The sequence below is a fragment of the Balaenoptera musculus genome, chromosome 19 (genome assembly GCF_009873245.2).
Source record: "Balaenoptera musculus isolate JJ_BM4_2016_0621 chromosome 19, mBalMus1.pri.v3, whole genome shotgun sequence".
In the NCBI taxonomy this organism is placed as follows: domain Eukaryota; kingdom Metazoa; phylum Chordata; class Mammalia; order Artiodactyla; family Balaenopteridae; genus Balaenoptera; species Balaenoptera musculus.
In genome coordinates, this window is record NC_045803.1 from 15485649 (window position 1) to 15629827 (window position 144179).

Here is a 144179-nt window from a genome sequence, read left to right on the forward strand (position 1 = left end):
CCTCTTGGTGTGTGTGTGGCGTCATCAGTCTCAACATCCCAACCATATTTTGGGTGGGTGGGTGGGTCCATACTATATCTGCCGATTGCAATAGGAATAGATATCACTGTCTTTTTTCACAGATGACACGATCATCTATGTAGAAAATCCAGTGGAACCTCCAAACTCTAGTAGAAATACTAAGTGACTTAAGCAAGGTATCAGGCTACAAGATACAAAAATCAATTGTATTTCTTATATACCAGCAATGAACAACTGGAAATCGAATTTTTAAAAATACCATTTACAATGCATCAAAAACGCTGTAATACCTAGGGGTAAATCTGACAAAATATTTCATTATCTGTACATTAAAAAATATAAAATATTGCTTAGAGGAATTAAAGAAGATATATATTGTGCTCATATTGTCTTATGGTTATGAGAGTCACCATTTTAAAGATGTCAATTCTCCCCAATTGATCTATATATTCAATACAATCTCAGTGAAAATTCCAGATAGATTAAAAAAATAAATAAATGGACAAATTCCTTCTAAAACTCTCCTTGGTGTTTGAAATGAAAATTTGTTTTCATACACACGAAAAAATTGTATATGAATGTATATAGCAGCTTTAGTTATAACAGCCAAAAGTTGGAAACAACCCATATGTCCTTCAATGAATGAATGGCTAAACAAACTGTGGCATATCCACATGGACTTCTACTCAGCATTAAAAAGGAATGAATTACTTACATATGTAAAAACACGTATGAATCTCCAGGAAATTATGCTGAGTGAAAAAGTCAATAGTCCAATTACATACTTTATAATTCCATTTACATAACATTCTTGAAGGGGTAAAATTATAGAAATGGAGAACAGATTAGGGTTGCCAGGTCTTAAGGAGGGGGTTAAGAGAAGGAGGGAAGTGGGTATGGCTGTAAAAGGACAACATGAAGTATTCTTGTGATGATGGAAATATCTTGAAAGTATCAATGTCAAGGTTGTGATACAGTGTATAGTATTGCAAGATGTTACCACTGGGGGAAACTGGATAATGGGTATATGGGATTTCCCTGAATTGTTTCTTACAACTGCATGAGAATCAAGAATTACTTCAAAATAAAAAGTTAAAATTTTTTAAAAAGCTAGGCCGAAAAGAAAACAAATTCTAAGGTAGTAGACCAAAACCCAACTACATTAAATGTAAATTCACTAAATATGTCAAAGAGTAAGATTGTCATTATTTATTTTTAAAATAATATTGTTTAATGAGACATACTTTAAAAATAAAACAGAACGGTTAAAAGCAAAAGGGTAGAAAAAGATAATGCACTAGCCAAAAGAAGGATGGTGAAGCTACAGTAATATCAAAACTGACTAAGACAAAAAGCGATATTATAAAGGGTAGATTCCATAATTTCCTATGGATCAATCCAACAGGAAGCTATTACAGCTCTAAATATGTATCATCCAACAAGAGAGCTTTAAAATATATAAAGCAAAGCTTAACAGAAATAAAAGGAGAAATAGACAAATCTACAAGTATAAAAAATGAAATCAGGAAGCTGAATGGACATAGAACCAACTCTGTTCTCTTCTCATCTTTTAACAAAATAATTAGCAAAAAATAATTCTTACAGTTGACAGAAAAAATACACTGTTGGTAAAGACACATGAGACAAATAAGCAAAACTTATTTAGAGGACATGTTCTCTCTATGCAGTGTTTGGGAGCCTCTTTTCCCTTCCCAGAAAGAAATTCACACTTTTCGGAAACAGTGCCTATTATCATCTAGTGAAAGAAAGGCTGTGAAAGGAAGACTATCTTATTCTGCTTCCTAGAGATAACATAGTTCTTTAGGCTTTGTGTAGCTTCACTGTAAGCTTATGAGCCAGAAGCCTCTTTGATACCTTCAACGACTACAAGTTCCTGATATTTAGCATGCTGTAGTCTACTGTATTCTGTTCTCTTTGTCAACATACTATTGCACAAAAGCATACAGTAGTGTTTTCTTGGATATTTTCTCCATTTTGGTCTCTACTGCAAAATTATTGCAGTGGGTCTTCAACTTTCATTGTCAATTATTTTTAAATTCTTAAATCAGAGCGGAACTCATATGAAATGTTGAAAAAAGAAATCAGGTCTTTAGGGCAAGAGTGACATATAGTCCGGGTTGCTGGATTCTTAGGTTTTTGCACTTGGTTACTTGTCTACTTTTCAACTTACACTTTTCACTCCTGATGTCGAGGCTACTTTGAATTATTGACATGACCTTTCATTTGATGGCTCAGTGTCTTTGCCTTCTTCAACAACATCTTTCTAGATTACCTGTATCACTTCTGTCCATATAACACACACGGAATGTGGAGTAACACAGTGTAAAAAAAAAAAAAAAAAAAAAAAAGCGTGGGTGTTTCCAGTAATACACAATCACGAATCTCTGTAGTTTTTTTCCATTTAATATTTTGGTGACTCGTGTATTGACTTAACCACGTAAATTTCAATATTGTAACAGGTGCCCGTCAGAAAAGCAGAAACACAAAGAACGGACACAGCACATTGTCTCTGAAAAACTGCAGAGTCAGAATCAAGAGGTCACTAGAACAGACGACGCGACCATGGTCACACGAATGGTCGCAAACTCGCACGACCCTAAAGTCACTGGACCTCAGAGTCTCTCGAGCCCATAGACTCCCTACCACAAATTCCACCGCTGAAATCTCCCACACCCGATCACGCAACGGTACTCCTCCCTTTTCTGACTGCCTCCAGGAGCTTGAGGCTCAGGCTGGCCCATCTCGTCTCTTCACGGTGCCCAGACCTTGCCCCACTTTCACCCCACTGAAGTCCAGTCCCAGGTGGAGCCGGGACCAGACGGAACGAAACCGACTCAGCGGTGCTTCCTTCACGGGCCAGGTACCGTAACGCCTAGAACCCGAAGATCCAGACAACTGTAAGGAGGAGGCGACTTTTCGCAGAAAATAGATTTGGGCCGAGAAGGCCTCTGGGAAATGTAGTCCGGGGCAGGAAAACTGCGGACCTTTTCAGATTCTTCTCAGCACCAAGTGGCACTCCCAGGCTCCGAGGGCCGGACTCACTGGAGGCAGCTGCCGCAAAACTCTCAGCTGAGGCCCCTCGGCAGATCTGAGAGCCCCTCAACGCAGCGGTTGGTTATTCCCGCTACTCGTCAACTGGAGGGCCAGTCCCGCCCCGGCGAGCCGCGAGGGGCTCTGGGAAGGGTTATCCTGCGTCTAACGGACCGAGGCTTGTGCTGCCTTCGGCCACAGCCGGCACTGACCTTAATGGATTACCTAACTCGGGCTGCACCGGCTGTGCCACTTGGGCGGCGCTGAGGTGCGGAATTGGGGCCTGTGTCTGCGGGCTCGGTGGTGAGTGCTCGGGAAGCCGCGAGCTCAGAGTCCGGGACTCTGTGCTGGGTGGAGTAGGGGCCTGCGGACCACCCGGTGCCTGTGTTGTTGGAGGAGGACGCCGGGCAGGGCTTTGCCCGTGCGGGTGGTTCCCTGAGGCCGTGGGAGTGACGTGTGAAGGACTGTGAACGTGTGGCTTGATAGGACTTTATTTGCCAGACATTTGTCTGTGACTGATGTGGCCGTGGAGTCGTGTGTGCAGGCGGAGTTTGTGGATGTGCTTTTTTCCTTTTCTGTTTCACTATGGACGTGCCTGCAAACCACGATAAAAGGCAGAGTTCGGTTGTGTGTGTAGATTTGTGAGACTGTTTGTACCAGTGCTTCATTTCTTTGGAGATGGTAATCGTAAATATGTTTTTCTATGAGATATCAATAGCCCCAACACGTTGTTTCAGTATTTATTTAAAATTTTATTTCTGTGTATTGGCCACGTTGTTTTGTGTGCTTAGTAACAATGCGCCTTGCCCCTCACTCCCTCCCCCAAATCACAAAATAAAGAAAAGCTCCAAGAAAGCAAAAAGCATTCATACTTCTACCAGCCACTATCAAAATTTATTTCCCATCTTTTCACCCCTCCATCTGTGAATACATACATAAGCATTCGTATATTATAAAATTGGAATCACGCTATACATACAGTTCTGTAATCTACGTATGCCATTTAACAATGTGCAGTTAATATTTTTCCATTTAAACAATTACACATCTATGTCATCATTTAAAAGTTTCTTTATGGTATACATTTTAATGCATTTACTCCTGTTGATGGGTAATTTGGTTCTTTTCAACTTCTTGCCATTATAAAGAATGGGTTTATCAACAACTATTTGGCATGTTATGATGCACTTTCCTAATTTGTTTTTGGTGGGGGGCAGGCTCTTAGAAGTGGAACTGATAGGTTGAGATATATGTGCTTATTAAAGACTCCCTAATTCTATCCAGTTATTCTCTTGTAAGGTTCCAATAATCTACAGTATTATTGGCGTAGTATAAGATTGCCTATATTCATACACCCTTGATAACAATGGTTATCGTTAGTATTAGTAATCTTTGTTAACCTCATAGATGTAAAATAATTTCTTTAATTTGCAGTTATTTGATTACTACTGAAGTCAACCATTTAAAAATCTTTTTTGTGTGTGAATTATGTGTTTTCCAAGGTGTTTTTCTAAAGCAGTGTTCTATTTTCAAATTTCTTTTCCAGGTTCTTCAGGTACTGAGGATTCATTCATTCATCCACTCGCCATTTATTGAATGCTGCGTGTGACAGGAATAATTATAGATACTTGGGATATAGCATTGAACAAAGGAGACAAACTCTCTGCTATCATGGTACTTACATTGTTGTGGGCCAGATAATAAATGAGGTAAGTTAAATATAACATACATTAAATAGTGAAACATTCTAAGAGAAGAAGTAAAGCAGGAGGATATATAGAATCAGGGATGAGACTTGGAGTTTTAGATGGGGTAGTTAAGAATGCATCCTGAAAATGTAATAATAAAGATATGAAGGAAATAAAGGTGCTAGTTATGCACATAATTAAGGGAAGAGGGAACAACAGTTAGAAAAGCCCTGAGGTGGGAATATGCCTGTTACAAAGAGGCTGGTGTGGCTGAAATAGAGCAAATGAGAGGGAGAGTAGTGAGAGATGAGAGAAGAAAGGTAATTGGAGGGAAGGAGGGCAGATCAGATTGGGCCTTATGGGCCATGTTAAGGATCTTGGCTTTTTACTGTGAATGAGATGGGAAGCTATTGGAGAGTTTTGAACATGCAAGTGATATTATCTCCTTACGATTTAAGAGGATTGCCTTGGTTACTCTGATGAGAGAATTATGAGAAGAAGAATAGGGGAAGAGGGCAGGGACAAGGGCAGAAGCAGAGAGACCAATTAGGAAACTATTGCATTAATCTAGGGAAAAGATGTTGGTGACCTGGACCAGAGTAGTAAAACTGGTGAGAAGTAGTCGTGTACTGGATATAATTTAAAGGTAAAGCTGACATAATTTGCTGATAGAACTGATGTGGAGTGTAAGTGTGACAAGATGACACAATATTTTTTAATCTGAGCAACTTGAAGAATGGAGTTATCATTAACTGAGAAGGGAAAGAAGGTAGGAAGAACCTGGGGCATAGAGAGATAGTGAGATTTCAGTTTGGAATATTGTATCTGAAGTATGAGATGCCCATTGGACATTCAGGTGGAAATATTACGTTGGCAGTGGGATATACAAGTCTGAAGTTCAAAAGAAAGATCTGAGACCTAGGTTGGAGACATACATTTGGGGATTATCAGCATATAGGTGATATTTAAAGAGATCACTTAGAGGGTAGGGTAGATGGAAAATGATAGAGGTAAAGGACTTATCTCTGGGTCACTTCAACATGAGAAAGTCTGGAAAATGAGGAGGAACCAGCAAAAAAGACTGAAAGGGACTAGCTAGAATGGTTGGGAGAAAACCCCAGTTATGGTGCTTATTGCTACTGACATGGTCATTGTTTCTAGGCTTTTTGTTTTGGTGGGCAGAGCTAGGAAATATATTCTTGTAGTTTTTTTTAGTAGCTTGATTCACATACCATACATTTTACCCTTTAAAGTGTACAACGGAATGTTTTTGAAAAAAATCCACGGGGTTGTGCACCCATCACCATCGTGTAATTTTACATCATTTTTGTCCTCCCTGAAAGAATTATCTTACCCATTAGCAGTCAATCTCATATTCTCCTCCTTCCTCCCAGTCTAATGAACCACTAATCTGATTTATGCCTCGATGAATTTGTCTATTCAGACATTTCATATAAATGAAATTGTACAATATGTGGTCTTTTGTGACTGGCTTCTTTCACGTGATATGTTTTCAATGTTTATTAATGTTGTAGCTGGAAATATACTCTTAACAGAGTAGACCCCATGAGTTCGTACTGCTATTTGCAATCAAAAAAATTTAGAATTATAGAGTTTCTACTTTGGTTTCATTTTTGTGTCTTTTATTTATTAATCCATCCATCTGTAGATGTGTATATGTATATATAAATAAGATAGTTCAGAGCAATATTATTAGTACTTAAAATATTCCTACTGCAAATAATTTAATGTTTCTTTATAGATCTATTTGCTTTGGGGTTGTCTCTCTAGGGACGTATAACCCAATTATTGTGCTTTAAAGTAACTAGAACTAATTTCTCTGTGTGTGGTTAAGCCACAAATGTAACATATGAGTAGGTTCATTTGTTTCATTCTGCTTTTGATATTTAGGTATAGCTTATGGGTTATTTTGGTTGTTGTTGTTTTAATTTAATTTAATTTAATTAATTATTTTAGCTTTTGTTTTAACATTTGTTTTAATTTTGTTTTATAATCATGTAAGACATTTACATGGTTGGAAAGTCAAATATACAAAACAAAGTATTTTAAAGTATATACAAAACAAACACACAAAACAAAGAGAAGTCTTGTATTGTTTGCAAACAGGGAGCATGATGCCTCCAGCTTTGTTATTCCTTCTCAAGATTGCTGTGGCAATTTGGGGTCATTTGTGGGTCCATACAAATTTTAGGATTGTTTGTTCTATTTCTGTGAAAAATTCCATTGGAATTTTGATAGAAATTGCATTGAATCTATACATTGCTTTGGGTAGTATGAACATTTTAGCAATATCAATTCTTCCAATCCATGAACACGGAATTTCTTTCCATTTATTTGTGTCTTTTTCAATTTCTTTCATCAGTGTCCTATAGTTTTCATTGTGTAGTCTTTCACCTGCTTGGTTGAGCTTATTCCTAGGTATTTTATTCTTTTTGATGCAATTGTGAATGGAATTGTTTTCTTAATTTTTCTTTATGATAGTTCATTATCAGTGCACAGAAATGCAGCAATTTCTGTATATTAATTTTGTATCCTGCAACATTACTGAATTCATTTATAAGTTCTAACAGTTATTTGGCAGTCTTTAGGGTTTTCTATGTATAATATCATGTCATCTGCAAATAATGAAAGTTTCACTTCTTCCTTTCCATTTGGATGCATTTTATTTCTTTTTCTTGCCTAATTGCTCTGGCTAGGACTTCCAGTACTATGTTGAAGAAAAATAGTGAGAATGGGCATCCTGTCTTGTTCCTGGTCTTAGAGGAAAAGCTCTTAGCTTCACACCATTAACTATGGTGTTAGCTCTGAGCTTGTCATATATATCATTTATTATGTGAGGTACGTTTCCTCTATACCCACTTTGTTGAGAGTTTTTGTCAAAAATGGATGTTGAATCTTGTCAAATACTTTTCCTCCATCTATTGAGATGATCATATGGATTTTTATCATTCATTTTGCTAATGTGGTGTATCACATTTGTTGATTTGTGGTTATTGAACCATCCTTGCATCCCTAGAATATATCCCACTTTATTGAGGTGTTTGATTCTTTTTTTTTTTAAATTTTAAAAATAAATTCGTTTTATTTTTGGCTGCGTTGGGTCTTCATGGTTGCACATGGGCTTTCTCTAGTTGTGGCGAGTGGAAGCTACTCTTCATTGTGGTGTGCAGGCTTCTCATTGCAGTGGCTTCTCCTGTTGCGGAGTGCAGGCTCTAGGCGCGCGGGCTTCAGTAGTTGTGGCTTGTGGGCTCTAGAGCGCAGGCTCAGTAGTTGTGGTGCATGGGTTTAGTTGCTCCGCGGCATGTGGGATCTTCCTGGACCAGGGATTGAACCCGTGTCCCCTGCACTGGCAGGCGGATTCTTAACCACTGCGCCACCAGGGAAGCCCTGAGGTGTTTGATTCTTAATGTATGTTGAGTTCATGTTTGCTAATATTTTGTTGAGGATTTTTCATCTGTGTTCATCAGGAATATTGGCCTGTGATTGTCTTTTCTTGTGGTATACTTGTCTGGTTTTGGTATCAGGGTAATGCTGGACTTGTGAAATGAGTTTGGAAGTGTTTTCTCCTCTTCTAATTTTTGGGAGAGTTTTAGAAGGATTGGTATTCATTTTTCTTTGCGTGTTTGGTAGAATTCACCAGTACAGCCATCTGGTTCTGGATTTTTGTTTGCTGGGAGGTTTTAAATTACTGATTCAACCTCCTTATTAGTAATTGGTCTGTTCAGATTTTTTGTTTCTTCATAATTCAGTCTTGGATGGTTGTATGTTTCTAGGAATTTATCCATTTCTTCTAGGTTGTCCAATTTTTTGGCATATAATTGTTTGTAATAGTCACTTATCTTTTGTATTGTATTTCTGTGGTATCAGTTGTAACATCTCCTCTTTTGTTTCTGATTTTGTTTGAGTCCCCTCTCTTTTTTACTTGGTGAGTCTAGCTAAAGGTTTGTCCGTTTTGTTTATCTTGTCACAGAATCAGTTCTTGGTTTCATTGATCTTTTCTCTTGTCTTTTTAGTCTCTATTTCATTTTTTTCTGCCCTAATTCTTGTTATTTCCTTCCTTCAACTAAGTTTGGGCTTCTTTTATTCTTCTTTTCTAGTTCCTCGAGGTTTAAAGTTAGATTGTTTATTTGACATTTTTCTTGGTTTTTGAAATAGGCATTTGTTGCTATGACTTCCTTCTTAGAACTGTTTTTGTTGCATTCCTTAAGTTCTGGTGTATTGTACTTCCATTTTTATTTGTCTCAAGACATTTTTGATTTTGCTTTTGATTTCTTTGTTCCCATTGGTTATTCAGTAGCATGTTGTTTAGTCTCTACATATTTCTGAATTTTCCAGTTTTCTTCTGGTAATTGACTTCGTTTCATACCATGTGGTTGGGAAAGATGCTGGATATTATTTCAGTCTTCTTAAATTTGTTAAGACTTGTTTTGTGGCCTGTCATATCCTAGAGGATGTCCCATGTGCACCTGAGAAGAAGGTGTATTCAGGTGCTTTTGGATGGAATTTCTGTATATATGTGTTAAGTCTATCTGGTCTAATGTGTTGTTTAAGGCCAATGTTTCCTTATTGATTTTCTGTCAGAACGATTTATCCATTGTCTTATTGTATTGCTGCCTATTTCTCCCTTTAGATCTGTTAATATTTGCTTCATATATCTAGGTGCTCTTATGTTGTGTGCATATATATTTACAAATGTTTATCCTCTTGTTGGATTGACCCCTTTATCATTATGTAATGCCCTTCTTTGTCTCTTATGGCAGTCTTGGTTTTAAAGTCTGTTTTGTCTGATATAAGTATAGCTATCCCAACTTTCTTTTGGTTTCCATTTGCATGGAATATCATCATGGAAAAAGATGGACCCTTCAGTCTGTGTGTTCTTACAACTGACGTGAATCTCTTATAGGTAGCGTATTGATGGGTCTTGTTTTTTTTATCCATTCATCCATTCTGTGTCTTTTGATCAGAGAATTTAATCCATTTACATTTAAAGTAATTATTGATAGGTATGTATTTATTGCCATTTTGTTAATTGGTTTTTGGCTGTTTTGTAGTTCCTCTGTTCCTTTCTTCTCCTTTTGCTCTCTTTCTTTGTGGTTTGATGGCTTTCTTTATTGGTATGCTTAGATTCATTTCTCACTATCTTTTGTTATCTACTGCAAATTTTTGGTTAATGGTTACCATGAGACTGACATAAACCCACTTACATTTATAATGGTCTAATTTAAGTTGATAATAATCAAAGTTTGAATGTATTCTAAAGCTCTACATTTCTATCCCTGCCCCCCCATCATTTTAAAAAATATCAAATGCTTCACAAATTTGCATGTCATCCTTGTGCAGAGGCCATGCTATTCATCTTTATATCATTCCAATTTTTGTATATATGCTGCTGAAGTGAGCACTGGGAAGTTTCTGTTGACCTGTCTTCAAGTTCACTGATTTTTTCCTCAGTCATGTTGAGTCTACTGAAGGCATTCTTTTTTTTTTTCTTTTTAGAGTTCCATCAGCACTAAGCAATTTTAATTTAAAAAAAAAAAGATCTCAGACTAATTTCAAACTCACAGAAAATTTGCAAGTACAGTACAGAAAAACTCTCTTATTGCCTTCACCCAGATTCACCAACTTGTGATATCTCTCTCTGTCTTTCTTTCACACACACACACACACACACACACACACACACAAAATGAGTCTTTTTCTCAACCATTTGACCACAAGCTTCAGACCTGATCCTTCATCCCCTAAATACTCCAGTGTGTATTTCCCTAAACAAGGACCTCCCAATAAGTCAGGAAATCAACATTGATACAACATTGCCATTTAGAGAACCTGTTCAAATTTTAATTTTGCCAGTTGTCCCCAAAATGTCTTTTTCTTCATACTTTAAAAAATATATATATTTATTATTTTTATTTGGTTGTGCCGGGTCTTGTTGTGGCTGGTGGGCTCTTTAGTTGCAGCTGGCAGGCTCCTTAGTTGTGGCTCGCCGTCTCCTTAGTTGCGGCACGTGGGCTCCTTAGTTGTGGCATGCGAACTCTTAGTTGCGGCATGCATGTGGGATCTAGTTCCCTGACCAGGGATTGAACCTGGGCCCCCTGCATTGGGAGCATGGGGTCTTAACCACTGCACCACCAGGGAAGTCCCCCCAAAATGTCTTTTTTAGTTTTCAGGTACAGGATTCCTTCATACATTGCATTTGGTTGTCATGTCTCTTTGGCCTCCTCCAACCTGGAACAGTTCCTCAGTCATTCTGTGTATCATGTCCTTGAGAGTTTAAAAGAATACAGGCCTTATATTCTGTAGGCTGGCGCTCAACTTGATTCCATTGGATGTTTCTTCATGCCTAGACCCAGGCATGTATTCCTGACAAACTTAGATTTTCTCATTATGTCATTCTGTCCCATCACTGGTGATGTTAACCTTGATCATCTAGTCATGTTGATGTCTTCACTGTAAAGTTCTATTTTTCTTTTTAACTGTTGGAAAATGTTCCAGTATGGTGCTAAAATCCTGTTCCTCATTGAAACTTTACCCATTCTTAGCCTCCATTGACAGCTTCAGTCTGAACCACTATCCAGTTGGTAAGTGGTTTTATGTTTATATTATTCCTTTTACATTTATTGGTTGGCATTATAGTGCAAAGGAAGAGCTTTTCTTTCTCCCTACTGGTTTATATCCTGTTGAGCTCATGGATTCTTATTTTATTCAGTAGGTTATAATTTATTACTGTAAATATTTATTTTCATGCTCAAATTGCCCCTAATTTGGCCAGTGGGAGCCTCTTTGAGCCTGTTGCTTTATCTTTTTAACATGGCCCTATCAGTTTTTGAGCACTTCCTTAATTTCTGGCACAAGATGTTCTAGGTTCATCTTATAGTTTTCCCACTCCAGCCCTAAAATCAGATATTTCTTCAGACAGTCTTGGTTCCTCTTCTTTTTTCCCGTATAAATATTTTTTGGAAAATTCTGGACTTTTATTTATTTATTGTTGTTGAAGTATAGTTGATTTACCGTATTATGTTAGTTTCAAGTGTACAGCAGAGTGATTTGGTTATCAGCAGAGTGATTTGGTTATACATATATATATTCTTTTTTTGATACTTTACATTATAGCTTATTACAAGATATTGAATATAGTCCCCTGTGCTATGCAGTAAATCCTTGTTTTTTATTTTATATGCATCTGTTAATCCCATACTCTCAATTTATTCCTCCCTTGCTTCCTCTCCCCTTTAGTAACCATAAGTTTGTTTTCTATGTCTGTGAGTCTGTTTTCTGTTTTGTATATAGATTCATTTGTACTATTTTTTAGATTCCACATGTAAGTGATACATAATATTTGTCTTTGTCTGACTTCACTTAGTATGATAATCTCCAGGTCCATCCATGTTTTTGCAAATGGCAAATTTGCAAATTATTTCATTCTTTTTTTATGACTGAATAATATTCCATTGTATATATATATATATATTATATATATATTATATATATGTCCACCACATCTTCTTTATCCATTCATCTGCTGATGGACATTTAGGTTGCTTCCATGTCTTGGGTATTGTAAATAGTGTGCCACTGTGAACAGTGGGGTGCATATATCTTTTTGAATTAGAGTTTTTGTCTTTTCAGGATATATGCCCAAAAGTGGGATTGCTGGATAATATGGTAACTCTACTTTTAGTTTTTTTTTTTTTAACATGGTTGAGTTCTTTTTTTTGACATCTTTATTGGAGTATAATTGCTTTACAATGATGTGTTAGTTTCTGCTTTGTAACAAAGTGAATCAGCTATACATATACATATATCCCCATATCTCCTCCCTCTTGTGTCTCCCTCCCACCCTCCCTATCCCACCCCTCTAGGTGGTCACAAAGCACCGAGCTGATCTCCCTGTGCTATGTGGCTGCTTCCCACTAGCTAGCTATTTTACATTTGGTAGTGTATATATGTCCATGCCACTCTCTCACTTCATCCCAGCTTACCCTTCCCCCTCCCCACATCCTCAAGTCCATTCTCTACGTCTGCGTCTTTATTCCTGTACTGCCCCTAGGTTATCCAGAACCATTTTTTTTTTAGATTCCATATATATATGTGTTAGCATACAGTATTTGTTTTTCTCTTTCTGACTTACTTCACTCTGTATGACAGACTCTAGGCCCATCCACCTCACTACAAATAACTCAATTTCCTTTCTTTTTATGGCTGAGTAATTTTCCATTGTGTATATGTGCCACATCTTCTCTATCCATTCATCTGTCGATGGACACTTAGGTTGCTTCCATGTCCTGGCGATTGTAAATAGTGCTGCAGTGAACATTGTGGTATATGTCTCTTTTTGAATTATGGTTTTTCAGGGTATATGCCCAGTAGCGGGATTGCTGGGTCGTATGGTAGTTCTATTTTTAGTTTTTTAAGGAACCTCCATACTGTTCTCCATAGTGGCTGTATCAATTTACATTCCCACCAACAGTGCAAGAGGGTTCTCTTTTCTCCACACCCTCTCCAGCATTTATTGTTTGTAGATTTTTTGATGATGGCCATTCTGACTGATGTGAGGTGATACCTCATTGTAGTTTTGATTTGCATTTCTCTAGTAATTAGTGATGTTGAGCATCTTTTCATGTGATTTTTGGCCATCTGTATGTCTTCTCTGGAGAAATGTCTATTTAGATCTTCTGCCCATTTTTTGATTAGGTTGTTTGTTTTTTTGACAAAGAGCTGCATGAGATGTTTGTATATTTTGGAGATTAACCCCTTGTCAGTTGCTTCGTTTGCAAATATGTTCTCCCAGTCTGTGGGCTTTTTATTTTGTTGATAGTTTCCTTTGCTATGCAAAAGCTTATAAGTTTGATTAGGTCCCACTTGTTTATTTTTGCTTTTATTTCTATTGCCTTGGGAGACTGACGTAAGAAAACATTGCTGTGATTTATGTCAGAGAATGTTTTGCCTATGTTCTCTTCTAGGAGCTTTATGGTGTCATGTCACATTTAAGTCTTTAAGCCATTTTGAGTTTATTTTTGTACATGGTGTGAGGGAGTGTTCTAGCTTCATTGATTTACATGTGGCTGTCCGCCTTTCCCAGCACCACTTGCTGAAGAGACTGTCTTGTCTTCATTGTATATTCTTGCCTCCTTTGTCAAAGATTAATTGACTGTAGGTGTGTGGGTTTATTTCTGGGCTCTTTATTCTGTTCCATTGATTTATATGTCTGTTTTTGTGCCAGTACCATGCTGTTTTGATTACTGTAGCTTTGTAATATTGTCTGAAGTCTGGGAGGGTTATGCCTCCTGCTTTGTTCTTTTTCCTCAGGATTGCTTTGGCAATTCTGGGTCTTTTGTGGTTCCATGTAAATTTTAGGATTATTTGTTCTAGTTCTGTGAAAAATGTCATGGGTAATTTGATAGGGATCACATTAACTCTGTAGATTGCTGTGGGTACTATGGCCATTTAAACCATGTTAATTCTTCCAATCCAAGAACATGGGATATCTTTCCATTTCCTTGAATCGTCTTCAGTTTCCTTTATCAATGTTTTATAGTTCTCAGCATATAAATCTTTTACCTCCTTGGTTAGGTTTATTCCTAGGTGGGTTTTTTTTGGGTGTGATTTTAAATGGGATTTTTTTTTAACTTTCTCTTTCTGATATTTCTTTGTTAGTGTAAAGAAATGCAACACATTTCTGTATATTAATCTTGTATCCTGCTACCTTGCTGAATTCATTTATAAGTTCTAATAGTTTTTTGTGTGGAGTCTTTAGGGTTTTCTATATAGAGTATCATGTCATCTACATATAATGACAATTCTACCTCTTCCTGAATGCCTTCATTTCTGTTAGTGTATTTTTTTTTTTTTTTTAATAGTAATCTTTTATTTATTTATTTATTATATTTATTTTTGGTTGTGTTGGGTCTTCGTTTCTGTGCGAGGGCTTCCTCTAGTTGCGGCGAGCGGGGGCCACTCTTCATCGCGGTGCGCGGGCCTCTTCACTATCACGGCCTCTCTTGTTGTGGAGCACAGGCTCCAGACGCGCAGGCTCAGTAGTTGTGGCTCACGGGCCTAGTTGCTCCGCGGCATGTGGGATCTTCCCAGACCAGGGCTCGAACCCGTGTCCCCTGCATTAGCAGGCAGATTCTCAACCACTGCGCCATCAGGGAAGCCCAGTGTATTTTTTTAAATTAATTTTTATTGGAGTATAGTTGCTTTACAATGTTGTGTTAGTTTCTGCTGTACAGCAGAGTGAATCAGCTATATGTATACATATAATCCCTCTTTTTTGGATTTCCTTCCCATTTAGGTCACCTCTGTTATATATTTCTGATTGCTAGCATTCCTTTTGATTCTTTCTTATAGTGTCTATTTCTATAGTGTCTATAGAAATAGTGTCTATTTCTCTCCTTACATTATCTATTTTCCTAATTTGTTCATTAGAGCCCTGAACATATTAGGCATAGTTATTTTAAATGCACTGCACAAACTTTTACTGTACCCTTTGAAATGTAAATTATTGTGCTAGGCCATAAAGAAGCCATATAAGTAGTCCCTGCCATAAGTGATTCACAGTCCTAGGGAGAGAGGCGAATCAGCAAATGCTATGGCAGAATGGTAAATGCCACATGTTGGGCAAGCTCATGGGATGTAGGAGTAAGATAGATCCAATAGAGGGGTATCCTGATCAAGGGATAAAGTAGTTTTTTTGTTTGTTTGTTTGTTTTTTGTTTTTTGCCATGCCGCGTGGCTTGCAGGATCTTAGTTCCTCAACCAGGGATCGAACCTGGGCCCACAGCAGTGAGGGTGCCAAGTCCTAACCACTGGACCGCCAGGGAATTCCCTGGATAAAGTAGCTCTTAATTTGACTTAAGGACAAGAAGGCATTGGTCAAGTGAAAGATGCAGCTGATCAGCAATCAGGGAATGGTTTCTATGTAGGGGGAAATGATATGCAGTGGCTTTTAAGGGAGTGAGTGCACTGTGTTTTTTTTTAAAAAGCACATAACCATAACTTGTGCCCCCCTCCCATGTGATTTTTGGTGGTGGAAAGAAAATACTCATCCACGATGGAGCCATTTCCCCAGTATGTAAGTTAGCTCAAACTATCTAGAGAATTGCTTTGGGAAATGCAGCCAGGGTGGGGCTCTCAATGATTTTGGAGTTTTTGGCAAAATTTGGATTCAAGCAGGCAGAGATGATGATAATGACGATGATGATGATACAGATGCCCACGCTGTTACTGTTTTTTAACTGTAACTGAGCTCATTTCAGGAGGGAAGTATGCATAGTAGTTCAGAAACTGAACAAATGGATATACCTCAAGTAAGTTCTTTACAAAGGGACAAGAAAAATAACATTTGGTATGAATAGAACATCTAATATGAGAATTTGTTTTTAAAGTATTTCTCCAGTCAGTCCACTTTGAATTCCTCCAAATTTATTCTTTTTTCCCTGACGCCTTGCCAATCGCTACTGCTTTGCCTGTAACACTTCCCCGCAGCAACTCCAACATAGCTAATTTACTTAACATTAAGATACCATCTTAATCCTAACTTCATGTGGGAGGTATTTTGGGGCCCCATGCCAAAATAAGCTGAGGGACTTTTGCTGTGTGCCTTCCAAGTGAAGCAGTTCTTAAAAGTTTATTGTAATGGAGGGACTTTGGGTTTCTGCTCAGGGACATAGTTGGAAAGAGCTCTGCCTCCACCCTTAAAACAAGGAAAAAACTGGATGAACTGCAGATTAACAACTTTTTTTGAACTCATCAGAGAACTGAGGTCACAGGGCAACCAAGTAACCTGAAATCTGAGGAAAAACAGATGCCTTCTGGGAGAAACAGGACTTGAGCCTTCACTCACATGGGGTGGATACTGCCAGACACCATATAAGCCAGTAAGAAGATACAGTTAAATTTTTTAAACAACTTGTCAGAGGTTGAATGTGGGCCAGCAAGAGTATAAAGCCACTGAGGGAGTTGCAAATTTGGGAGTTTTCAATCTCTGTTAGGCTTTTCCTCCAGGAATCCCATCAGACGCTCATTGTGAAGATGGAGGAGAACCCTGTGATATCTTTCCTTGTGGTGCTGCTTTGGGAAAGGGAACAACAGCACAGACCCATCTTTGCTGCAGAATAAAAAACTTTAGTTTGTATAATAAAAAGCAACAAAAACTGTTACCTTAGGACACAGGTGGAAACTTATAGCAGTTTAAGAAAGTGAACTGAAAAAAAAGCACCACCTCTGGGGGTGGGGAAGGAATATGTGCTAGACCTAGCACACAGCTGGAGGAGAGGCAAGAGCGTTCATGAAAGCCACATACATAACCAAGACCCAGGGACATGGGGCCTGCCTGAGACTTAGGCTTAGTGAGAATATAAGAGACTGCTTTCCTCTACCAACCCCTACTGCCCAATCCACCCATGAGGATAACAAGCATCAAATAAAAATAATAATGGAACATAGCTGGGAGACCTGCAAGAGAGATTCTCTGTGGGGAACAGCACAGATGGAATACTCATCGCCAAGGGAGAAACATATATTGAGTAAACATGCCTGGTAAACCAACTCATACCTTAAACACAGGTATCTTTAGAAGAATTTGAAGCCTGTGATACAATGAAGGTAACCACAGCAATGAAAAACCTAAACCCCACCCATCTGCTGACTCAAACCCCCGTGTTAAAAACCTAGCAGAAGGAAAGGCATGCTAATCTGTAAGCATAAGAAATATTTAACTTTATATTTGCTGTACTACCCAAGATGTCCAGCTTTCCAAAAAATTATAAGGTATGTGAAAAGGCAAGAAATAACACACTTCAAAGAGCTAAAGCAATCATCAGAACCAGACTCAGATATGACATAGATATTGGAACAACCCAATAGGAATTTAGAGTAACTATGACTAATATGTAATGGATCACATGGGTAATTTCAGCAGAGAGATGGAAACTATAAGAAAAAGTTGAATAGAAATGCTAGAAATCAGAATCACAGCAGAGGTGAATAATGTTTATGATAGACTCAGTAGATTGGACACAGCTGGAGAAAGAATCTGTGAACTTCAATTTAGAGTAATAGAAATTACCTATACTGAAACACAGTGAGAAAAAGAGTGGGTGAAAAAAGCCAGAATAGAGCATCCAAGAGGTATGGGACAGTATAAAAAGTCTAATATATGCTTAATTGGTATCCCAGTTAAGAGAGAGAATGAAGAAAAAATATTTGAAGAAATAATGGCCGAAACTTTTTCAAAGTTAATGACACCAAACTGGTAAACTCAGAGACCACCAAGCAGGATAAATACAAATAAAACAAAAACGAAAAACACTTTTGGGCATATCATATTTTTTAAAAATATACTTATTTATTTATTTATTTGGCTGCTCCAGGTCTTAGTTGTGGTATGTGGGATCTTCATTGCCACATGCGGGATCTTCATTGCAGCATGCAGGATCTTTAGTTGCAGCATGCAGGATCTTTTAGTTGTGGCATGCGGGCTGTTAGTTGTGGCAGGTGGGATCTAGTTCCCTGACCAGGGATTGAACCTGGGCCCCCTGCATTGGGAGCACAGAGTCTTAACCACTGGACCACCAAGAATGTCCCTGGGCATTATCATATTTAAACTGCTGAAAAAGAAAGATAAGGAAGAAAATCTTGAAGGCAACTTCAAGAAAATAGAAACTTTACGTACTGAGGGACAAGGATAAGAATCACATACAGCAGACTTCTCATCAGATATCATGCAAGTAAGAAGATAATGGAGACAAATTTTTAAAGTACTAAAAGAAAAAAGCTATCAATACAGGATTCTATACCACACAAAAATATGCTTCAAAAATGAAAAATAAATACTTTTTCAGGGACTTCCCTGGTGGCGCAGTGGTTAAGAATCCACCTGCCAATGCAAGGGACATGGGTTCAATCCCTGGTCCGGGAAGATCCCACATGCTGCGGAGCAACGAAGCCTGTGCAGGGTAACTAAGCCCATGCGCCACAACTACTGAGCCTGTGCTCTAGAGCCTGCGAGCCACAACTGCTGAAGCCCGCACGCCTAGAGGCTCTGCTCCTCAACAAGAGAAGCCACCGCAATGAGAAGCCTGCGCACCGCAACGAGAGAAAGCCCACATGCAGCAATGAAGACCCAATGCAGCCAAAAATAAAAAAATAAATAAATGAAATACTTTTTCAGACAATCAAAAACTCATTGCAGGCTTCCCTGGTGATGCAGTGGTTAAGATCCACCTGTCAATGCAGCGGACACGGGTTCGAGCCCTGGTCCGGGAAGATCCCACATGCTGCGGAGCAACTAAACCTGTGCGCCACAACTACTGAGCCTGCACTCTAGAGCCCGCGAACCACAACTACTGAGCCCATGTGCCACAACTACTGAAGCCCGTGTGCCTAGAGCCTGTGCTCCGCAACAAGGGAAGACACTGCAATGAGAAGTCCGAACACCGCAATGAAGAGTAGCCCCTGCTCACTGCAACTAGAGAAAGCCCGCACACAGCAACGAGACCCAACACAGCCAAAAATAAATAAATAAATAAATAAATATATGTATTTTAAAAAAACTGATTGCCAGTAGACCTTCTCTACAGGAGATGCAGAAGGAATATGATATCAATCAAACTTGGATTTGCACAAAGAAATGAAGAGCATTGGAACTGGAATCAATGAAATTCAAATAAAATTCATTTCCTTTCTTATACGTAATTGCTCTAAAAGATACATGGTCATCTAAAGTAAATATTGTATGTTTATGGCATAGGTAAAAGTTAAATATATGACGAATATAACACAAAGGATGGGAGGAATTTGGAATATGTTGTTGTGGTTTTTATACTACAAGTGAAGCAGTGTCATATTATTTGAAGGTAGATGCAGACTTTTTGGGGGTGTGTTCCAAAGAGCAAATTTAATCAGAGAAGTGAGAAAATGCAGAAACAAAGGAAAACAGTCAAGCAATTTGAAACAATAATAGTTTAGCCATTAAACAAAGTCAAAGATCTAGAGAGATCTAGAGAGAACTAGAGAGAAGCCCGTGCCACAATGAAGAGCCCGTGCACCGCAACGAAAGAGCCTGTGTGCCACAACTAAGACCCGATGCAGTCAAAAATAATAAATAAATTTTAAAAAAAGAGTGGGGGAACCAATTTTAAAATAATGGTAAGAAATAAGTGTTGGTTTGGATGTGTTGTGTTGTGCACTGTTGGTGGGAATGGAAACTGGTATAGCCACTATGGAAAACAGTATGGAGGTTTCTCAGAAAATAAAAATTAGAACTACCATATGACCCAGCAATTCCACTTCTGGGTTATTTATCCAAAGGAAGCGAAAACACCAAGGTGAAAAGATTTATGCATTCCCACAGTCATTGCAACATTATTTACAATAGCGGGTACACGGAAGCAACCTATGTGTCCATCGATGGATGAATGGATAAAGAAATTGTGGTACGTAAATACAATGGAATATTATCCAGCCATAAAAAAGAGGAAATCTTACTATTTGTGACAACATGGATGTACCTTGAGGGCATTATGCTGAGTGGAATAAGTCAGAGAAAGACAAATACCATGTGATCTCACTTATGTGGTATCTAAAAACACAAACAAACCCACCCCCCCACACACAAAAATCCAAGCTTATAGCTATAGGGAACAGATTGGTTGTTGCCAGAGGGGAGGGGAGGGGGGAGGTGGAGAGGGAAGGGGGGTGAAATGAGTGAAGAGGGTCAAAATGTACAAACTTCCAGTAATAAAATAAATCATGGGCATATAATGTACAGCATGACAACTATAGTTAAAAATAATCTGTATTGTGTATTTGAAAGTTGCTGAGAGTAGATCTTAAAAGTTCTCATCACAAGAAAAAAAATTTGTAACTATGTAAGGTGATGAGTATTAGCTAGACTTATTGTGGTAATCATTTTGCAATGTATACAAATATCAAATCATTGTGCTGTATACCTGAAACTAATATAATATTATATGTCAATTATACCTCAATTTAAAAAAAAAACACTTTCTAAAAAGGAAACTCTATCCCCAAGTAATTTCACAGGTGAAATAGCAAACATCTAAGGAAGAAATTATAACAATTCTATATAAACTCTTCCAGAAAATAGAGGAGGAGGAACACTTTCCAACTTATTTTATGAAACGGGTTTACCCTGATACCAAAACCAGACAGACATTACAAGAAAAGAAAACTACAGACCAATATTTTTCACAGACTTAGAAACAAAAATCCTCAAAATTGAATTGAAAAATTGAATTTAGCAGTATATAAAAAGATAATATATCGTGACCAAATGGATTTATCTTGGGAAGGCAAGATGAACTTCAAGTTCATTATTTGAAAATCAGTTATTGTAGTGCACCATAATATGAGACTGAAGAAGAATCATATGATTATCTCAATAGATGCAGAAAAAGTACTTGAGAAAATTCAGCATTTACTCATGAAAAAAATCTCAGCAAACTAGGAATAGAAGGGAACATTCTTTACATTCTGAAAGAAACCAACTAGAGCTAACATTATAGTTAATGATGAGATACTGAATGCTTTACCCCTAAGATTGGGAACAAGGCCAGGATATCCTCTGTCACCACCATTATTCACCATCCTACTGGAAATCCTAGCCAGTGAACAAAGCAAGATAAAGACATAAAGGCATACAAATTGGAAAACAGAAATACAACTTTCTATTTGTAGACAACATGATTCTCTAAATAGAAGACACCAAAGAACTATAAAAAACTCCTGGAATAGGGCTTCCCTGGTGGCACAGTGGTTAAGAATCCGCCTGCCAATGCAGGGGACACGGGTTCGAGGCCTGGTCCGGGAAGATCCCACATGCCACGGAGCAACTAAGCCCATGCGCCACAACTACTGACTGAGCCTGCACTCTAGAGCCTGCAAGCCACAACTACTGAGCTCGTGTGCCACAACTACTGAAGCCTGCGCACCTAGAGCCCATGCTCCACAACAAGAGAAGACACCGCAATGAGAAACCCACGCACTGCAATGAAGAGTAGCCCTCACTCACCACAACTAGAGAAAGCCCGTGCACAGCAACAAAGACCCAACGCAGCCAAAAATAAATAAAAAATAAATAAATTTATATTTAAAAAAACTCCTAGAACTACCAAGTGACTTTAGCATGGTTGTAGGATACGTAATGAGTATACAAAGTCTGTTATTTTTATATACCAGCAATGAACAATTGGAATTTGAAATAGAATTTTTTTATTTCTTATTTTTTATGGAAGTATAGTTGACTTACAATGTTGTGTTAATTTTTGCTGTACAGTAAAGTGATTCATTTATACATATATGTACATTTTTAAATATTCTTTTCCACTATGGTTTATCATAGGATATTGAATATAGTTCCCTGTGTTATATATATAGTAGGACGTTGTTGTTTATCCATTCTGTATATAATAGATTACATCTGCTAACCCCAACCTCCCACTCCATCTCTCCCCCTTCCCCTCCTGCTTGGCTACCACAAGTCTGTTATCTATGTCTGTGAGGCTGTTTCTGTTTCATAGATAGGTTCACTTGTATCATATTTTAGATTCCACATATAAGTGATATCATATGGTATTTGTCTTTCTCTTTCTGACTTCACTTAATATGATAATCTCTAGTTGTATCCATGTTGCTGCTGAAGTAAAATTTTAAATGCCATTTTATTAGCACCCCCAAAATACAATACTTAATAAATCTCACAAAGTATGTACAGGCACTGTATGCTGAAAATGAAAAAAAAACACGATGAAAGAAAATAAATTAAAAATAAATGGAAATTCAGCAACATGGGTGGACTTAGAGATTAGCATGTGAAGTGAACTAAGTCAGAAACAGAAAGACAAATACCATAATGAAGGGGTGTTCTGCGGGTTGTCCTCCACTTCATGTTAGTGTTAATAGGTCTGCTACTAGTACTCAAAATAGGCACTGGCTGAGAGGTGGAAATGTTATGCTTCGTTGTTTGGATGTGTGAAGAATTGGGATAAATGCTAGAATTAAGATTGAAAAGATTAGGGCTAATACTCCTTCTAGTTTATTAGGAATTTATCATAGAATTAACATGTGCAAATAGAAAATATCACCCTGGCTTGATATGAGGTGGTGTGTTGAGAGGGTTTGCTGGGGTGTAGTTGTCTGGGTCTCCTAGTAGTTTGGGTGAAAATAGCACTAATATTATTAGTATTAAAATTAGTAACAAGGCACATAGGATGTCTTTGATTGTACAGTAGGGGTGAAATGTAATTTTGACTATATCAGATGAGATTCCTGTGGGATTATTGGAGCCTGTCTTATGGAGGAATAGTAAGTAGACAGCTGCTAGTGCTGCAATTATAAATGGGAGAATAAAATGGAAGGCGAAGAATCATGTAAGAGTTGCTTTATCTACTGAAAAGCCACCTCAGATTCATTCGGCGAGGCTTGTGCGGATACATAGGATTGCTGAGAGGAGAACAGTATTAACTGTTGCTCCTCAGAATATTTGTCCTCAAGGTAAGACATAGCCCATGAATGCTGTAGCTATGACTGTAAATAATAAGATGATTCCAGTGTTGCATGTTTCTGAAAAGGTGTAGGGTCTGGGACTCCCCTGGTGGTCCAGTGGTAAAGAATCCACCTTCCAATGCAGGGGACATGGGTTCGATCCCTTGTCGGGGAACTAAGATCCCACATGCCATGGGGCAACTAAGCCCATTTGCCACAACTACTGAGCTCACGTGCCTCAATGAGAGAGCCCACGTGCCACAAACTACAGAGCCCACGTGCTCACCCGAGGGCCACAACTACAGAGCCCATGCGCCCTGGAGCCCACACGCCCCAACCAGAGAGAGAAAACCCACACACCACCACTAGAGAGAAGCCTAAGCACTACAACGAAGAGCCCACGTGCCGTAACAAAAGATCCTGCATGCCTCAACGAAGATCCCACGTGCCGCAACTAAGACCCAATGCAGCCAAAAAAATTTAAAAAGAAGAAAATAAAATAAGTAAATATTTTAAAAAGGTGTAGGATCCATAGTATAATCCTTGTCCTACATGAATAAATAGGCAAATAAAAAAGATGGAGCCTCCATTTGCATGTAGATATCAGATAATTCATCCATAGTTTACGTCTCGGATATGTGTTACTGATTAAAAAGTGGTTATTGTATCTGATGTATAATGTATTGCTAGAATAAGCCTGTCAAGATTTGTAGAACTAGGGAATTCCCTGGTGGTCCAGTGGTTAGGACTCTGTGCTCTCATTGCTGAGGGCCCAGGTTCAATCCCTGGTTAGGGAACTAAGATCCCTGCAAGCCAGGGCGGGGATCTTTTTGTGGCGGGGCCAAAAAAACCCCAGAAAAAACCAAAAACAAATGCCCAGTAGGGAACCAAAATTTCGTCATGATGAAATGTTTGATGGAGCTGGGAGATCGACAAATGCATTGTTAATTTTTGTTAATGGATGATTTTCAGATGTTGGTCATTAAATGTTCTTAGGGTTGAAATACAATGATTTTTCATGTCATTGGCCATGGTTAGATTCCATGTAAGAATAATGATAACATACATTGTATTTATTTTAAGTACTATTTTTGTAATTAGTCTTGTGGGTTTTTCTTCAAAACCTTCACTTAGGGCTTCCCTGGTGGCACAGTGGTTAAGAATCCTCCTGCCAATTCAGGGGATGTGGGTTTGAGCCCTGGTCTGGGAAGATCCCACATGCCGTGGATCAACTAAGCCTGTGCACCACAACTACTGAGCCTGCACTCTAGAGCCTGTGAGCCACAACTACTGAAGCCTGCGTGCCTAGAGCCCGTGCTCCGCAATGAGAGAAGGCACCACAATGGGAAGCCTGCACACCACAACGGAGAGTAGCCCCTGCTCGCCACAACTAGAGAAAGCCCGCGCACAGCAACAAAGACCCGAAACAGCCAAAAATAAATAAAATAAATTAATTTTTAAAAAAAACTATTTATGGTGGACTTGGGTTGATTGTAGGTGGTGGTTTTGGTTGTGGGATTGTGTTGAATTTTGGTGGTTCGTTTTTGGGTCTAATAGCATTTTTGATTTATTTAGGGGGAATGTTGGTAGTATTTGGTTATATGACAGCTGTGGCTACTGAGCAGTATCCTGAAGTTTGAGTTTCTAATAAGACCATTCTAGGTATATTTCTTTCAGGGTTGATAGAATTTTCAATAGTATTCTATGTTTTAAAGCAGTGGTCCCCAACCTTTTTGGCACCAGGTACCAGTTTCGTAGAAGACAATTTTTCTACGGTCGGCGGGTAGCGGGGTGGGGGATGGTTCAGGTGGTAATGCGAGCAATGGGGGGCATAGTTCAGGTGGTAATGCGAGCGATGGGGAGGAGCAGATGAAGTTTCCCTCGCTTGCCTACCACTCACCTCCTGCCGTGCTGCCCGGTCCCTAACAGGCCGTGGACCGGTACCAGTCTGTGGCCCGGGGGTTGGGGACCCCTGTTTTAAAGGATGAAGAAGTGGAGATTGTATTTAAGTTTAATGGACTAGGGGATTGGGTAATTTATGATATGGGAGATTCTGGGTTCTTTTAGTGAAGCGGCTATAGGAATTGCGACATTGTATAGCTCTGGTACTTGACTAGTAATTGTTACCCGTTGATCATTGCTTATTGGTGTTGCGGTTATTATAGAGGTTACTCGTGGTAATTAAACAGAATTATGCTTAGGGTGAGGGTAATGAGGAATGAAAGAAAATATAGTTTGATTAGGCCTTTTTGGTCTGATACTAGCATAGAAATTTTTATTTGAATAAGGGAAGTAGTTTTTGGTAGATACTTTCTAGTCAGATTAAATCTAGGAAGGCTGATGTGATTTTTGGCTTGCTGATAAATTTAAGTATGGTGGGAAGTTGTGTATAATAATGGAGAAATACCCTAGGAGGTTGGAAAATTTGAAGAAATTTGAAGGGTACTTAAATTTTAAGTTTTGTGTGGTGAGGTTGATTTCAGTGCCAGATGGTTACAGCAAGGGCAGTTAGTTTCAAATAATAAGGTATAGTTATTTGTGGAATTGTTGTTGGGGGAATATTGTTAGAGATAAGAAATCCAGCGAAAATACTTCCAGTTAGTAAACATTTAATAGAATTGATTAGGAGTGGGTTGTTTTCATTAATTAGAATTAAAGTGGAAAAGTTTGTCCTAATAGTGCAAAGAAAATAATGTGAGTGATATAGACAATTGTAAGGGATGTGGCGACGAGAGTTATTAGTAGGGCTCAGGTGTTGGTATATGACATGTTAGCGATTTTGATGATTAGGTCTTTAGAGTAGAATCCTGTGAGGAAGTGTATTCCTGTCAGTGTGAGACTTCGATAATGAGGGCTGTTGTGGTAAAAGGTACTGCTTTAAATAAACCTGTCTTCTGAATGTCTTGCTCATCATTTAGGCTATGAATAATGGATCTAGCGCATGTAAATAGTATGGCCTTGAACAAGGCATGTGTGCAAATATGGAGAAATGCTAGGTAAGGCTGGTTAATACCGATTGTTACTATTATAAGGCCTAATTGGCTTGAAGTAGAGATGGCAAGAATTTTTAAATGTCATTTTGGGTAAGAGCGCATACTGCTGTAAATAATGTGGTAATTGCTCCGATACATAATATTGTTGTTTGGATAAATTTATTATTCTCTGTTAAAGGGTAAAAGCGGATAAGTAGAAAAGTACCTGCTACAACTATTCTTGAGTGGAGTAGGGCTGAGATGGAGGTAGGGCCTTCTATTGCTGGGGGAAGTCATTTGTGATGCCAAATTGGGCGGATTTTTCAGTTGTGGCCAATACAAGTCCTGTTAGAGGCAGGTTTGGGTGATTTAGGTTAAGTATAAATATTTATTGTAGGTCTCATGCGTTTAAATAGGAATCATGCTACTGATAATAATAAATCCAATATCTCCAATGTGATTATATAAAACTGGTTGGAGAGCAGCTGTATTTGCATCTGCTCATCCATGTTGTCACCCGATAAGTAGAAAAGATATAATTCCAACTCCTTCTGATCCAATGAAAAGCTGGAAAAGATTGTTAGCAGTGACAAGAATTAGTATTGTGATAAGAAAAAGGAGTTTTTAAACAATCGATTGATGTTAGGATCTGAGTGCATATATCAGATTGAAAATTCTATAATAGATCATGTGACAGATAATGCCACTGGCACAGATATTATTGAGAAAGAGTCTGTTTGAAGCTAAGTGATAATATAAGGGTTTGGATAGTAATTCAGTGTCAGCTTGAGATAATTCTTTCTTGTCCTGTGTGAATGAATATTATTGTTGGAATTAAGCTGGTGATAAAAGCATATGAGATAGTGGTTTTTACATAGGATCGATATATGTTACTTTTGTAGATGTTGGTGTTTGTTATTATGATTGGTATTGTTAGTATAAATAGTGTAACTGGTGTGAAAGAGGTAAATAAGTTTATTACTTCTGTTTTGAGTTGCACCAATTTTTTGGTTCCTAAGACCAATGGATCAATACTATCCTTTAAAAGCTTGAAAAAGTCATACTGTTAGATATGGAGGCATGAATTAACAGTTCTTGCATACTTTTTTGGTAAACAAGAAGGTTTAGTCTTCCGTTACTAGATTCACAGTCTAGTGTTTTTAAAACTATATTTACAGTACAAGGGCCATAAAATGATTTTGGGACTTAACGATAGGAATAAGAGAAGTAAAATGTGAAGAGTTATGAGAGCATTTTCTCGTATGGATGATGGCTTAATATTATTGATAGGGTTTGTATATTTGCCTTGTTGTGCTATGATTAACTTATATAGAGAGTATAAGGCAGTAATTACTATAGTAATTCCTGTTAGGATAATGGTGACATTTGATCATGAGAAGGATGATACTACTACAAATAGTTCTCCAGTTAGCTTAATAGTTGGGGGTAGAGCTAGGTTTGTTAGGCTTGCTAGTAGTCATCATGTTGCTATTAATGGGAGGAATATTTGTAGACCTCTGGCTAAAATTATCATTCGGCTGTGAATTTGTTAGTAATTTGAATTTGTGAGGCAGAATGATATGAATGATGTGAGGCCGTGGGCAATTATTAGAGCGGTGGCTCCTATATAACTTCAAGGTGTTTGGATAAGAATGGCTACGAAAACAAGTGCTATGTGACCGACAGAATAATATGTGATAAGTGACTTTAAGTCTGTTTGGCGTAAACAAATTGAACTCGTTATGATTATTCCTCATAAGGAGAGTATGAGAAAAGGGTATGCTATGAAATCTGTTAATGGGTTTAGTATTGTTGTAATTCATAATATACCATAGCCTCCGAGTTTTAGTAGTACGGCTGCAAGGACTATGGATCCTGCAATGGGGGCTTCTACATATGCTTTAGGTAATCAAAGGTGAAGGCTATAAGGGGTATTTTACTATAAAGCCTATTATACAGGCTAGTCATATGAAAATGTTGGATAAGGAGATGGATATTGCTTGTGTTCAATATTGAAGTATTAGAAAATTTAGTGAGCCTGTGATATTTTGAATATGTACTAGTGCTACTAAGAGTGGAAGAGATCCTACTAGTGTATAAAATAAGAAATAAACTCCTGCATTAAGTCGTTCAGTTTGATTACCCCATAGGGTAATGATAATAAGTGTCGAGACTAGTGTTGCTTCAAATAAAATATAAAATAAGATTAATTCTATGGCAGTGAGTGTTATAATTAGGAATATTTGTAATATAATTAGCATGGTAATGTATAATTTTTTGAGTTAATGATTGTTTGAATAGGTGAACTTGGCTGGCTATTAGTATTAATGGGAAGAATCATGTTAAAATTAATAATGGTGTTGATAAGGAGTCGGAAAAAAAATTAGTGAAAAGTTGAGGCTATTGTCATTAAATTGATTAAAAAGAAAAGGCTCATAAGACTGATTAATAAGCTGTGGACTGTGGTATTAATTCAGATTATGCTGTTCTTTGATAGTCATGTTAGTGGTGTTAGTATAATTGTAGGAATAATAATTTTTAACATTGGAGGAGATTAAGATTTTGTACATAATCAGTGCCGTATATGTTTGATACTATTACTAGTAAGGACAGTCCGAGTGCGGCTTTGAAAGCTGTGAATACTAGCAGAACAATTGGCATTATGCTGGCTAGGGTAGAATGTGTATTTAGAATGATCAGGGTTGCTATAATGAATAGTGATAGTATTATGCCTTCTAGGCATAATAGTGAAGATATTAGGTGAGATCGATATATTAATAATCCTATAAGAGATACTGTGAATGCTATAATAATATTTATATATACTAAAGGCACTTGGTAATGAACTTAATCATAATCTAACAAGTCAAAATAATTTATTTTAGTTTAAACTAACTACCATATTCAGTTCATTCCAGTCCTTTTTGGTTAGGCTAAGCTGTTGCTTGTAATAAAATTAGGAATAAAACTATAATGAATGTTGTTTTTAGATTATTTGTCTGAGATGCTCAGGGTAAGGGTAAAAGGAGAGCAATTTCTAAGTCGAAAAGGAGGAATGTAATGGCTACTAGGAAAAATTTTATGGAAAATGGTACATGTGTTGATCCTATAGGGTCATACCCACATTCATAAGAACTTATTTTTTTCTGTGTAAATATTTAATTGGGGAAGTCAGAATGCAATTAATACAATTAGTGAGGCTAGTGCTATGTTTGTAATTAATGTCAGTATTAGATTTATTATTCTTTTTTGGATTATACTGAAACTAATTGATTGGAAGTCAACTGTACTGTTTAATACTGAAAGAATAAGATCCTCATCAATAAATGGATATGTAAAGGAATAGTCATACTACATCTACAAAATGTCAATATCAGGCAGCAGCTTCGAAGCCAAAATGATGGTTAGATGAGAAGTGATATTTTAATTGACGTAAGAAGCAAATGATAAGGAAAGTAGAGCCATAATTACATGTAGTCTGTGGAATCCTGTAGCTATGAAGAAAGTTGACCCATCTGAAATTGTAAAGGATGTTTCGTAGTATTCTAAGGCCTGTAGACTTGTAAAATGAAAGCCTAGGGCAATTGTAATAAGAGCTTAGAGTATGTGTTTGCAGTTTCCTTCTATGAGGCTGTGGTGGGCTCAGGTAATTGATACCCTTAATACAGAGGTATTAAGAAGTGTTACTTCTAATGGATTTAGGGGACGGCTGCCTGTTGGTGGTCAGCATCCACCTAGTTCAGGTGTAGGGGTAAGGCTTGAGTGATAGAAGGCTCAAAAAAAGCCAGTAAAAAAGAGGACTTCTGAAATAATAAGATTATTCCATATCGAAGTCCTTTTTGAACAACTGATGTATAATGGCCTTGGGAAATGCTTTCTCGGATGATGTCTCATCATCATTAATACGTTGTTAAGGCCTAGTGATAATAATGTTGAAGTGAAGTGAAATCATGTAATTAGGCCTGATGTTATTATTAGAAGGGCTGAGAGAGCTCCTATAAGGGGTCAGGGACTGGGATTTACTATGTGATATGCATAGGTTTGGTGGGTCATTGTGTATTGTCATGTAGATAAAGACTTACTCTTAAGGTAAATGCATAAGCTTGAATTACGGCAATGGCGATTTCTAGGGTAGTAAGTAATACAAGGATAATTAATGTAATGAGGGCTGTGGTGGTGCTAATATTCAGCAATGCTAGAGTCACTCCTCCAATTAAAGGAATAATAGATGTGCTGCTGTGATGTTAATTGTACAGCTAAAGCTATTGGTTGAGAATGAATAAGCTAATAGTTTCGATGATTACTAGTATAGGAATAAGAGGAACTGGTGCTCCTTGTGGTAGAAAATGAGCTAAGGATGCTTTTGTTTTATGTCAAAAGCCTGTAATTACAGTTCCTGCCCGTAGGGGAATTGCTATTCCTAGATTTATTGAGTTGTGTAGTAGGTGTAAATGAATGTGGTAATAGTCCTAATAGATTTGTTGATCCAATAAATAAGATGAGTGATATTAGTATTAGTGCTCAGGTTTGTCCTTTGTGATTGTGAATAACTATTATTTGTTTCAGTGTTAGCTGAACTAGTCATTGTTGAATAGAAATTATATGGTTATTGATTAGTTGATTAGGTGTTGGGAGTAAAATGCTTGGGAATATGATAATTAAGATAATGATAGGAAGTCCTATTATTGTTGGGATAATGAAAGAGGCAAATAGATTTTCGTTCATTTTGTTTCTCAAGGGGTAGGTTGTTTTTGTATTTTGGTAGACATCAACTCTGGGTTTGAATAATATATTTTGAAATTTTTAGTTGGAATATAATAAATAGGAGTAGAATTTTTGATAGACTAGCAATAAATCATGTTGATATATCCAGTTGTAGCATATCATTAAGGGGAGTTTTAACTCCCAGTCTTTTTTTTTTTTTTTTTCTTAAGGTATTTTTTTTTTATTTATTTATTTATTGGCTGCATTGGGTCTTTGTTGTTGCTCGAGGCTTTCTCTAGTTGAGGCAAGCGGGGGCTACTTTTTGTTGTGGTGCACGGGCTTCTCATTGCGGTGGCTTCTCTTGTTGAGGAGCACGGGCTCTAGGTGTGCAGGCTTCCGTAGTTGTGGCGCAGGGGCTTAGTTGCTCCGCAGCATGTGGGATCTTCCCGGACCAGGGATCGAACCCATGTCCCCTTCATTGGCAGGCGGATTCTTAACCACTGTGCCAACAGGGAAGTCCCCCTAACTCCCAGTCTTTAACTTAACAGGTTAATGCTGTTTAGCTTCTTAATGAATTTATAATATTGATGCGGATCATTTTTCAAAGTATTTTAGTGGTACTAAAATGGGTATAAAACTATGATTTGATCCACAAATTTCTGAGCATTGTCCATAATATAGACCTCGTTGTGTTGATATGAGAGTTGATTGATTTAGGTGTCCTGGAATTGCATATGTATTATATCATACATCAGGGGTCCCCAACCTCCGGGCTGCGGACCGGTACTGGTCTGTGGCCTGTTAGGAACCGGGCCACACAGCAGGAGGTGAGCGGCGGGCAAGCAAGCAAAGCTTCATCTGCCACTCCCCATTGCTCGCATTACCGCCTGAACCATCCCCCCCCCGCCACCATCCGTGGAAAAATTTTCTTCCACAGAACCGGTCCCTGGTGCCAGAAAGGTTGGGGACCGCTGCCACACATAATACATTATATGTATAACCGTGCATTAATTACCCCATGCTTATAAGCGTGTATGTTAACCCAGAGGTCCCCAACCTTTTTGGCACCAGGGACCAGTTTCCTGGAAGACAGGTTTTCCACTGGGGTGGGGGGCATGATTCAGGCCGTAATGCCAGCGAGAGATGGTTCAGGTGGTAATGCCAGCGATGGGGAGTGCCATGCTCTCGCGCTACTCACCTCCTGCTGTGCGGCCCGGTTCCTGACAGGCCGCGGACCGCCGGGGGATTGGGGACCCCTGCATTAACCTGTTGATAGTACATACTACATTATACGTATAATCATGCATTATTTACCCCATGCGTATAAGCATGTACATTATATTATGAATATTACATAATACATAATATTATTAATTGTACATAGTACATTGTTTTATGATTCAGTTTGTATTTGGGCGAAATAATATGTTAATTGTTTTTTAAAAAAATCAAATAGTGCTACTAGACTTGTAATAAGAATACCCTGTTCCTTTTTTCTCCCCATCTCTAATTCCTGTCCCCAGAAAGAATCACTTTGAACTCTTAACTGTGCCTTCTTTTGTTTACTCCGTTTTTCCAAATCATATGTTTATCCTGCTATTATTTGACACTTTTCAGATTTAGATTTTTTATACTATGGAAAATAAGAATTAAACGTTCTTACCACCACCAGTACCTCTGATACACATCACTCACACACATAAACTTCTCCTGACTCTTTTCTCAAAATATAAAATCATCACCATTTTAGTTAAATTCCCATTTAGTTTATACTTAAAATATTTCTTTTTAAAAGTCTCAGTACATTAAAATACCTTAGGTATGTTGTCAGTTTCATAATTTTCTTGGTGATGTGCTTTCATGAAGCTATATATCTTTCTGCTCCACGTGAACTGTTTATTCTCTGATACAGAGCTATTGATAAATTCATGGGGCATCTCCTACATATGTACTCCTATTCCTGTTCACCATATGCATAAGCTCCACATGATGTAGTAGTCATCTTTATACCTGGGGAATGTATATTCTTGGCCTTTCTGATGGCTCCAAGTATCATTTTGCTATAGAGTGACCTTTAATCTACCTTGTGGGTGCAGATTTCTTAAACTGCAAAACAAACCTTGTTTAATGGCTTTTATTCTCTTCTCCAGCTCTGCCTTCTCAGGCCCAGTCCACTCCCAGAAAGAAAAGGAAATGACTGAGTTGCAGGTAAATTTTAAGTAGTATATTTGTTCCCTGCCTTATTTTACAGTGCAGTTTAAGGGAATTGCAGTAATCCATACACTAAATTGGAAAATCCTGTACAGATAAAACATATTTTCAGAGGAAACAGAGTTGGAAGGTTAAGACCAGGAAAGAGTTAAAATATGATTATGCAGAAATGCTTTCATTCAGAGAGATTAAACTTGGGCTTCAATTTTGAATTTCATTATAATAGGTAAACAAGGGCAGAAATTCATTACATAATTTGCATTGTCCATAAGGATAAAAGTGAACATTTATTAGCAGAAGTAAGTTTTTCATTGGCACCTAGGTCAATGAATACATTGTCGTGAGACTTCCCGTAGTTGGTAAACCCAGCTTTTCTAGTGGTCTTTTTTTTTTTTTTTAAATAATTTTTAAAGTCTTGGCCATGCCACACAGCTTGCAGAATCTCAGTTCCCCAACCAGGGGTTAAATCCGTGCCACGGCAGTGAAAGTGCCGAATCCTAACCACTAGACTACCAGGGAACTCCCCACTGATGGTCTGTTTTGATCGAGGATAAGGCAAAGAATATATGTCAAAATAGCCCAGCATTGGAAAGAACGCAAATCAACATCAACAGAAAATGGAATAAATTATAGTATTTCATGCAGTTGGACACTATACACATAAACACACACACACACACACACACACACACACACACACACACACACACACACACACACACACTCCCCAAAGCAGATTACTGCTACTTATAACAACATAGATAATCTCACAAACATGTGTCATAAGAGAAGTCAGAAATAAGAGTACATTCTATGTGATTCCATATATATGAAGTTAGAAAACTAAACTCAGTGATAGAAAATAGTGGTTACCCCTGAAGGGGTATTTACTGTGAAGGGACATGAGGGAATCTTCTAGTATGCTGAAAATGCTCTGTATTTTGACCTGAGTGGTAGGTACACAAATACATAAATGTATAAAAATGTCTCAGTTTGTACACTTAAGATTAATGCATTTTACCACATTATTCTATGCTTTCATACCTTATTTTAAAAAAAAGCTAGACTATCTGAAGAAATAGATGGGATGTGTCTTTCAAATGACCCTGTATAATTATCTTTTTCCATGTGTGTTTGCTGAGATTCAGCCACAGTCTGAAGTAATCATTTATGGTAAATTCTTATAATTTTAGTCCACTAGAATGTGAACAAAGAGTATGCTTTATTTGGTTTACTGCTGTATCTCCAGCCCCTAGAACAATGCCTGGTATATGTGGTTTTTGTGAATGTTTGTGGTTTTAATGAATTGAATCCGTGGTTCCTTATTTCTTCTTCATTTTACTCTTAGAATAAGTAATGTCTGTCTCCTCTTCAAGGACATTTCCTTTTCCTCAGAACTTCATCCTTTTTCTTCAGACTTCCTTTGGAATCTTTCTCTTTCAGATTTATCCTGCACTCTTAGCTATTGAACAAATCTCACTTTACTACCTTTTCACCCTTAGCGCAGAGCTTTGCAATACTGAGATATACCTTTCTTTGACCAGGTGCCCCTATCTAGCAGCTTCTCTGTATCTCTAGTTTTTTCCTCAGTTAATTTTCAAAGTGAATACATGTGTTTAACCAGCATAAGCACTGGATCAAGAAATGGAATATTACACTAACACCCATTAGACTCCTGCACCTTTCCCAGTTATTACCCTCACCCCAGGGGTAACCACTGTTCAGATTATATCACTATAGATTATTTATGCCTATTTTTAAACTTTATATAACCTATATACTTTGTGTCTGACTTCTTTTGCTTAATATTTTGTTTGCCAGATTCATGTTGAATCATTGCATGTAAGTAGTTTACTTAACCTTACTACTGTATATTATTTAATTAATGTGAATAAACCATAATTTTATGTATCCATTCGATTACTGATAGGCATTTAGGTAGTTTTTATTTGGGAACAATTAAAATATTGTTCCTATGAATTTTCTTGTAGGTTTTTGTTGCACATATGTACATATTTCTTTCTACCAAAGTAGAATTTCTGAGTCATAAGTTATGTTTAGGATTACCTTTAATTGATACTGCCAAACAGTTTTCCAAAGTGATTGTCCAAAATTGTACTCTTAACAGTGTATGAGAGTTCTGACTACTGCAAGACAACCATCTTGAGTATATTTTCTACAGTCACTAGCTGGTTTTTTGGCATAATATCAAACTCATAGGCAGTAAAAAAGAAGGTCAACTGAATTTGAGTACATAAAAATTATATTCTCCTATTGATACAATCACCATAAAGTAAATTGACAAAACTTGACAACAATCTTAATAATACATATGGCAGACCCAATCTGGTATTTAAATACTATTTACAAACCAAATTAAAATCCAATAGAAAACTGCATATAGGACATGAAAAAGAAATCCAAAATTGAAAAAGTAAGAACAAATGCCCGATAAAAATTGTAAATAATAATAAAAACTAATCTCTATTGTTAATTAAAGTTTTACATCAGTTACCTCACATAGACTTCATAAAGAATCTTCATTTTTTTTTCAGGAGTTAAGAAACAAGCATAGAAAGATTAAGAAATTTGCTCAAGGTCATAGGTAAAGGATGTAGTAGTATCAGGATTTAGTCCCAGGTGGTGTAACTGTGAAGCCTGTAAACTTAACCACAGTCCTGTATGACCTCAGCCTCACTCATGATTAATGAAATGCAAATAAAATGATTTTCTAAAATAATCATCAGATTAGTCCAGTTTTTCATCATATCTCAAATCTGATCACTTGTCAACATTTCCATGGCTCTTGTAACCCAGGCCGTATCATCTCTTACCTGGAAGTACTTCAGTAACTGCCTGTTAATCTCCCTGCATACATTCTTAACCATCTGTAGTCCATTCTCCAGAGAACAAGCGAAGTGATAATTTAAAAACCTGAGGTGTTAACTTCTCTGCTTAAAATCAGCTAATGGCTTCCCTTTACACTTGGAATAAAATCCAGATTTCTTATTGTCCTTTACAAAACCCTTCATGATATGCCTTCTTCCTATTTCTTTACCATTATCTTTTGCTATACCCTCCCTCATTCACTGTCTTTCAGTGATACTATCTTTTTCCACACTTGGAACAGACAAACTTTATCCCTGGGTAACTTTGAACATGCTAGTAAAGCTACCAGAAAAGACTAAAGTCCCAACTCAAACAGCTCCCTCTTACTCAGTTCTATTCAGGTCTTTGATTGATTGGCTGAGGCCTACCCATATTAGGGAGGACGATTTGCTTTACTCACTTTACTGACTCAAATGTTAATCTCATGTAGAAATACCCTCACAGACACACCCAGAGTAATGTTCAGCCAAATGTCTGGGCAACCTGCAACCCAGTCAGGTTGACACATAAGATCAACCATTACACTATCTTATTCTATCTTACATATTTACATGTTTATGTTTTAATTTGTTTCCCTCAACTAGTATGCACATTCCAGGAGGACCAGAACTTATGTCTGTCTTACAGCTATATCCTTAGGCTCTAAACCAGTGCTGGGCACATCTAGTAAGTTGGTAACTTATTGAATAAAAAACCATAACTCCAGGGCTCAAATAAGAATTATTTTCTCATTCTCTTCAGTGGCAGTTAGTATTCATAATGAAAACCTCAACTACTATGAGACCCTCAAATAGTCTCTGAGCTATCAGAAAAAAAAGTTTCAATTGTTTAATTCTCCTGTTCCACTACTTTAGCATATAGGGGGAATAGAAGAGTTGAGATTTAGGAGGTATTGGTGAGACTGAGTCAAATGAACTTGTTGACACATTGTACCTAGGTGTTGAAGAAGAGGTAGGAATCAAAACTTATGCTACAGTTCCATTTTTCAAAAAAGGTGTTAGTGTTGCCATTAATCAAGATAAGAAAGTTAATAGCAAAAATTGCTGAAAATTATATCTCCTCACAAACCTAATATGGAATAGGTAATGTTACCTGAAATAGTGAACTACCAATGTCAAACTACTAACTGGATTCTAGGTAGTAAATAAACTTATGATAATTAGAAAAGCAAAATTTCCTGTTAGAAAAGACTATATTTTTACACTCTGTCAAAAAATCCAGGATTCATGAAAGAATCTCATCATATTCCTAGCTGTCCCCTTTTCTATTGAGAATGATTAACTCTTCAAAGAGAATTTAAGAGAATATTTATTCTAACATTTTCATTTTATAGATGGGAAGCTTTTGACCCAGAGAAAATTTAAACATTGTTTAAGTAAAGCCATATCAATGCAGTTTAAAAGAAAGAAAAATGGCTATTTGTTAATATTAGGTACTATAAAATTCAAGACAGTAAGCTTTATTTTTTTATCGAAGTTTAGTTGATTTACAATGTTGTGCTGATCTCTGCTGTATAGCAAAGTGATTCAGTTATACACATATATACATTCTTTTTTTAATATTCTTTTTCATTATGGTTTATCCCAGGAGATTGGATATAGTTCCCTGTGCTATATAGTAGACCTTGTTGTTTATCCATTCTAAGCGTACTAGTTTGCATCTACTAACCCCAAACTCCCAGCCCATCCCTCTCCCTCCCCACCTCCCCCTTGGCAACCACAAGTCTGTTCTCTGTGTCTGTGAGTCTGTTTCTGTTTTGTAGATAAGTTCATTTGTGCCATATTTTAGATTCCACATATAAGTGAAATCATATGGTATTTGTCTTTCTCTTTCTGACTTCACTTAGTATGATAATCTCTAGTTGCATCCATGTTGCTGCAAATGGCATTATTTCATTCTTTTTTATGGCTGAGTAGTATTCCATTGTATATATGTACCACATCTTCTTTATCCATTCATCCAAGACTGTAAGCTTTAAAAAAACAAAAAGAACGGTGCTTTAAAATGCTGATAAGTGCATTAGGTAATAAAGATAAATGGTTAGGACTACTTCTGTACCAAATAAACTGCAGAAAATTTACTATAAGGAATACTGTGAAAATAAGAAGAAACATATCAATAGGAAACTTTTATTGATCCGTCTTAGCTCATGATAGACACATAAAGCAGACAACAAAATGAACATAACTACCAATAATAATTTGATAGAGCTAATTGATTATCATAGCTTATAGCCTGGAATCAATTAATATCCTTTTTTTAGATATGGAAAAACTAAAAAACTGACCGTATATTAGGCCTAAATAAAACTCAATAAATTTCAAAAGTACAAACTGTACATGTTCCAGAATGCAGTTACATAGGAAGTTAATAATAAAAATTCAAAAAGAAAACATTTCCACATGGAAATTTTAAAACTACCATAAGCAACTTAGATCAAGAAAGACATAAAAATTTATGTTACAGAACATCTAGAAAATAATGTACAGAAGAAAACCTGCAGGCTGAATAATAATGATATGTTAATAAATATAAACAAAATGAACAAAATATAGTTCCAGAAATTAGAAACAATGTGAGACAATAGAAGAAGGAATTGATGAGAATAAACTTGAAGTCAGTGAGAACACAGAAAATTGAACTAATACAGAGCTGCTTTTGCTTCCATCTCTCTCTGTCTTCTCTCATCTTTTTAAAAAATTATTATTTTAAAATCTAGGAAGAGAGAGGGAGAAATAGAATAAACAGCCATATACCCAATACCTGGAATTAGCATATTGAATATTTTGTCATTTTTGCTTTGAGATTTTTTTCAGTAAAATAATTAGAATATTACAGATACTCTGTCCCCAGAGTCAGTCACTTTCATGAATTTTATGTATATCAAGAGTCCATGGTTTTATGTTTTTACCACACTGATTTGTATATATGAATATTATATAATGTTGCTCTCTGTTTTAGATTTTTAAATAATAAGGAACATAATGGACTGACAGTTCTTCAACTCACTTTTTTCACCCCATATTGTTTTCAAGACATATTCATGTTAATATATGTATTTCTGACTTTACATCCTCTTCCATTGTTTTATTTTTCCTTATGTCAATAGCATTCTATCTTAATTACCATGTCTTTTTTATTATAAATCTTGGTATCTGATAATGAAAACAAATCCTCCATCTTTGTTTTTCTTTAACATTGCTGTAGCTATTTGTAGTGATTTATATTTCCTTAGAAATTTTAGAATTAGTCCATTTCCACAATTAAAGCTGCTTAGGTTTTTATTTCAAATTGAACTGAATTATGTTTACAAATATATCATCTGCAAATAGACACTTTTCATCATTTTGAATTCTCATGCCCTCCCTTTTTTCTTGCCTTATTTCAATTGCTAAATGTTCAGTATAATGCTGAATAGATGTGGTGGCAGTCATCTTTGTTTCCTTCTCAGTCTTAAGGGTATACTTTCAATGATTCACCAGTAAGTATGATATTCCATGAAAGTTTTTTTGTAAATACTCTTACAGATGAAGGAAATTTCCTTTTATTCCTAGCCTGCTAAGGGGGTCTATCATGAATCGGTATTGACCTTTGTCATACAATTTTCTTGTATATGTGATTTAAAAAAAAATAAATTTATTATATCTATTTATTTTGGCTGCTTTTGCTCTTTGTTGTGGTGCACTGGCTTCTCATTGCGGTGGCTTCTCATTACGGAGCACGGGCTGTAGGCGCGCGGGCTTCAGTAGTTGTGGCTCGCGAGCTCTAGAGCGCAGGCACAGCAGCTGTGGCCCATGGGGTTGGTTGCCCCGCGGCATGTGGGATCTTCCTGGACCAGGGCTCAAACCCGTGTCCCCTGCATTGTCAGGCAGATTCCTAACCACTGCGCCACCAGGGAAGCCCATATATGTGATCTTGATCAAATAATGTTTCTCCTTTTTTTCTGTTAATTTGGTCAATTAAAGTGATCAATTTTTAAAATCGAAGTATAGTTGATTTACAGTATTGTGTTAGTTTCAGGTGTACAGCCAAAGAGATTCAGTTATAAATATATATATTCAGATTATTTTCAATTATAGGTGTTGAAATATAAATACAAGATATTGAATATAATATCCTGTGCCATAGAGTAAGTCTTCATTGCCTGTCTGTTTTTTGTATAGTACTTTGTATCAGTTAATCTCATACTCCTAATTTGTCCCTCCCCCTCCCCTTTGGTAACCATAAGTTTGTTTTCTATGTCTGTGAGTCTGTTTCTATTTTGTATATAGATTCATTTATATTATTTTTTAGAGTCCATATATAAGTGATATCATAATATTTGTCTTTGACTTACTTCACTAAGTATAATATTCTCTAGGTCCATCCATGTTGCTGCAAATGGCAATATTTCATTCATTTTATGGCTACTAACATTCCATTGTGTATATATACCACATCTTCTTAAGCCACTCGTCTCTTGATGGGCACTTGGGTTATTTCCATGTCTTGGCTATTGTAAATAGTGCTGCCATGAACATTGGGGTGCATGTATCTTTTCAAATTAGAGTTTTCATTTTTCCTGGATATATAACCAAGAGTGGGATTGCTGGATCATATGGTAGCTCTTTCCTTTTTATCCAGTCTGCCACCCTGTGTCTTTTGACTGGAGCATTTAGTCTATTGACATTAAAAGTAATTACTTATAGGTATATACTTATTGCCATTTTAAACCTTGTTTTCCAGTTGTTTTTCCAGTTCTTTGTTCATTTCTTCTTTTTGTTTTTTTTCCTTTGTGGTTTCATGGTTTTCTTTTGTTTTATGCTTGAGTTCCTATCTTTGTTTTTTATGAATCTGTTATATGTTTTTGATTTGTGGTGACTGTGGAGTTCAAGTTTCTTGGCCCATAACTATCTCTACTTGTGTTAAACTGATAGTCATACAAGTTTACACCTCTCCCACATTTTGTGATTTTGATGTCCTATTTTACATATTTATGTTTTACCCTTTTGCTATTAATTGTAGTTATGTTGCTTTAAAAATTTTTTTGATTGTTTTTAATCTATGTACTGGCTTAAGTGGTCTTCAATCTTGTTATATATTTACCTTTCTTATTGTGATTTTCCCTTTCCTATAGATTCTTGTTTCTTGTTTATTTAGAGAAGAGCCTTCAATATTTCTTTTAGGGTAGGTTTAGTATTGCTGAATTCTATAATTTTTGCTTGTCTGAGAAATTCTTTTTTTTAAAAATTTATTTATTTTATTTTTGGCTGTGTTGGGTCTTCATTGCTGTGCGTGGGCTTTCTCTAGTTGCGGTGAGTGGGGGCTACTCTTCGTGTGGTGTGCAGGCTTCTCATTGCAGTGGCTTCTCTTGCTGCGGAGCACAGGCTCTAGGCGCACGGGCTTCAGTAGTTGCAGCACGTGGGCTCGGTAGTTGTGGCTCTCATGCTGTAGAGCGCAGGCTCAATAGTTGTGGCACATAGCCTTAGTTGCTCCGTGGCATGTGGGATCTTCCCGGACTAGGACTTGAACCCGTGTTCCCTGCATTGGCAGATGGATTCTTAACCACTGTGCCACTAGGGAACCCCTGCTTGTCTGAGAAATTCTTTATCTCTCCTCCTATTCTAAATGATAATCTTGCTGTAGAGTATCCTAGGTTGCAGGTATTTTCCTTTCAGGACTTTGAATGTGTCATGTCACTCCCTTCTGGTCTGAAAAGTTTCTATAGAGAAATCAGCTGATAGCCTATGGGGGTTCCCTCTAACTGACTATTTCTGTCTTGCTGCGTTTAGAATCCTCTCTTTAACTTTTCTGATTTTAGTTGTGATATATTTTGGCATGAGTCTGATTGGGTTCATCTTGTTTGGGACTCTCTGGGCTTCCTGTACCTGGATATCTGTTTCCATCTTTCGGTTTGAGAATTTTTCAGCCATGATTTCTTCAAATACATTTTTGATCCCCTTTTCTCTCTCCTCTCCTCTGGAACCCCTATTATGCATAGCTTGGCACATTTTATATTATCCCATAGATCGTGCATGTTTCTTTCTTTTTTTTTTTTAATTTGTCTTTCTGTCTGCTTTTCTGATTGGGTGATTTCCATTATTCTATCTTCCAGATCACTTATTCGCTCTTCTGTATCATTTAGTCTGCTATTCATTGCCTCTAGATTGGTTTTTATCCTGGTAATTGAATTGTCTAATTTTGATTGGTTCACCTTCATAGTTTCTAGCTCCTTGTTACAGTGATCTTCATTTTTATTGATAATCTTTCTTAATTCCTTTAGCATTTTTATTACCCTTTTTTTGGGGATTTGGGGTCCAGTAGACTGGTGAGGTCTGTTTCATTATTTGTTCTTTCAGGGGATTTCTCTTGTTCTTTTTTTAGGAGTAATCCCTCTGCTCTTTCATTTTACTTAACTTTCTCTGCTTCTGTGAATTTAGGAGAAACATTTATCTACTGTGTTCTTGAAGGGGTGTTTTTACGTGGGAGTGTCCCTTTGTAGACTGTGTGTGTCCAACATTTTTGGTGCGAGGGCTGGTTTTGGTATGGATGCCAGCCACGTTTTTCTTCAGAGTGTGCTGGCTGTTATTCCCTTGATAGTTGGTCTTGTGGTGTCCAGAGCCTGTGCTAGATGGGAGGTGGGGTCTCTTCTTTGTTCCATGGCTGTCACCACCCTGTCAGGGGCAGGGTCTGCTTCCCAAATGTTGGAGTAGAAGTCCTGAGGTCAGGTTTCTCAGGCTCCATTGCCCTTCAGTGCATGCCCTACCCCAAAGAAGGTGAATGCTTGAAGCAAGTGAGGCCCATGCGCTCATAGCAAACCTATGTGCCACGTGTGTAGGTGTCCAGGGTTCTGCTCAGAAGCAGCCCAAGGTGCATCCTTTTCTCTGTTTTGTTCCTCCCAGATCTAGTGCAAGGCTGTGGTGTGGAGTAGACTGGAGCTGGGTGTCGGGGTGTTGTTGCTGCAGGAATTGAGGTGGGCAGGAATTGAGATCTGGGCTGCCTCTGTGGCAGACTTCTCCCAGGATCTGTCTGCCCCAGGTCTGGTGCTAAGCTGCTGTGTTGAGTGGGTGGGGCTGGAGCACTCTCGCTGGGAAACAAACTGCTGTGCACTCCTGCCCAGGGCCTGTCTGCCCAATATTCAGCACTTAGCCATTATGCATTCTTGTGGCACTGCCCAGTGCACACACTGACATTGTCTGCTGTAGCTGGTTCTGCTGCCGCTGTGCACTCATTGACAAAAGTCTCCACTGCTAGAGCTGCCACCACCACTGTGCGCAAGCTGACAGTGAAGCTCTGTGGCTCCCTCCAGATCACACCCCAGGCCATCTGGGCTGTCTCTGCATAGCTAGATCAAGCCCTCTCCCAGGACCTACCTGCCCGAGATTCAGCGCTTAGCCACTATGCATTCTTGTGGCACTACACGATGTTCTGACAATGTCTGCCCAGCTAGACCTGCTGCCTGATGTGCGTGCTGACAGTGTCTCCCCTGGCTAGACCCACCCTCCCGTGTGCACGCTGACAATGGCTCCATGGCTCCATCCAGATTACACCCCTGGAGCCCCCTGTCTGTCTCTGTGGAGCTAAACAAATCTTTCCCCTGATCTCGCACCAGGCTGTGGTGTGGAGGGAGCAGGGCTGGGGCATTTACTGTTTAGGATTAGGAAGTGCGGTGAGGTGGCAGCTGCTGGTGCAAGCTTTTCTCCATCCTGATTGTTAGCAAGCCAGCATATGCACACACCTCATGAGTAGGGTCTAGGCTTCTCTAGCATACCTCATGAGTAGGATCTAGGTTTCTCTAGCCCTTCTTTCTGTCTCAGCAGATCCCATTAGGCAAGGGGGCTTGTCTCCTCCATGTAAGACCCCAGAACTGGGATGCCCAGATTGTGAGTCTACCTGATCATTCCCCAGGGCGAGAGTCTGCCTGTGTGGACCTTCTCTTCCTTACAGATCCCTCCCAGGGGTGCAGGTCCCAACCTGATGCCTTTTTTTCCCCCATCCTACCCAGTTTTGTGGAGATCTTTCTTGCAGCTTTGGTTAGGTATAGGAGTCCTTCTGTCAGCTTCCTGTTGGTTTTCTGTGAGAATTGTTCCATGTGTAGATATATTTTTGATGTGTTTATGGCGGGAGGTGAGCTCCATGTCCTCCTACTCCACCATCTTGATCCTCCTCCTTTAAAGTCATCAATTTTTGAATGTTAAACTAATCCTGTAACCTGGTTGGGGGAACCACTTGAATATTTTTTTCCTGGATATTTAATACATTAATTTAATTTATACTAAAGTATACATAACTGATACCAGAACTTTACTGAAAGCAGATTTTCTTGATTCTGGTGTTAGAAGGTAAGGTGAAGCCAAGATATAAGTTCCTTGCAAGCCTGTTTTATTTAGCAGGAGTTCTGTACCTATCACACATCCTCAGTGAATGCTGTTTTGGACAAGATGTCTTAAACTATGAAGATGAATTTTGCCCAAGGCCAATACTGTTCTATTAAAGTAAATTTTGTGATTGTAAATTCTTTAGAGAATTTGAACCTTGTCTGAAAGCCATTTACCTCCTCACATCATACATATAGTCCATATTTCTTTGTCCCTTAACTTTATTCAATGACTTCATATGTATGAGTCACAGAATTACTCATACTACACTGATATGTATGTTAAAAATATAGTTTCTTTATTTTAGAAATTTGTTCGCCTATCTCTTATGAGTTCTGATCAGTAGCATGAAAAGAAAAGCCAGTTTTGATGCAGTCTGATTCAAAACTTAGTCCTATCAGTAAACTGTTTCTTTGAATAATTATTCAGTTATTCAGATTCCCCTCTAAACCCCTGTCCTCTCTAAAGGTGGTATCTGAGATATAGAAATAAATCTTCATAGCTTTGGGAGGAAGAGGGTCCTCTGTGATTCTCCATGGATGTGTGCTGACTGGTATCCACTGAGTCTAGTTTAGCTGGCTTCTTTTTCTGGGCATTCTGTAGCTGATGAATTTGTGGTATGTTTTTCAGCTCAGTCATGATCCAAGGGCCCCCTCCTTTCAACTTTCCTCCCTTGGATCTTGTTGTCTCCATAGACTCTGAGTCTCTGTCATAACCTCCAAAGAATCCCTGGCTTCCATGTGCAGTAGTCTGTGGTGTCATCTTGCCTTCTGCAAGGGTCCTATCACTCCCTACTCAGGATATATGCTACATGGGACACAAAGGCTACTTAAAGTTCCCCCAATTTGACCATGACACTTTGCCCTCTTAATTCACTACCTTTCTTACTTCACCTTAATGCCCTGGAGTGTGGGAAGTTCTGAGCACACATTTAACTGCCTATGTCCCTACCTCCATGGCCTTTCTTCTCTATCCCAGGCCTCCAAGGGGGAAGAAAGGGTTTCCCCCAGTCATCTTCCCCTCTGTCTTTCTTTTTACAGTAAAACTAAAATGGAGAAAGGTTATGAAGAATAAGGAAACATACATTAAAAAGCGTTTCAAAACTAGTATACTGGTTACACGTTTGGAATCTGTGAGTGCCAGTGAGAGGCCCAAGGCAGTATAAATAAGGCCATGGAAGGTCTGAAGATATTACTGATGACAAAGCACATCCATCCAGAAGCAAAAAATTAACCCTAGCGCAAGAATATCACATCATTTTGTTCTTTGTTGCCATATTAAGTTTCATCTGCAAATGTTCACGTCTCCAGAAACATAGAACAGAGTGCCTAGGACAATAAAATTAAATTGACAAGGCTGCTGTGTGTTCTGTATTCTGCTTAGTGCTTTACTTGAACTCTTCATTTTTTCATGAGGATTTGAATTAATGATTGGTGTCACTTCCCTTCAGCCTCAGGAACTTCCTTTATTATTTCTTTTTTTTTTTTTTCCTTTATTATTTCTTGTTAGGCCAGTCTGCTAGCAATGAATTCTCTGGGAATATATTTCATCTTTTTTTTTAGGTGAAATTTACATAAAATTAATAATTTTGAAGCAAACAATTCAGTGATATTTAGTACCTTCACAATGTGGTACAGCCACCCCTCTATCTAGTTACAAAACATTTTCATGACCCCAAAATAAAACCTCATACCCATTAAGCATTTACTCCCCCCTTCCCCTCTCCCCCAGCCCCTGGCAACCACCAATCTGCCTTCAGTCTCTGTATTTATCTATTCCAGATATTTTATATAAATAGAATGCTAAAATATGTGACTTTTGTGTCTGGCTTCTTTCACTTAGTATAATCATTTTTGAAGGTAACTTTGCTAGTTACAGGATTATTTGTTGATAGTGTTTTTTCTTTCAGCACTTGAAATATTGCTGTCCCATTGCCTTGACCTTCATTGTTTCTAATGAGAAGTCAGATGTTAATTTTATTGTGGCTGCCTTGTAGATAAAGGATTGTTTTCCTCTTGCAGCTTTTAAGGTTTTCTCTGTACTGTTACTTTCAGCATTTTGAGTATGATGTGTTTAGGTTTGTATCTCTTTGTGTTTATCCTGCTTAGGGTTCATTGAGTGTCTTGGATATGTATATTAGTGTTTTTTAAAAATCAAATTTAGGAAGTTTTCAGCCAGTATTTCTTTGAGTAGTCTTCTGTCTTTCCTCTCCTTCTGGTACTCATATTATGTGTATGTGGATGTACTTATTTCTGTCTCACATTTCTCCTAGTCTGTGTTCATTTTTCTTCACTCTTTTTTTTTTTCCTCATCTTCAGATTGTATAGTTTCTATTGATCTCTCGATCTTTAAGCTTGCTGATTCTTTATTCTGCCATCTCAGACCTTCATGCAGCTGTGAGAAAGTCTCATCCAGGCCAGTGGGGAGTTGCTGACCAAAATTTTCCCATTAGAGGAGTCCCATGTCAGGTAAAATGGTCCAGTCCCTAATACCCTCACTGTGCTTAGCCTTTGGCTGGAAAAATAGCCAGTGGTGGCTTGAGCATAGCATGGTCTCAGCATGAACACAGTAGTAGAACTAAAGATAGAGCAGCTGGAGGTTGTTCACCAATTATGCGTCTCACAACTGGTTCTCTTGAAGGGGATCTGGGAGCATATTTCTATGGCTGCCACAAAGATAGCATTTTGAAATGTTCTCTTTCTAGCATAAGCATTTATCTGTCTTAATAGATTTACCTAGTATTATTGACTGTGACAGAAATCTTACATAACAGTTGCTTAAACAGGACAGAATTTTATTAGTCTCTGTAGGAATTCAGGTACCAACAAATCAGGGCTGGTCCTGTATCTCTAAGGCAGAGAGACCCAGGATTCCTCTATTTCATTTGTCTACCTCATTATCCTCTAATACTTGGCTTCTACCTCATTATCCCAAATGCCTATATTTGCCCTAGTCATCATAGTTACTTAACAGTCTATTGGAAGGAGGAAGCTGGGGAGAAAATGTATACCTCTTCCCTTTAAGCTCACTTACCAGTAGTTGCACATAATACTCCTTTCATCTTATTGTCCAGAACCTTATATAAAAATACCTAGCTTCAAAGGAGATGAAGAATGATAATAAGAATGATAATGGCACAGGAGGCCATATGCCCAGCCAAAAATTTGGAAATGGGGGAAATAAATATTGGGATAGAAGAGTAAAAGTCTGTGCTACAGTAACAACTGTTCTGGATTTCTTTTCTTTTTTCTTTTTTTTTTCATTTTGAGATCAGTCTTGGTTTCATATTTCTTTTTAAATTATTAATTTCATTGAAGTTCAGTTTGTTTCAGTATTTATTCCTAATTTTGTATGTTTATTTTTTAAATTTATTTTTCTTCATTAAACTTATTTGCCTAATTCAGTGTTTATGCTTAAAATATTAATTTTTAATTATGGGGATTTATGTATATAAGTTCTAGATTTCTCATATTAAGATTATGCTTCATATTTACTAAATTTTTAAAAAAGTATTTTCGTCAAGTTTATTTTAATGATTTCTTTTTGGATTCTGTCACTCTTGAGCAGGGTGCAATTACAATTTTCTTGCAAAATCTGTGGTGTTGGTTTTGTAATTTATTTATTAGTTTATTGATCCAACTTACTGAGGAAAATACAACTCCCTGAGGAGAAATCTGAGGCTAAGGCACTGTCAGCAAGAATTCATCTTATGTGCTCTTATCCTTTCATGTGATTAATGAAACCATTATAGTAGGACTAGCTTTCTGCATTATGTTTTCTCCTCAGCCGTAATTCCTCACCAGGTACTTTTTCTGAGCTTATTTTGGTCTTTATCCCACTTAAGGGGAAGTCCCAACTATCCCGTGCATTTCAGTGTTTTTTTAAAAAATAAATTTATTTATATATTTATTTTTGGCTGCATTGGGTCTTCGTCGCTGTGCTTTCTCTAGTTGTGGCGAGTGGGGGCTACTCTTCGTTGTGGTGTGCAGGCTTCTCATTGCTGTGGCCTCTCTTGTTGCGGAGCACGGGCTCTAGGTGCGCAGACTTCAGTAATTGCAGCACATGGGCTCAGTAGTTGTGGCTCACGGGCTCTAGAGTGCAGGCTCAGTAGTTGTGGCACACAGGCTTAGTTGCTCCGTGGCATGTGGAATCTTCCTGGACCAGGGCTCAAACCCATGTCCCCTGCATTGGCAAGCAGATTCTTTTTTTTTTTTTTTTTTTTTTTATAAATATCTGGTCTTCATCCAAAGCTGCAAGCATCTCTGCTTGTACCCAAATTACCAATGCAACGTATTTTAAATATTTATTTATTTTTATTTATTTTATTTATGGTTGTGCTGGGTCTTCGTTTCTGTGCGAGGGCTTTCTCTAGTTGCGGCAAGTGGGGGCCACTCTTCATCGCGGTGCGTGGGCCTCTCACTATCATGGCCTCTCTTGTTGCGGAGCACAGGCTCCAGACGTGCAGGCTCAGTAATTGTGGCTCACGGGTCTAGTTACTCTGTGGCATGTGGGATCTTCCCAGACCAGGGCTCGAACCCGTGTCCCCTGCATTGGCAGGCAGATTCTCAACCACTGAGCCACCAGGGAAGCCCCAGCAAGCAGATTCTTAACCACTGTCCCACCAGGGAAGTCCTTTCAGTGTTTTTTTACCCTGACACTTTGCCTTTGGTTTCTTTTTTTTTTCTTTTTTCCTTTCTTTAAAAATTTTCTTTTCTACCTTTATTGAGATATAATTGACATGTAACATTGTGTTTAAGGTGTACAACGTGTTGAATTGATACACTTATATACTGCAAAATTATTATCACAGTAGTTGGTTAAAAACTCCATCACCTCACATAATTATTTCTTTTTTAGGGCGAGAACATTTAAGATCTACTCTCTAGCAAGTTTCCAGTATATAATACTGTATTGTTAACCATAGTCACCATGCTGTACATTAGATCCCCAGAAATTATTCATCTTATAAATGGAAGTTTATACCTGTTGACCAGCATCTTCCCATCACCCCCACCTCCTAGCCCTGGGCAAGCACCGTTCTGTTCTCTATTTCTATAATTTTGACTTTTCAAGATTCTACATATAAGGGATATCATAGAGTAATTGTCTTTCTTCGTCTGACTTACTTCACTTAGCATAATGCCCTAAAGGTCTATCCATGGAGTTGCAAATTGCAGGATTCCATCTTTCTCATGGCAGAATAATATTCCATTGTATACGTATATATCACATCTCTGTATACATTCATCTGTAGACAGACACTTAGATTGTTTCCATATTTTGGTTACTGTTAATAATGTTGCAGTGAACATGGGAGTGCATATATGTCTTCAAACTCCTGTTCTCATTTCCTTTGGACATATACCTGGAAATGGGATTATTGGATTATATGGTAATTCTATTTTTAAGTTTTTTAAGGAACTTCTGTACTGTGCTGTTTTCCATAGTGGCTGTATCAATTTACATTCCCATCAACAGTGAACAAGGGTTCCCTTTTCTCCACATCCTTTCCAACATATTTTATCTCTTGTCTTTTTGATGATAGCCATTATAACAGGTGTGAGGTGACACCTCATTGTGGTGTTGATTTGAATTTCCGTGGTGATTAGTGATGTCAAGCATTTTTTCATGTACCTGTTGACCAATTGTATGTCTTCTTTGGAAAAATGTCTATTCAGTTCCTCTGCCCAATTTTACTCAAGTTGGGTTTTTTTGCTATTGAGTTGTATGAGTTCTTTGTTTTGGATGTTAACCCCTTATCAAATATATGACTTGCAAATATTTTCTTCTATTCCATAGATCACCTTTTTATTTTGTTGATTGTTCCTTTTTCTGTGCAGAAGCTTTTTAGTTTGATGTAGCCTCACTTATTGATTTTTGCTTTTATTGCTCATGCTTTTCATGTCATATTTAAAAAATTATTGCCAAGACCAATGTCAAGAGCTTTATCCTTATGATTTCTTCTAGGAGTTTTACTGTTTCAGGTCTAATTTAAAATCTGTAACCATTTTGAGTTAATTTTAGTGGTGTAAGATGTGTCCAGTTTTATTATTCTGCATGTGATTATCCAGTTTTCCCAACACCATTTATTGAAGAGACTATCCTTTCCCCATATTGAATATTCTTGACTCCCTTGTCAAATATTAGTTGACTGATACAAGGGGGTTATTTCTAGACTCTCATTTCTTATACATGGGTCCATGTGTCTATTTTTATGCAGATACCACACTGTTTTGATTACTATGGCTTTGTCATATAGTTTGAAATCAGGAAATGTGATGCTTCCAGCTTTGTTCTTTCACAAGATTGCTTTGGCCATTTGGGGTATTTTGTGGCTCCATACAAATTGTATTGGGTTGGCCAAAAAGTTCATTCGGGTTTTTCCATAAAAAGATCACTTTTTCCTGTTTCTGCGAAAAAAGTCTTTAGCAGTTTTGATAGTGATTGCATTGAGTCTATTGATGGCTTTGGGTAGTATGGACATTTTAACAATATTAATTCTTGCGATCCATGAACATGGGATATCTTTCCATTTATTTGTGTCCTCTTCAGTTTCCTTCATCAAAATCTTATATTTTTCAGTGTCTAGATCTTTCTCCTCCTTGGTTAAATTTATTGCTAAGTATTTTTGTTGTTTTTGATGCTATTGTGAATGGGATTGTTTTATTTCTTTTTCAGATATTTTGTTGTTAGTGTATACAAATACAGCTGATTTCTGTCTGTTGGTTTTGTGTCCTGCAGCTTTACTGAGTTCGTTGATTAGTTCTTACAGTATTTTTGGTGGTGATTTTAGGATTTTCTATATATAAGATCATATCATATGCAAAACAAAAAACAAAAAAAAAAAAAACGGAAGACAGTTTTCTTCTTTCTTTCCTATTTGAATGTATTTTTTTTCCTTGCCTGATTGCTCTGGTTAGGATTACCCATACTATATTGAATAGGTCTGGTGAGAGTGGATACCTTTGTCTTGTTCTGATCTTAAAGGAAAAGCTTTCATCCTTTTACCGCTGGATATGATATTGTTGTTGGCTTATCATATATGTCCTTGTTTATGCTGAGGTATGTTCCTTCTATACTCAGTTTGTTGAGAGTTTTTATCACAAAAGGATGTTGTATTTTGTCAAGTGCTTTTTCTGCATCTGTTGAAATGATCATATAATTTTTGTCTTTCATTCTATTAAAGTGATGTATCACATGTATTGATTTGCATATGTTGAACTATCCTTGCATCCCAGGAATGAATCCTTCTTGATTGTGGTGTATGATCCTTTTAACATGCTGTTGAATTTAGTATGCCTATATTTTGTTGAAAAATTCTGCATCTATATTCATTAGAGATATTTGCCTATAGTTTTTCTTGTAGTGTCCTTATCTGCCTTTGGTATCAGGGTAATGTTGGCCTTGTAAAATGAGTTTGGGAATGTTCCCTCCAGTTCCATTTTTTTGAAAGTATGAGAAAGACTGGCATCTGTTCATCTTTAAATGATTGGTAGAATTCACCAGGGAAGCCATCTAGTCCTCGGCTTTTCTTTTTTTGGTGGGAGGGGAGGGTTTTCTCTATTGAAAGATTTTGATTACTGATTCAACTCCTTATTCAATATTGGTCTGTTCTGATTTTTTATTTCTTCATGATTCAGTCTTGGTAGGTTGTATGTTTCTATGTTTCTTCTAGGTTATCCACTTTGTTACCATATAATTGTTCATAGCAGTCTCTCATGGTCATTGTATCTGTGATATCAGTCATAATGTCTCCTCTTTCATTTTTAATTTTATTTATTTGACTCCTCTCTTTTTTTCTTCTTGATGGTGTCCTTAGCACAGTTAGTAAGATCCGCTTCTCTGTAATGTCCTCTGAGAATGTTATCTGCTGCTCTCTCAGACTTTTCAGTGACACAGCTCACAATTCAGTACTTTGGATGTGATGAGAGAAAAATGACACTCTTTGGCACCATCTCACATAGCTGGGAAAGCAGGGTATTCACACATTCTTATTTTCCTTCATGAATGAAATCATGGGCCAAGGTTTCTCTTGGCCCTAAACTGTGTTGCCTTGGTGGAGGAGTGAAGTAGGTAAAGTCAAACTGTTCCTCTTACCCTCTCTAATGAGTCCAAACTTGTATTTTTTGCTCCACTGATGTACTGGAACTTCTTGGCTGGAGACGTGTACTTTCACAAAAGCTCTGTCTTCTATTGGGTGCTTGTCTAAGACAGTCATTTTCTGGGGGCTCCTGGACCATGACCAAGAGAGGCTAGAGTCAGTTCACATGCCTCTCAGGGTCTATAGCCAGGACTGAGGTCTGTATGCTTATAACTCAATGTGTGGGTAGGCAAGACTCCTTCTGAGTCCCTTAGCATATGGTGCTGGACCCCACAGTTCCCACAAAGGCACTTTTGTCCATGGATGGATGCCAAATTACTGTTTTTGCAGTGGGGCCACTGCAGAGGGATGTCTTATTTTGCCATGATTGCTTTTGGTTTCTTAAGCCTGATTGTTTACAAGTCCTTGATCTTTAGCAGAAAAGGGCTCCAAAAGAGGAGTTTCCGTTATTCCCACAGCATACTCTCAACCTTAGTGGATGTTCATGGTCATAGGGTCCTTTTAGGACCTAGAAATAAATTATCAGAAACATTTTTTATGAGTTAGCTCCTGGTGATTTCCTTTTATCTTACCCTATCTCTCATAGAAATTTCTCAAAGTATAGGAAATATGGACAGCTACCTTTGTTCCAGTGCTGTTGAAGATTTTTTCTTATGTTTATATTTTTGGGGCATTTTGGTTTTTAACTAGGAAAAGTGCATTTGATTTCTATGTTCAAATCACACTTCTTTGAAGAAATTTGTTACCAGTCCCTCATTTCCGACACTTTAATCTTTCTTGGTGCTGTTTTCTCACAGTTCTGGTTGTAATTCAAGTTCAGACCATTTAAAAAAAACTTCATTAACTAATCTTTTTTCTATATCTGTTGGTATTTGTAGGATTCTATTTGTGGCACTCTTTTTTCAGTATATGTGAACTCTGAACAAAAATATATCCAGTTTTTGTGGCTGCAGACACCTGTTATAGGCTTATGAACAATAAATCCTCATTTTCAATTTAGATTTCTTCTGATCTAATGAACAATATGTGCAATTGCTAAATCAATGAATATCTCTGTTTGGATGTTCCTACTATACTTCAAAGTCATTCTCTCCCCATTTCTGCTTCCATCCAAATCCTATTTTCATTTTTTCATGTACCAATGAATCACAGGGATCTAGTGAGTTCCCAGACCAATTAACTTGAGTAAAGTTTTGTATTCCCCCAGTTTTTACACTCAGTATAAATTAGTACCCAAGATCTCTTTAACTCACAGTAGTTATTAAAGATGTGTGCTTGCTAAATCAATAAATGAACATAAACTAACAGGATGTTGCTAAAATGATATTTTTCTTTCAGACAATAACAAAAACAGGTAAAATTTATTTTATAATCTCTTACCTTTGTGTACTATCAGAACAAGTTTCAATATGTTTTGTCCACTACATCTAAGATGGATGACTCCAGATTGAGTGGGAATATGTTGTTACAGGAAACAGTGACATTCAAAGATGTGGCTATTGACTTCACTGAGGAAGAGTGGCAGCAGTTGGATCCTGCTCAAAGGAACCTGTACCGGAATGTGATGCTAGAAAACTATAACAACTTAATCACTGTGGGTAAGGGTAGTTTCCTATATAACTCAAACTCTGGGAGTAAATTACCTTTTTTTCCCCCAGTGTTTCTGAAATGTGTGGAACCTTTAAATGTTAGACTGAATTTGGCCTTTAGGTGCCTTTGCTCACATTCATGTGCATGCTGCAGCTTTCAAAGCAAAATGTCATCCTTGGTTATGTTTCAAGGGGCAGTATCCCTAGAAAAGATAGTTTTCTTGTCCTTCAGAAAGCCTGGTTTCCCTGGGCCAGCCTCAGTTCTTGAATGATTGTTCCTAGTATTTATGCCCAAATCTTATGTCACTTCCCTTTGACAGGATGTCCATTCACCAAACCTGATGTGATTTTCAAGTTGGAGCAAGAAGAAGAACCATGGGTGGTGGAGGAAGAAGTGTCAAAGAGATATTGTCCAGGTTAGTGGGAAGGAACCATACAGGTGAGGAGGGGCCAGGGCCCTTTAATTGTTAATCTGTTAGTTTTTGATCACTCTGAAATGTTCTTCAAAGTTAAGTTTTTTAAGGCCATAGAACTTTGTAGTGACAATTGGTGTGAATTTTTTATATATGTAAGATCTCATTTCTAGATAACATGTTTAACTTCTTTCCTCAGAACCTAAAAGACCAGTTAGCTTTCTTACCTGTGTGCTAGATATCAACATTTCCTAATTCATTCCCAGCTTTGCTTTGATAATCATTCTAGTATTTCTGCCCACCTTTTTACATAGGCTCCTTTCCTTTTACATTCAGATATTTACAGAATTGAAGTTGTTTAAATACACTTGTTGACATTTAGAGTCCTTTACTATTTTCTCTTTTTCCTTCCATTGTAAATGCTTTAGCATCATATTTTGTACCCATAGTCACACTTCCCACTGTAATTTAGCTTTTGCTCTCATACTTCAGTAATGGCTACAATCCTTTTACTTCAATAAAAGTTTTAAAGTCAGTGCTACTTTTCTGTTATCTCCCATTTTCTGCTACATTTGTCACGTATATATGCATGTGCTTGTGTGTGATACATGTGTATACATATGTATAATGCATACACACATATACATATACATGCATACATATACATACATATATTTTTAACTTGAAAGATATTGTGATGTCTTTTTTTGCTCTTCAAGGAGATAACAATTTATACTTCTAACAATTTCTGCAACTTAGTCTATTAGCATTCCTTGAATCTTTGCCAGTTTGATAAGTGAAAAATAACTTACTATAGTTTGAATTTGCATTTCCTTTATTATAAATGAAGGCAAGCATCTTTTCATATGTTTAAAATCTATCTATATTTCTTTTTTGTGAACAGTTTGTGTTTTATGCCCCATTTTTTCTGTTGAGTTCTTAATTTATATGAATTCTTAACATTATGGTGATTAGCCCTTTCTCTTGTTTTTCTAGTATTTTTTTCCGGTCACTCATTGCTCTTTAAAGTACTTTTTGCTGCCGTTAAAGTTCACATAGTTAAAATAACAATCTTTTCTTACAGGAGATTTATCATATGATTCTTTTTCCTTTTGTGTATATGGGTGAATATTATTTACATAATAATGAATCATACTTACATTTTCCCTATGAATTTAAATATCCTAACTCTGTCAAGCTTTGAGGTCAATGTTACACTGGTTTCATAAATAAAATTTAGAAGCTTTTCTTCACATTCTAGAACATTTATATAGCATTGGCATAAAACTCCTGTAAAATTTTTATTTATCTTACCTGTTGAACTATTTGGACCTTGCAGATTTTTGAGGGAAGTTTCTTTGACAGCTTTTCTCCATTGTTCCTTTTATAACTGTTCTATATAGATGTTTTTGTCTCTCTTGGCAATAGCTTTTGATAATAGGCTGTAATTTTCCAGAAAGATATCCATTTTAATCCTGGTTTTCAAATTAATTTTCACAGAGTTGAACAAAGTAATTGCCATAAATATTTAAATTTCCTCTGTATTTTAAGAAGGTTACCATATATTGATGTTCCCAGGCCATCTGTTATATTTAACAATTTATTTCATCTGTATTTTCAAATCTGTTTTTATAAAATTATTCATAGTGTTGTCTTCTTATTTATGTCTTCCATAAATACTGCAACATTCTCAGCTAGCATCATCAAATATTGGCTCTCATTCATTGCCTTAACACTCTACTACTGAGACTCATATTAGATAGATGCTAGACCTTTTTTTTCCTCCATATTTTTAAATTTCCTTTGCTATTTTCTTCCTCTGTATCTCTGTGTTGCCTTCTCAGTAATTACTTCAGATATATCTTCCAGTTTGCTAATTCTCACTTCAACCATGTTTATTCATCTTTTTAACTCATCCACCTTTGAAAAAATTTTTAGTAGTATTTTGTATTTTTGTAAATTCCTCTTCTTTTTGTTTTTGTTTTTTGTTTTTGCTATGTTTTTTTCTTCTCACATCTTTCTGATTCTTCCTAGTAATTTCTGTGGCTTCTTCAGCTTTGTGTTTTTATCTTTTGCTTCTTTAAAAATACTGTACATAGCTCTTTTGTATTCTGTATCTGACAGTTCCAGTATTTTAAGTTCTCAGGTTTAAATATCTTGTTTTTGAGGACTCGGTGTATTTTGGTTCTTCACATACTTGATGATTGCTGATTGTAAATCTAAATTTTTAAAATCTTAATTTGTGCTAATTCTATTGTCCTAAATTGGGGTTGCTTTCCTCTGAAGATGATTTGCATGTGCTTCTGGTGGGTGCCAAGAGGCGTTACCAAGTGAGGATCAGTTGAACATTCTTTGAAGATCCTGGCTTTTTGTAGGAATCTTAGTTGAGCTTCTCTTCTTAATTGATGGCCCAAGAGCCTTATACTTTAGTTAACAAGGCTTTGCATAGGTACTCAAGACAGATCCGTCTTGCAGGTTGCTTTCAGGTCTGCTCTCTCTCAGACCTGGTTTTGGCTAATACTTGTTTTTATTTTGTTCATTTTTTGTGTGTATGGTGTTCAGGCATGGTTGTTGGAGAGGACTGCAGTGCTCTTGGAGATTTATGCTACTTCCTATAAGCCCAGTGATGCTTCAGAATTTCTGCTTTATCCACTATCTTGTTTTGCAATATGAGGTTACCCTACTGTAATTTCAATACTTAAAGTCGTTAAATATTTTTTTAAGTTTTTTTTTTGATGACCATTTTTAAAGTCTTTATTGAATTTGTTACAGTATTGCTTCTGTTTTATGTTTTTTGGTTTTTTGGCTCCGAGGCATGAGGGATCTTAGCTCCCTGACCAGGGATCGAACCCACACCCCCTGCACTGGAAGGCAAAGTCTTAACCACTAGACCACCAGGGGAGTCCCTAAAAGTCTTTATGTAGCCTATCTGTCTCTCTCTTTTTTCCCCCCACTTGCATGGTGTTCATTTTTTTGGATGGTTTTATTTTTCTCTTTTCTTTCTTTCTTGGTTCTGCTAGTTAATTTTTTTTTAGCCCTTTTTGTTTTCTCATTGTTTCTTCCTCATGCATTTATATTTCTATTTTGAGCTCTTTTTATAGTTGGTATTTTCATTAAGTTTTTTCATTCATGGCAATACATTTAATCAAGATTTTCATTTACTGTGTGTCAATTGTTTTAGCTTGAATTTTTTGTCTGCTTTCTTTATCTCATGTTTCTTTTCTTTTTTCTCTTATACTTTTTTAGAGATCTGATTCCAGTACCTTCTCATTTATGAGTGAGGATAGTTCCTCCTTGACCTGATTTTTAAAGAAGGGTATTGTTAGGGAAGGAAAGAAAGTTCTCTGATCTAGAGCAGGAATCTGCAAACTATGACCTGTAGGCCAGCCACTTGTTTTTGTAAATAAAGTTTTACTGGAATATAGCCACAATGAATCATTTACATCTTGATTATTAATACTTTCACATTGCAGAGGCAAAGTTGAATAGTTGTGTCAAAGACTATATGACCCACGAAGCCTAAAATATTTACTATCTGACCTTTAAGAAAAAGTTTGCTGACTCTTGATGTATAGGAATGCATCTGTTCTTCATACTAAAGCCTTTTATTCTACATGGTTGTGTGAATATATGTTTAGGTTTTATTTCTTCTCATCCAAAAAGGAACTGCAGCTGCAAGTCTTCTCATAACTCTGAATATTACACTCTCACCCCAACAGACTTCTTCCTAAAAAGACAGTATTTCACAGTGTTTCCTTGTTCAGTCCTGGCTTCCTTGACATACCTTGGGATGTCAAGTCTCCTGTAATCAGTCTGCACTCCCAAATTTCCATGTTGTAATCATGTGTCAATTAATTCTGCCCTTCAAGGTGTGATATCCATTTTGACAATGTCAGCTGCTTGCTCTGCCCAAGATCAGCATGAACAGCTGTCTTCTCTTAGAATCCTTTTTTCCCTATTCCACCCTTCACTGTATTTGTCAACACTAACTCATTTATTATAATTGGGGTTACAGCCACCACCTAGGATCATTGAAGAATCAATGACTTTTCATTCCGGTTTGTATAGAGGGAAAGAGATCAGATAGTTTTTCATTCCACCATCTTAAAACATGGAGTCTTTTCTGTCACATTTGATATTTTGATCTTGCCCTTGGAACTCTTTTTCACTTCTGCTTGGATAGTACCTTAAAGACCTGATCTTACCTTCTCCCTCAACACCTTTTGCTTAATTGAGCTTTTCTGTTTCCCTGAACTGCGGGGACTCAATATCTTAAGCTTAGTATTCTGCCTTCTTTTCTACATTTATAATCTGCAACCACGTCTCTAACTTCACCTGTATTATAGCTTCACAAGCATTTTTCCTTTACTTTATTCTCAGTCTGGCAGAGAGGGAGAAAAATCTCCATTTTCCTATCTTAGAGCTAAGCAGCCACTGGGGACTGAATGTCTCACCCTTGGGTATGTAGACTTTCATTTATTCTACGTTTGAGCTAGTTCCTTATCTCTGAATTTCTCTGCCTGGTGTCCTTGCCTCTAGAGCCTTTCTGCTTATATTTCTCAAGAGAGTAATCTCCCATCTTCTCTAGGGTGGAAGAGTGGTCTTTGTCTTTGTTATTAGTTTATATCTTTTTCTTTCCTTATCTCATTTTAGTGTGGTTTTGTGTAGGATCAGAGATAAATTCATGTATTTATGAGGCCATATTTAAGCATAACTTCCCATTCTTTGTTTTCCCTTTCAATCATGCTATGCAGGCTCTTCCAGTTTTATATTCCGATTCTTCTTTTTTTTTAATATTTATTTATTTATTTACTTTGGCTGCGCTGGGTCTTAGTAGCGGCATGCAGGATCTTCGTTGCAGCACGTGGACTCTTAGTTGCAGCATATGGACTTCTTAGTTGTGAAATGCAGACTCTTAGTTGCGACATGCATGCAGGATCTAGTTCCCCAACCAGGGATCGAACCCAGGCCCCCAGCATTGGGAGAGCGGAGTCTTACCCATTGGACCACCAGGGAAGTCCCTATTCTGATTCTTTTATCCAATTTTTACCTTCCTATTGTTTGTTCTCATTTTATTAATTACTGTATTGTTCAGAACAATTTTATTTATTTACTTTTAAAAATATATAATACATACTTGTAGTACAAATTTTTTTAAGTACAATAGGATATATATTGAAGAGTAAGTTTTCTTCTCTTACCCATGTCTTCCTCTCTGCTGGCAACCCCTAGTATCATTTTCCCTTGAGCTATTATTTACTTGCATTTTCAAACATTTTTATTGAAACCACTTTAAGCTGATAGGTTAACTTGCAAATAATTACCATTTTTGCTGTCAAATATTCTTATCCAGGAATGTGATACACCTTTTGTCTTAGTTTCCTAGAGCTGCCATAACGAAGTAGAGGCTAGAAATACAAAATCAAGGTGTAAGTAGGGCAATGTTCCTTCTGAAGCCTACAGTAGAAGATTCCTTGTGTCTTTCAGCTTCTGGTATCCCCAGACATTCCTTGGCTTGTGGCAGCATAACTCCAATCTGTGTCTTTATCTTCACATAGTGTTCTCCCTGTGTTCTGTCTCTTCATGTGGCACTCTTTTTATAAGAACACTAGTCATATTAGATTAGGGTCTTACCTTACTCCAGTATGACCTCATCTTAACTAACTACATCTGCAATGACTTTATTTTCAAATAACTTCACGTTCTGAGGTACTGGGGGTTAGGGCTTAAACATATAGTTTAAAGGGGGAACACACAATTCAACCTATAACACTTTCATTTGTTCAAATCTGTGTGTGCATATTAAAGTTTTCTTATAATTTTTAGACATTTCTTATTAAATTTATTCCCAGATTTTTCATATTTTTGTTGTCATTGTAAGTGTAGTCTTTTGTTATATTTTCTAAATAGTTGTTCATTTATATGAAGGTTACTGAAACTGAATATTAGTTTACTATATATAGTGAATTTAATTTTTTACTTTTTCTAATTTTTCAGGTGAATCGATTTTACAAGTTAACAGTTTTAGTATTGACAAATAATGTTAACTTTACCTTTCCTTTCCAAGTTTTTATACCTCATTTCTTTCTCTTATTTAATACACTACCCTGTACTGTAATAATAGTTGTGATAGTACTTATCTTTTTCTTATTCCTGACTTTAATGTGAATGCTTTGGGATTTTTCCCATTAAGAACAGTGCCAGGGTTTAAGTTGTACTGTGCTTTTTCTCAAGTTAAATAAGTGTCTGTCTGTTCCCATTTTATAAAGTTATTTTTATGGAAAATAGGTGTTGAATTTTATCATCTTTTTAATATCTTTGGAAATGATTACTTGATTTTTCACTTTTGACCTATAATGTATTTACTTTTAGTAATAGATTTTCTAATATTGAAACATACTTATATTCCTGGAAAAAAACAATATATGTATGTCTTATATTTAATGTGCTTTTGGGTCACTTTTTTTTTCTTCTGGGTCATTTTGTTATGTAGAGTTTTTGCATTGATATTCAAAAATGAAATTGGTGTATAGTTTGCTTTTTTGGTTGTCATCTTTATCAGATGTTGGTGTTAATATTATGTTTGTCTCACACACAAAAAAATGGGAATTCTTTTTTCTTTCATAATATTTTGTACAGCATGACAGCTGTCCCTTAGATGTTTGTTTAAATTCCCATGATAATATCTCTGGGCCTTTTCTATTTGTTTTGTTTTGGGGTATTTCTTTTCATATTTTTCTGTTTATTTTGTGGAAATTGGTATTTGTTTTGTACATCTTATAGAGTCAGTTTTGGTAATTTATATTTTCCAGAAAATTATGTCAAACAGTTTATAAAAGTTTATTTAAATGGAGTCCTGTAAAATACTTTTATGATTTTTTAGCTTCCTGTTTTTGTCTTTTTCTCTATCGCTATTTCTTCTTACTTTATTTGTACATTCTGAATTCTCCCTCTTATTTATCCAACAGTTTACCTTTTTTCTTTCAGATCCCATTTAAAAGCAGTCAAAGCTATTTGTATTCATAAATATCTGTCTCTACTCATATTTCCTTTCCTGGAATTTCCTAAAGCTTAGGAAATAGGAGATATATGTACCTGGAATTTGCTTAATAGGACACTAGGCCATAAGCTAAGAATTAATCCCATACTAGTATATTAAAAAAAATTTTTTTTGATATAATATTGGAAAAATGTACAAGTGATATTTATTTGCAATTTGTTTTAGGAGAAATATGGGGGATGGATGAGCATCAGAAAATCCAGGACAGACTTTTGACACAACTTGAAGATAAATTCACAAAAACACTGACTGAAGAAAAAGTGAATGACTGTCATAAGAAATTAGCAAATGCATTTTCTCCAAACTCAGACTTTTTTCCTTCCAGTCACAATCTCTATAAATACGACTTATTTGGAAAGTGTTTAGAACATAATAATTTCAACTGTTATAATGAGAGAATCCTTATAAGAAAAGAACATTGTGAATATAACGAACCTATGAAATCATTTGGCAATAGCTTATCCCATCTTGTAGTAACCCCCTTTAAGTGTAATCATTGTGGAAAAGGTTTTGATCAAACTTTGGACCTCATCAGACACCTGAGAATTCATACTGGAGAGAAACCCTATGAATGTAAAAAATGTAGAAAAGCCTTCAGCCAAAAGGAAAAACTCATTAAACATCATAAAATCCACAGTAGGGAGCAATCTTATGAATGTAATGAATGTGGGAAAGCTTTCATTAAAATGTCAAATCTCATTAGACATCAAAGAATCCATACTGGAGAGAAACCCTATGCATGTAAGGAGTGTGGGAAACCCTTCAGCCAGAAATCAAATCTCATTGATCATGAAAAAATTCATACTGGAGAGAAACCTTATGAATGTAATGAGTGTGGAAAAGCATTCAGCCAGAAGCAAAGCCTCATTGCACATCAGAAAGTTCATACTGGGGAGAAACCTTATGCATGTAATGAATGTGGTAAAGCCTTCCCTCGAATAGCATCTCTTGCTCTTCATATGAGAAGTCATACAGGAGAGAAACCTTATAAATGTGATAAATGTGGAAAAGCCTTCTCTCAGTTTTCCATGCTTATTATACATGTGAGAATTCATACAGGTGAGAAACCTTATGAATGTAATGAATGTGGAAAATCCTTCTCTCAAAGCTCAGCCCTTACTGTACATTTGAGAAGTCATACTGGTGAGAAACCTTATGAATGTAAGGAATGTAGAAAAGCCTTCAGCCACAAAAAGAACTTCATTACACACCAGAAGATTCATACTAGAGAGAAACCTTATGAATGTAATGAATGTGGGAAAGCTTTCATTCAGATGTCAAATCTTGTTAGACACCAGAGAATTCACACTGGAGAAAAACCCTATATATGTAAGGAATGTGGCAAAGCCTTTAGCCAGAAATCAAATCTCATTGCTCATGAAAAAATTCATTCTGGAGAGAAACCCTATGAATGTAATGAATGTGGTAAAGCCTTCAGCCAAAAGCAAAACTTTATTACACATCAGAAAGTTCACACTGGAGAGAAACCTTATGATTGTAATGAATGTGGTAAAGCCTTCTCTCAAATTGCTTCCCTTACTCTTCATCTGAGAAGTCACACAGGGGAAAAGCCTTATGAATGTGATAAATGTGGGAAAGCTTTCTCTCAGTGCTCATTGCTTAATTTACATATGAGAAGTCATACAGGTGAGAAACCCTATGTATGTAATGAATGTGGAAAAGCTTTCTCTCAAAGAACTTCCCTTATTGTACATATGAGAGGTCATACAGGTGAGAAACCTTATGAATGTAATAAATGTGGAAAAGCCTTCTCCCAAAGTTCCTCCCTTACTATACATATACGAGGTCATACAGGTGAGAAACCCTTTGACTGTAGTAAATGTGGAAAAGCCTTTTCTCAAATCTCATCTCTTACACTTCATATGAGAAAACATACAGGTGAGAAGCCTTATCATTGTAATGAGTGTGGTAAGGCTTTCAGCCAAAAGTCACACCTTGTTAGACACCAGAGAATTCATACTCATTAGAAATAGAAATTCTATGAATCTTGTGAATATGGAAAAGCCTTCGGAAGGAATTAGCACCTCCTTGCACATTACGTTATCGGATCTAGAGCAGAAAACTGAATGTGGGAAAGCCGTTTGAAGAAGTCACATTTGTGACACAGTTCTCACCAAGGAGACAAATTTTATAATGAGAAAGCTGATCGTCAGAAATCTTCAGCAGACATCTTATCTAATGATAATATTTATCCAGCATTCTCTTTAAAACCTGAAGTAAGATATTTGCATCAGTATGTCAGCATGATACTTGAGCTCCTAGCCAATCTCTTAACCAAAAAAAAGAAGATTGGAGAAAAAAAAAACTCTTAAAATAACCTCTCATACTAGAATAGTTAATTAGAAAATATCTTGATATAAAATATCTGAGAATAAACAATAATGAATTACAAGACACATATATATAAAGTTATAAAACATTTTGAAGGTCACAAAAGGTCACACTTGAAATTTTGAGAAAAATAACATTTTCTGAAAAGACTTGACATGGTAAAAAAATATAAATTTTCTCACAAATCACTAAGTTTAAAGTACTTCCACTCAAAGTTTTTACCAGTTACTTATATTTTAAGAATTTCACAAACTGATTCAATATTTTATACAGGAATGTAAAGGGCCACAAATAGCTGAAACAAACGTGAAAAACAAAAGAGAAGATAGACTACTAGATATCATTGCATATTTATTCAAAGCTCGTAGCATTTTAACAGTGTGTTCTTTATGAGTAAATAAATCAGTGGAAACAAATTGAAGACTGGAGTAAAGACATGGGAATTTTGTGTGTTATAGTGCTATTGAAATCATTGGAAAAAGGATGGCCTATTCAATAAATGGAAGATTCATATGAACAAAAAATGTTAGTTCTTTATACCATATACAAAAATAAAACCCAGATTGAAGACTAGAATATAAAAAGAAAAATTCTATATAATGAAAAAATAGACTATATTTACTACTTTAGAGTAACAGAATTTCTTTAAAAACACATAAATATGGAACATTCAATTCTACTTTGGTGTATTGGCTTCAGAGGCACCCACATATATGCACAGAGATGCATGTGTTCATGCATCTCTTTATGTTCACTGCATCATGGTTTGTATTACTCTAAATTGAAAAGAACATACATTTCCATTAGTAGAGGAATAGATTGATACAATGTGATTATTTGTATGATAGAACACAATATTTAAAGATACAAATTTGATATATCATTACATGGATAGATTACATAATATTGACAGAAAAAAGCAAAATGTACAATGAAACATGATATAACATTTCTATAAATTTAATAAAACAATGCAAAGAACAGTACTGTGTATTGATCATGGATACATATATGACATTGGTTGCCTTTTAGGAAGTGAAGGCACTTGTTATATTTATCTGTAATATTTCTTTAATAAAAGAGTGAAAGCAGATATGACAGTAGTAACAAATCTGGTTGTCAAAATTATATTGTGTGTTTTGTTTTTTTATTCTCTCTTGCCTGTCTTTATTTTCTTGTTTCTCTAAAATAATCAAATGGATAGGGACTTCCCTGGTGGTGCAGTGGCTAAGAATCTGCCTGCCAATGCAGGGGACACGGGTTCGATCCCTGATCTGGGAAAATCCCACATGCCATGGAGCAACTAAGCCTGTGTGCCACAACTACTGAAGCCCATGTACCTAGAGCCTGTGCTCCGCAACAAGAGAAGCCACCTCAATGAGAAACCCACGCACCGCAACAAAAAGTAGCCCCTGTTCACCACAACTAGAGAAAGCCCGCATGCAGCAACGAAGACCCAACACAGGCAAAAAAATAAATACATTTATTTTTTAAAAACTCAAATGGATAGAGAAAACCTGGACCTATAGAAACAATTTTAAAATGGATTCTTATTTTTGATCAGATACTAACATTTATAGAAAAATATCTTTAATAATACACAGGGCTTCCCTGGTGGCGCAGTGGTTGGGAGTCTGCCTGCCAATGCAGGGGACACGGGTTCGAGCCCTGGTCTGGGAGGATCCCACATGCCGCGGAGCAACTGGGCCCGTGAGCCACACCTACTGAGCCTGCGCGTCTGGAGCCTGTGCTCCGCAACAAGAGAGGCCGCGATAGTGAGAGGCCCGCGCACCGCGATGAAGAGTGGCCCCCGCTTGCCACAGCTGGAGAAAGCCCTCGCACAGGAACGAAGACCCAACACAGCCAAAAAAAATTAATTAATTAATTAAAAAAAAATAATAATACACAAACCAAACCTGAATGAAGATAATATTTTGCTTACCCTCTCCTCATAATGTTAATTAGGATACACACATCAGAAGCATACCGTAGCCTTTGAGACCAATTTTTAAATTTTTCATTTTTATTTTAAACACAAGTTCTTCCCTATTTGAAAGCAGTGAAGAAACAAAAGAAATATTCAGTTGTTGGGGTAACTGACTCTCCATTTGGAAAACAAAATCACCTGCATTTGGGTTGGTTCAAATTGAGGGAGAAAGACCATTCATGCATACTGTAAAATGTTAATGTAAAATATCAAGCCGTATCAGAGCAGAAGCAGTTTCAATGTATTTCAACAAATCTTTCTTTGGTTTCTAGATCCTTAAATGGGAATTCAAATGCTGGTGATTTTTATGTGTCAGGTAAGAGCTCAGTGGATGTGAAAGTTCACTTCTTCCTATACCACAGCTGTTTTATATTCAGGCCTTTCAAATATTTATAGAACTCAAATTTCCTTTTCTGTGAATAGCCCATGCATGTATTTTGTCTATTCTTTTCTACTGGGACTTTCAAAAAATGTTTTTATTTAGAAATAATTACAGATTTATAGAAATTGAAGAAATAATAACCTAGAGTACTCTGTGTACCCTATATCCGCTTTCCCCTAATGGTAATGTTTTATGTAATTATAGTTATGTATCACATTTGACACTAGTGTGATTCACAGGCCGTATCAGATTTCACTGATTTTACATGCACTTCTGTATGTGTATCTCTAGTTCTATACAGTTTTATCTAGTGTAAATTTGTGTAACTACCACCACAATCAAGATATAGAACTTGAAACACCACAAAGATCCCTTGTTCTATCCCTTTGTAGTCACAACCATCCTTCTTTCCTCCCCCTGTTCCCCACTTCTAATCCCTGCCAACCACTAATCTATTCTCCATAATTTCTTCATATAGGAGTGCTCTATAAATGTAATCACTATATAAACTTTTAAGATTGGCTTTTTTCACTCAACATAATTCTCCTGAGATCAATTCCACTTGTTGCAGGTACAATAATTTGTTCTTTTTTGGGTAATTTCTGAGTAGTTTTTTATGGTATCGGTATACCATGGTTTCTCTAAACATTCAGCCATTGAAAGACATTTGAGTTGTTTCCAATTTGGGGTTATTACAAATCTGCTATGAACATTCTCTGCCACTTTATTTGTTGTTTTGTTCTGTTTTTTTATTCCTCTGTTTCACTTTTCATGTCTTGCTGTGGGTTATTTGAGCATGTTTTTAGAATTCTACTTTGACTTATCTATAGAGTTCTTAAGTACATTTCTTTGTATAATTTTTTAGTAGTTGCCCTAGGTATTACATTATACATATGTAACTCATCACAGTCTACTTTTGTTAACATTGAACCAGTTCAAAACCTTATCTCAACGGAGCTCCTTTAATTTACCCCACTTTATTGCATAGTTATCTTAAATATTTCCTCTATATACCTTAAGAACTACATGAGATAATGTAGCCATTTTTGATTCAGCCATCTAACAAAATTTTGGAAAGTCAACGGGAGAAAGATAATCTATTAAATGTACCCATATTTTTACTTTATGTTCTTTCCTCACTCCTGATATTCCACATTTCCTTCATTTCTCTTCTGCTTGAAGAACTTCCTTAGAATAGATCTCCTGACAGATTCTTAGTTTTCCTTCATCTGAGCATGTCTTCATTTCACCTTCATTCATGAAGAATATTTTTTGCTGGTATAGAGTTCTGGATTGACAGTTCTTTCAGCACTTGAAAAATGTGCTACTTCCTTCTGGCCGTCATGTTTTCTGATCAGAAATCTGTCATTTAAATCATTGTTCCTCTGCAGGTAATGTATCATTACTCATGCTGCTTTCATTTTTTTTTCTTGTTTTTAGTTTTCTGAATTTTGATTATGATGTGTCTTGGCATGGATTTCTTTGGGTTTATCCTGTTTGGGGTTTGCTCAGTTTCCTGAATCTGTAGGCTTATGTTTATTGCCAAAATTGAGGAATTTTCTGCCATTATTTCTTTGAATGCCTTTTCAGCCTGACTTTCCCCTTTCCTTCCAGGATTCAGCATATTTTCCCTCTTTGTTGTTCATATTGGGTAATTTCTCTTGTTCTATCTTTAAGTTCACTGATGCTTTCCTCTCTCCCCTCCATTCTGTTCTTGAGCACATCCATTGAGTCTTTTACTTTGGCCTACTGTATTTTTCAGTTAAAAATATTCCATTTTGGGGACTTCCCTGGTGGCGCAGTGGTTAAGAATCCACCTGCCAGTGCAGGGGACACAGGTTCGATCCCTGGTCTGGAAAGATCCCACATGCCACAGAGCAACTAAGCCTGTGCACCACAACTACTGAGCCTGTGCTCTGGAGCCCACAAGCCACAACTACTGAGCCCATGTGCACCACAACTACTGAAGCCCGTGCGCCCTAGAGCCCATGCACCACAACAAGCCACCACAATGAGAAGCTTATGCACCACAATGAAGAGTAGCCCCCACTCGCCGCAACTAGAGAAAGCCCACGCGCAGCAACAAAGACCCAACAGAGCCCCCCCCAAAAAAATTCCATTTTGTTCTTTATATACTCCCTTCCTTTGTGAAGATTTTCTGTTTTATTATTTGTTTCAAGTGTGTACATAATTTGTTCATTGAAGCATTTCTATGATTGCTGTTTTAAATTTCTTGTCAGATTAATTTATCTTGGTGTTGATGTCTCTTGATTGTCTTTTTTTTCATTCAGTTTGAGATTTTCCTGTTTTTTGATACAATTAATGATGTTCAGTTCTATTCTGGACATTTTGGGGGTTGTGTTATTAGATTCTAGATCCTTCCTTTATGCAGGCAGTTACTCTATTTAGGTGTAGCTTAGAAGTCCAGGTTGGGGTAGATGTTCAGCACCCTGCTAGGCCCCACAGACTCCACCCCAGCAAAAGTCGAACACGGCCACCCGCCTCATTTTCAGTGGATGGGGGTGGAAGTTAAGCTCTCCATTCAGCCCAGCTAGAACAGATGGGGAAGATGAAAGTGGGGAAAGGGTGTTGGCTAGCACCACCTTAGTTGCTAGAGTTTGTTAAGTGGGGATGAAAGTTCAGCTCCCCATTGGACCCTGATAACACTGAGGAGGGTGAGAAGCTGATTATTGAGCAGCACTGCTTGGAACCACCTAGTTCAACCTCAGTGCTTTTGGGCCACCATGGAAGTTCATCCTGCTTGATACTACCCTGTTGGTGAAGCAGAGGCAAACTTACCTCACTGCCACTGGGTGTGGCCCTAATGGGTAATTAATTTTTAATTTTTAGTGTTATATTCTGTATACAAACCATTTGTCAAATATTTGCATTATTAAAATATTGGTTTTTTTGGATGCACAAAAATTTTAAAGTTTAATGTGGATATTACCTAGTCTATGATATATTTTAAGTTAATTTGTATAAGGTATAGGATTTAGGTCAAGGTTCATTTTTTTTGCCTATGATGTCTAATTGTTCCAACACTATTTGTTGAAAAAAATTATCCTTTTTCTATTCAATTGTTTTGCACTTTTGTAAAAGATCAGGTGGCTGACTTATGTGAGTCTATTTCTGAACTCTTTTCTGTTCCATTGATTTATGTATCTGTCACCCTACCAACACCACACTGTCTTGATTACTGTAGCTAAATAGTGATTCTTCTCCCTTTATCCTTCTTTTTCAAAACTGCTTTATCCTAATTCCTTTGCTTTTCCTTATAACTTTAGATCCACCTTTTTTTTTTTTCAAAAATGCTGCTTAGATTTTGATAAGAATTGCAGTACACCTTTATATTACATGGGAGAAAATTGAAATTTTTACTGTGTTGAGACTTCCAATCCATAAGCACAATATGTCTCTTCACTTATTTAGATCTTTGAGTTTTTTTCATCAGTGTCTTCTGGTTTTCAGCTCCTGTACATATACTGTTAGATATAAACTTAACTGTTTCATTGGCAAGAGAGGGATATTTTTGTTTTGTAGATTCCTTTTCATTCTTTATATAGAAAACAATGTCATCTGCAAATAGAGACAATTTTGTTGTTGTTGTTGCTGCTGTTCTTTCCAATATGTATGCCTTCTATTTACTTTTCTGGTCTTATTTCACTGGCTGGGGCTTCCAGATATGCTGGTGAGAGAAGACATCCTTGCCTTTTTCCTAATCTTAGGATGTTTTCCATTTTTCTCTGGGATAAATGGCCAGTTAACTTCTGGAATGGGATTTTAAAGCTGAATACTGGAAAAAGTTAAGTGACCAACAAAGGCCAAAATAAAAAAGGCAACAAAAAAAGATGCAGAGCTAATATTTAAGAGACAAGAGACTGGCCTATTACTAGAGTAATTGTCACCTTTACAGAGAAAATTCCACTATTCTTTTCCTTGAAGTGACTTGAGTTTCAAATAACCTAATTGAGAAGGTAATTTAGATGGAGCTTTGCTCCTACCAGCAGGAAGAATCTTGATAAATACTGTGGGATCTAACTAGAGCTTCCTTCCTGGAACCACAGTTGAAAAACTATTGAGCAGGATGAGACCAAGTAATGAAGATCCCTCAGTTCTAGCTATTTTCTCATGAACCATGTACACCATCGAAGGTGTCCCTTGCTCATGAAGGTCTCACCATTATTAGGGATACTAAGGCACATATCCAAACTGACCACTGAAGTCAGCCTTGTGATTTTTGCTGGTCTAACCCATCGAGTATGCAGAGAAACAGGAATCGAGGCAGTCGGGGATAAGGTAGGAATCAGTTTTAGGTCTAATCTACAGTATGAAAAGAACATATGGAATTCCAAGAAAAATCTGACAGTATAATAGAGTGGTAGTGTGTGTGCGTGCACACACACACATTTAATTAAAATAGACCACAGGCAAGCAGAGTTGTGTTAGGATTTCTGTCTCTTCAAGAGAAGTTACAAATGGCCAACAGGTACATGATTTACAAACATTTTCTTCTATATGTTGTCTTTTCACTTTCTTGATAAGGTCTTTTTGTAGAAAAAGTTTATAGTTTTTGTGAATTTCAATTTATCTTTTCTTTTGCTTCTTGTGTTTTTTATGTCAAATCTAAAAATCAGTTGACAAATTCAAGATCAGGAAGATCTACCCCTGTATTTCTTCTAAGAATCTGATAATTGAACTCTTAAATTTAGGTCATTGTTCAATTTCAAGTTAACTTTTGTAAATGGAGTGAGGCAGGAGTTCACCTTGATTCTTGTGCATTTAGTTAACCAGTAGTCCCAGCAGATTTCTTAAAGAAACTATTTGTACCCCATTGAATTTTCTTGGCACCCTTGCCAAAAATCAATCGGGTATGGATATTTGGGTTTATTTCTAGACTCAGCTCTATCCCATTGATCCATATGTCTGCCCTTATGTAAGTACCGCATTGTTTTGATTACTCTAGCTTTGAAGTAGTTTTTGAAATGGGAAAGTGTGAGTTTTCCAATTTTGTTTTTCTTTTTCAGTGTTGTTTTGACTATTTGGGGACCCTCGAAATTTCATATAAATTGGAGGATCAGCTTTTCCAATCTGAAGAAAAAAGTATTTAGAATTTTGATAGGGATTGCACTGAATCTGTAAATTGCTTCGAGGATTACTGCCATCTTACTAGTTGTTATGGACTGAATTGTGTCCCCCAATTCCTATGTTGAAGCCCTAACCCACAATGGGACTATATTTGGAGATAGGGCCTTTAAGGAGCCAATTAAGGTTAAATGATGCCATAAGAGTGGGACCCTAATCCAATACGAATTTTGTTCTTTAAGAAGAGGAAAAAATACCAGAAATGTGCATGTACAGAGAAAAGGCCATCTGCAGGTCAAGGAGAGAGGCCTCAGGAGACGTCAAATCTGCAAACAGCTTGATCTTGAATATCCAGCCTCCAGAACTGTGAGAAATAAATTTCTGTTGTTTAAGCCATCCAGTCTGTGGTACATTGTTATGGCAGACCTAGTAGAGTAATACAACACTATTACATTTTCCAATTGATGAAAATGGAATGTCCTTCCATTTAATAATGTCTTTAATTTTGTTCAGCAGTGTTTTATAGTTTTCAGTGTACAAGTCTTTCACTCCTGTGGTTAAATTTATTCCTACATATTTTATTCTTTTTGATGCTATTATAAATAGAATTTTCTTAGTTCCTTTTTGTATTGTTGATTGCTAGTGTATAGAAAAACAATTTTTTTGTGCTGATCCTGTACCCTATAATTTTACTAAAATTTATTAGCTCCAGTTTTTTCCTGTGGACATTTTGGGATTTTCTATGTATAGAGTCATGTCATCTGCAAATAGAGATAGTTTTAGTTCTTCCTTTAGAATTTGGATGCCTTTTATTTTTCTTGACAAATTTCTCTGGCTAGGACTTCCAGTAAAATGTTGAACACCAATGGTGAAATCAGATATTCTTGTCTTGTTCCTGGTGTTAAGGAAAAAGATTTCAGATGTTCACCGTTGGGGATGATGTTAGCTGTGGGTTTTTCATAAATGTCCTTTATCATGTTAAGGAAATTCCCTTCTATTCCTAGTTTGCTGAGCATTTTTAACCTGAAAGGCTGTTTAATTTTTTCAAGTGCCTTTCTGCATCAATTGAGATGATCATGTTGGGTTTTTTTCGCCTTTGCTTTATTAATGAAGTGTATTAACTTCATTTATTTTCTTATGTTGAAGCACCTTTGTATTCCTGGAATAAATCCCACTTAGTCAAGCTGTGCAATCCTTTTAATGTACTGTTGGACTTGGTTTGCTAATATTTTGTTGAAGATTTTTGTACCTATATCCATGAGAGGTATTTATCTGTAGTTTTCATTTCTAGTGGTATTTTTGTCTGGCTTTATATCAGGATAATGCTGGCTTCATAGAATGTGTTAGGGATAATTCTCTCCTATTTTTCAGAAGAGTTTGAATAGGATTGGTGTTAATCCTTCTTTAGAAGTTTAAATTCACTGGTGAAGCCATCTGGACCTGGACTTTTCTTTCTTGAAGGTCTTGAACTACTGATTCAACCTCTTTACTTGTTACAGGTCTGTTGCAATTCTCTATTTCTTATTGAGTCAATTTCAGTAATTTGTGTCTAGAGATTTGTGCATTTAATCTACATTATTTAATTTGTTGGTGTACAATTATTTGTAGTATTCTTTTATAATTCTTTAAATTTCTGTAAAGTTTGTAATGTCCCCACTTTTATTTCTAACTTTAGTTATTTGCATCTTCTTTTTTTTCTTAAACACTTTATCTAAAGGTTTGTCAATTTCAGTCTTTTCAAATAACCAACTTCTGGTTTCACTGATTCTATTTTTAAATTTCATTTATTCTTTGTATCTGCTTTTGTCTGTATTTTCTTCCTTCTGCTGGTTTTGGGTTTAGTTTGCTCCTCTTTTCTAGTTCCTTAAGATGTAAAGTTAGGTTAAGATTTTCTTCCTTTTTAATATAGGTATTTATAGCTGTACATTTCCCTCTGGGAACTGCTTTCATTGAATCTCATAAGTTTTGGTATGTTGTGTTTTTATTTTCCTTCATCTCAAAGTATTTTCTAATTTCACGAGTGATTTCTTCTTTGACCAATTGGTCATTTAAAGAGTATGTTGTTTAATTCCCACATATTTGCAAAATTTTCAATTTTCCTTCTAATATTGACTTCTAACCTTGTTTCATATTAGTTAGATACTTGGTATGCTTTCAGTTGTTTAAAATGAGAATTACTTTATGATCCTGGAGAATGTTCCATGTGCACTTCAGAAAAATGTGTATCTGCTGTTGTTGGGTGGAATGTTCCAAATATGTCTGTTAGGGCTAGTTGGTTTTTGTGTTGTCCAATTCCACTTACTTATTGATCTTCTATCTAGATATACTTTTCATTATTGAAAATAAGGTACTTAAGTCCCCAACTATTGTAGAACTATTTCTCCCAACAATTCTGTCCATGTTTACTACATATATTTTGAGGCTCTGCTGTTCAGTGCAAGTATGTTTATCTTCTAAATGCATTGACACCTTTATCAATAGATAATTTCCTTTGTCTTATAACAATTTAGACCTAAAACCCATTTTGTGTTTTAATCTATCTACACAAGATCACTTTTTTAGTTCCTCTAGTGGATACTTTTATATCTTTAAAGATTACAACTAACTTTTAAACCTTTAAAAATTGAAATATAGTTGATTTACAATATTGTGTTCGTTTCAGGTGTACAGAAAAGTGATTGTTACATATATATGTATTTTTTCAGATTATTTTCAATTATATGTTATTATAAGATATTGAATACAATCTCCTGTGCTATACAGTAAATCCTTATTGCTTATCTATTTTATGTATAGTAGTTTGTATCTGTTACTCCCATACTCCTAATTTATCCCTTGCCCCCCTCCCTTTTTCCTTTGGTAACCATAAGTTTGTTTTCTGTGTCTGTGAATCCATTTCTCTTTTGTATATTCATTTGTATTATTTTTTAGATTTCACATATAAGTGATATCATATAATATTTGTCTGTCTGACTTGCTTCACTAAGTAAAATATTCCTTAGGTCCATCCATATTGCTGCAAATGGCAATATTTCATTCTTTTTTATGACTAATATTCCATTACACACACACACACACATATCATGTCTTCTTAAGCCAGTCGGGCATTTGGGTTGTTTCCCTGTCTTGACTGTTATAAATAGTGCTGCTACATGAACACTGAGACACATGTATCTTTTGGAATTAGAGTTTTCATCTTCTCCAAATATTTACCAAGTGGGGTTGCCAGATTACATGGTAGCTCTATTTTTTGTTTTTTAAGGAAACTCCATACTGTTTTGCATAGTGGCTGCACCAATTTACATTCCCACCAACAGTGTAGGAGGGTTCCCTTTTCTCCACACACTCTCCGGCATTTATTATTTATAGTTTTGGTGATGGCCATTCTGAATGATGTGAGGTGATACCTCATTGTGGTTTTGATTTGCATTTCTCTAATAATTAGCAATGGTAAGCATGTTTTCATGTGCCTGTTGGCCATCTGTATGTCTGCTTTAGAGTAATGTCTATTTAGGTCTTCTGCTCATTTTTAAATTATGTTGTTTTTTAATATTGAGTTGTATCAGCTGTTTGTATATTTTGAATATTAACCCCTTGTTGGTTGCATTGTTTGCAAATACTTTCTCCGATTCAGTAGGCTGTCTTTATGTTTTGTTGATAGTTTCCTCTGCTGTGCAAGAGTTTTAAAGTTTGATTAGGTCCCATTTGTTTATTTTTGCTTTTATTTGTTTTGCCTTGGGAAACTGATCTAAGAAAATATTGCTGTGGTTTATGTCCAAGAATGCTCTTTGACTGTGTTCTCTTCTGGGAGTTTTATGGTGTCATGTCTTAAATTTAGGTCTTTAAACAATTTTTAGTTAACTTTTATATATGGTGTTTTAATTTCATTGATTTGCATGTAGCTGTCCAACTATCCCAACACCACTTATTGAAGAGATTGTCTTTTCATTGTGTATTCTTGCCTCCTTTCTTGTAGATTCATTGACTGTAGGTGTCTGGGTTTACTCCGGGTTCTCTATTCTTTTACATTGATCTATATGTGTTTTTATGTCAATAACATGCTTACTGTAGCTTTGTAGTTCTGTCTGAGGTCTGGACGGGTTATGCCACCACCTTTGATCTTTTTCCTCAGGATGGCTTTGGCAATTCTGGGTCTTTTGTGACTCCATATAAATTTTAGGATTATTTGTTCTAGTTCTGTGAAAAACATCATGGGTGTTTTGATAGGGATCACACTAAATCTGTAGATTGCTTTGGGTAGTATGGCCATTTTTTTTTTTTTTTATAAATTCCTTCCTCCCTCCCTCCCTCCCTTCATTTATTTTTCGCCAGTCGCTGTAAGACTGAGGAACAAGTCCTGAGAGCAGGTGAGGGGATTAAGAAGAGACAGGGTCAGGAGGGTGGTGTATAAACACACACACTTCATTTCTCGTCAAACCTCTTTTTATATATTGCAGTAGACAATACATGTTATTGTTAAAATCGCCAAACTGAATCATCAGACAGTATTTCCTTAGTGTTGAAATTATAGTACAAAACATTCTGCGAACCAGGATATAAACATGCTTGAGAACAGACTGTGACTACTGAAGCATGCCAAGGACAAACTATACTTATAGAAACCGCAAGCAACCTCATGGGCCAAGACTCATCTTCTCTAATAACTCTTTCAGGTCCTGTCAAGGATTAAGCAGGACTTTGCCATGCTTTAAGCTGCAAGAGCTGTGTCAGCTTGCAGCTGGTTCCCGACATGTCCCCTTTCCTTATTTTTTAATGAGAGGTGGTAGAGTCCAGCTCGGAGTTCTGCAACAGATACAAACTACTATACATAAAATAGATAAGCAATAAGGATTTACTGTATAGCACAGGAGATTGTATTCAATATCTTATAATAACATATAATTGAAAATAATCTGAAAAAATACATATATATGTAACAATCACTTTTCTGTACACCTGAAACGAACACAATATTGTAAATCAACTATATTTCAATTTTTAAAGGTTTAAAAGTTAGTTGTAATCTTTAAAGATATAAAAGTAAGCCAGTTCGCAGGAGGACTGGAAAACAACAAATACACAATAATATTAAAATACCAATAACAATTAATTATAGGATAAAGGAGGTTAATAAGAGAACTCAGGGGAAAAGTACGTGTAATCTGGGTAAATATGTCTCGAGCAATTTCCACTGGATTTACATCTAGGGGAGCTGCATGCTGGATATTTGTGATATCCTCATGTAAGCGAGTAATATCAAGGGATAGATTGGAATGAGACCAAATTCCCAATAAATGATTCTTAATCTGAGGCCAAGACCACTGCGAATCGTTACATGGCTTAGAGGTTACACAGACTGCAGAAAATTCTGCATGACAATGCATAGAAAAGGCAGTTTTTAGAGCAGCTAATTGGTCTCCAAGAATAAGAACAACTTCTTCCAATGCATTAACATGACTTTCTAATTTTCTATCAATAGTTTCTTGAGTTCCCAAAGCATTAGAGACATTAGCAGCTAAATTATTCACAAATGTGGCAGTGTGAATACTTTGAGTCAGCACAGTAGCGGAAGCAGCTACAGAAGCAATGACTGCAACGAGCACTGTAATTCCAACTATAAGTAGCCCCCAAAATCGCTTAGGCCGTTGTAAAAGAAGGGAAAGTTCATGCATGACCTGCAAACCTGAATTAGAATACCAAGGGCCTGTAACATTTACAGGGAGCATAACAAAGGGAGGCTGATGAACAAGAAGAAATCCCCGGTTTGTTTCCCCTGTGGTTATACAATTTGTCAAATTACAATTATCACAACATATGTCATAAAACCCTTCTTTTTGAAAAACGTAGACAGAGTCAGTAAGAATAGCATAGGGTGATGGAACACAAGCCATAACAAAAGCGGTTAAGTTCCTAACAGGATGTTGTTGATGTGAAAGGACAACAGGCCCCACAGCAGCCATCAACTTCCAAATATTATTTTGTACATTTCCTAAATTGGTGGAGAGGACACCCTCCACCCATCCCCCTGGAGATTCAATCTTATTAATAAGAAGTTCAGCAAAAGGTTGAGGAAAAGACCAGTCCAAAACAGCTTCAGTAGTATGAGGAATTAATTCGATGCCACACTGGTGTAGAATATCGGCATCGATGCCACGGAGGATATGACCATAAAGGTTCTGAGGGGTTAGAAAAGGGGGACAATATTGTTGAGTGCAGGGAGGCAAGTCCTTAGGAGGATCCTCTGTAGCCTCAAAATAAGGAGTGGAGAGCCTCATAATATTCAAAATCCATTCCTGCGAGACCACGTTTCATCCCGATACTGGAACTGATATGTATAAGAAGGCCTGGGTCCTACCGAAAGACATCCATGCCGGTATCATTCGTGTTGGTTACACCAAAACGCAGGAATGGAAAAACAGATAGGGGCACGCAAAGAAAAGGCAGTATATGAAAAACGAGTTACAGTGAGAGGGGTAATAAAATCACTGCTTGGATAGCCAAAAAGGGAAGTATCGTTAACATAAACAGGAATTGAGGGATCATTTCATTCTACAGGGCGAAGTAATGGAGGATCAGGGACATATGCCCAATAAGCATCAGTATTACCCAAAACTACCTGACAAGAGATAATAGCCAACATAGCCACAAACAACGTTTGTGGGGACTTAGTCACTTGCTGCTGCATCAACATCTCCTCCGCCTTCTGGGTCAGTCGTTTCAATTGGCCCCATGTTGGAGGGTTGGCCATCCACGTGGTGCAGGAGAGACGACACTGACGAGCTTGGAGAGCTGGTTTCTCGGGAGGATTGGGAGTGTCGTTGAGCCGCGTTCTCTTCATATGGCGGGGGAGAGAGTTCACCATCCGGTCTGGATCCATATTGCAGGGGAGGGAATTCACCATCTGGTCCGGATCCATAGACTCTCACGAGGCGCTCAGGTATCCAACGAGGATCCTTAGGGTCCCTAGGAAACACACAAACATGCCCTCGTCCCCATATTAGTACAGGATCTGGACCATTCCATTGATTAGTCAGAGGATCCCGCCAACGGACTTCAGCAAAAGGCAAGGCACGAGGATGCCAAAATCTTTCTGCAGCTGTCTGTCCTTGCTTATCTACGTTCAAAAAATTTAAAGTATATAAAGAACGTCGCAATAAATTGTGCAGGGTTGTGGTATATTCCCCCTTCTTTGTTTTCAAACCCCAAAGAAGATATATCTTCCCCCTGCTTAGAAGCTTGAAATAAAGCAGTTTGGAGTGGAGAAGAAAGACTCACAGGCAGAGAGGAAGTAGAAGAAACAGAAATAGACCCCTGATTTACTGAAGGGGACTCATCAGGAGCTTTCGCTGGCAAGGAAGAGCCAGAAGAATGCGCAATAGGGGCTAGGGAAGCATCTTGAGTAACATCATGAAAATGTTTTACCCAAGTTAAAGCTTGGGCTAAAGCAGTAAATGAAGTTTTATCTAATATAGGAAAGTTTTCAGATTCAGCAGGCACATTCTTAAGAGTTGCAAAAATGCCATCATCAAAATCAGGATTGTGATATCGTGCAGCCTCTTCCTCCAATTCAGTCTCATCCTCTGGGGATAGTTCATCATCATCCTCCAGGGACTCTGAAGATGGCATGGTCGCCAACAAGGGAGGCGCAATAGGAGAAACAGGTTCCTCAGGCAAATTTTGTAACTGAGGAGCAGAAGGGAAGTGGCGTAAAGACGCTGCTTTGAATAATTTCTGAATCTCATGAGTTGGGTCAAGACAATCTCTTATCAAATTCCAAAATGAAAAAGTATCCACAGAAACCTTAGAAGGTCCATGAAGGGAATAGAAAGTTTTCAATTGTTGACCTATTTTTTCCCATGTTTGAATATTAACAGTTCCTCCCTCTGGGAACCATGGACAAATTTCCTGCACCAAATGAAGAAAATGATCAAGCTGTTTATGCGTAACCTTAACGCCCCGAGTGGATAACATATAGTAGCTGAACGAAAAGTTGTCGTTCCTTAGATCCAGTTTGCCCCATTTTTACTCCTGATGAGAACAAAACAGAAAGAAAGGCTACATCTAAAATATCCCCCAGTACAATCCAACTTACCCTGTATATGTGCGCGAAATATTTCCGGGGTCCCTCTCAACAGCCCACATACTCAGGTCCCTGTTCGGGCGCCACTTGTCAGTCGCTGTAAGACTGAGGAACAAGTCCTGAGAGCAGGTGAGGGGATTAAGAAGAGACAGGGTCAGGAGGGTGGTGTATAAACACACACACTTTATTTCTTGTCAAACCTCTTTTTATATATTGCAGTAGACAATACATGTTTTTGTTAAAATCACCAAACTGAATCATCAGACAGTATTTCCTCAGTGTTGAAGTTATAGTACAAAACATTCTGTGAACCAGGATATAAACATGCGTGAGAACAGACTGTGACTACCGAAGCATGCCAAGGACAAACTATACTTATAGAAACCGCAAGCAACCTCACGGGCCAAGACTCATGTCTTCTCTAATAACTCTTTCAGGTCCTGTCAAGGATTAAGCAGGACTTTGCCATGCTTTAAGCTGCAAGAACTGTGTCAGCTTGCAGCTGGTTCCCAACAATTTTTGGCTGAGTTGGGTCTTTGTTGCTGGGCACGGGCTTTCTCTAGTTGCGGAGAGTGAGGGCTACTCTTCATTGCGGTGCACGGGCTTCTCAACGCGGTGGCTTCTCTTGTTGCGGAGCACAGGCTCTAGGTGTGCAGGCTCAGTAGTTGTGGCACACAGGCTTAGTTGCTCCGTGGCATGTGGGATCTTCCCAAACCAGGGCTCAAACCCGTGTCCCCTGCATTGGCAGGTGGATTCTTAACCACTGTGCCACCAGGGAAGGCCCAGTATGACCATTTTAACAATATTAATTCTTCCAATCCAAGAGCATGGAGTATCTTTCCATTTCTTTGAATCATTTTCAGTTTTCCTTCAGTTTTATAGTTTTCAGCATATAGGTCTCTAACCTCCTTGGTTGTTTATTCCTAGGTATTTCTTTTTGATGCCATTTTAAACAGGATTTTTTTTTTACATACTCTGATATTTCACTGTTAGTGTAAAGAAATGCAACAAATTTCTGTATATTAATCTTGTATCCTGCTACCTTGCTAAATTCATTTATTAGTTATAATAGTTTTGGTGTGGAGTCTTTAGGGTTCTGTATACAGAGTATCATGTCATCTGCAAATAGTGACAATTTTACCTCTTCTCTTCCAATTTGGATATCTTTTATTTCTTTTTCTTGTCTGACTGCTGTGGCTATGAGTTCGAATACTATGTTGAATAGAAGTGGGGAGAGTGGGCATCTTTGTCTTGTTCCTGAATTTAGCAGGAAGGCTTTCACTTTTTACTGTTGAGTATTATGTTGCTTGTGGGTTTGTCATAAATGGTTTTTCATCATGTTGAAGTATTTTCACTCTATACCCACGTTGGTGAGAGATTTTTTTTTATCATGAATGTACGTTGAATTTTGTCAAATGCATTTTCTGCATCTATTAAGATGATCATGTAGTTTATGTCTTTCCTTTTGTTAATGTGGTGTATAACATTGATTGATTTGCGTATGTTGAACCATCCTAGAATGATCCAACTTGATCATGGTGTATGATCCTTCTTATGTATTGTTAGATTTGGTTTGCTAATGTTTTGTTGAGTATTTCTGCATCTGTATCAAAGATATTGGCCTGTAATTTTCTTTTTTGTAGTGTCTTTGTCTGGTTTTAGTATCAGGGTGATGGTGGCTTCATAAAATGAATTTGGGAGTGTTCCCTCCTCTTCAGTCTTTTGGAAGAGTTTGAGAAGGATAGGTATAAGTTCTTCTTTGTATGTTTGGTAGAATTCCTCAGTGAAGCCATCTGGCCCTGGACCTTTGTTTAGAGGGAGGTTGGTTTTGTTTTGTTTTGGGTTTTTTTTTTTTTAATTCTAGATATTATTTCACTTCTAGTCATCAGTCTATTCAAATTATCTGTTTCTTCTTGACTCGGTTTTGGCAGGCTCTATGTTTCTAGAAACTTGTCCATTTCTTCTATCATGCCCAATTTGTTGGCATATGACTGTTCATAGTATTCTCTTATGGTTTTTTGTATTCCTATGATATCATTTATTTCTCCTCTTTCATTTCCTATTTTGGTTATTGATGTCCTATCTATTTTGTTCTTGGTGAGCCTGCCTAGAGGTTTGTTAATTTTATCTTAAAAAAAAACCAGCTCCTGGTTTTATTGATCTTTTCTATTTTTGTTGATCTCCATTTTATTTATTTCCTCTCTAATTTTTATTATTTCCTTCCTTCTACTGACTTTGGGTTTTGTTGACTCTTCTAATTCTTTTAGTGGTAGGTAGGTTGTTTGAGACTTTTTTGTTTCTTGAGGAAGGCCTGTATCTCTATGAACTTCCTTCTTATAACTGCTTTTGCTATATCCCATAAATTGTGTAAGGTTGTATTTTCATTTTCATTTCTCTGAAGGTATTTTGATTTCGTTGTTGACCCATTAGTTTTTTTAGTAGCATGTTGTTTAGTCTCCATCAGTTCATTATTTTCCTGTTTTTCTTTCTGTGGTTGATTTCTAGTTTCATACTGTTGTGGTCAGAAAAGGTGCTTGAAATAATTTCTATCCTCTTAAATTTGTTGAGGCTTATTTTGTGACCTAGTATGTGGTCTATCCTAGAGAATGTTCCAAGTGCACTTGAAAAGAACATGTATTCTGCTGTTTTTGGATGGAATGTCCTACAGATATCTGTTAAGTCCAACTGGTCTATTATATCATTTAGGACCTCTGTTGCCTTATTGATTTTTTTTTAAGGGAGGGAGGGAGAGAGGGAGGATGGATGGATACATGGATGGATAGAGGGATGGTGAGTGAGTGAATAGATGGATGGATGATAGACAATAATAATGAACTTTTAAAATTAATTAATTAATTAATATATGGCTGCATTGGGTCTTCATTGCTGCACACAGGCTTTCTCTAGTTGTGGCAAGCAGGGGCTACTCTTCATTGTGGTGCACAGGCTTCTCATTGCGGTGGCTTATCTTTTTGTGGAGCACAGGCTCTAGGAACGTGGGCTCAGTAGTTGTGGTTCGTGGGCTCTAGAGCGCAGGCTCAGTAGTTGTGGCGTATGGGCTTAGTTGCTCCATGGCATGTGGGATACTCCCAGATCAGGGATCGACCTGTGTCCCCTTCATTGGCAGGCAGATTCTTAACCACTGTGCCAGCAGGGAAGTCCCTACTGTATGTTTTTGATTTGTGGTAACTGTGGCGCTCAAGTATGTTGGCCCATAACTATATCTACTTGTGTTAAATTGATAGTCATACAAGTTCACATTCTAAAATATCTACATTTTAAACTCCCCTCCCCCACATTTTGTGATTTTAATGTCCTATTTTACATATTTATGTTTATCCTTTTGCTGTTACTTGTAGTTATAATTGCTTTTACAAAATTTTCTGACTTTTAAAATCTACTGGCTCATTTAAGTGGTCTTCAATCCTTTTATATATTTGCTTTTCTTATTGTGATTTTCCCTTTCCTATATATTCTTGCTTTTAGTCTATTTAGAGAAGACCCTTCAATATGTCTTACAGGGTAGGTTTAGTATTGCTGAATTCTTTTAGTTTTTGCTTGTCTAAGAAATTCTTTCTCTCTCCTTCTATTCTAAATGATAATCTTGCTGGGTAGAGTATCCTAGATTGTGGGGTTTTTTCTTTCAGAACTTTGAATATATCATGGAAGGCCTTTCTGACCTGCAAAATTTCTACAGAGAAATCAGCTGATTGCCTATGGGGGTTCCCTTGTAACTGTTTTTCTCTTGCTGCCTTTAGAATCCTCTCTTTAACTTTTGGAATTTTAATTATATGTCTTGGTGTTGGTCTGTTTGGGTTATCTTGTTTGGGACCCTCTGTGCTTCCTGTACCTGGATATCTGTTTCCTTCTTTAGGTTTGGGAAGTTTTCAGCCATAATTTCTTCAAATACATTTTCAATTCCCTTTTCTCTCCCTTCTCTTTCTGGAACTCCTATTATGCATAGGTTGGCAGGTTTTATATTACCCCATAAATCCTGTATGTTACTTTAATTTTTTTAAATGTATCTTTCTGTCTGCTGTTCTGGATTGGGTGATTTCCATTATTCTATCTTCCAGATCACTTATTCGTTCTTCTGTGTCATTTAGTCTGCTATTCATTGCTTCTAGATTGTTTTTTATCTCAGCAATTGAATTGTCTATTTTTGATTGATTCATCTTTATAGTTTTTAGTTCCTTATTACAGTGATTTGAATTTTTATTGGTAATCTTTCTTAATTCCTTTAGCATTTTTATTACCTCCATTTTGAACTCAGGGTCTAGTAGACTTTTAAGGTCTGTTCCATTATTTGTTTTTTCAGGGGATTTCTCTTATTCTTTTAACTAGGATTAATCCCTCTGCTCTTTCACTTAACTTTCTCTGTTCTATGAATTTAGAAGAAACAGTTATCCACCGTGCTCTTGAACAGCTGTTTTTATGTGAGAGCATCCCTGTGTAGGCTGTGTGTCCAATATTTTTGGTGTGAGGGCTGTTTTTGGCATGGATGCCAGCCATGTGTTTCCTCAGAGTGTGGTGGCCATTATCCCCTTGATAGGGGGTGTGATTTGCATTGTGGTGCCTTGAGCCTGTTCTGGATGTGAGGAGGGGCTTCCTCTTTACCCTGTGGCTGTCATCACCCTCTCCAGGGCTGGGTCTGCTCTCCAGTTGTTACGGTAGAAGCCCCAAGGTCAAGTTCAATCAGGTTCCATTGCCCTTGAGTTCATGTCCTGCCCCAAAGGAAGTGATTGCTAAACCAGGTGAGGCCTGTGTGGTCACAGAGAACCTATGCATGCACTGCCCGAGTAGGCATCTGCTCACAAGCAGCCCATGGTCGTGTCTCTTCCTGTTTTGTTCATCCCAGATGTAGTGCAAGGCTGTGCTGTGCAGTAGACTGGGGCTGGGTGTCAGGGTGTTGTGGCTGCAGGAATTGAGGTGGCTGTGTTGCTGCCTGGGATCTGGTCTGACTCTGTAGCAGACTTCTCCCAGGATCTGTCTGCCCCAGATCTGGCACTAGGTGCAGTGTGTAGTCAGCAGAGCCGGGGCACCCTCACTGGGAAATGAATTGCTGGGTACTCTCGCCCAGGGCCAGTTTGCCTCAGTTTCAGCACTTAGCTGCTGTGCATTCTTGTGGCAATGCCCAGTGAGTGTGCTGACAGTGTCTGATGCAGTTGGACCTGCTGCCGCCATGTGCATGCTTACAATAGGCTCTGCCACTAGAGCTGCCACTTCCTTCTACACACCAATAATGGGTTCCGTAGCTCCCCCTGGATCATGCCCCAGGCCCTTCTGGCTGCTTCTTTATAGCTAGATTGAGTCCTCACCCAGGGCCTTTCTGCCCAGGATTCAGTGCTTAGCCACTCCTGTGGCACCACCTGGTCTGCACATTGCAATGTCTGCCCAGCTAGCCCTGCTGCTCCCCTGTGCATGCAATGACAATGGTCTCCATGGTTCTGCCTGGATCACGTCCTAGGCACCCTGATCTATCTCTGCATAGTTAGACTGAATCTTTGCCCTGACCTCATGCCAGGCCGTGGTGAGGAGTGAGCAGGTCCAAGGTATTCGCCCCTTCAGATTGGGAAGCGTGGCAAGGCAGCACCCACTACTGCAAGTCTCTCTCTGCATGGATTGTTAGTGAGCCAGAACACACACACTCCTTGAGAGGAGAGTCTAAGCTTCTTCAATCCTCCTGTCTGTCTCAGTAGATTTCCCAGTAGGCAAGGTGACTTGTCTCCTCTGTTCAGGACCCTAGGACTGGGATGCCCAGATTGTAAGTCAATATAATATGCTCCCTTTCCAGGGCAAGGGTCTACCCGTGTGGACCTTCTTCTCTTCCTTACAAATCCCTCCCAGGGTGCCAGTCCTGACCTGATGCCTTTTTTTCCCCATCCTACCCAGTTACATGTTGATCTTTCTTGCCGCTTTGGTTGTATAGGATATCTTTTGCCTGTTTCCAGTTAGTTTTCTGTGACAACTGTTCCACATGTAGATGTATTCTTGATGTGTTTGTGGGAGGAGGTGAGCTCCACATCCTACTACTCTGCCATCTTGACCCTCCTTCCAGATCTCTTTTGGTTGCTATTCATTTGCTTAGAATATCTTTTCCCATCACTTATCTTTGAGCCTATTTGTGACTTGGGTATAAAATGAATCACTTGTGAGCAGCATACAGTTGCATCAAGTTATCAAAAAATCCATACTGCTTCCTTTGTTTTTTAATTTGTAAGTTTATCTATATTTAAAGTGATTACTGATAACATAGTTCTTCTGTTTTGCTATGTGTTTTCTATATGTCTTATATGATTTTTGTTCAGTTCTTCTAATAATGCCTTTTCCAATGTAATTCTTATTCCCCCTTTCTTTTTCAGTATGTTTTTAAGGTAATTTATTGGTTGCAATTTGGGAATTAATAGTTAATGCCCTAAATTTATACCAATCTAGTGTGAATTGATACCAACTTAGTTTAACGACACATTAACTCTGCTGCTATCCAGCTCCATCCCAAACTTTTATGTTGTAATTTCACGAATTACATCTTTATACATCATGTGCCCATTGACATAGACTTATAATTATTGTTGTATGCATTTGTCTTTTTAGTCATATAGGAAACAAAAAGAGAGTTACAAACCTGAAAAACAATGGTGATAGCTTTAATGTATACATCTATATATTACCTTTGTCAATGATCATTATTTCTTTGTATTGCTTTGAGTTACTGTCTCATGTCATTTTGTTTCAGCCTTAAGAACTCCCTTTAGCATTTCTTGCAGTGCAGGTCTAGTAGACATGAGCTCTCTTAGCATTTGTTTATCTGGAAATATGTTAATTTTTCCTTCATTTTTGAAGGAGTGGTTTGCCAATATAGAATCCCTGGTTGACAGTGTTGGTTGTTGTTTTTTGTTCCACCCACCCCAGCATTTTAAATGTTTCATCCCACTGCCTCTGACCCCCATGGTTTCTGATGAGAAATCAGCTGCTAATCTGACTAAGGATCCCTTGTTTGTGACAAGTCTCTATCTTGGCTGCTTTCAAGACTTTTCTCTTTGTTTTTTGAGAATTTTAGTATACTGCATCTCAGTGGGGATCTGAGTTTACCTTGCTTGGAGTTCATTAAGCTTCTTGGAGGTGTAGTTTCATGTCTTTCATCTAATTTGGGACATCCACTTTGGCTCACTGGCTGTTGACTAGGAGCTCACCTGAGGCAGTTGCCAGGAACATCTATATACGGCCTCTGTGTGGCTTCAATTTCTCACAGTATGGTGGCTGGGCTCCAATATGGAGCATCCCAAGAGTGAGTATTCCAAGATAACTAGGCAGAAGCACCAGCTTCTTATGACCTAGCCTTAGAAGCCACAGGCATTACTTCTGCCATATTCAATTGGTCAAGCTAACCACTAAGATCATCCTAGATTCAAGAAGTGAGGAATCAGGTATCTCCCCACAATGGGAAAACGTTGAACGATTTGTGGCCCATTTTTAATCTACCATAAATATCCCATTGATTACAAAAGAGTCAAGTTTCCAGAGCAAGCAAATGACAGAGAAGAGCTGTCAAGGATAGGTCTCCCATCTCCTGCACGGGAAGGGCAGGGATTTGGGAGTATCCCACTTGTAACAGTAGGAGGAAAAGCCCTGCATTAAAGACAGAGATACAAGGAACTCAGAAGTGAAAAGGAATAAAGACCCTGCCTCCTCAGGATAAGAGAAAAAGGTGCTCCCTCAGTGATGTTCCTTGGAATGCGAATGGTACAGAAACGTAATTTGATTGAATTCAAGGACTAGTCATTGGGGTGAAAAAAACCTCCAATAAAGTAGGACTAAATGGGACCTTTCTTAATTATATGTAACATACACAGCAAAATCCCATGGCAAAATGTAGTTCATAATGAAGAAACTAGTCAATCCTTTTAAACGTAGGTTACAGGTAAAGAATGACTGGTACCACTTGCATTGTTTAACATATTACTGGAATTCCTAAACAATGATCTAAGATGACAAAAAGATGTGTGAGGACTGAAAAGGAAGGAATAAAACTCAATATTTGAGGACGTTAAGATTCATTTACTTAGAAAATCCAACCAAGTGAACATATAAACTATTGGACAACTATGAGAGTTTGGCTAGTCTGCTAGATTCAAGATCATTTTATTAGAAACAATAAAATTTCTCCACACTAGCAATGAATATTTAAGAATTAACACAGTGGGCTTCCCTGGTGGCGCAGTGGTTGAGAATCTGCCTGCCAATGCAGGGGACACGGGTTCGAGCCCTGGTCTGGGAAGATCCCACATGCCGCGGAGCAACTAGGCCCGTGAGCCACAACTACTGAGCCTGCGCGTCTGGAGCCTGTGCTCCTAAAAAGAGAGGCCGCGATAGTGAGAGGCCGGCGCACCGCAATGAAGAGTGGCCCCCGCTCGCCGCAACTAGAGAAAGCCCTAGCAGAGGAACGAAGACCCAACACAGCCAAAAATAAAATAAATTTATAAAAATTGTTAAAAAAAAAAAAAAGAATTAACACAGAACACACAAGACCACTATGGAAAAACCTTTAAACTCTTAAAGGGGAAGTTTTGAATAAGTGTAAAGATATTCCATGTTCTTGGATCAGATGACTTAGCAAAATAAAAATATCAAAAATATCAAATTTCTCCAAATTTATATATAAATTCAATGAGATTCCAAATAAAATCCCAGTGGGATTTTTTGAGCTACCTTATAATCTTATTCTAAAATCTACTTAAGGACTTCCCTGGTGGCGCAGTGGTTAAGAATCTGCCTGCCAATGCAGGGGACACGTTTTCAAACACTGGTGTGGGAAGATCACACATGCCACAGAGCAACTAAGCCCGTGCGCCACAACTACTGAGCCTGTGCTCTAGAGCCCGCGAGTCACAACTACTGAGCCCATGCACCTAGAGCCCATGCTCCGCAGCAAGAGAAGCCACCACAATGAGAAGCATGTGCACCGCAATGAAGAGTAGCCCCCACTCACTGCAACTAGAGGAAGCCCGCATGCAGCAACAAAGACCCAATGCAGCCAAAACTAAAGAAATTAAAAATAAAATGAATTTTAAAAAAAAAGACAACTTAAGGTAGTTTTGGGAACCCCTCAGACTTGGAATTGGTGTCAGAAGTGAGAGCAATTTTGTGTGGACGCTTCCCTCTAGTTGTTAACTTTCCCATAGACCAATGGAAGTAAATAGAGAAATACACACATATATATACACTCTTTAGTAGTAAAGAAATGATAAACTATTAGGAAATTATATTAGGAAAGTAGCTCATTACATGAGAAAAATATAAGTGGGTTCTGACCATAAGTCCTATACAAATAAGGTGGAATAAAAACCTAATTGTGAAAGATAAATGGGAGAAAAATCCTGTAGAATATATTTGTGACTTCAGTTGGGGAGACCTTAAAACAAAATCCAAGGAAGCACAAATTATAGGTAAAAAAGAATTTCAAAGATGCCTTACACTATACCAAAATTAATGTTTATTAAGCAAAGGACCCCAAAGTTACCAGAAAAAAAATGATAGGCTGAAAGAAGATATTTGCAACATCTAGCACTAACATGTAACTATCATCTAGACTATCAACTAGAATATGCTACTAAACTATACAAATCAAAAAGAAAAAAGTAGATACCTCCAAGAAAAAGATATGAAGTCATTTTACAGACTGGGAAAACCAAATATTTAACAAGTCAAAGAAACAATGTTCAAACTTTTCAATAGTCAGGTAAACAAAATTTAGACAAGATACCAATTTATACATAGCTGACTGTGAAAATTAGAAAGCTGGATAATGCCAAGTGTTGGTAGTGGTGTGGTGAAAGAGGAACTCTTATACAATACTACCAGGAATATACAGTCATAGTGGAGAGTGACCTGGCAGTTCTTGGTCAAATTAAGTATAAGTGAACCCTATGATACACCAATCTCATTCTCTGGGGTATATATCCCAGAGAAAATTTCACATTTCTGTAAGATATGTATAAGAATTTTAATCATAGTCTTGTTTGTTATGCTGTTGGAGGGGTGGAGTTTGTTGGAGGAATTAGAGGCAATCTAGTATCGCTCACTCAGGGAATGGCCAAATAAAATCAGGTGGAATATTATGGAGCAGTACAAACAAAAGAACTAGACATGGTTTTGCTGAGTGAAAAAAGTTTTAAAAAGTTTATTGCACCATATTGCTTATGTAAATTAAAAATAAAAGCAACAAAAAATGGGACTTCCCTGGTGGCACAGTGGTTAAGAATCCGCCTGTGAATGCAGGGGACACATGTTTGATCCCTGGTCCGGGAAGATCCCACATGCCGTGGAGCAACTAAGCCCCTGCACCACAACTACTGAGCCTGCGCTCTAGAGCCCGTGAGCCACAACTACTGAAGCCCATGCACCCTACGGCCCATGCTGTGCAACAAGAGAAGCCACCACAATGAGAAGCCCGTGCACCACAACGAAGAGTAGCCCCCGCTCGCTGCAACTAGACCCAACACAGCCAAAAATAAATAAAATTTTAAAAATTAAAAAAAAGCAACAAAAACCAATAACATTTGTCTTTCATTTTTTCACAAGGAGACAAACTTAAGGACACGGTGAGTTTGAACGGATTACAGATAGGGATAAAAGAGAGTTATGTAAAAATTACATTAAAATAATTGTAATAAAAGTTACATCTGTGTATTTTTTTAATATGTTACAAACAGCATGTATAATTTCAAAGAAGTTATTTTAAATGGAAAAAGTCACTCTGGTAAATGTTTTAAAGACAACAGAAGGCTTTGGGAGAGCAGAAGAAAGTACATGACATAGCCCTGGGGAGGGCATGAAGCCTTCCCTGAATAAATATAGACAGATTAAATAAACCCCATAAAAACTGGGAATACAGTAACAGATATTTTAATTTTAGGTAAAGGAAACCTCATGTGTAGTATCACAGAAATGGCAGAATGAGTGGGGATTATTCAGACTGCAAGAAAATCATATGGAGTCCAGAGAGATTACTTTAGGTAATCAGAGGCCAGATGATGAAGCATTTCATGCAGAAAAGATCAGGTATTTTCCACTGGATAAAGGGAAACAATAATAGATTTAAGCTGGAAAGTGACTGTTGTGGATAGATTTTGGCACCATGAGGTAGGAATGCTGCTGTAACAAATGCCAAAAAAAAAAAAAGTGGTTATGGCTTTGGAACTGGGTGATGGGTAGAGGCTGAAAGAGTTCTGAGGTGTATGTATGAAAAAGCCTACGGACTTCCCTGATGGCGCAGAGGTTAAGAATCTGCCTGCCAATGCAGGCGACATGGGTTTGAGCCCTGGTGTGTGAAGATCCCACATGCTGAGGAGCAACTAAGCCCGTGCACCACAACTACTGAGCCTGCGCTCTATAGCCCGCAAGCCACAACTGAGCCCATGTGCCACAACTACTGAAGCCCGCACGCCTAGGGCCCATGCTCTGCAACAAAGAGAAGCCATGACAATGAGAAGCCCGCGCACGGCAACGAAGGGTAGCCCTTGCTCGCCACAACTAGAGAAAGCCCACGCACAGCAATGAAGACCCAAAGCAGCCAAAAATAAATAAATAAATAAATAAATTTAGAAAAGAAAAAAGCCTAGATTGCATTAATGGGACTGTTCGTAGAAATACAGATGTTAAAGCTGATTCTGGTGAGCTCACAGATGGAAATTATGAACATGCTCTTGGAAACTGGAAGAAAAGTGATCCTTGTTAGAAAGTGACAAAGAACTTGGCAGAACTGTGTTCTAGTGTTTTGTGGAAATTAGTGACAACTTTGGATTTAGCTAAGGAGATTTCTAAGCAAAGTGTTGAAGGTGCAGCCTGGTTTCTTCTTAATGTTTATTATAAAATGAGGGAGGAGAGGAAGATAAATTGAAGGAACTTTTAAGCAAAAACGAACCAGATCTTGAAGATTTGGAAAATTCTCAGCCTATCCACGTTGCAAAAAATGAGAAAATGTGCTCTGGAGAGAACACCAAGAGTGTGGCTGGACAGTCACTCCATAAAGAGATTACCAATGCATTTAATCAGCCATCTCAGCTGGAGCCAGGAAGAGAGATGGGATTATAGCAGCAGAAAAAGTGCCAGCTGGGACTAAAGGGGGACAGAGAAAATAGGATAGAATGAAGTCTGTTTTACTTCTAAGATTTCACAGGACAGACGGGTCAATAGAGCTATCTGAATTTGGACATGCATTATTCCTCAAGAAAAGGGCGGAATGAGGATCTAGTTTGAGATGGCAACATAGAAGAATCCTGAACTCATCACCTCCTCCCGCAGACACAATGAATCTACAGCTACATACAGAACAATTCCCTCTGAAAGAAATGCAAAAATTAGTTGAGGAACTCCCATGTATTGGGTAAACAAGGAAAAAACCCCCATCAAAACAGGTAGGAGATAGAGGGGTGGGATAGGGAGGGTGGGAGGGAGGGAGACACAAGAGGGAAGAGATATGGGGATATGTGTATATGTATAGCTGATTCACTTTGTTATAAAGCAGAAACTAACACACCATTGTAAAGCAATTATACTCCACTAAAGATGTTAAATACATAAATAAATAAATAAAATTTAAAAAACCAAACTGGTAGGGAGAGGCTAAGAGGCAATCTCACCATAAACCCCACCCTTGGCACGGCAACCTACAATTGGGAGGAAACTCACAACTCTGAGCTTCTCCCTTTCTCCCTGATGAAAGACATTAAAGATGATACCAACAGATGGAGAGATATACCATGTTCTTGGATTGGAAGAATCAACATTGTGAAAATGACTATACTACCCAAAGCAATCTACAGATTCAGTGCAATCCCTATCAAATTACCAATGGCATTTTTTACGGAACTAGAACAAATCATCTTAAAATTTGTATGGAGACACAAAAGACCCCGAATAGCCAAAGCAGTCTTGAGGGAAAAAAACGGAGCTGGAGGAATCAGACTCCCTGACTTCAGACTATACTACAAAGCTACAGTAATCAAGACAATATGGTACTGGCACAAAAACAGAAACATAGATCAATGGAACAAGATAGAAAGCCCAGAGATAAACCCACGCACCTATGGTCAACTAATCTATGACAAAGGAGGCAAAGATATACAATGAAGAAAAGACAGTCTCTTCAATAAGTGGTGCTGGGAAAACTGGACAGCTACATGTAAAAGAATGAAATTAGAATACTCCCTAACACCATACACAAAAATAAACTCAAAATGGATTAGAGACCTAAATATAAGACTGGACACTATAAAACTCTTAGAGGAAAACATAGGAAGAACACTCTTTGACATAAATCACAGCAAGATCTTTTTTGATCCACCTCCTAGAGTAATGGAAATAAAAATAAACAAATGGGACCTAATGAAACTTCAAAGCTTTTGCACAGCAAAGGAAACCATAAACAAGACGAAAAGACAACCCTCAGAATGGGAGAAAATATTTGCAAACGAATCAACGGACAAAGGATTAATCTCCAAAATATATAAACAGCTCATGCAGCTCAATATTAAAGAAACCTCACCCTGTCTTTATAAACCTTTCCCTGAAAGCCCTCAGGGAGTTCAGGTCTTTTAAGCACTAGCTGCCCTGGACTCCTCGCTTGGCGCCCTGCAATAAATGCTGCACTTTCCTTCAGCACAACCCAGTGTCAGCAGATTGGCTTCACTGCACGCAGGCAAGCAGACCCAAGTTTGGTTCGGTAACAGAAACAGTTCTTACCTGGCTGCTCTTACAAGAAACAGCACAGAGGTAGCAGCATGAAACACACCCCCAGGCTTTCTGTGAAAGAGGCCTATTTGCTTATCTTAAAGCTTCAGCCTGAGGGGCAGGCTTCTAACTTAACACACATCTAGAGGTCTACTGAAATACTCTCCAAAGATCAGAAAGGCTGGCAGGTACCAACTTTGCACTATCCCTCTGCCTCACTCCATGTTGCTGGTATCTCCCAGAAAGGAGCTTGTGCACACATCTGGAGTCCCAGATTTTGTGGCTGCTGCCCAGGGGATGCCCCTTGATTACCTGGCTCTGGTGGCCAGCAGGGCTTATATTCACAGGTTGTATAGGACTGTAGCAAACGGAGAAAATGTTCATAACAAGCTACACCCTGCTCCTCCCAACCTGGGGCACAATGGAGAGGTAGCTGACTGAAATGCCCAGTCTTTCTGTGAAAGAGGCCTATTAGCTTATCTTCATAGCTGTGGCCTCAGGGCTAGGCTTCTAATTAAACACACATCTGGGGCCAAATACAATCCTTTCCAGAAACCAGGGAGGCTTGCAGCTAATATCAAGGCTGGTGGCTGCCATCTTCATGCTCTTCCCCTGCCCCACCCCAGATCGCAGGTATCTCTGACAAACAACTGGTGCACACATCAGGTGCCCCAGCTTTTGTGGCTGTCGCCCAGAGAATACATCCCTTGATAGCCTGGCTCTGGTGGCCAGTGGGGCTTGTGTTCATGGGTTCAACATGTCAAAAATTAATGACAGAAACCTCAATTAAATCGAGTCAGGAGACCAGAAGGGGGAGCGCTCACACCCTGCAATGATAGAGCCCAACAGGAAGAGAGACTCTTCTTGCCTAGCTTTGTCTACTGTAGCCCTCCCAACTTCCTTTTCCCCTCTATAAAAGTGTTCTCCTTCCCTTGCCATGGGGGGCGGTCTTGCACAAGGCTCAACATGGTTGCAGACCCAAACTGCAATTCTCTGCTGATCCTGAATAAACCCATCTGGAGAAACACCTGGCAGTCTGTTTTAGGTCAACATTTTGATGGCCTGTCTGGGGACCAGAGAAGATCCCCAAAGACTGCAGGGCTGGTACCTTATCCTGTCTTTTGTCCTGAATTCCTTCCAGTCATTAGCCAATGACTTAATCCTGGTAGAACTGGATGGTGGGCAACACTGTTTTACAGTACCTATAGGGGACTTCCCTGGTGGCGCAGTGGTTGGGAATCTGCCTGCCAGTGCAGGGGACACGGGTTCAAACCCTGGTCTAGGAAGATATCCCATGCCGTGGAGCAACTAAGCCCATGTGCCACAACTACTGAGCCTGTGCTCTAGAGCCCGTGAGCCACAGCTACTGAGCCCATGCAATGCAACTACTGAAGCCCGCGTGCCTAGAGCCCGTGCTCTGCAACAAGAGAAGCCATCACAATGAGAAGCCCGCGCACTGCAACAAAGAGTAGCCCCCGCTTGCTGCAACTAGAGAAAGACCACACACAGACAAAAATTAAAATAAATAAATAAATACAGTAAATATATTTATAAGATCTTTTAAAATATTTATATTTTTCTCCATAAATACTATTTAAATACAATTTAATTTCTGGAGTATTCTGGTTCATCACTGTGTCTATTATCTAATATTCTCCCTAATGATACTATTTATTTATTTTCTATAAGCAATTATTTTAAAAAACAGGAAAAATATTTATGTCAAAATAATGAGAAGACAAGCTGCACACTAGGAGAAAATATTTGCAAAAAATGTATCTGATAAAGGAGTTATCCAAAATATACAAAGAACTCTTAAGACTCAACAATAAGAAAACAAACAACCTGATTTTAAAAATAGGCAAAAGATCTGAACAGACACTTCACCAAAAAAGATATACAGATAGTAAATAAGCATATGAAAAGATGCTCTATATCATATGTCATCAGGGAGATGCAAATTAAAACAACGAGAAACCACTACACACCTATTAGGATAGCTAAAAATCTAGAACACTGACAATACCAAATGCTGGCAAGGATGAAGAACAACAGGAGCTCTCATACATTGCTGGTGGGAATGCAAAATGGAACAGCCACTTTGGAAGACAGTTTGGCAGTCTCTTACAAAACTACACATGCTGTTACCACTGACCCAGCAATCACTCCTTGATATTTACCCAAATGAGTTGAAAATGTATGTCCACACAAAAAATGTGCACGTGGATGTTTACAGCAACTTTATTCACAATTGCCAAAATTTGGAAGCAACCAAGATGTCCTTCCGTAGATAAACAGATAAACTGTGGTACATTCAGACAATGTACCAGACAATGTGGTACATTCAGTGGATGTTTACAGCAACTTTACTCACAATTACCAAAATTTGGAAGCAACCAAGATGTCCTTCAGTAGGTGAATAGATAAACTGTGGTACATTCAGACAATGGAATACTGTTCAGTGCTAAAAAGAAATGAGCTATCATGCCATGAAAAGACATGGAGGAAAATTTAAATGCACAGAAGTGAAGGAAGCCAATCTAAAAAAAGCCACATCTGTATGCTTCCAACCATATGATATTCTGGAAAAGGCAAAACTATGGAGACAGTAAAAAGATCAGTGGTTTCCAGGGATAAGGGTTGAGGAAGGAATGAATAGGTGGATCATAGAGGATTTTTAGGGTAGCAAAAATACTCTGTATGATACTATAATGATGGATAAATGTACTGTACAACAGAGTGAACCCTAATGTCAACTATGGACTTTGGGTGATTATGATTGTCAGTGTAGGTTTATCAACTAACAAATGTACCACTCTGGTGGGTGATGTTGATAATGGGGGAGGCTGTACATGTGTGGGGGCAAGACGTATATGGCAAACCTCTGTACCTTCCTCTTAATTTTCCTATGGACCTCAAATTTCTCTAAAATACAGTCTTTTTAAAAAAAAATCTACCTATGCTTTTTAAAAACGTTTTTATTATGAAATTTTTCAAATATACAAAGGAGAGCAATAAACAAGCATATACTCATCATCTATGCTTAATGATTGTTTACAGAGTGCCGTATTTGATTTATGTATATCTTGCTAACTACTTTAAATTAGATATGATGGGCTTCCCTGGTGGCGCAGTGGTTGAGAATCTGCCTGCCAATGCAGGGGACACGGGTTCAAGCCCTGGTCTGGGAAGATCCCACATGCCACGGAGCAACTAGGCCCGTGAGCCACAACTACTGAGCCTGAGCGTCGGGAGCCTGTGCTCCGCAACAAGAGAGGCCGCAATAATGAGAGGCCCGCGCACCGCGATGAAGAGTGGCCCCCACTTGCCGCAACTAGAGAGAGCCCTTGCACAGAAACGAAGACCCAACACAGCCATAAATAAATTAATTAAAAAAAAAATTAGATATGATGACCTTTCAGCTCTAAATAGTTCAGGTTACATCTCTAAAGAATGACACCTAATATAATGGCACCACACCTAACAAAATTAACAGTAAGTCCTTAACATCATCTAATACCCAGTCTATATTCAAGTGTAACTAACTGTTGAATAATTAAATATAATTTATGGTTATACAAAGTTCTGTGATATGCACAAACCATAAATTACTCAGCAATGCATTCACTGTAGGGCACTGATTTAGGGCAAGATTATTGCAAACACCCTTGCCAGTTCTTATAGTCTTGGGATTCTAGTCCAGGGGTTCTTGACACTTTGGGAGTTGTTATGGACTGAATGTTTGTGTCTTCCCAAAATTCCTACGTTGAAATCTAACCCTCAATATGATGGTATTTGGAGGTGGGACCTTTGGGAGATTATTAGGTCATCAGGATAGAGACCTCATAAATGGGATGAAGGCGATGAAGGAACCAGAGTGCCCTCTTTGGGCCACATGAGGATACAAGGAGAAGCTGCCAGTCTGTAACCTAGATGGTTCTCACCAGAACTCAACCATGCTAGCTAGCACCCTGATGTGACTTCCAACCTCCAGAACTGTGAGAAATGTTTTTGTAAGCCACCCAGTTTATGGTATTTTATTATACCAGCCTGAGCTAGGACACGGGTTATTTCTCTGGGAATTAAGTCAAAATTTTTAAATCTGATCCCTAGAAAAATACACCTAGGACCCAATATGCAACTCCATACATACAACTTCTGAGAGTTCCAGGACCTCTGAGAACCCGTCCCAGGAATCCCCAAATTTCAGGTCAAGGAGATCAGCTCCGTACTTGTGATTTGTAACAGTCCACTGGGCCACACTACACCCTGATGACAGAGAGCTGGTAAAGCTGACTCAGAGTTCCACATACATGGTCATTACTCAAACTGCATCAACTTTAAACTGGACCCTTCAGGAACAACAATGAACCCTGTGCTTCATCTCTTATCATTTCCCTGCCCAAACCCCTACCCCGTTGACCCACATCTCTGTGTTAAAGGCCTCAATCACAAACCTTCTTTTAAAGTCCTCCTAAAGAAGGTGGTCCCTGTCAGGTCTCTCAGGACTATCTCCTCTTTGGCCTTAAAAACTACTATTTAGGGCTTCCCTGGTGGTGCAGTGGTTGAGAATCTGCCTGCCAAGGCAGGGGACACGGGTTCGAGCCCTGGTCTGGGAAGATCCCACATGCCGCGGAGCAACTAGGCCCGTGAGCCACAACTACTGAGCCTGCGCGTCTGGAGCTTGTGCTCCGCAACAAGAGAGGCCGCGATAGTGAGAGGCCCGCGCACCGCGATGAAGAGTGGCCCCCGCTTGCCGCAACTGGAGAAAGCCCTCGCACAGAAACGAAGACCCAACACAGCCAAAAATAAAAATAAATAAAATAAAGAATTACAAAAAAAAAAAGAGTAAAATATTAAAAAAAAAAAAACTACTGTTTATGAGGTAGGTAATGTTACTGTATTTCACCGAACTGAAGATGCCATTGGTTGAAAAAAAGGCATCCCCAATTCAGAAATGTTAAAATGCAAAGAGAATGCATCAGTCTTAGAGTTTTACAGATTCATCTGTTGGTAAACAGCTGCTGCACCAACCACCTTCCAAAATGACCTATTCAAAACCTGGGACACCCGCCCTTCCCCAGTTTCCCCCAATCTTGAAATGAAAGGGTTCATTTCAGATTGAAAAGGGTCCTTCTAACGTCTTGCTCCATCCCTGGCCTATGTCTTTCTGGCAGTGTCTGTGCCTCATGGGCTGGTAAATATTCCACATGACAACATAAGTTACAAAGGTTTTCAGTTTTCTCCAAGACGTGTATTTCTGCATCATCAGGGTTGTGGGGAGCACAAAGGTCCCTGGATGGGTGGAATTAGTTTCCTGAATAAATAAATAAATAATAAATACATGAAGAGAGGGTCGGGGGAGCAGGGATGATAAGAGTAAGAATTGGGTAAATTGAGAACATATCTTCAGCCCTCTCATCCCTAGGGATGCAAGGAACTGAGGACCAATTGCTCAGAGAAACCTGTTAGGATAGCAAACTTTAGACAAAATGTCGTGCATAAGTCATGATAAACAAGATGGTGTTAGAAGAAAGAGGGAAGATACCAACTCATCTGGGCCATGGCTTTAAGGCTTAAATGGTACAAACTTCTCCGTTCAGGCTCTTCTGGTGGGGAGTACAGAGTCCTGTAGGTCTGGAGGAGGAAAAAGGAGATAGAAGGCTGCAGGCCTGTCTTGCAGCTTCCAAACACACAACTTGAAACTCACCCCACTTCCTTCTCTGGCCCTTGATAACACATGAAGATTCTTCAACCCAAAAAAACCCTCAAAAGCTGGAGTTGAGTCCCTTAGACACCAAGGTACAGCCTGCATCCTTGACAAAACGGCTGCATTTTGCCACAGAACTTGCCTTAGGTTCAATGGGATGGAGTTCACAACTTTCTCTTCTGAACAGGGCAAGTACACACCAGAGATGTTCAAACGATGTGTTTAAATTACCTTAATAATTCTAATAGCAATAATGATATCAATAATACTAGCAACTAGGTAAGAACTTGTATATATTATCTCATTTGATTCTCAAAAAAGGAAAAAATAAAAAACATAAAACAAAAGTGCAATGTTAAGTATTTCCCCCCATTTTACAGAGATGATGGAAACCAGGTTAACATAACTCATCCAAAATGACATGGTTTGGACGTGATGGAGCCCAGAGTAGAATATAGGTTTCTCTGACTCCAAAACTAGCCCTCTTTAGGTAAGAGACAGTGCGGCCTTGAGGAGCATAAACTCCAGCCGTCTTCTCTTGGCTATATGGGGCCACATCTGTGAATTCACATTACAAGACCGAGTCTGCAACTCAGGAGAATCTCTGTGCTTGAAGGCTTCAAACTGAAACTCAAATTCCTGTCTTCTCTCCTAGAGGTCATTTTCCCAGGGATTCTCTAAGGCTATTGGGGAAAAGGAGGAAGAAGCAAGAGGGATTCACAGCTGTAGGCATCAGAGACCCTAGAAAATGACGGCCCGGGAAAGCCATGATCGTGCTCCACAAATTGGTACTGCTATCTCCGCTTGAGCCCACTTTTAGGCGAGGCACTACAGGGAAGAGGAATGCAGAAAGGCAAGGCTCAGGCCTTTCCTCCAAGGAAGCCAGATTCTCAGTCACTCACTCACCCTATCTACTTTGGTAGAGGCAGCCATATCTGAGGCAGAGAGAAAGGAAACGCTTCACGAACTTCACGAACACCAAGGAATCACTGGGTTACCAAGGATTACCCGCGGCGGCAGCCACACAAAAGCTGTCGCACGCTCACACTGGCACAGCCACACAGGTTCACACAGTCTCACCAACGTGGTGACACAGCGTCAGAGTCACACAGGCTGCAACAATCTCCCCTTACTCACAGACCCATGGTAACGCACTACACCAGATCATGCGTAGGCCCCACAAACACGCTATTGTGGCCTCACACATGCAACCCTCGTAGCAACACAAGACAAAAAGACACACACTGACACACACACTCGAAGGAGCAGCCTGGTAGACACACCGACGAACGCACGCCGACAAAACGGACGTACACGTTCTCGCCCGGACAAAGACCGAGAGACAGCACCTCCTCGGCCCGCACAGTCTGACCCCTCTGGAGCTTCAGGTCGCACCGCTTAGCGCCCCAGAACCGGACGGAAACACACTTACCTGCCTCACGCTGAGAAACGCTAGCCACCGACGCCGCTACGTCACCAGACTGAATCGGGCCGCAGTGGCCCCTGGGAAATGTAGTTGGGGCGGGGGGCAGGGAGACGGCTGGAAACGCTCAGGTGCGAAGGGCTCTGGGGCTTGTAGTTTAGGAGGGAGACGCCGGTGCTCGGAGAGCTGTAACGCGCGCGAGGGGCGGCCCCGGATACGCCCCAGAGCCAAAGAAAGCCCCGACCCGTCCACTGATCCGCTGGAAGAACTAGGGCTGGGGTCCCAAGTGGTGCCCTTGCACAGACACGGGGCATTGCAGGGAGGGGTGGGACGGAAGGCACCGAAATCAGAAGTGGAAAGGAATAAGCTCCGTTCGGGGGAGTGGAGGAGGTGAGGGGAGGGGGAGTAGGGGTGAGACCGGAAGGAAAGGGTCAAGCCCCAGAGGTGGGAGGATCTTCCTAGGAGGGAGCGCTCAGGTGATGCTTGTCCAGGGGGACCAACAAGCCAAGGAGCTAGCAGCTCACGTTAATTTTGGTAGCTCATTGCATTATAACCGGGCTCAGAGTTGAAAGATAAACTTTGAGAGGCTCGTTTTTCCTAGTATCGTTGTTTGTCTCAGGCCAAGCAGAGCAGGAGAAAAAGACTTGTCTCCCAAATAGGAAGGAAACCCTTGAGAAAACACTATGCCAGGGCAACCCATAATGCAGGTACAGTCTTTCATGGGTGCTGGACTCCTGGGGGGTGGGGGGGTGGAGGGGGGCATCCTGGGGGCTTCCAGCACCAGGGCCCACCAACCTTTATTTACCCCAGGTGCCTCCCAAGGCAAGGCAATAGCTTCCTTTGGCCAACACCCATTATATGCTCAACTTTTCTACAAGAATTAGGGGTATTCAATGTATATCTTGGGGCCAGAATAAGCTAAATACCTGGATGGATAGGAAAGAAAGGATTTTCCCCTTTATGACACTGAGGAGGAGGGGCTAGCAAAAGGGACCAAGAAGAAATGGTGCAGATCATGGTGCTTCCCAACCTTTATCATGGCACGAACAGAAAATGGTAATATTTGTATAGCACACTGGAGTTGTATAATTAGGGTGTAGATTATGCTGATATAATAAAGACCCCAAAATACTGTGACCTAAATATCATACATTTCTCCCTCGTGTAAGAGTCTAAGGGTGAGCAGTCCAGGACTGGTGGGATAGCTCTGCCTTCCTGAACAAGTAGTTTCCATCTTTGGGGCAAAGGTGAGTATTAAAATTCTCAATATCTCCCAGCAAATAGGGTAGAGGAAGGGCAGATAAAGCAGGCACAGAAATGATAATCATCCCTTTTGCTCACATCTCATTGGTTGGGTAAGATGGACTTCATAAAAATAAAAATTAACTTTTGTGCATCAAAAGACATTATCAAGAAAGTGAAAAGATAACCGACAGAAAGGTAGAATATTTGCAAATTATGTATAGGATAAGGGTCTAGTATCCAATATATATAAATAACATTTTATGACTCAACAACAGAAAGACAACCCAATTAAAATTTGGGCAAAGGACTTGAATAGACATTTCTCCAAAGAAGATATACAAATGGCCAACAAGCACACAAAACGATGCTTAACATCATTAGTCATTAGGGAAATGCAAATCAAAACCACACGAAGTGCCACTTCACATCCACTAGGATGGCTATAATTCTTAAAAAGGAAAATAAGTGTTAGGATGTGGAAAAACTGGAAAACTTGTATACTGCTGGTGGGAATGTAAAATGCTTCAGCTACTGTAGACAGCAATTTGGCAGTTCCTCAAAAAGTTAAGCACAGAATTAGCATATGATTCAACAATTCCACTCCTAGGTATATACCCAAAGAACTGAAAACAAGTACAAGTACACACATGTTCACAGCAGCACTATTCACAATAGCCAAAAGGTGTAAATATCCCAAACATCCAACAATGAACAGATAAACAAAATGTGGTACATACATACAGTGGAATATTAGTCAACCATAAAAAAACTGAAGTACAAATAATGCTTTCATGGATGAACCTGCAAAACATTATGCTAAGGAAGCCATATACAAAACGTCACATATTGCATGATTCCATTTATATGAACTATCCAAAACAAATAAATCCATAGAGATAGAATGCAGATTAGTGGTTGCCTTAGCGGGGCTGAGGGGAGAATGAGGAGAAACTGCTTAATGGGTAAGGGGTTTTACTTTGGAATGATGAAAATGTTTTGGAACTAGACAGGTGGTGGATGAACAACATTGTGAATGTACTAAATACTACTAAATTGTTCACTTAAAAATGGCTATTTTCCCACAAGCTGAAAGTTAACGTGGCATTTCTGCTCAGCTGCTTTATGACCTAGCCGACAGCTTGCAGAGCATCTGTGCAGGGCGTGTGGCATCTTCGATTCTGTCTTTTGTTTAAACAGAGTTCTACTAGTGTTGTGAGCATTCTGTCATATCAAGAGTAACTGGATCCCTAACTCCTTTGATTACCTTCCTAACACCTGTGTACTGTTATAGACAACTGTGAATTCTGCTGTAGGGATGGTATATCCCTGTCTTCCCCTGAAATATGTGTTTGTTTTAAGTGTGAGTGAACAAGGAACTTTGCAATTTTTTCTTACATTCCATGCACCCAATTTTTAAATTCCCTATGTGATGTTTGTTCATCCTATAGAGAAAAAAAAATCTGTATCTGTGTATGTATTTTCTGTTGTGTCTCTTTGTGTCTAAATAAAGTTTATTGAGGATTAAAAAAATGGCTATTTTCATATTATGTAAATTTCACTTCAACAATTTTTTAAATGTGAATGGTGTAAACACTGCAATTAAACAGCAGAGATTTGCAGACTGAGTTTTAAAAACAATACCCAATTGTATGCTCTTCACGAGAAACACATTTTAAATAGAAAGACACAAATAGGTTAAAAGGATGGGAAAAGATATGCTATGCTAAGACTAATTAAAAGAAAGCTAGAGTGTGTATATTAATATCAGATAAAGTAGGTTTGGGAGCAAAGAATATTGCCAGGGACTAAGAAGTTCATTTTGTAATGATACGGGGATATATTAGTTAAGAGTACATAATAATCCCAAAGGTTTAGGCATTTAATACAAGAACTTCAAAACACATAAAGCAAAAGCTTATAGAACCAAAAAAGAAAAACAGACAAATTCACAATTATAGCCAGAGATGGCAAAACCCCCTCTCTGAAAACAATTGACAAGAGATAGTAGACTTAATATAACAGGTATTAAAAGAATACGAAATACATAAATGTACCAAACTACATCTGTTTATTTAGTATATGCTTGAGTTGACATTTACAATAAGTGGGAAAGGTGGATTATTTGTAAATGATGCTGAGAAATGGGGTAGTCATATGGGGGTAGAATGAGATTCTTATGAAAAAACTTAAAATGTAAGAAAAATGAAAGCATAGAAGGAGAAATCATGTGAAACATATTAAATTGTCTTAAGATATAGGCCTTTTAAATATGAATCAAAACTTAAGAGCCTTAAAGGAAAATATTGGTAAATTAGATAACGTAAAAATTAATTTTGCATGGCAAAAGAGGACTGTAAGCAAATTCAAAAAACAAATAATACACTGGAAAAAAATTTGCAAATCACATCATAAGGAGCTAACCTCCCTACTATATAAGTAAAAGGTCACTTTCCAATTGAATATTGGGCAAGAAATATAGACAATTCACAGAAAAGAAGCTTAAACCCATTCATAATAAGAAAAAAGCAAATAAAAACTACACTGGGATATAATTTCCCACTTATCAGATTGATAAAGATCCAGTAGTTTAATGGTTTGCCCTAACAGATGAGAAATTTACACTCAAAAGCTCAAAATACATATACTTTTTGAATATACATGTAACAGTTATAAAAATTGATTACATATGAGGCTATAAAGGAAGACTCATTCAATTCCAAAGAATTAATATAAACCTCTAATGTAATAGCATTAGAAACAAATAAAAAGATAACCAAGAATTGTGAGTTAAAGAGGAACCCCTAAAATAAATTCCAGAACATGTGGAAATGCATAATGCAACAGCATAGGACAGAATACAACAATGAAAACGCTAAATGCCAAAACTGTAGGACACAACTTATGTAGTAGAGGGAAACATACAACTTAAGTACATTTTCAGGGAAAACAAAAAACTAAATTCTCAATTCAAAAATGTAGATTTGGAATATACAATGGAGTATTACTCAGCCATAAAAAGAAACAAAATTGAGTTATTTGTAGTGAGGTGGGTGGACCCAGAGTCTGTCATACAGAGTGAAGTAAATCAGAAAGAGAAAAACAAATATCGTATGCTAACACATATATATGGAATCTAAAAAAAAAAAAAAAAAAAGCTTCTGAGGAAGCTAGGGGCAGGACAGGAGTAAAGACGCAGACGTAGAGAATGGACTTGAGGACACGGGGAGTGGGAAGGGTAAGCTGGGACGAAGTGAGGGAGTGGCATGGACATATATACACTACCAAATGTAAAACCGATAGTGAGAAGCAGCCACATAGCACAGGGAGATCAGCTTGGTGCTTTGTGACCACCTAGAGGGGTGGGATAGGGAGGGGAGGGAAACACAAGAGGGAGGAGATATGGGGATATATGTATATGTATAGCTGATTCACTTTGTTATAAAGCAGAAACTAACACACCATCGTAAAGCAATTATACTCCAATAAAGATGTTAAAAAACCCCACAAAAATGTAGATTAAGAGGACAGAGCACACTCAAAAAAGAATTAAATGACAAACATAAAGGGCAGAAGAAATCAATAAAGAATTAGGAAAAATAAGAGAAAAGGATAACAAAACCAAGAGATAGGTTTTTTTGAAGATCAATGATCAGTAAGTTATGTAAACCTCTGTCAAAGCTGATAAAAATAAAAGAGCAAAGACGTAAATGAGAAAATGAGTAAGAATCCAAATGAAGTTAGAATTATAAAAGAATCTTATGAATGACTATTTGCAAACAAATTTGACAACCTAAACAAAATGAATACGTTTCTAGAAAATATAAAATACCAAAGTTGGTACAAGAAACAAAATTTGAATAAATCTGATACACTGAAATAGTATAGAAACATCCCCTCAAAAGAAGAAAAAGCATAAAGCCCAGATGGACTTACAAGTACATTTTAACTAAACTTTTGTAAATAGATTTGATGACCTATTTGATAAGAGTTAAACATGGTTAAAAAAATAAAGACCCACTTGATAGAAGGTCCAAATGATGAGGAAGTATAGAGATATAACTTCAACTCACCAGTAGTCAATAACAATAATGCAAACTAAAATATTCAAGGAAGATAAATCTTATCAAGTGTTTACAAGGACACAGAGGTGCTCTTGGGGAGAATGTAGATAGTTGCAGCCATTTTAGAAAGTAATCTGGTTGTACCTCATAACATTGTGCAAAAAAGTCCTTTGCACAATATTCTACAGCAAGTAGTCTAATCTAGTTCAGGTCCACAAGGGGACACATACCAGGATGTTCTTTGTGCCAGCCACGAGTTGTATGCAGAAATGAATAAATTAAAAGTAGTAAACATTTACTATGAATTACTATGCAAATGTTAGAAGCACTGAATAGCATAACAGCACTGTGCACAGAAGAACATGATCAATCCAAAATATGGTACTGAGTAGAAAAAAGTGACACTTTTATAGCATAATACCAATAATATAAATTTCAAACACACAACATGACTTATTTGATAGGGGATATATACACATTTAAGGATGCATACCAAACATAGCTGTGTATGTGCCCATGGGGGAGATTAGGAATTGGGAGCGACGGGGGGAAGAACCAAGAAGTGAGTGTTAGACTAAACAATTTTGGTAATATACTAGGAATTGAGGTCCAAAAATATAAATGCAAAATTTAAAAACCAAGAGCCATACCCTTCCTGGCCTCTATTTTAATAGAAGGCAGAGTCCTAACAGCCCCATATATCCCAACAGGGAGCTCTGAAGAGACTCTGGAGCTGCAGTTCCCTCTCCAGGATCAGAGAGAAGGGCTAGGAGCACTGCTGTTTGAGACTCCATACACTGGGAAACAGGACACAGGGGCTGAATTTGCAATTCTGTCTCATATAAGCAGCTGGCTCTCAGCCATGCAATACAACTTCCTACTTAATTTCATCATTAATAATTGCCATGTTAACTTTTTACATATATTACAGTCAAGTAATCCTCACAAAAACGTGGAAGGCTGTAATTATTTTAGTTTTACAGATAACCAAACTGACTCTGAAAGAAGTATAATCACCTTTTCAGGTTCTCCCAACTAAAAGACCTGACATCCATGTGAAGGTCTAACGCCAACATCTATACATGTGCCAATAATCAAAAGAGTGGATACTTCCACTACTCTTTCTGGAAGAACATGTGAGAAATTACCCCACGCAAATGCCTTAAGAAAGCTGACCAGGAAAGTGACTCATTCTTCTGTCACTAAAGTAGCCTCAACTCATGGCTTCAAGCAATCTGCTTTTCTCTATCATACAATTTATTGTCTCCCTGTCCCGAGCTCTGTGAATAAAGTAGGGTACAGTAAATATTTTAAGAACTAGAATCAATGTGAAATGATGCTCTAAAAAGGAAACATTTTTTCCAGCTGTCTCTAAAAGGGACCCAATCATAATAGCAGCAATTTTGCCCCCAATTCATGTGCAGTCCTAGCATCCAAATACAGTAACTGCTAAAAGGGTACAGGAATCCATGGGAAATTTACTTCTATCAATACATCACATAAACCTTTGCACTTGCTCAGGAAGAGATGTCTGAAATACTTTTAAAAAGAAAGAAAACCTTCTATTAGGAGGAAGAGAGCAAGTGGAATTTTAACACACCTGAAGAAGCTTAGCCACATTTCCTTTTGACTCATTTACATCAATTGAGGCAATTTTAAATTATCATCAATTTTCAAATGGCTGTTTTTTAACAATGTTATTGAAACAATGTTCACAAATCCTAAAACAACTTCAAGTTTTATAGAGTAATTAATATATATTTCTTATTAAAATGAGCTCTACTGTGGGCCATCTTTTTCTTCTTGGGCAAGAGGAACGATAGAAAATAGAAAATATAGTATATAAGGAAAATGCAATCTTACTTTAGACTCTTTCTCAGGTCCCCAAATCCATCTAGCAAGACCTTTTGCTGAGAAAAATTATTTGAAAACTCCTATTTCTGATTTCATAACCTCTCTCTGTTCCTGACCAAGGTTCTTGGACTCCTTAATTAATAGAAATTGCTAAGAGGCCAGATGAGAAATTCAGGCAAGGCTTTATTGGGACTCATGCTGCAGCACAAGGGAGCGAAAACAAGTAACAGATGCCCTTGCTCGCTTTTGGTGTGTGCGTGGGGGTGTGAGCTGATCCCTAAATGGGGTGAGGGTCAGGCTGGAAGGGTGGCTTAGGTGGTCGGCCCACCTCCTTGGTGGTGCTGTGTGCAGGGATTATGTGCAGTACCCTGGTTTGCCCTCGACACCTCAGAAGTCGCAGTTGGGTTTTTGGTCTTTTTGTATCTTGTTGTTCATAATTTGCCCCAACTGCGCATGCATGCAGTTATTTTTAGTCCTATATAGTTTTTTTTGTATTCTGTTGCTCCAAGAGACATTTGTCCAGGTGCATGCACTGTAGCAAAGGGTGCCAGGTTCCAGGTCCCAGCTTGTCTCATTTCAAAAGTATATGCTTGTTTTCTCCCTCCCTAAATTCCTTGGAAGGTAGCTAACTTTGGACAGAAAACATTTAGGATGGGTCTGGAATATCCTATTATTGCCAGAAAGTAAAGTTGCTTGCAGAGATGTCAGGGCAGTGCTGAAGGGAGCAAGGAGTTAGCTTAAAGTGGCCCCAATAGCTAAATTCTGATAATTTGAGCATCAAAATATACATATACATTATAATTAAAATGTGTTAAGACTGTAGAAGGCCATGAGTTCATGAGACTAAAAAGAAAAATGTTAAAATGCAATACACAAATACAGAGGCATAATGAAATGAGAATTTAGTAAGAACAAAGTATAAAACATATATATATATACACACATACATATACATATATGCATTTCCTTTCCATTAGGTAGATAAGGCCTATACATGTGTATATGTGTGTACGTGTATATGTAGCATGAATAGACAGATCTCTCATCTCTCCCAGGTCTTTAATCAAAAGTTAACTTCAAAAGAGGACTTCACTGGCCACACAATCTAAAATATCAACCTGGTCACCCAGCTCTTCCTTCATCTTTTTCTCCTTAGAAGTTACTCTCTTACATAGTATATGTTTTACTTATATATATTTTTTATTGTCTATCTTCTTCACTAGAAATTAGCTTTATGAAGGCAAGGATTTTTGTCTGTTTAACTCACAACTGTTACCTCCAAAGCCTGGATTAGAACAAAGCCTGGCACAGAGTAGGTGCTCAATACAAAAATTTTAAATAAAACACATACACATAAACACACAAATACAAACCTTCTACTTAAGCAAGAGTAAATAAAGAAAACTCTTCTATATGACAAGCAAAAACTGCATAAACTGTAACGAGGCAGAAAGATATGTTCAGCACAATAACCAGATTAAAAAAGAAATCCAAAAAGTCATTGTCATTGATCACACTCAACCAAGTGGAAAAGGTTTAACCAGTGTGTTCTAAATGGATTAGTTCATGTCCTAAAGATAATTAACTAAACAGACTCAAACTCTTATCTCTTAGGATAGGAAATCTCTAGCTGGTCCTAATATCTATAAGGTACTAATAAAGCATGAGTTTTTAATAATGCTAAAAGATCAAGTCAATATATCACAATAAGACAATGGATTGTATAGTTGCAGATAAACAAAATTTAGGTACCTCATTGTGAGGAGAAACATCAGATTGTAAAATACAAACACCTGTGCTAAAGGCATGGGTGTAACAGATTTTATCAACATTACAAGTGAAGTTTAACTGTAAAAACAGAATCAGTGGCTTGGGTTTATATCACCTTGGAGGAAGAAATCAGGTGCCATACTTAGATCAAGAATCAATTAGTGAACAACTCAGACTCATCACTGGTCTGAGTTATTATTTTTTTTCCTTTAAGCTTAGTAAGTTTAGAGTAACCCTGAGGAGCTTTCTGATGTAAGTTATAACTAAACCCTTAGAACATATTAAAATAAGTGTTCCTATACCCCCAGAAAATATGAGAGAATAAAGGAATGATTACATGAATTTAGCTTACGATTATTAATATATTATAGATATAATGCAAGTTTGGCAGTGTTTTAAAACCATTATATTTGTTTCTGTTCAAGGTTTGAAGTATTCAATTATACTAGATCTGTAATTTAAGTTGTTCAAAGGGAATTTGTCTTAATATTTAAGAAAAATAATATTCAGATTTTTATTAGATATAAGTATAAATTGACTATTAAAGACATTATTATATTAGTAGTCATTGTTTTGCTCCACGCACATATATTCACATGTAAATCCTTCACTTTTTCATAATTCATTTGTCCTGATCTGTTTTTATAGATGCTCTCCAGACAATGCCCAAGATTATAACTGGTTCTGTTCAAAGTGGCAACGTCTCCATATTAAAGTTTATCTTCGTATATCCACTCAGATAAAACAGGAATATACTGCCCCACACCCTCCTGTTCCTCATTACTCTGAATAGTAATGATTTATACTCTAAAAATTTTAGGCTCCAACTGCTTTACTTTAACCATTAGTTGAAAATGGCTCATTCTTTTTGTCTGCCAACAATGTCTTGTCTAATATGTCTAGTTTCAAAGAAGTTATCCATAAACTTCTTAAACCAAGTTTACAACCCACCCACAAAAGAAGACCTCATTTACAATTCTATCTTATTCTATCACGATATGTTTAAACCCACGCTGAAAGTAGAAAATCAAATAATTCCTTTAAGATGAAGAGCCATTCATTAAACTAATGGATCCATTATTCTCTTTTAGCTGGCCAATCTTTCTTTAAAGGCCTATAGTGAGTCACTGCCACAAATGATTTTAATTCCCTATGAGAAAGCCTGGTAATAAGTTTTACTAAGTGAATTTTTAAAAATTCTTCCTTATTGTGAAACAGACTAATGAATACTAAATTAGTTTTTATCAACAAATAAAATGTAACAATTCTCTCAGCTTTATGAAGGCTGTGTATTTAACTTTCATATACTTATGAGGTTTATACTCAGGATAAACAATTATGCCATATAAAAGATTAAGGCTTTCTCACATGTGTAGCAAACATGGGGTGTATGAGTCAGGACTCCGATTCCAAGAGGCAAAAACCCAAATCAAATTAACATAAGCAGAAAAAAGAAAATTTATTGGATCACAAAAATGAAAAGTAAAAAATGGTGTAGACTTCAGACATGACTGGATCCAGAAGATCAAACAGCATCCTCAGATTTCTGTCTCTGACCTCAGTTTTCCTTTGTGTTGGATTTATCCTGGGAAGGCTTTCTTCATGTGGTGGCAAAAAGGCTACTGGTGAGTTTTTAACCTTACTAAATCCTTGAAACTTGCAATTCTGGGGTGGGGAAAAAAAATCTTTTCTTACTACCCATAACAATAACCCCCTAGGACTCTACTGGTCTAGACAGAGACATTTGTAAATCCCTTATCTATCATGAATTTGAAGAAAATAATTGGCCTGCCTAGGAGCAATCTACTGCTCTCCCTGATTAAACAATTTCATCAGAATGATATGCATTGAGGGTGAGGTAAGTCTCAAATGGGGTACAGAACAGATCCAAAAGTAATAGATGTCTACTACTCAGGCTATTTCAAATAAGGGATGCTCATGAACTGAAGGCTTCTCCATAGGTACTACATTCATAGAATTACCAACTGAAGAACTCACTGATATTTATTTAATAAGGACTGAATGGTGACTAAATGTTTTCTTTCTTATACTTGTTATACATAATCAGAGAGTTTCTCTATTATGAATTTTCTGATGTCGTCTAAGAGCTGAAGCACAGCTAAAATTGTTCCCACATTCATTACAGTTATAGGGTTTTTCTCCAGCATGAATTCTCTGGTGTAGCCTAAGGGACAAGATCTGATGGAAAGCCTTCCCACATTCATTACATTCATAAGGTTTCTCTCCAGTATGAATTCTCTGATGTTGATTAAGGTATGAGCCACAACTGAAGGCCTTCCCACATTTGTTACATTCATAGGGTTTCTCTCCTGCATGACTTCTCTTATGATGAATTAGAACTAAAGCATCACTGAAGGCTTTCCCACATTTACTGCATTCAAAAGGTCTCTCTCCAGTATGAATTCTATGATGTCGATTAAGTTGTGAGTCAGTCCTAAAAAACTTCCCACATTTGATGCACTCATAGGGCTTTTCACCGGTGTGAATTCTCTGATGTTGATTAAGGTGTGAGCGATAGCCAAAGGTCTTTCCACATTCATTACATTTAAAGGGTTTCTCTCCTGTGTGAATTCTTTGATGCAGAGTAAGGGCTATGCGTCTGCTGAAGGCTTTTCCACATTGATTACATTCATAGGGTTTCTCTCCAGTGTGAATTCTCTGATGTTGATTAAGGTGTGCACTCTGTCTGAAGGCTTTGTTACATTCCTTACATTCATATGGTTTCTCTCCTGTGTGAATTCGCTGATGTTCCACAAGGAAGGCATAACGGCTAAAGGCCTTCCCACACTCATTGCATGCAAAGGGTTTCTCTCCAGTGTGGATTCTCTGATGTTGAGCAAGGTGAGCACTCTGTCTGAAAGCTTTGTTACATTCCTTACATTCATATGGTTTCTCCCCAGTATGAGCTCTCTGATGCTCACTGAGAAAGAAGTCATGGCTAAAGGCTTTTCCACAGTCATTGCATGCGTATGGTTTCTCTCTACTGTGAATTCTCTGAGGTTGAGTAAAGAACGAGTAACAGCTAAAGGCAGCACCACATTCAACGTATCCATGGGATAATTTTCCAAGATGAGTTGTGTGATGTTGAGTAAGTAATGAGTGGAAACTTAAGAGATCTGAAAAATCATTACTTTTGTAACGCTTCTCCCCAGGAGGAATTTCTGCATCTTTACTAAGGTATGTACTCTGGTTGAATTCTTCACATTCATTACCTATCAAAGATTCCTTCTCAGCATGTAGTCTTTTATGTTCAGTTAGAACTGAATTTGGGGGGAACATTTTATCATAAATATCAAATTTATGTACTTGCTCTACTGTGGGAACTCTCTGTTGTGTTAAAAGTACTGAGTTCAAGAGAACATTTCTCTCAGAATTATTATATTCATTGTCTCTTTTCATGGCAGAGATTTCCTTAAGAGTTGTCACTTGCCTGAAATGCCTCTCCTGATTTCCCTGATGCTGCTCAAATTCACCCTCATATTTCCAGGCTTCTCTGAAACTGGAGGATTCAAGGCCATAACTTGTAAGTCTTTCCATTATCATCCCCTGGGATATTTCCTCTTCATCAATGTACCATTTTGGAGATAATGCCTTGATTTCATACAAAGAGTCCCCTTCTGAAAAATATCAAGAAAGCAAATGTCTCCTTTTTACCTTTGCAGGGAGAAAGAAAACTGTTATAGAAGAAATTAAAGAATTTACTTGGGGGAAAGAGGGGAGAAAGTCATGGTTCTGACTTTTTTTTATCAATTTACATTCCTGTCAGCAACATGAAATATGTCTTCGAACTCATTCACACTGGCTAACATTATTCTAAAAATCTTTGCCCTTACAAGTAAAGAGTACCTCATTATTGTTTTAATTTGCAATTCACTGATTATAAAATTGAGCATTTGCATATATATTTATGTACCTTTTATATATTTTGTGGTTTCTTCTTTGGTGAATTCCTTATTCACGTACTTTGCATATATTTTAATTACACTGGCATTTCTTTTAAGTGGTTTATAGAAGTCATTATAAATTTAAGACATTAAGGCTTTATGAGCATTCTTCTCCCTCAAATCACATGTCATCTTCATTTATAATTTTATTGTCACATGTCATCTTGATTTATAATGCTTCTGATAAAATTTTTAAAAAATTTGTATGAACTCAAATCTTCCAATTTTTTCATTATAGAGCCTGGCCTTTATGTCATTTTAAGAAAGACCTTCCAAAACCCAATATTATACAAATATTATCCATAACTTTTAAGAAAATCTTTTTGCACCACTAATTTGAAAAACCACCTTTATCTAATACTAAGTTCTCATATATACATGGGTGTATTTTTGTACATTCTTCACTGTTCCACTGATCTATTTCACTGTTCTTATATCAGACCAATCTCATGGATAACAGGCAAAATTCTTAAATATTAAATATTGAATCAAGCAGTATATTAAATAAATAATACACATGATGAAGTATGCAATTCAGAAATACAAAAATTGTTCATCAATAGGAAATCTTTACTATATTATTATTCTCTATACTTTCCTATATTTTTAACTTCATCAGTAAAAAAAGAAAAAAATATTTCCAGAAATAAAAACTTGACTCTCCATCCTGATAGAGAACATATCTACCAGGAAAAAGTGACCCAAAATGGTCAAGACTAAAACATGTCCTGATAAAATGACTTTAAAATGAAAGAAAGAACCATCTAGGAGGTCAGAACAAAATATAAAGGCACTTATACATAAAGGGAAAATATCAAGCTGGCATCAGACTTCTTTGTAACAACATTCAACACCAATACTATACTATAAGCAACTTAAGGAAAGAATGGCCAATTATGAACAAGGTAGAGCTTAGGGGGACATTGTTTGCATGAACTCTTTTTGAGGAAACTGCTAGAGAGCAGATTTCAGCCAATCCAGAAATGTCCAGAGAAATTTCAGGAAAATGACCTAGTGGAAAACACTAAATATATTTAACTACAGAATTAAGACAAAAGGAAAGGTTGGGATAAATGTGACACAAGAGCATGTAAATATAATATGCCTGGACAATGTAAAAAGCATACAAGTAACAAAATTTGGGAAGAGAAGGTGGGGAGTATAACAAGGCTACTTATTGACTCATCTGTAACAGGTAAAAAAATCAAAGGCTAGTTTTTAAAGCTGACCAATCAAGTAATAGAAGGAATAAATACTGTCTAAAGAAACAGAGCACTATAACCGTGAAGGCACTAGAACAAAAGAAGAATCTTTCTAATTATTATAAAAACTATAGTATTACACGACCAAAAAAAAAAGCCTAAGAAAACAGACAAGTTAAAGTCTTTTTTTAAAACTGTAAAAATCAGAAAATATAACACAAAACAATGTACAGAATTAAGCCCAAACATATCAAAAATGTGGTTGGACTTTCACCTATTAAATTGAAATGATATCCAGATTGGTTCACAAAGCAAAACTCAATTCTATACTGCATATAAAGCTCACGTTTAAAACAAGGTGATTTTACAAAGTTGAAAATGAAAAGATGATAAAGGCCCTAAAGAAAGCATAAAAAGGCAAGAAACAGATTCTCCCTGAGGGCCTTCAGAGGGAAGGCAGGCTGCTAACATCTTGATTTTAGCCCTGTAAGACCCATTTTCAACTTCTGACCTGGATCCAGAGCTATATGATAATAAATTTGTGTTGTTTTCAGCCACTAAATTTGTGGTAATTTGTTACAGCAGCCATAAGAAACTAATACAAAAAGCAGACAGGTACAACCTTCTGGGGAGAAATTTGGCAATTCCTAAACTACATATGCACTTACTTAGCACACCTACATCTACGAAACAACCCTGAAAATAAAGCCTCAACAAAAGGAACATACATATTTACAAGGTTATTTATTGCAGCATTGTCTGTAATTGTAAACTACTGCAAACATCCTAAATGTTCACACATTATAGAGTATTGAATAAATTACCATAACATCCACAGAATGGAGTATTCTGCAGCTGTCAGAAAAATGAGGAAGCTCTCCATGAACTCATAAGGAGTGATTTCCTGTACAGCTGACCCCCGAACAATGCAGGGGCTATGGGTATAACTTTACAGTCAGCCCTCCAAATCTGCAGTTCAGCATCCATGGATTCAACCTACCTCGGATCGTGTAGTAAGTATTTACTGAAAAAATTCACATATAAGTGGACCCTCGTAGTTCAAACCATGTCATTATAGCTAAGTGAAAAGAGCAAATGCAAATCTACAGGTATATCTGCTCACTTGTGCAAAAGAAACATAAAAAGGACAAACCTGAAAATAAAGACTGGTGATCTACAAGGGGTGGGTAAGAAAGGGGCAGGAAGAAGTAGGGAACAGAAACAAGATAGTAAGGACAAGGAGGGAGCAACACTTTTCTGAGGATACATTCTTGTAAAGGTCTGATTCTTAGGAGCACAGTAATGTTTCAGATACAAAAAAAAAATTGAAATCAACCAGGATGTAGTAGGAATCAACAGAAACAAATGAACCTAGAAGAACTAACCTAAGTAACTCTGGAAAATAGTTTTTGACTGAATACTTAAGACTAAAAAAGTACATTTGTACCTAAATACAAATAATGTAATCTACTTAGTAAATTTATTCCTCACAGAGGAATAGGTTAGAAATTCTGAAACTACTTTGTGTGTATACTTAAATTGAGCAAATAATTAAATACATTGCTTCTCATTGTCAGAAGAAGAAATTACAAATAAGTAAAGGAGAAAGGCTATGATAAACCCTGTGGAGGGTAGGACTAAAATCAAGGTATCAATATAAACCAATAATTTAATATATTAAAAAAAAACAGAGGCAGAAATAAATATAGAAGTGTGTGTCTGTCTAGAAGTGTGTGTTGGTATACATACATATATTTTCCAGCTCAATCTGCTGTGAGGGCCTAGAAGAAATCACTTCCAGTAGCAATAAGTACACCTAGTACCCAGACCTTGGTTTCTAAACATCATTTCCCAATAAAAGGAACCAGGGCTCCTTGGAGAAGTGGTTGATTCAAGGCTGGGGAAAGGAAAACAAGATGAACCTGGAACACCTGGAACCACGAAGTGGGGCATGTTAAAAGGTCATAGGAACCAACTTGAAGAAGATCCCAATGGTCAAAGCTGGAACACTTTGAGCAACAAAATAATGATACAGTAGTTTTAACTCACAGGAAAAAAAAAACCCATCATTCCATAAATATGAAGAAATATTTTAATATATAAACAAATGGGAGAGATGAAACAGCTCTTCCAGACAGAACAATCCTAGTTAATATGTGTAAAGAAAAGAAGGAAATAAAAATGTCAACATCAGGTCAATACCACAACAGTGGTAATTGTTGCAGACAAGATCCAACAGGGCTGTGGATGCTAAAATTAGTGGGCAAAAGTTTCAGAAGAAACTGAATAGCATCAGGTATCTTCCCCAAATATTTATTAATTATAAATAGAAAAATAGTAACTTTACAATGGAGAAACCAGGCAGATACCACCTTCACCCAGTGATGAAAATTAACATCATTGATAATAAGATATATCAATATTATCAATCCTTTGGTATGATGCACTCACTGAGAAGGATACAACATTATTTCTGTGGCACTCTTTTCAAAAATGCACTACCTCAATCTAATCATGAGAAAACGTTAGATAAACCCAAATAGAATGCAAGCAAATGTAATGAGCCATTTGTCTAGAGTGAAGCATATCTGAAGACTCTGGAGAGATTTCTCCAAGAAGGTAAAATCAATAGATAACCTAATGTGTCTGAGTGTCTTAAGAGATTTAAACAATTGATCAGGAGTTAAGAATTGAGTTAGGAATATGTATATAGAAAACTAAGGAAAAAAAATAGACAAAACCCCAGATAATTATTAATGCCAAGAAAAATAAAAATTACAGAAAAAGTAATCTTGGTATATGCACAGCACAGCTATGACTAGCACTTAATAGCCATAATAATGTAAACACTGAACAGTGATTCAATAAAAATTAAGATATTGGTATGGGACCTAATCAAACTTACAAGCTTTTGTACAGCAAAGGAAACCATAAAAAAAAACCCAAAAGACAACCTATGGAATGGGAGAAAATGTTTGCAAATGATGCGACAAGGGCTTAATCTCCAAAATATACAAACAGCTCACGCAACTCAACAACAAAAAACAAACAACTCAATAGAAAAATGGGCAGGAGACCTTAGTAGACATTTCTCCAAAGAAGACATACAGATGGCAAGCAGGCCCATGAAAAGATGCTCAACATCACTAATTATTAGAGAAATGCAAATCAAAACTACAATGAGGTACCACCTCGCAACGGTCAGAATGGCCATCATTAGAAAGTCTACAAATAACAAATGCTGGAGAAGGTGTGGAGAAAAGGGAACCCTCCTACACTGTTGGTGGGAATGTAAGTTGGTGCAGCCACTATGGAAAACAGTATGGAGGTTCCTCAGAAAACTAAAAATAGAATTACCATATGATCCAGCAATCCCATTCCTGGGCATATACCTGGACAAAACTATAATTCAAAAAGATACATGCACCCTTATATTCATAGCAGCACTATCCACAATAGCCAAGACATGGAAACAACCTAAATGTCCATCTACAGATGAAAGGATAAAGAAGATGTGGTACGTACACACACACACACACACACACACACACACACACACACACACACACAATGGAATACTACGCAGCCATAAAAAAGAACGAAATAATGCTATTTGCAGCAACATGGATGCAACTAAGAGATTACCATAATAAGTCATAAAGAGAAAGACAAGTACCATATGATATCACTTATACGTGGAACCTAAAATATGGCACAAATGAACCTATCTACAAAAGAGAAACAGACTCATAGAGAACAGACTTGTGGTTGCCAAGAGGGAGGGGGTGGGGGAGGGAAGAACTGGGAGTGTGGGATTAGCAGATGTAAACTATTATATATAGGATGGATAAACAACAAGGTCCTACTTATAGCACAGGGAACTATATTCAATATCCTGTGATAAACCGTAATGGAAAAGAATATATAAAAAAAAGAATGTCCATATGTGTATAACTGAGTCATGTTGCTGTACAGCAGAGATTGGCACAACGTGGTAAATCAACTACACTTCAATTAAAAAAATAAATAAAACTTAAAAAATTATGATATCGGTGAGATAGGAAGATAGAAATCGTTGTGTGTGCGCGTGCATGCTCACACACATGTTGGATTCAGGATAAGTACTAAATTCTTATTTTCTTAGTGAAGATATTGGATGAGGACTAAACCTGAAAAAAACAATCAAGAAATAGCAACATAAACATATTTATTAGAGACATGAAGGAAACACCAAAAGAAGCTGCAAAAGTAAAGAAAGTGGATCCCTCTAGGGAGAGGGAAACTGGGAAGCAGGGCAAGAGACCTCCTTTTTTTAAAGGAATAAGCCTTATAAAACAACTTGTCTCTTCAACCAATGTGCATGCATAACTTTGATAAAAATAAAAACTCTAAAAAGAAATCTAGAAATGTATAAAACTCTGTCCATAAAGGGGAAAGAACTTAAAAGGAACAAGATTTAGGGTATAGGTAGAAATATTATTGAGACTTAACTTGATAGAAATAGAGAGGAAATGACCCCCTGAAGCCCAGGACAGCCTCCTCAAATGCAGGGCAGTCTTCTTATGACCACTTGGGCTGTCACCTTACAACAGCCTTCCCTGTTCCCCGTCACTCACCTGCATATTGACCATCTGACATCTCTCTCTCCACCATGCAAGGATCCTTCCCTTGCTCCAATAAGGAGATCATGTTGGGCTTAGAAATGGAAAGTCCTGTTTACAGGAGAAGAAAAATGAGAGCCAGCAAGACAGACAGATAGATAAACAAATCAACTTGCTATTGCTGTTCCAGACTCAGACTCAGTCTCTTGGTCATTAGGCAAGAAAGGCCATTAGAGGAAGGGCCAGAGAATGGAAAGATGCTTGAATGGAGAATGAGAAAGACAAAGCCTCTTCCATAGCAGTTCTCAAAGTACTAGAGCAGAAGAACCATCACCTAGGAACTTATTAGAAATGCAAATTCTCAGGCTGCCCCAACCCAGACCTACTAAATCAGAAGCCACAGTGGTTCTCAAATTTTAATGGGCATCAGAACCACTTGGAGGGCTCATTAAAACCCAGACTATTAGGCTTATTCCCAGATTCTGTAGGTCTATAGTGGGACCCCATAATTTGCAATTAAAAAAATTCCCACGCCATACTAGTGTTGCTATCCCAAACCATCATTCTAGAGCAAAGGGAACTATACTCATTTATAACTCTATGAAACTACTTTGAATAATTTCCTGGGAACACGAAGTAGAAGTCCAGCTGAGCATTTAAGATGCCCTAGATATTCCCAATGGAGGAAGCAAAAACACCTCATAGGGAAGATTTGAATTATGGGGGATACATATCCTTACCAAGCCATACCAAGTTCCTGTAGTTCTCCAACATGACATCTCTGTACAAATCCTTCTGAGATGAGTCCAGCCATTCCCACTCCTCTTGGGAAAAATTTAGAGCCACATCCCTGAAGGTCACCAAACCCTGAAATTTTTTTAAAAATGTTGTTTGCCAAGTACTCCCATATGGTCCTAGCATCTTCCTCAGTCTCTCTCAGAAGAATTTAACTCAGTTGATCATCTCCTTGAAATGCTTTCTACTATTGACTCCCGGGACCCACACTCTCCTGGTTTTCCTTCTACATCAGTCCTTCTTAGTCTCTTTTGCTGGTTCCTCCTCTTCTTGTCAGCCTCTTATATTGAATGCCTTAATCTCAGTCCTTGGACCTCTTTCCTATCTACATTCGCCACAACCCTACCCTCAAGATAATCTCATCCTGTCCCATGGCTTTAAATACACTAATGACTCTCAAATTCACATCTCCAGTCTTGAACTCTAGATATATAATCAATACTTTACTTGGATATCCAACAGGTCTCTCGAATTTAATATATCTAGAACTCAATTCTTGATTCTTATCTCATCCCACCCTGTCTTCCTATCTCAGTAAATGGCATGACCATTTACACAATTGCCCAGGTCAAAAATCTTTGTAGTCGTTCATGATTTCTTTCTTCCTCTCATACTCCACAACCAATCCCTGATCAAATCCCATACTTTCTATCTCCAATATACACCCAGAATCTCGCCAGCTCCAATGCCACCACCATGGTCCAGGCAGCTATCACCTCCCACCTGGATTACTGCAGCAGTCTCCTGACTGGCCTCCCTGCTTCCACTCCTACTTCTCTGCTATTTATTTTCCTTTTAAAACATAAATCAAATCACATCACAAACACCCCAATGGTTCTCCTTCACCTTTAGAACAAAAATCAAAGTTCTGGTCATGACTTTTAAGGGCCTGCATAATTTGGTCCCCAGCTACTGCTCTGATCTCACAGTGCACATTTCCCTCTGAGGATACTGGCTTATTGCTATCCCTGGAACATATCAAACATGCTCCCACCACAGTAACTTTGTACTTGCTATTCCTTCTACATTTTTAAAGCCCTTCCCCAGATCTCCACAAAACTTACTCCCTACTTTCACTCAGGTTTTTCTTTGCTCAACTGTCACTTTCTCAGAAAAGCCGTCCTTGACCTCCCTATTTGATAATCACACTCCATCCTTTATTTCACTTGCATTCATCTCCAACACAACAAATCGTGATCCATCTAAAGAGGAAAAATTCTGTTCCATCATACATTTAAGCACAACACTGAGTAAAAAAAGCAACTAAATGTTTTGTAGAAGGATTATATGAACAAATAGTGGAGAGAGAGAAGTGAAGAGAGTGCTCACTGGGCTACTTGTGACTCTCTCTGAGGTCCCAAAGTCCTGAAAAATGATGTGGAATTTCTGGAAACAAAGTGAAAACATCAACTTACCTGGGACATGGCTTTACATAGTCCAACAGCCATTCTTCCTTCCTTCTTCAGTTTTCTCTTTTGGAGAACAAAGTCCTGAGAAGGGAGAGTTAAACAAGAAAAAAAAATGGCAGAGCAGCCCTATGTTGCTGATCTGAGACTCACAGAGTTTTTTGCCCCTTTATGGTCCCTAGTTTCTTTACATGGACCAGCCCTACCCCGTTCCAAGATGTGAGAAAAAAGGCCAAAGTTGAACTTAACCCCTGAAGTCCTGACTAATATTAAGGACACACAGCCTGAACTCAACAAAATCTAAAGTCCATCCTATCGCCAATAAGACAATTTATGATCTAGCCCTGGCTGCCCCTTAGACCTCACTTCCCACTCTTCTCCCCCTTATTCGCCCCACTCCAGGCATACAGATTTCCTTACAGTTCCTCAAACACTGTCCACACTCGTTTTTCAAGGCTGTGGCCTTGGGTTTTCCTTCTGCCTGGACACAGCACATTCCCTCTCTTCATTCTTATCTGTGCTCAATTGTTACAAGATTGGAGGGACCTCCCTATTCTACCCAAAGAGAATCTCCCTTCCAGTTATTATTTTTCCTTATCTTGATTTATTTTTCTTCTTAGCATTTAACATCATTGGACATGTTACTTTTTTTTTTTTCTGTTAACTGTTGTCTTCCCAAAGAATAGTATAAGATTTAAGACAGCCAGGATTTGTTGGGTTCACTGGTATATCTCTAGTGCTAGAATAATGCCAGAACCACTGTAAGTGCTAAAAACATATTTGATAAACAAATAAATAAATCTTACTGTGGCTCCTGTAATATAAATAGCAATGTTACACATGTTGTGTATGTCATTATCTTATTTAATCTTCACAAAACTGCAAAGGTAGGTATTATTATCCCCATTTTACCACCAAGTGAAATTGAGGTTCAAAAAGCTTAAACAGCTAACTCAAAGTCATAAGAGTCAAACTGCAGTGTGGCTCAAAGACTGGTCCTCTTTCAAGAGACCACAATGTTTGTATGGGAAATATTCAACATAACCTGAGAAATCAATGCTATATGTTTTTTAGAGAAGCATATTCAGAGGCAGCAGGTGTTACCTTTATTACTCCACAGAAATTCAGCCTGAGGCAAACACTGACAAATTTCAATACCAAACCAACAAGAAACTGCACAGCCTGAAACAAGTTCCTTGTCTTCTCAGAGCCAACATTTCTTCACTCTGAAAACAAAGACAGTTGTGTTTGACTTAGAATTTAAGATATACAACCCCCTAATTCTGGGCTACTCTGCACTAACCAACTCAATCTGTAAGAAAATTATTTCCTTAGTGCAATGCAGCTTGAATTTGTCCATAAAAGCCTTTGCAACCCAAGAGGAGAATCAGTGAAGTCTTCTCAGCACCTGGGAGCTCTAAGTAGCACCTGCATAAAAGAAATAGCTTTTAAATTGCTGTTTCAAATCGCTGTGTATCATCTGAATAATATTTTTCAAGTTTGAGATGAACCATCAGTCTCTGAAAGGTGTTGGGAAAGACTTGCGCTTTATATAGACCCCCAGACACACACTGACTCTCCATTCCTTTCCTCATTGGCAACGTGACCTTGGGCAAATCAACCTAACTGTCAGAACCTTTCCTCACTGTCAAGATTGCTTGAGCCAACTCCTGGCATAGAGGAGTGCCACCCTTATTGCCACTTAGATTTTACACACACAGTTGAAAAGGAAATGAGAGCATTTTTCTTTGTTACGTAAAGTCAGAACCAAACACTTAGTTCACTTGGTATGTGAGAAAAAGAGCCATGGATCAGCCTCTCTCAGCACCAAACATGGAAGAGTTTTGACAAGGACAAACCTAAAATCTCAAACTCCATGGCCTAAGGAGAGGAAGACTGGGTTTTCAGGTTGGGCTTTCCTCCCCCAAAGGCAGCCAATATGAGGATGGTTTCACTACAGTGCCTTTAGATTGGGTTCTGTTACTCACAATGGGACCAAACGAAGAGACCCAGGTTAAGTTCCATGTCCAGAAGGGTCCCAGTCCAAGACCACAGACAATCCTCTCCAACACCCTCAGAACTCAGGGCCCCCATTTTTCACCCTCACAGCGTGGGAAAGATCAAGAGAGTTTAGCAATTAACAGCAAGGATTCTGGAGCCAAATAGCCTGGGCTTAAGTCCTGATTCTGTCACTTAGTAACTGTGTGAATGTGGGTGAGTAATTTTAATCTTTCTGTGTCTCACAATCACACACTAGGTCTGACATACACATACAAATTCTCACCCAATCACACACATATATGTGGTCACATAATTGCGACTGTAATGTCACATACATACACAGTGGTATTAACACAAAGACAGAGATGATGATACACAGTTACTCCAACAGAGAGACAGTCACACACAATCTCATGCATAGTGACATACCACACAAAGTCACACATCCTGCCACAATTACTCACACAAAATTATACCTGCAGAGATAGATGGTCATGGGCACGTAATCACACCTTCTGCCACACACATTCAAACTCAGTTACATCCACAGGGACAAGGGGTCAAACACAGTCACACACACACCCACACAGCGACACACACACACACACAATGTCACACCCGCAATCTCTCACAAACCCATATACAATAACACAGTTACACCTGCGGAGACAGTCACGCACAAACACACACAGACTCGGAGTTTTATACCGGAGGCAGACGGTCACAGTCGCGCACAATCACATACGCGGTGACACAGAAGATCACACCCTGTCACACCCGCAGCCTGTCACACAGTCTCCTCGGCGGCGCCCTCCTGGTCTCCATCCCGCTCCCTGCCGGTCCACCCCAAGCCCGGCCCTGCCCTCTGGCTCTCGCGCGTAGCCAGGCCCTACTCACCTCCCGGCGCCGCTGGCTCTGGAAACACGCCCAACGACCCGAGACCAGCGACGTTGCCTCCCAGAATCCCCTGCGGGGCGGAGCGGGGCGGGGACTGAGGCGCGCGGGACCCCGAGCTCGGCTGGGTGAACTCCAGCTGCAGGAACCTGGACTAGCGACTCAGCTTTTCCTTCCGACCCCGCGGACCACGAGCCCCAGAACGCTTTGCGCCTCGGCCTCTTTGCGGAAAGAACAACATTTCCCAGAGGGCCCCGAGGCACGCCTAGACATCGCGCCTGCGCTACAGGTGACCGCAGCTGCAGGTGCGGGTACCCGGAGCGCTGTGTGCGACCCTGGGCGATCTTGGGCGCTCAAATGACTCTAGGCTACTGTGTGTGAGGGAATGGTGAAGCTGCGCACGTCCGTGACTGTTATTGAATGCTCAGGTGGGGCGGTTTGTGTGTGTGACTGTCGCACACTTTTGTACTTGCTCACCACGGGACGACGGGTTCTGTCGGTGTAGTGAGCTTCTGTATTTTCAGTCACGCCCCGTGAGTGTGGGTCGTTGTGTGACAGATTGTGGGTCTGTCACGCCAAGAATGGGAGAGTGATTGTGGGTGTGTGAGGAAGTGTGGCTGACTTTGGGCATGACGTTTCTGTAACTGTGTTCTTATCCCAGAGATCGCAGGAGTTTATCCATAATGGGCGGTGTTTCTGGGCTTGTCTTTAGGGTTGAGTACGTGGGAGAAGAGTGTTTGTGTGTCTGTGTGTGAGCCTGTCTCCAGGTCTAACTGTTCTCCCACCCCCACCCAACCCTTCACCTCCGGCCATGGGCGGGGTCAGTGTTATCCTCATTTTTATTATCCCTTCTCTGATTGCCCCATATGTGATGCCAGGCACAGAGGGTAATTATATTCCAGTTGTAGGAAGATGCTCATTTGCACCAAAGCCATTTATAATGTTGTAGCCAACAGCTCTGGGGTTTATTGCTGTTTCTCCTTTTCACTTTACAACTTTAATTAGGGCCCAGCTTTAAGAAAAACTGTCCACAGTCAGGAGGACAAGAATGTGAACCCCTGAGTGATGTTAAAGAAAACCAGAGCTGAACAGTAGTTGAGGGGGTTGTTTTTTGTTTTTTGTTTTTTAAATTCAGGAACTATTGCAATAGGGGGAAAGAGACTTCAGTATAGAACTGGGCTCAATTCCAAATATAGCAAGAACAAGTGGGGATTTATAGGCAAGGAGCAAGTTGGGGTTGGGGGGTGGTCAGTTCATGGAAAATTACAAAGAGGAGACATAAAGGGTAGGGGGGAATTCTCACTATACTGACCAACAGGATTCTTGCTGAGGGCTGGCCAGAGTGATCAGATACCACCTGGGTGGATGAGGAATTTAATTAGATATTGAGAGTGATCAGATATCAAGAACTCAAGCTAAACTGACATGACAGAATTCTTGCTAAAAGTGGGTGTTGCAAAGACAAACACTGAAGCCCAAAGGTTGAAGCCTAGTTAAGAAGAGGGTTCAGAGGAGTCTGACTAAAAGTTTGGTCAAGGAGAGAGTCTTTGTCAGTGAAGGTTCCAAACAAATCAACATTCTTCCCCAGACCTTGGAATATCGGGAAGGTGCACCCAAGTCAAGATCTCGGTAAGTAGGGGTGTGTGGAAGCAAAGGGAAGTTCTTGAAATAAGAACACATCCTTGGAGATTCCCTCTAATCCCCTCCCCAGAAAGAGCCCTCTAATAGCTAAAGCCCCAGAGTCTTGGACAAAGGGAGTCTGGCTACTAGGACTAAAGTGATCTGCAGTTTACTCTGTGAAACTGTTGTTACATTGCATTGTTACATTCAGAAGAAAGCAAGCAATTATTTTTTAAGGCTCTACAAACATTTAATAGTTGGGTTGCTTTAATGGGAAATTTACCAGTTAGGAATTATTTGGATGATAGGACTTCCCTGGCGGTCCAGTGGTAAAGAATCCGCCTTCCAATTCAGGGGATGCAGGTTTGAACCCTGGTCGGGGAACTAAGACCCCACATGCTGCGGGGCAACTAAGCCTGCCCACCACAACTACTGAGCTGGGGTGCCTCAACGAGAGAGCCCACGTGCCTCAAACTAGAGTCCACATGCTCTGGAGCCCGAGCACCACAACTACAGAGCCCATGTGCCCTAGAACCCATGCGCCACAACTAGAGAGAGAAAATCTGCATGCCACAACTAGAGAGAAGCCCTCGCATCACAAGAGCCCGCGCTGCAATGAAAGATCCCACATGCCTCAACGAAGATCCCACATGCCACAACTAAGACCCGATGCAGCCAAAAAAAAAAAAAAAAAAAAAATTCTTTGGATGATAATTGTGGTTTGGTGCTTGACAAATACATCACACAGCTCTTCCCTGGACTTAACTATCACGCAGGTTAGAGATCTTCTTGGATGTTTCATTCTAAAGTGCTAGAAATTTAAGATACTTCCTGACTGGTAAGGTGTACCTTCAGAGAAACTGTATATATGACTATCTCTTCATATGTCAGTAATTGATCATAAGAAGACTTCTTGTCCTTTATTTTTCTTGTCTCATATCACCAAGTCCAACACTGGTTTGAGCCCAGTCATCTCCAGTAGAGTACGGCAGTGGTCCTCAAAGTATGTCAACCTTATAAGTGTTTGTACTGCTCAAAGAAATTGTCGTAGGACTCTGTTTATCAGGGTCTAATCAAGAAAGCAGAACTATACTGGGAATTTCAAACAGAAGATTTAATTACAGGAAATTGATTATACAATGTTGAAGGAAGGCCTCAAAGAGCAAAAAGGGGAGAGATTTGTAACTTCAGGAAGCAGCTAAACCCTAGAGCTTGGGGAACAATGGGGAAGAGATGGATTTACTAGAACCTAAAAGCTCTGAAGAGGGGTGTCAGCCTGGCTGTTAACTAGGTTTGGTACTGGTGCTGGGAAAGCAGAAAGATTCTACAGGCAAGCTAGAGAGATTCTGCTAGAGATATACTAGATATATCTAGATGCTGCTAGAGAGATACTAAAAGAACTGGAAAATACGAAGCGGGTTCCTTCTCCATTTCTGTCTCCCAAAATCCCTTTAATGCCTCCATTGGCAAACTATAACAGGAAGCCAGCTAGCAAGGGAGAATGGGAAATGTCTTTGTCAGAGTCCCAGCCCTAGCATCACAGAATAAGAGAAAGACATGCTTGGAGCTGAAACAACAACAGGGAAGTAATCAGCACATGAGCATTTTAAAATTTGCTGGAAAATAAATTAATATAGCTTTCCAAGTTATTTTTCTTCCCAGGAACTTTTCTTAACAATGTTTCTACTTCCTTATAAAGGAATCCTAGTAGGTGACAAAAACTGGCTCATATTTAGTAATGGTGTCTTAATAACAAAGCAATACGAATTCTGAAATAGCTTACGTCTAGTTTAATAGGTAGTTATTTCGATGCACTCATGTTTTTACCTATTTTGTTGTAATTTTTATAATGAATATACTTTCCCCAACTTTATTTATTATCGAATATAAATATTTCATGGTGAACCACTAATTGCCCTCATGATGTCACAGTCCTCAATATCCTAACAAGTGTGAGAATCATGGTATGTGATTTGTTTTGTAGACTATTATGTATATTAGTTATTGATGTATAATTGACTTTTACATTTGTTTCAGGTACACAATGTAATGATTTGATATTTGTATGTATTGCAAAGTGATCACTTCAGTAAGTCTAGTTAACATCCATCACCATAGTCACAAAAAAATTTTTTTTCTTATGGTAAGAAATTTTAAGATCTACTCTCTTAACAATTTTCAAATATGCAATACAGTATTATTAACTATAGTTACCATGCTGTACATTACATCCCCATGATTTATTTTATAACGGATCCCCTTCACCCATTTTGCCCAACCCCCGCACCCTGCCCCTGGCAACCACCAAACTGTACTCTGTATTTATAAGCTCTGTTTTTTCAGTTATTTCTTATTTGAAGGCAGTAGTTCTTTGAATTGAGAATGAAGTAAAATTGAGAATGAAGAAACCAAGAACGACTTCTTGTCTTAGTTATTTTAATTGACCATCCGTATTCTTTGCCCTAGAATGTTTTTGTATAACCCTGTGGAGGGAAGAATAAAGCACGATTTTACCAGGGCTTACTTGACACGGCTTATTGAGATGTTTGGAAAGCATTCATACCCTAACATTAACGCTAGTGAAGAACCTCCCACACCACAATTTGTGATTGTCAAATCCAGATACATATAAAACCCACTGCTAATTTCTAGGGAAGAGAATTTAAATTTAATGGGTAACTTATAAGAGCCAAGAACTGTGTAATCTCCTTTGTAAATGTTATCTGATTTGTTCCTCACAATACTACAAATAAATATTCTTATCCAATTTTACAGTTGGGAGAATTTGGACTCAGAGGTGTGACAACTTACGAAAGTTCAGATAGCTGGTGTGGTACAGGAGTCAACCTTATTTACTTCTCAATAGCATACATGTCTGTGATGGTATACCTTGACACATCATTTACTAAGCTTGATCTTCCTTTATCAGAGCAGTGGTCTTTCATATGTTTTGCTACATTCCCCTTGAAACAATTTTTAAAAATAATGTACTCCCTTTTACATTTTTAAGTTGACACCTACAATGTTTTCATAAGTTTAAATAATGCAAAGATATAATTTCTAGCATGTTTTCAATATGCTAGATATCTTCATCATTCATTAAACACACATAAGCAAGCTCTTTTTTAACATTTAGAAATTTTGCATAGTACCTTTTACTTGAAATCATTTCCACTCCACTTTCATCACTGAATTTTATCTTAATGTAACAATTGCTTATCCTCAAAAATCTTTTATTAAATCTTGTTTTACTTCTCTGCAACAAAAATGAAATTTTAATTCTTATCCTGTGACCAAAATGCTCTGTGTCAAATTTTTCTTAAAGATTTAGTTATTATAATTATTAGTACCCAGTTGATTAAAATAACAAATACCTCTAACATTTTAATAATTATTAACATACAAAGAGCCACACCGGGACTTCCCTAGTGGTCCAGTGGTTAAGACCCCACGCTCCCAAAGCAGGGGGCCCAGGTTCGATCCCTGGTCAGGGAACTAGATCCCACACGCCGCAGCTAAGAGCCCGCATGCCACAACTAAAAAAAAAAAAAAAAAATCCTGCATGCCGCAACTAAAAAGATCCCACATGGGACTTCCCTGGTGGTGCAGTGGTTAAGAATCCGCCTGCCAATGCAGGGGACATGGGTTTGATCCCTGGTCTGGGAAGGTCCCACATGCCGCGGAGCAGCTAAGCCCGTGCACCATAACTACTGAGTCCGCGTGCCATAACTACTGAAGTCCGGGCACCTAGAGCCCTTGCTCCACAACAAGAGAAGCCACTGCAATGGGAGGCCCGCGCACCGCAATGGAGAGTAGCCCCCACTTGCCGCAACTAGAGAAAGCCCACACGCAGCAACAGAGACCTAACGCAGCCAAAAATAAATAAATTAATTAATTAAAAAAAAAAAAAAGATCCCACATGGCAACGAAAATCTCGCACTCAGCAACGAAAGTCCTGCGTGCTGCAACTAAGACTCGGCACAGCCAAATAAATAAATAAATAAATATCTTTCAAAAAAACAAAGAGGGCTTCCCTGGTGGCGCAGTGGTTGAGAATCTGCCTGCTAATGCAGGAGACACAGGTTTGAGCCCTGGTCTGGGAAGATCCCACGTGCCGCGGAGCAGCTAGGCCCGTGAGCCACAACTACTGAGCCTGCGCGTCTGGAGGCTGTGCTCTGCAACAAGAGAGGCCACGATAGTGAGAGGCCCGCGCACCGCAATGAAGAGTGGCCCCCACTTGCCGCAACTAGAGAAAGCCCTAGCACAGAAACAAAGACCCAACATAGCAATCAGTCAATCAATCAATCAATCAATAAATTAAAAAAAAAAAACAGAGCTTACTTTAAAAACAAAAACAAACAAACAAAAAACACAAAGAGCCACAATTTGGCCTTCCTTTGGCCAAAACCTTTCCTTCCTGATGAGAAGAAGTCCATATGCAAAGAGACATGCATGTCCAGAGCTCACAACCCCCTTCAGACCATGCTTTGGGTATCTGAGAATTCCTCACTCAAGTAGCCTCAAGCTTGCTTCCAGAGCCTGTACACCTCTTCTGTGTCCAAAGCTCCATCCCTTGATCTGTCCTCCGAAAGGTGAATGTGTTGCCTATGTGTACATGGTGGCCAAGTGGAAGCTATTTGGTGAGATTAGACAGAGCTTAGACATGCAAGATGGAGTGTCTAAACCTAAGGCCCCTTATGGCATGGAACAAGGATGGGGGGTGAGAAGAGAAGGGCCTGGCTGGGGACTTCCACTTGTCCTGTTGACTCAGGTCTCTAATTGTCAGTGGGCAGTTTTGCTTCTATATGATTTATTTTGGAGACCACTGGTCTTAAGATATGATGGTGGTTTGAATTAGGGTAGTAAATGGTAAAGTCAATGAAAAATGGTCAAATTGGGATGCAATTTAAGTGTAGAACTAACAGGAATGGCTGATGCTTGGATGTGAATATGAAGGAAAGAATAAGTTAGATATAATGCCTAAATTTTTGTCCTGAACATCTGGATGAATGGTAGTATCATTTGCCAAGACAGAAAACAACAAGTATGTAGCAGGTGTCTAGGATGGGGGTGGGGGTCATGTTAACTTTGAGATGCTTGTTGGGTATCAAAGAGGTGATATCAAGTAGGCATTTAGATATATGTGTGTACAGCTCAGTGGAAAGGATGGTACAAGAATAATAATTTAGGAATTTCAATTAAGATGGAAGTTATATAATGCCCAACAGGAAGTGGCTTTTACAATGAAGGCATTTGTTTCTCCACTTAGCAAGAAGTTCATGTGGCTTATCAGCTGAACAGTTATATCAAATGCATTTTATATCATTTATTTTCATAGTGGATACCTTTTATCAAGTGCAATCAGTTGATTAATTACAGAAGCTTGGTTTTAGTGGGAAATCATGTAAAATGATACACACTAAAACATTTAAATTTTATCCTAAAATATCTAAATGCATATCCATTTACCTATATTTTTATATATTACAAGGAACTTATGTGAATTTCTTCTGAGAGCCATCCAGCTTTTGTTTGATCTAATTTTCATTGCTGCTTCTCCATGTTAGTTGAAAAAATCTAATTGTTGCAGTATCTATTTACTGCTGGCTTTGGCACATCAGCCCACAGCTAAACATCATTCTTATGCCTTGAGTTCAAATCCAGAAGAGGAAGAGCATATGGGGAAGGAAGGGAATAGAAGTGATTGAGGGAATTCTACTCCTCTTGGTGAACTGTTTTGTGTAGTTTTGACTTTTAGAAATATGTTAGTGTTTCACATATAGTGAAAAAACAGATAGATAAAATTAACAGTGTATTATTTTTCTATTGTTATGTCACAAATTACCACAAATCCATTTATCTATCTCATAGTTTCCGTGGGTCAGGAATCTGGCTATAGTTTGCCTGGGTCCTCTGCTCAGGGTCTTACAAGGCTAAAATCAAGGTGTCAGCTGGTCTGCATTCTCATCTGGAGGCTTCATTAGAAAAGGATTAGCTTCCAAGCTCTTTCAGGTAGTTAGCAGAAATCACTTGTTGTGGCTATAGAATTCATGGCAGTTTGTTTCTTCAAAGCCAGTAATGAAGCTCATGCAGCTCAATATCAAAAAAACAAACAACCCAATCCAAAAATGGGCAGAAGACCTAAATAGACATTTCTCCAAAGAAGATATACAGATTGCCAACAAACACATGAAAGGATGCTCAACATCATTAATCATTAGAGAAATGCAAATCAAAAGTACAATGAGGTATCATCTCACACCAGTCAGAATGGCCATCATCAAAAAATCTACAAACAATAAATGCTGGAGAGGGTGTGGAGAAATGGGAACCCTCCTGTACTGTTGGTGGGAATGTAAATTAATACAGCCACTATGGAGAACAGTATGGAAGTTCCTTAAAAAACTAAAAATAGAACTACCATATGACCCAGCAATCCCACTACTGGGCATATACCCTGAGAAAACCATAATTCAAGAAGAGTCATGTACCAAAATGTTCATTGCAGCTCTATTTACAATAGCCAGGACATGGAAGCAACCTAAGTGTCCATCATTGGATGAATGGATAAAGAAGATGTGGCACATATATACAATGGAATATTACTCAGCCATAAAAAGAAACGAAATTGAGTTATTTGTAGTGAGGTGGATGGACCTAGAGTCTGTCATAGAGAGTGAAGTTAAGTCAGAAAGAGAAAAACAAATACAGTATGCTAACACATATATATGGAATCTAAGGGGGAAAAAAAGGTCATGAAGAACCTAGGGGTAAGATGGGAATAAAGACACAGACCTACTAGAGAATGGACTTGAGGATAAGGGGAGGGGGAAGGGTAAGCTGTGACAAAGTGAGAGAGTGGCATGGACATATATACACTACCAAACGTAAAATAGATAGCTAGTGGGAAGCAGCCGCATAGCACAGGGAGATCAGCTCAGTGGTTTGTGACCACCTAGAGAGGTGGGATAGGGAGGGTGGGAGGGAGGGAGACGCAAGAGGGAAGAGATATGGGAACATATGTATATGTATAACTGATTCACTTGGTTATAAAGCAGAAACTAACACACCATTGTAAAGCAATTATACTCCAATAAAGATGTTAAAAAAAAAAAAAAGAAACTGCCAAACGATTCCCCAAAGTAGTTGTACCATTTTACATTCTCACCAGCAGTGTGTGAGAGTTCCAAATCCTCCAGATCCTTGCTAACTCTTGGTATGGGCAGGCTGTCTAATTTTAGTTACTATAATTAATATTTTATGGCTGCGCAGAATCCAGAGGATGCAAAAGAGTATAACGTCAAAAGTCAGATTTCACTCAGTACTCTTTACCAAGTCAATCTCTTCCCCAAGGGTAACCTCTATTAACCTAATTTCGTGAGCATCTTCAATTCTGTGCATTTGTACACACACACACACACACATATTTGCATAGATAGTTTATTTCCATAAGTGGGAAACATGAGCAATGCTCTAAGGTTCACTTTCTTAATTTACTCTCGGTAATATTCCACACACAGAGCTGAACTATAAGTGTGGGTATACTTTATTTGGGAGTATCATATCTTTTAAAACAATTCCCTGATACTTGAGTATGAGGATATTTCCAGGAATTCTCTATTATAGACAATGCTCCAATCAACAGTCACACATATTATACTTGTACATATGAGCAAGAGTTTCCTTATGAGAGATAAGGAAAAAGATTCTCTGAATACATTTAAAATACTTTAGATCTTGCCAAATTGCCCTTCAAAAAGACTGTACTGGGCTTCCCTGGTGGAGCAGTGGTTGAGAATCTGCCCGCCAATGCAGGGGACACGGGTTCGAGCCCTGGTCTGGGAAGATCCCACATGCCACGGAGAACTAGGCCCGTGAGCCACAGTTACTGAGCCTGCGCGTCTGGAGCCTGTGCTCCACAACAAGAGAGGCTGCGATGGGGAGAGGCCCGCGCACCACGATGAAGAGTGGCCCCCGCTTGCCACAACTAGAGAAAGCCCTCGCACAGAAACGAAGACCCAACACAGCCATAAATAAATAAAAATAAATAAATTTTAAAAACAAAACAAAACACAGAGGCCCCCCCCCCATCACTGCTCATGAAACCATTGTTTAAAAAAAAAACAAAAAACATACCCACTCACAAGCAAGGGCCGTATTTCTGTAGCCTGGCGAACCCATTAGTACATTTGCCAAAGGCTGTAAAAAAAAAAAAAAAAAAAAGACTAATTTTTGGAACAGTTTTAGGTTCACAGCAAAACTGAGCGCCAAGTACAAGGGAGTTCCCATATACTCCCTGTTCCCAAACGTGTACAACCTCCCCCACTACCACATTCCAAATCTCAGTGGTACGTTTGTTACAATTGGTGAACCTACATTGACACATCATTATCACCCAAAGTCCGTAATTTACATTCCAATTCACTTTTAGTGTTGTACAGTCTATGGGTTTTGACAAATATATAATGGCATGTATCCACCATTGTAGTATCATGCAGAATGGTTTGACTACCCTAAAAATCCTCTGCGTCCTGTCTATTCAGCCCTCCTCTCTAACCCCTAGCAACCACTCATCTTTTTGCTGTCTCCATAGTTTTGCCTTTTCTGAAATGTCATGTGGTTGGAAGTACATGGCCTTTTCAGATTTTCATTTAGTAATATGCATTTAAATTTCTCCATGCCTTTTTGTGACTTGGTAACTCATTTATTTTTAATGTTGAAAAATACTCCACTGTCTGGATGTACTAGAGTTTATCTATCCATTCATCTACTGAAGGACATCTTGGTTGCTTCCAAATTTTGGCAATTTTGAATAAAGTTGCTATAAACATACTTATGCAGGTTTTTGTGTGGACCTAAGTTTTCAACTCCTTTGGGTAAATATGAAGAAGCATGATTGCTAGATCATATGGTAAGAGTATTAATTTTATAAGAAACTGCCAAACTGTCTTTCAAAGTGGCTATACCATTTGGATGGGTGTGGCTCCCATCAGGTCCCTGGAAGTGCTGCTACTTAGCCACTGGATGGGCCCCTGGGTGGTAAGGACGGGCTCTGAACTGTGGCTGAGAGGGGCTACAACCAAGCCCCAGGGCTGTTTCAGTTTCCACAGCTAAAATTGAGGTCTACAAACCTGGCTGTGGAGGTACAGATGGGTGTTTCTCCTGCCAGGTCCCTGGATTAGCTGGACTGCTCCCTGACTGTGGCTAGAGAGGCTGGAGCCAAGTATAGAGCCATTTCAGGATCTCCTGAGATGCAGATGTGTCTCCCATAGGGTCCCTGTGCCAGCAGGGCTGCTCATGGACTGTGGCTGGAAGGAGCTGGAGCCAAGTATAGGGCCTTTTCAGGATCTCTGGGGATGGAAATGAAGTGTCTCCTACTGGGAACCTGGACCCTCAGGACTGTTGGCAGACTGTAGCTGCTGAGGGCCCTTTCAGGATCTACAGGGTCAGAGATGGGAATGTCTCCTGCAAAGTCCCTGTGCCAACAAGACTTCATGGACTGTGATGGGCTGGAGCCCAGTTATAAGAGTCTTTCAGAATCTACAATCTGACAGAGCTCAGATTGCTTTGGTGGGCTTACCTCCAGGGACTCCTGAACCCTAGCTGAAAAGGAATAGAACTTGTTCACACACCAATTCAGGGTCTACAGCTGGGACTGAGGTCTATTACCCAATGCATAGTTGCACGTTCATCCTTCCAGGTTCCTTAGTGTGTAGTACTGGTGACAGAACCAAAGTCAAATGGGACTGTAGCTGAGTTCTTGGGGTACAGAGCCGTTTCTTGGTCTGTAGCCAGGACCATCATTGGTGGGTCAGTTGCCAGTGTATGAACAAACCTTATCAAAATGGCTCCTCAGTCTTGGACTCCACTGGGGTTTCACTGGATCACAAAGACCCCACAAAGTCACTTTTGTTCATGGGTGGATGCCAAATTATTGCTGAAGGGGGCATATAAGTGAGGGACATCTTATTTGGCCCTTGTTGGTGTCACTCCCTAGATTCAATTTCTTTAATACTTATAGGAATATTCATATTATGCTTCATCTCATGAGTTTTGGTAAGAGGGTTTGTGTTTTTGTTTTTTTTGAAGAATTGGCCCATTTTATGTAAGTTATTGAATTTATGGGTGGAGAGTGGTTCATAGTATTTACATATCCTTTTAGTGTTTGCAAGGTCCCCTTTCTCATTTCCAAGTGGTTTAAGAATTTTCTATTATATTTGTTACTAATTTCTAGTTTGATTCCACTGTGGTTGGAGAAGAAGCTCTGTATGATTTCAAGTATTTTAAAAAAATTTGAGGTTTATCATATAGCTGAGGATATGGTTGATTTTGTTATAGATTCTGTTGGTACTTGAAAAGTACATGTATTCTGCTGTGGTTGAGTGGAGTGTTCTATGTCAATTGGATCCTGTTGACTGCTATTTATTCTAAATCTTTGATAATTTTCTGTCTAGTCATTATTTCAAGTACTCAAAGAGGGGGATTAAAGCCCCCAACTATAAATTTGGATTTGTCTATTGCTCATTTCAGTTGTTAGGTTTTACTTCATGTATTTTGAAGCTCTATTATTTGGTGCATACATATTTAGGTTTGGTATCGTCTTTCTGGTTTTTCTTTTATCAGTATGTAGTGTATCTCTCTGTCTCTGGTAAATCTCTTTGCTCCAAAGTCTACTTTATTCTGGTATATCTTTTTCCATCCATTTACTTTTTGTTTTGAGGTGAAATTCACAATTATCATAAAATTAGCCATTTTAAAAAGTACAATTTGGTGGCATCTAATGCATTCACAATGTTATTAAACCATCTTAGTTTCAATTTTTCATCACCTCAGAAGAGTATCCCATACCCACTAAGTAATCACTATCCATTCCCCCTCTCCCATTCCCAGGTAGACACTAATCTGCTTTCTATGGATTTGCTTATTTTGGATATTTCATATAAAAGGAATCATACAATATGTGACCTTTTCTTTTGGTTTCTTTCACTTAGCAAAATGTTTTTGAAATTCATTTATGTTGTAGCACGTATCAGTACTTCACTCCATTTTGTGGCTGAATAATATTCCATTGTATGTATCTACTATAACTTGTTTATCCATTCATCTGTTGATGGACATCTGGGCTCTTTCCACCTTTTGGCTACTGTGTATAGTGCTCCTATGAATATTCATGAACAAGTATTTTTTGAGTACTTGTTTTCATTCTTTTGGGTATGTACCTAGGAGTGGATTTGCTGGGTAATATGGTTATACGTTTCATTTTTGAGGAATTGCCAAACTGTTTTCCATAGTAGCCACATCATTTTACATTGTGCCACCAACAATGTATGAAGGTTCCCAATTTTCCACATCCTTGCCAACACTTGTTATTCTCATCTTTTATTTGTTTATTACAGCTATCCTAATAAGTGTGAAGCTGTATCTTACTGTGGTTTTGATTTGCCTTTCCTTAATGACCAATGATTATGAATGTTTTTTAAATGCTTTTTGGCCATTGGTATATATTCTTTGGAGAAGTGTCTTCCCAAGACCTTTGCCCATTTTAAAATTGTGGGTTTTTTTTGTTGTTGTTGTTGTTCTGAGCTGTAAGAATTCTTTGTATACTCTGGATACTAAATCCTTATCAGGTATATATTTGCAGATATTTTCTACCATTCTGTAGGTTGTCCTTTCACTTTCTTAATATCCTCTGATGCACAAAGTTTTTAATTTTTATGAAGTCCAATTTACCTTTTTTTTTTTTTTGCTCATATGTTTGGTGTCAAATCCAAGAATCTACTGCCAAATAGAAGGTCAAGAAGATTTATTCATGTTGTCTTCTAATAATTTTACAACTTAGCTCTTATATTTAAGTTGTTGATCCATTTTGAATTAATTTTTGTATGTAGACTAAGGTAGGGGTTCAACTTCATTTTTTTTGCATTAGGTTATCCATTTGTCCCATCATGTGTGTAACAGACTGTTCCTTCCCCATTAAATGGTGTTGGCACATTTATCAAAATTCTATTGGCCATGGAAGTTTAGGTTTATTAATGGGGCTCTCAATCCTATTCTGTTTGCCTATATGTTTATGTTTATGCCAGTACCACACTCTTGATTACTGTACCTTTGTAATTAGTTTTGATATCAGGAAGCGGGAGTCCTACAACTTTGCTTTTCTTTTCCAGTATTGTTTTGGCTACTTAAGGCCCCTTTCAATTCCATAAATATGGGGACTAGCTTTTCTATTTTAGTCAAAAAGGCCATCAGAATTTTGACAGGAATTGAAGTGAATATGTAGATCTCTTTGGGTAGTACTGAAATCTTACCAATTGTAAGTCTTCCAATCCATGGACATGGCATATGTTTACATTTATTGAGGTCTTCTCAAATTATATAGTTTTATAGGTATTTTTCTTTTAAATTTTATAGTTTTCAGTGTAGAAGTCTTTCCACATCTTTCATTAAATTTATTCTTAGGTATTTTATTCTTTTTGATTCTGTTGTAAATGGGATGGTTTTCTCAATTTCCTTTTCTGATGGTTCATTGGTGGCGTATGAAAATACAACTTTTTCTTTAAAGTATAGTTGGTTTACAATGTTGTGTTAGTTTCTGGTATACAGCAAAGTGGTTCAGTTATATATATATGTAAAATACAACTGATTTTTGTGTGTTAATCTTGTATTCTGTAGCTTTGCTGAACTTGTTTATTAGGCTTAGTAGTTTCTTTGTGGATTCACCTGGATTTTCTGTGTATAGAATGATGTCTGCAAACAGAGATAGTTTTACTTCTTCCTTTCCAATTTAGATGCCTTTTATTTCTCTTTTGTACCTAATTGTTTCTGACTATGGCTTCCAGCGCTATGTTGAATAGGACACTCTATTCACAAAATAAGAGTATCAAGATGAAAACAAAGAATTGAGAAAAGTAAATACTACCAAAAAAGACAAATGCAACAATACTGAGAGCAGACTAATTAGACGCATTGAATGGGTTTTAAAAGGGAAAAATTCATCAAGAAGAAATGTTATTAATTTCTACAGATCTAAATAAAACAGCTTTGAAATATGTTAAGCAAAATTTGATTGAAATACATGAAGAAATGCTTCCTAACATGATCATAAATTTATTTATATCACTTACAGAAATGGAAATACTATGTTTTTAAAAATAATTAAGGCTTATTTCTTCTGCTGGGGTGAACACAATGGCATTTGTTCTATTAATAATATTTATACCTACATTTATATCACAGATTTAATTTTACATGTGTTAAACATATAATATAAATTAATAAATAAAAATACAGATCATTAAAACAAGAGGAGAATAAAATAACTATATAGAAAAATATCAAATTTTATAACCGTTTGTGTTAATTTTGGCATATTATTAAGATATACACACACTCACACATTAAATACTTGCTTTATGATACAGAGCTTGATCACATTCAAAACTGAACTTTATGAATTAAAATGGAAGAAATCACAAAATACATTGATTATAATGCTACAAAATAAAAAGCTAAATACTAGGATATTGTAAAAATGAATATGTCCATCTAGCCATTTGTAAGCACTCTTTGAAACAGTAATTCTTGTCTAAAAGAGAAAATAAAAATGAAAATTATATGCCACTTAGAAATGAATTGACTTTCAGACAGTAAAAAGGAAGATAAATAAACCAAATTATGATTAAATAAGCTTGAAAAATCAATACAATAAAAAGGAATTAGCTTGAGATTAAATAGTAACAGAAATTAACCAAATATAAAATAAAAAAGACACACTGAAGAAATGATTAAAAGCATAAAGCTGCTTCTTTGATTTAAAAAATAGAAAAAAAAATTGCCAAGTATAGTCAGAAAGAGACATAGCCAAAAGCATGAAGGAGATTAAGTAATTATATCATTTAGTTCTATAAGTGAATATGCCCCAAGTTTGTGTTGTCTAGATAGAGCAGCATACCTCAGATTGTAGGTTTATATCTGTCAGTAGGTGTTAAGTATTTTCTTTGCATTTGTTTCTTCTATGCCTAGTTTAAACTATATAAAGCCTAGATGTTAATAGTATGTTAGGTATTATAACATGCAACTTTTTTTCTGATGTGTGTGTGTGTAGTATTTTCAGTGTGGGTTACAGACCATAAACATCTAGAAACAACACACATAAAGGGGAAAAGTAAAGTGTTTCAATTTCACTTGGGTGTGAACATTTTCCACCATAAAAAAAAAAAAGTGAGAAGAGTGGCATTGTTTTATATTTTTGCAAATCTCTTTAATGTCCAGTTTAATAGAATATAGCTGGTATTTTATATGTGCTTCTGCACTTAACCTGTTGACATAAATAAAATCTGGCCTGACATAGATATAGAGTTAGACAATGGAGGAGTGTTTTAATAGCCTTTTCAGGTAATTGTCAACATTATCCTTTGACACTACACCAAAAATCAACAAGTGGTAATTTCTTAAAGGTTACTTATAATGTGGAATCTGGCTTTTATCTCTTGGAATCCATTTGTCTGTCTTATACTTTAATATACCCACAGATGATTTTGCAGCATTATGTATTAATTGTTTGGAAAATATTGGTTCAATGAATTAGGCAGATCTTCCATCAACATATTTCATTATATGGTATTATAAAATCACATTCATTAAAATCATCCCCAATCTCATCACAAAGGAGTAAGTATTGGGAAACTGTCAAGTTCATGGTGGCAGATAACTTGTTTTTCAATATTCTAATTTTTTGCTTGAAAGTCAAATTAACAAAATTACTGTCAGTTTTCTTTATTGTTTTAAAAAATCACTTCATTTTTTTACAAATGTCTACCAAATATCCAAGTCTGAGTCATCTTATTCAAAATTTGTCAGCTAATCTTTCAAATAAAATTGGTGTCCATAAAAAGGTAGCTGGTTCAGCTCACAAATCAATCATTGAAGTGCACTTCCTTGAAACAACTTCATACTTCAGCATGAAGGACTTTATGTGTATTTCTCTTTTTATCACGTAAAGTTTTTAAAAGATGTGTATATATCAATTTTAGTATCGTGGTTGTGATATTATAGTATCATTTTGTAAGACATTACCATTGGAGTAAAGTGAGTAAAGAGTACATGGGATCTCCCTATATAATTTCCTGCAACTGTGTGTGAATCTACAGTTATCTCAAAATTAACAGTATAATTTTAAAAGTTGTACCCAAAGGTCAAGATTTAACAAAATTAATTTTTACTTTTTTATGAAGAACATTAAGTGGAACTTGCATTTTTTTTTACCACAGTAGGGGGTGGTAAAAAATACAATAATACTAGTAGTACAGTTTGGTGACACTGCCTTGATTCATGCTAGAAGCCCAGCAGTTTTATCCACGATTGTTTTTGCACCATCAATGCAAATTTCAGCACAACAGAAAAAAGCAAGTAATGTCTTAGTGTTATAATGAAATTTGTTTTGACCATGCAGATCACTTGAAAGGGCCCCCAAACATCCTCTGACCACACTTAGGGAACCACTGATCCATAATAATAAATTAGAATTAGAATTAGAATTAAATGAAAACAATTACATTAAAATTTACTGCTACCCCTTTTAAAATGGAACATTTCAATGGACCATAACAGGCTTAACGGATTTGAAGCAATATTCATTGTTTCATACTGTTCATCATCTTTTCTTCAAAATTTTCTGCAGTATAGGCTACTACTTACCATAGGATTGGTAGGATGGGCAATGGTTGCTCTGGGGCACATTTTCTGTCTGTTTTAAACATTTACAACTGTCACCTCAGGTTATGAAATATGGGGCACTACTGCATGGATAGTCCAGACACAGATTGAAAGACAAAACAAAAAAAAAAAACCTCCAAGACTGAGAGGATTCACATATCTGAATACCACGTGGTGTTTGCCTCCTAATCAGTTTCCAAATTTGCACACAGATTTTAATGCTAGGCCCAGGCAGACAACTCAGGTTACCTGTCCTAATTCTGTCTCTTCTGAGAGGTTCTAAGCAGAAGGCCTGATGTGGGTTTAAGAATCAGTAGAGGTGGGCTTGGGCAGGGTCAAAGGATGGGACTTCTTTCTACCTATTTCTCAGAACATTTCCAGATCTTTCTGTTTGGTTGCTGCTCCATAGAAATGTTTCCCAGAGTTTGTATCCCTTTGAATCTATTTAAATCTTCATATACCAGCAGTGCTCTATTTTTTCCTGTTGAGAGTTTTAAACAATTTAAGGCAAAATCTTTTATTTTTTATGAAGCAATTACACTGAAAACTGAAATATTCCTTCCGAAAGCTAAAAAACTGGTGAAAGGTACATGTTTAATTTTGGAATCTTTATTTTTGTGACATGATTTTATGGAAAAGAGTAGTTAAGTTCTAAGACTTAAAGAGATTAAAACTCAAAAGGTATTTTTCTGTTGAGAAAATGTAATAGCATGAGGCCAGGATTTACCATGGGGAGGGCTAAGAAGGGCAGGCCATGCCAGCTGCTCCATTTAAGATAGTATTTCATAATTTTTCACCAGGTTCTGCTCACTCCACTCAAACTTAGATTTTGAACAAAAATTATGACTCTTACACCTCATATTATTTGAGATAGTGATTCTCTAACTCAAACTCCTTTGGATATCGAGACTTTGGGACCTATGTTTATTTTTTCCCTAAACTGAAAGCCAATGACCCAACCACTGAGTATTGTACTTTAAATCCTACATCACCACTTTCTAAATACTCATATACTTTGTTCTTTTATGTTTTCAAATCTATTCTAAATACCTGTACAGAGATAAAAAGATAAGTTATTATACAATTTCTATATTTTCCTGCCTGTTCTTAGAAAACTTGTTTTCCAGATAAAATTCACAGTCATTTAGTCAAGTTTCATGAAAAGAAACTGGGCCTTGGGACATGACTCTAAATGAATTTGTGGGACACTGCCATTTTCAAAGAGTATTCTCAACCGAAAAAGTAGTATATTTTACAATGGTTGGAAAAATTTAAACCAAATAATTACTAATGGGATGCTGTATGGTAACTCAAAGAAGAATAGAAAGTAATTTTATTTTGTATTTCTGTATATGTGTACATACTTTCTTCATAACACTACATAGTACATTTCTAGTCTAAAAACACTAGTCAATAAAAACATTTTTAGTATGGATTCAACCTGAAAACCAGAGAAAGCCCCAGGAAGCAAGGAAAGATATGATATTTCCAAAAATGGACACCTCTTCCCAAACTTAGAGCTAGGATGCCTACAATCTTTCTTCCCTGTCAGCCTTTTGTATAATAAAACCTTCTACCCAAGCACTATCTCTGTCCCCATGATTTGACCATTTTCCAAACTCTCCCTGAAGCTGACTCTGCTGGGTCATGCTCTGTGGAACCAAGATTAAATCAGCCATGGTTTCTGTCTCTTGTTCTCAGAAGGTAAGACAGACATCAAGAGACGGATTCTAGAATTGCTGTTTTTGTAACATCCGGGTTACTGTGGAAGGAGTGTTCAAGTATACTTGGGAAATGATATTGGAATAGTATCAATTCTCTAATTTCAACCTACTTAATAAGTATTCTCTCCATCAAGTTACCTGAGAGACCTTCCACAACCTAGCATCCCCACTAGGGAAAGCCAGAGCCCCTGAAAATGGGCCAGCAATTCTCCTTCAGGTGGATTGGAGATGTTGACTCTTACCATTAGTCTCGTGAACACCCCCATCACACATAAGATGTCTCTACTTTAGTGTCTGGCAATGGCTGACTTATTACTAAAGCTACAGCCCTGGGTGGGACTTCTGGTGGCTCATGCAGTGTGACTATTGGCTAAAGGTTTCACTACTTGTCCACACAACGTTTCTATCCTGAGTGGGTCCTCTGATGTCTGATGAGGTTTGATTTCCGACTAAAGCCTCGCCCACACTTCCTACAAATATAAGGCTTCTCTCCTGAACGGATCCTCTGATGTCTAATAAGGTGTGACTGCCGGCTAAAGCCTTGCCCACACTCCCTGCATACATGAGGCTTCCCCCCCGAGTGTGCCCTCTGGTGTGTAATGAGAGTTAACTTATCACAAAAGCCTTGTCCACACTCCCTGCACACAAAGGGTATATTCCCTGAGTGTGCCCTCTTGTGCCTAAACAGGTTTGGCTTCTGGCTAAACTTTCTACCACACTCCCTGCATATGAAAGGCTTTTCCCCTGAATGTGTCCTCTGGTGTGAGATGAGGGTTGACTTATCATTAAAGCCTCGCCCACACTCTGTGCATACAAATGGCTTCTCCCCTGAGTGTGTCCTCTGGTGTGTGATGAGGGTTGATTTCCGGGTAAAGGCTCTCCCACACTCCCTGCATACAAATGGCTTCTCCCCTGTGTGTGACCTCTGGTGTTTGTTGAGGTTTGACTTCAGGCTAAAGCACTGCCCACATTCCAGGCACACATAAGGTTTAA

General features: G+C 37.9%; 4 protein-coding genes and 2 non-coding genes across 10 annotated transcripts in view; 2 read left to right on the forward strand and 4 right to left on the reverse strand.

Annotated features, from left to right (window-relative positions):
* The first annotated feature begins 3057 nt into the window (after positions 1 to 3057).
* On the forward strand, positions 3058 to 65033 carry LOC118884808 (zinc finger protein 569). The gene is made up of 6 exons (XM_036832775.1): positions 3058 to 3375; positions 4619 to 4781; positions 33115 to 33172; positions 53994 to 54120; positions 54432 to 54527; positions 61750 to 65033. The coding sequence occupies exons 2-6, from the start codon at positions 4777 to 4779 to the stop codon at positions 63570 to 63572; spliced, it is 2109 nt and encodes a 702-aa protein (XP_036688670.1). The 5' UTR covers positions 3058 to 3375; positions 4619 to 4776; the 3' UTR covers positions 63573 to 65033.
* On the reverse strand, positions 10077 to 10183 carry LOC118886004. The gene has a single exon (XR_005017636.1). It is a non-coding gene; the product is annotated as a U6 spliceosomal RNA (small nuclear RNA).
* Positions 24013 to 24085, forward strand: TRNAE-CUC. Its single transcript has one exon. It is a non-coding gene; the product is annotated as a tRNA-Glu (tRNA).
* Positions 65034 to 76396: 11363 nt separating the features above from the next.
* LOC118885471 lies at positions 76397 to 100394 on the reverse strand. The gene is made up of 4 exons (XM_036834107.1): positions 100344 to 100394; positions 98754 to 98838; positions 79483 to 79589; positions 76397 to 78353 (listed from the first exon to the last, which is right to left on the reverse strand). The coding sequence occupies exon 4, from the start codon at positions 77663 to 77665 to the stop codon at positions 76397 to 76399; it is 1269 nt and encodes a 422-aa protein (XP_036690002.1). The 5' UTR covers positions 77666 to 78353; positions 79483 to 79589; positions 98754 to 98838; positions 100344 to 100394.
* A 10144-nt stretch (positions 100395 to 110538) lies between these two features.
* ZNF527 (zinc finger protein 527) lies at positions 110539 to 124272 on the reverse strand. 5 transcript variants are annotated; one of them, XM_036832857.1, is made up of 6 exons: positions 124132 to 124272; positions 122338 to 122459; positions 121243 to 121317; positions 119783 to 119899; positions 119048 to 119143; positions 110539 to 112902 (listed from the first exon to the last, which is right to left on the reverse strand). In XM_036832857.1, the coding sequence occupies exons 4-6, from the start codon at positions 119844 to 119846 to the stop codon at positions 111329 to 111331; spliced, it is 1734 nt and encodes a 577-aa protein (XP_036688752.1). In that variant the 5' UTR covers positions 119847 to 119899; positions 121243 to 121317; positions 122338 to 122459; positions 124132 to 124272; the 3' UTR covers positions 110539 to 111328. The 5 variants fall into 5 exon arrangements, with proteins under 5 accessions (XP_036688752.1, XP_036688748.1, XP_036688750.1 ...); XM_036832853.1 differs by having other exon boundaries at positions 110699 to 112902; positions 119773 to 119899; XM_036832855.1 differs by lacking the exon at positions 124132 to 124272 and adding an exon at positions 123222 to 123377 and having other exon boundaries at positions 110699 to 112902; positions 119773 to 119899.
* Positions 124273 to 140991: 16719 nt separating this feature from the next.
* Positions 140992 to 144179, reverse strand: part of ZNF875 (zinc finger protein 875) — a 4564-nt gene continuing 1376 nt past the window's right edge. Inside the window, exon 1 of the mRNA XM_036832859.1 lies at positions 140992 to 144179. This exon is cut by the window's right edge and continues 1376 nt beyond it. Within this exon, the coding sequence (XP_036688754.1) occupies positions 143590 to 144179 (590 nt within the window). The 3' untranslated portion in view covers positions 140992 to 143589.

What these genes read in the sequence shown, in the direction of transcription:
- ZNF527 (XM_036832853.1), bottom strand. Translation starts at nt 121,275, where the DNA reads ATGGCTGTTGGACTATGTAAAGCCATGTCCCAG. An exon ending in TATGTAAAGCCATGTCCCAG is followed by an intron (nt 119,900 to 121,242) that starts GTAAGTTGATGT and finishes AAAAAATTTCAG; the next exon opens with GGTTTGGTGACCTTCAGGGA. An exon ending in GTCAGATGGTCAATATGCAG is followed by an intron (nt 112,903 to 119,047) that starts GTGAGTGACGGG and finishes GATATTTTTCAG; the next exon opens with AAGGGGACTCTTTGTATGAA.
- LOC118884808 (XM_036832775.1), top strand. An exon ending in AGGAAATGACTGAGTTGCAG is followed by an intron (nt 33,173 to 53,993) that starts GTAAATTTTAAG and finishes ATGTTGTTACAG; the next exon opens with GAAACAGTGACATTCAAAGA. An exon ending in GTCAAAGAGATATTGTCCAG is followed by an intron (nt 54,528 to 61,749) that starts GTTAGTGGGAAG and finishes AATTTGTTTTAG; the next exon opens with GAGAAATATGGGGGATGGAT.
- LOC118885471 (XM_036834107.1), bottom strand. Translation starts at nt 77,665, where the DNA reads ATGAGGCTCTCCACTCCTTATTTTGAGGCTACAGAGGATCCTCCTAAG.